This window comes from Equus przewalskii, chromosome 8 (assembly GCF_037783145.1).
Source record: "Equus przewalskii isolate Varuska chromosome 8, EquPr2, whole genome shotgun sequence".
In the NCBI taxonomy this organism is placed as follows: domain Eukaryota; kingdom Metazoa; phylum Chordata; class Mammalia; order Perissodactyla; family Equidae; genus Equus; species Equus przewalskii.
Genome location: NC_091838.1, coordinates 6,172,667 through 6,306,897, shown reverse-complemented (window position 1 = coordinate 6,306,897; position 134,231 = coordinate 6,172,667). Strand labels below are relative to the sequence as shown.

Sequence of the window (134,231 nt, the reverse complement as noted above, 5' to 3'; positions counted from 1 at the left end):
ATGAGAATGATGGAAAGAATATAGTGGCATAGGATAGTTCCCCATCTTTTAATGGTTTTTTTTAAGTCTTTAAAATGTTTAGGGGATTTATCACAATTTTATTTTTCATTTCTGTAAATATTCTTTATCACTAAGTATCAATTCAGTAAAAGCAACATCCTATACCATAGTTAAAATATAGCTATTCTGTTAAATTCCAGCTGGGGATAAATTTTAAAGTGTACTCTTAATAGAAATTTTAAATAAGAGGACATGGAACGAAATAAAAGGTATTCAGGAAAATAATTTCGCCCCTAGAAGCACTACAGGAGAAGTCAGCTTAGGAGGCCAAAGATTCCAGATGTTTTAATTTAAAAGAAAAGTAAGTCAATTTGGATTGTGGGAAATTGCTAGAATCAATTCTTGAATATAGTTTGTGAGCATATAGGAAATGAAATGGTTTCTAGGAGATGGCTGTATCTTAATAGCAAACCATACTTTCCAGTGAGCAGAACAAACTGTGCTAAAACACAGCGCTCTGATATCTTTAAGGCATTTCTCAAAATCTTTCACAATATCTGTGTTCATAAGATTTTTAAAGTTCCGTGTGTGATACTACAGTTAGCAAGTTTCATTCCCCGTTGCACAATAACGTTGATTCGTGGTTGGGTGGAAAGCTGGCAGAAGCACCTTGTATCCACTCCTGTCTCTTTAACATCTCTGGTAGCAGAGATTTGAATGAAGATATGGAAGGCATGTTGTCAAATGTACCGATGCGCAAAGTGTAGGGTGAAAGCTGATGTGTTTGAGAAGAAAGCTTTGATTAAAAGCAGCTCTATGGACTGGACCAATTGGAAAGGCCAGGCCTGTCAGGCTGCTGTGACAGAACACTTGTTACCATTGCCCCCTTTCTCTTGGGTTTGCTTGGGCCTGAATCCAGAAGTAATTGAGCGCCTACTTTTGTACAATACACAGCAATTCATTAGCACTGGGGACAATAATAAGACGCTAATCATTGTCCAGAAAGGACTCATTTTAAGGGTAAATGATAAATAAGCTTCTTGTTGTTTTTGTTAGTTTCTTCAAATGAATAACAGTATAAAATTTTAGAGCAGGGAAAAAATCCCATAGAAATAACATAATTTAGTTTTCCCATTCAGATCCAAAATTTCCTATAAAATCCCAGCTTGTGGCGATGAGGCCTTTTCTTGAGTTGACTCATGGCTATATCTCAGTACTTAAAACAACGCCTGGAACTTAGTCCCTCAAAAAATATTTGTGGATTGACTGAATGACTTTAGAGAAGGAAAGCTTGCTCCTTTCTTCAGCACTGCATCTCATTTCTAGAAGATAACAGTTACTGGAATTGTGTTCTTTATTCTGAGTCAAATTTGTTTTTCCATAGCTCTCTGTTTATCTGATACAAATGTGCTTTCCTGATATGGGCAAAATAAATCTAGTTGTCTTCCAAATATTTTAAGACTACTAACATTTCCCCTTTAAGGATTTGTTTTCTAGGAAAAAGGTAACTAATTCCTAAACCTTCTTTAATATGGTTTCCTACTCCTTAATCATTCTTTTTTTTTTTTTTTGAGGAAGATTAGCCCTGAGCTAACTGCTGCCAATCCTCCTCTTTCTGCTGAGGAAGACTGGCCCTGAGCTAACATCCGTGCCCATCTTCCTCTACTTTATATATGGGACGCCTGCCACAGCATGACTTGATGACCAGTGCCATGTCCGCACCCGGGATCCGAACCAGGGAACCCCAGGCCACCAAAGCGGAATGCTGCGCCACCGAGCTGGCCCCTTCTTAATCATTCTTAACATCCTCTTCTAAGTATGCCTCAGGGGCCAGCCCCGTGGCCGTGTGGTTAAGTTTGCATGCTCCACTTCAGCAGCCTGGGGTTTCGCTGGTTCAGATCCTGGGTGCAGGCTTGGCACCACTCATCAGGCCATGCTGAGGTGGCGTCCCACATAGCACAACCAGAGGGACCTACAACTAGAATATACAACTATGTACTGAGGGGTTTGGGGGAGAAGAAGAAGAAAAAAAAAAAAGAAGAAGAAGATTGGCAACAGATGTTAACTCAGGTACCAATCTTTAATAAATAAATAAATAAATATATCTCAAATTTTCAAACATTTTTTTAAAATATGGTGCCCTGAATTAAACATATACCAAGACAGAAGTTGATCTGAACACCACACCACATTATTATAAGATTAGATTAGCTATCTGAAAGAAACCTATGTAAGCAGCAATTATTTCAGTTCGATCTAAAATCAGTTAAAATCTTAAAGTGTTTTCTCAAACTACAAGGAGGTTCTAGCCGACATCTGGGTTAAACATGTTAATTTTTTTTCAAAAGTCAGGTTATGTTTTCCATTTTGTTTTCTACAACATCTTTAATTAGCCAAAGGATAAAATAAGACATTTATTATAAGAAAAGTGGTGTCTTCTAAAATCCTTTGAATTGGATTGTAAAATCTCATAGGCCCAGTCAGATAAACACTCCTCGTTCTCTGTGCTCAGCCCTGAGGCCTGAAGCCACGCCCTGGTACTCAGGGCTTAGGGTCTCCATGGACAGGACACCTGTGGAGGCCTCGGTCAGCACAGAGCACTCAGGGAGGGGAGTCTGAGAGCCAGGTGGGTCAGGAGCCATGAACCACAGCAGAACACGATTGCCCAAGTCTCCTTCTAGGCCAAAGGGACATGAGGATTACATGAACAGTGCCATTGGCAAATAGAGAGCTGGTTTCTCTGACATGCCCCTTGCTACTCTACCCTGTGCTCTGGAAGGAGGGAGAACGCAAGATTTCTTCCCCAGAAGGGAGAAGAAGAAACGGCCGTAAAGGCATATAAGGACACAGCCTGCCCAGCGCGGCTCACACACTGTAAATGGACAGAATCTGTGTCAAAGGAGAGTATCTCCTGCATACGCCTGCGCGAGGGGATGGATAGTGATTAGATTTAGAATTCTGCCGATTTACCCTTCAGTAACTTGGATGCTGAGCTATTGGCGGCTCTAGGAAGGGTAACAGTGGAAGTTGGGGAGATCCAGTCCACATTTCCTGGAGACCCCCTCCTTCACTTTTTCTGCAGCACAGTGAACCAGGGCCAGCCCGCCCACGCCGCCTTCCAGGCCATGAACCTGTTCCAGATGAAAGCAGCCATGGCTGACCAACTCCTCTGCCCGTAGGGCTCACAGGTCGAAAGTACTCTTGGCATGTGGTAGATAGAGGCTGGGCCAAGGGCAGAGCAGGAGGACCACTGGTGGCACGGGGGGGCCTCTCTAATATCCTCACAATTCTTCTCTGGCTCCAACTTGCATACTCCACTCAGCAAAACACAGGCTTAGCTTAAGAAGACCATTTCTCCTTAGCAGGCAGGTCAGCAACTATATCTTGTGCCCTGAGCATACCCCAACCCACCCCACATTCCAAGCAGGTTATCAAAGTGTTCCTCTCAACACTTAACAGTTCTCTCCCTGGAAGGAATTCCAGCAACAAAATTTTCTCCATCCTATAACATTCCCAGTGAGGTTTTACACCCCCTATAGAGCAGTGTCTCGGGAAGTGACCTGCTGGTCCACCCATCCAAATATGGGATCGGTAAAGAGTAGACCTTGGGTTTTCTTCTTTTCATTTATGGGTCTAGGACCCACTCCCTTTCCCTTAGCCGGGATGAGAAGAGGTCTCGTTCAAATGAGGTCAACAGTGACGTAGTGAAAAAGAGCTCTTTCCTCATCCACCTTGCCAGGTAGCTCTGTCTCTTGCCACATGCCTTGCTTTCTACAGCTATAAGAAAGGGATGGAGGATCCTTGACCTACCCTTTCCTGAGGCCCCCAGAAGATAAGTCTTGCCTGGTAATATAGGCTATACTCTTTGTAGAAAATTCAGCGTCTGATGCTCCGTTCCCAGGAGTTCCAGAAAGGCCTGGGTGAGCATTGCGACACAACTGCTACCTATACTGGTGAGAGGTTCGGGCCCTGGGTGCTCTAAAAGGTTATAATTTGTCTGCAGTATGAGATGATCAACCTCTGTAGTCTGGTCCAGGAGGAAGCAGTTTAATTTCTGAACTACTGAACCATAATTCACAAGCGGAAAGGACTCCCAAGGAGTACAAACAACTCTGTAGGAATGTAAGCTTCAGACATCACCATGTGGAAAAACGACAGGCTCTGTTTACATATTTGTTCTTACTCTTCCTCCACTCTCATCCCCAGCCAAGTCACAATCTTTTTCCTTGAATTTATTTTGAGAAAAAAAAATTATGAATAATATTTTCCCAACAAAATCTTATCTTGCCCCACCCTCAGCTGTATTTATATATGGCTGAAGCAATGGTCTCCTGGTACAAGGACACAAGGACAATAAAGAATACCAACTGAGGGGCCAGCCCAGTGGCCCAGCAGTTAAGTGTGCACCATCCGCTTCGGCAGCCCGGGGTTTGCCGGTTCGGATCCCAGGTGCGGACATGGCACGGCCTGGCAAAAGCCATGCTGTGGTAGGCGTCCCACATAGAAAGTAGAGGAAGACGGGCATGGATATTAGCTCAGGGCCAGTCTTCCTCAGCAAAATGAGGAGGATTGGCAGCAGATGTTAGCTCAGGGCTAATCTTCCTCAAAAAACAACAAAAAAAAATGACGATAGTGTATATGAACTACTTCATAAATGGGGAAGTGTTCTATGTGATGTACCGGTCCAGCTTAAGCTCCAAAATTTGGGTCAATGTGTTCATTACCCTACACCCATTGGCAAAAAGATTAAATAAAATTGCATAAACTAATTTTTTCCTCTGCTAATATTGTACCTAACATTGTAAAACTTACGTGTTTAAAATGCTGATTTAACAAAAGAGGCTTTTGGTAGAAACCAAGATGGTTGTCAAACAGGTTTTTACCACTGCGGTTTATTATATGGTTCTGGAGTGTAGCCAGATTAAATAATGATGGGGTCAAATGGAGATGCACAGCGTTAAACCCTGGGGCCCTCAAGAGCTGGCACCTGGGATAAGAGACAGTCTGATTCCGCAGTGATCTGAAGCAAGCAGGTGACTTCGCAATTCTGTCTTCATTTCCTCTGTGGTGTGGACTTAGCATTAAAAGGGAGCAAAGCTGGACTTCTGCCTCCTTTCATCTATGTCTCCATCAGAGTCAGGAGACCAAGCTAGAGACTGCAAACACGGGGAAGCGCCAGCTTCAAGGCTGAGTAAGCAGTTTCGAGCCATCACGGCTCACTCAGAAGGCCCAACTTCTTCCAAGGAGTTTTAGAATGAGATATGTTCCTTTAACTCATGAGAAAAAAGAAAAAAAAAAGGGCTTCCCTTTGCTAGTCACAGAAAAATTCCATCTGGATGATAACCAAAATTTTCTTTACGTTACAAAATTCTTCCAAATATCCTACCTTACGTGAGAAAGGATTATTCTCTTTTTGTGGATGAAGAAACTAAATTTCAGAGAGACTGAGTCACATAGGGACTAACTGGCAGAGGCCGAACTTTCTTTTTCAAAATATCATAAAGGTTTTTCTGCGCTCCAGTCCTTTTCAATATCATCAGTGCGGCGCGGGGTCATTTAAAGCCAGGGCTTTGCATTCAGTGAAACAGGTAACAAAGAAACACGAGGCAGCGTGGGTAAATTTCAGAAAGCATTTATTCCAGATTTTACAGGATAAACCCCATTTGACAGTTTATTTCCTGTTATCCTCCAATAATTATTGAACCTGACATCACACACTTCCCAAAATCTCCTCACTATTACTGCTTTATAAAAAACTCTGGGGGCCAGCCCAGGGGTGCAGCGGTTAAGTGCACATGTTCCGCTTCGGCAGCCCGGGGTTCGCCAGTTAGGTTCCTGGGTATGGACATGGCACCGCTTGGAAAGCCATGCTGTGGTAGGCATCTCACATATAAAGCAGAGGAAGATGGGCATGGACGTTAGCTCAGGTCCAGGCTTCCTCAGCAAAAAGAGGAGGATTGGCAGCAGATGTTAGCTCAGGGCTAATCCTCCTCCTCAAAAAAAAAATTCTGGATGACTTTTAACACTGTCCTTTAAATGCTGAAACTTACTTACATGTGTATGTGCTGGCTCTTGACTCAGAACATAAGGTTTTAAAGGACAGAGCCATTTGTGTTTGGGGCTGAGGATGGGGAGAGGGACGGGTGGAGGAGGAGGATCTTGGGGTGAGGTCTGGTCTGGTTAGCTCAGGTGCCCTCAGAGGGCACCAGAATGCCCATAAGAAACCTTAATCCCAAATGTGTCTAATTCTTTTGCTAATAATTTGAATTGTACCATGTTTTAAACATGAATACGCTTAGGATGATGTTTGTAAAACACTGGGTGATACTAATTACATCTAAGAATGATCTATACTGGGCAAATTGTGTCTGAGGAGACCTAAAAAGTATTCCAAAGTTCCCATGTCAGAGAAACAGGAAAAGGAGGAAGGAATGTTTGATAAGGAATTATAGACAAACCGGCCAATTGTGCCTTGACCCACAAATCGACACACAACCCAAAAGGAGCCGAACCAACTGGCAACTGTGTGATACTACTGAGCAGAGAATCAGGAGCGGGAACTTCCTGCCCAGCCAGGCAGGTGGGGCCATTGCAACGACCGCCTGCTCATCAGCCCGCACGCAGGTTCAGACCTGGCCCTGCTCTCCGGGGACTCCCCAGGCCCAGTAACCGCAGAACCAGTTATCTGATCTGACACAAACTCAGAATCGACGTGAGAAGACCTTTCGACACACCTGCTGTTTTCTTCCCTGAAGAGACCTGAGGAGCCCTAGACATTCTACCTTCAGACCAAGAAGCGGGTAAAGAAACAGGAGGGTCGCCCTCTGTTTTCCAGATGAATACTTCCACCCAATAAATGGGCATCCGCTTCAGTGACTTAGAATTGGGTGCTCAAGTTGATCAGCCCCAAGTGGGTTCAATTTAACTTGATTTATTTATTTATTTTTGAAGATTGGCACCTGAGCTAACAACCGTTGCCGATCTTCTTTTTTTTTTTTTCCTGCTTTTTCTCCCCGAATCCCCCTAGTACATAGTTGTATATTTTAGTTGTGGGTCCTTCTAGTTGTGGCATGTGGGACGCCACCTCAACGTGGCCTGATGAGCAGTGTCATGTCCGCGCCCAGGACCTGAGCCAGTGAAACCGTGGGCCACCAAAGAGGAGCACACAAACTTAACCACTCGGCCACGGGGCTGGCCCCTAACTTTATTTTTAAGTAGTATCTTAATTTCTATTCTACACTCTACTGGAGTGTGCAGAAGGGGAATAGGAGAGGCAAAGGGCAAAAAAAAAAAGAACATAGTTTAATAGGGTAAAGCAAATCATATCTCCAGAATGAGAAAACAAACAATCTAATTCTAAAATGTGCAAAGAAACATGGTTTCACTGAGAAGGATGACTAAGCACATGAAAAGCTGTTCAGCCATCAGAGAAATGCAGATTAAAACCGCAGTGAGATACAACTACACCCCGGTTGGAATGGCTAAAATTAGAATGACTGACCATTCTGACGATAGGCACAGAGGTAGAGCAATTAAATCTCTTCAGCACATGGATGGGAACATAAAATGGTACAGCTGCTTTGGAAAGCAATTTGGCAGTTTCTTAAGAAAAACAGAAAACATACTAAATATAATATATATATATATATATATATATATGTGTGTGTGTGTGTGTGTGTGTGCACCTACCATGTAATCCAGCCATTCCGTTCCTAAGTATTTCCAAGAGAAATGAAAATACATGTCCATACAAAAACTTGTACATGAATATCCAGTATTTGTAAGGATTAAAAACTGAAAACAACCCTAATGGCCATCAGCTGGGTGAAGGAACAAACTGTGGTATATCCATTCAATGGACTACTACTCAGCAATGAAACAGGAATGAACTATTAAGACACACTACAACATGGATGAATCACAATGGAATTCAATTTAGTGAAATAGGCCAGACAAAAAGTGTATATACCATGATTCCATTTATATAACATTCTAAAAGATGAAAACTGGTGTGTCATGACAGAAAGTAGATCAGTGATTGCCTAGCTATGGGGGATGGGGAGGGGTGAGCGAGAGAGTGAGGGATAACAAAGGGACATGAGGAAACTTTTGGGGATGAAGGATATGTTCGTTATCTTGATTGTAGTGATGGTTCCATGAGGGTGTACATGTCAACTTATCAAATGGTATACTTTAAATATTTGCACTTTTTTGAATGTCAATTAAACTCCAGTAAAGCTGTTAAATGAATACCGCAAACACTGAAATGTTTCTTTTTCTTTATTAATTTTGTATAACAAACATACACATGGAAAAAATAATACTGAGGGCCTCATAGTGAAAAATAACACCTTCTGTACAAATGTCTCTTTAACCCCACTTCCTAGAGTAAACTGTTTTCAACTATCTCTTATTTTTAATTTAGCAGTATTTTACTTTTCTAACTTTGAGTAATGCCTAAATTACTATTTTCAATTTTCCAATTGAAGATTCTCTGAGGATATAACTCACTTACACCACCTCTCCCCTTTCTCTACTTCCCTTTATGGTGTTATTTTACTTCCTTTATTTCCTCAATTTCTCAAGATTTTCATAGTCAAGCATATCTTTCAGTGGTTTTTGGTTTTTTTCTTCATCATGTCTCTAATACCATCTTGCAATGTATAGTCACACTACTTACTGCTTGGAAACTGTTCCTTGATTCTTCTTAAGACAATCTTCTAGGGTCTATGTACTTCACTTCCCGGCTTGCCATCCAACTGCCATGCAAGGATTCTCTTTGCCTGACTGACTCATGGGTTAGTTCCCAGTTCCTTTTATCCCATTTCTTTCTTTTTCTTTGTTTATATTACCATCTTGCTAGATTATACCCTCAAATAACTTTCATGAAAATGATGCATGGAAGTGAAGTTTCTGAGACCTTCATTATTCAACAGGGTCTTCGTTCTATCCCTAGATTTGATTAAATTGACTAAAGCATAGAATTCTGGGTTAAAATTCATTTTCTCTAAATGTTTTACTGATGAAAACTCTTACGTACCAGTTTGATTTGTTTTCCTTTTTGGTGGCCTGAGTGTTTTTTTTAACTCTCTGAAGAAGTTTGTGGTTTCAGCCTTATCTTTGGGGTATTGAATCTTCATAAAGTTATATCTTGGTGAGGTGGAGTTTTTTTCAGTCTGCTCAGCACTTGGTGGATTGCTTCCATCAGGAGGCTCTTTGGCTCTGGGAAATTCTCTTAGTGCTTTTCTTATGTCCTCTCCCTCAATTTTCTCCCCTTCCCTTGAATTTCATTTTCATTCTCTCCTTTCTCAAACTCTTACAAGTCAGCTTGTTGATATTTTGTGTTGACCTTCTGTTTCATTTTTCCTCTCTAAATTTCCATCTTTTTTTTTTCATTTTCCTTTATGCTTGAGAAAATTTTCTGATTGTAATTTAAACCCTTCTAAAAAATTTGACAGAGGGGGTGGGGCAATCATAGATTTTATTTCTCAGAGCTCTTTTTTCTATTTTCTGATTGTCCGATTCTTATTTTATGGATACCATATCTTCACAGCTCTCCTTAAGGACAAGAAGTAGAATTTCATGGATTTTGTTTTTAAGTTTTCTTTGGTTCTCTGGTTACCGTTTCCTTTAGAGCCAGTTCTATTTCTTTTTCTTGATCTTTCAAGCTGCTGGTTTTCTTCATATGTGTAGTCATCTTTGGTTGTCTTTTACATTTAATTCATATTTCATGTTTAACGTTTCAAGGTAACTGGTGTGGGTTTCCTTTTCTGCTGTGTATGTCACTTTCCCACAGGGAAGGCTCCAGTTTAGGGTAAGCAAGCAAAAATCTCCCAAATGGAAAGAGAGCTTGGTGATGTCTACCGTACAAGCCTGGATTCACCCCAGGCAGTGCTTTAATTATTTTTTAGAGAAGAATTCTAAGGTTGGAGGTGTATGGGAGATGAGTGTGAAAAGCCAATTGACAAAGTCGTTTTGTAACCAGATTTTTAATTAACACCCTGTTATTTTAACTTTCGATTTGAAACAATATTAGATCCACAAGAAATTTCAAAAATAATACAGGAAGTTCCCCCGTACTCCTTGCCCCACCTCCCCCAATGATAACATCTTACATAACATTATAAAAGCTAAGAAGTTGACATTGGTATAACACCATTAGTAAATAATATAGATTTCGATTTTAACAATTTTACATGCATTCTTTTTTTTGGTGCATAGTTCTATGAAATTTTGTGACATGTGTAGATTAGTGTTACTGCCGACACAATCAGGATATAGAACTGTTCCATCATCACCATCATCATGATGATCACCATCATCATCATGATGAAGCCTTTCATAGTCACCTTCCCATCCCACCCTAATCCCTGGCAACTACTGATTTATTCTCTCCCACTATAATTTTGTCATTTCTAGAATGTTATATAAATGGAATAATAGAGCACATGACTTTCTGAGATTGGATTTTTTCACTCAATTGAATGCCCTTGAGATTCATCCAAATTGTTTCTTTATTAATAATTTGATCCTTTTTATTGCTAAATAGTATTCCATTGTATGGATTACCACAGTCTGTCTATCCAGGCACCCATTGAAGAACATTTAGGTTGTTTCCAGTTTGAGGCTATAAGATGCTATTGATATTTGTGCACAGGTTTTCACGTGAACATAAATTTTCATTTCTCTGGGACAAATACCCACAGATGTAATCACATAGTCGTATGCTAACTCTATGTTTAACTTTTTAAGAAACTGCCAACCTTTTTTCCAGAGTGCCTGTACCATTTTACATTCCCACAAGCAGTGTATGAGAAACCCAGTTTCTCTGCATTCTCATCAACACTTAGTATTGTTAGAATTTTTTATTTTAATCACTGTAATAGGTATGTAATAGCTTTAATTTGCATTTCCCTAATGGCTAATGGTATTGAACATCTTTTCATGTGCTTATTTGCCATTTGTATATCCTCTTTGCTAATATCTTTATCCAAATTGTGATTGAATTGTTTCCTTTCTTACTATTGTTTAAAGAGTTCTTTATATATTCTGGATACATGTCCTTTGACAGATATGTGATTTGAAAATGTTTTCTGCCAGTCCTGTGGCTTATCTTTTCATTCTTTTAACAGGGTCTTTCCAGAAAAAACTTTTAAGAAAATTGTTCTAAGTTCAATTTATTGATTTTTTTATGGATCGTACTTTTTTTTTTTTTAAAGATTTTATTTTTTCCTTTTTCTCCCCAAAGCCCCCGGTACATAGTTGTATATTCTTCTTTGTGGATTCTTCTAGTTGTGGTATGTGGGACGCTGCCTCAGCGTGGTTTGATGAGCAGTGCCATGTCCGCGCCCAGGATTCGAACCAACGAAACACTGGGCCGCCTGCAGCGGAGCACGTGAACTTAACCAGTCGGCCACGGGGCCAGCCCCTATGGATCATACTTTTGACTCCATATTTTTTAAGTACCCTCTCCATCCCATTAATGCCCTTCTTTATATTTGAAAACCCTTAGTCTGGAAACTTCCTGGGTTCTGTAAGTTATATTGTGGTGTGCTGCTTTTCTAAAATTTTTATTCTGTTTTTAAGTTCCCGGCCCCTTTTTACCTTCCAGAAAATGTATTAAATTATTTCATCCTTTCATAGTCCACCTTGCAGTCTACTCACTTGACATCATTTTATTGAGTTATCAGAGGATAAGAGAGATAATGCTTGTGTTTGTCCCCCATTTGAACAGGCACTAAGCACTACTTTTTGCTGCTATGTATTTACGGTACTATTGACAAACTTTTTCTATAAAAGGCTAGATAGTAAATATTTAGGCTTTGCAGGCCATACTACCTCTGTCACAACTACTCAACTCTGTCACTGTAGAGCAAAAGCAGTGTAGACAATGCCTAAATGAATGGGAACGATAGTGTTCTAATAAAACTTTATTTATAAAAAATGGTCAACAGACCAGGTTTTGCCTGTCAGCCATAGCATGTTGACTCCTGATTTAAGGACATGAAGAACTTACTTTACAATGGCCATTAGATCTATAAACAGTTTTTAAAATAATAAGTTGATACCCATGAGTCTACGTGAAAGAGGATAAAGCAAGAGAATGACAGAGCCTGGGACCCTGATATATTGCATGTGAAACCTGACCTACCCATAAGATTTTAAATTTTTCTTCTTATTATCGTTGAACTTAGTTTTCTGTTTAGCCAATCAAAAGTTTTATTTACGAACAAGAATATCCTGACTAATATAGGACACACGCATTTACAATTAAAATAACAAACTTCAATCACTTAATGTTCAGAGACTTTCTTCTCAAATTTTAGATAACCATGAGACTAAAGCCTTTCTTTCCTCCTTACTTAATTTCTAGCCTTTAATTATGACCCAACTTGAATAATATTACAATAGAAATAAAATCTCAGATTAGAGGCACAATGATCTCATTTTAATGTCACATTTGCCAGCCCCGGCGCTTGAAGGATTCATATAAAATCCTTGCATACACTTTTTTAAATTTAATTTTGTAACATATAATATTTTCTCATAATTGAAAATTTAAATGTATAAACAATATAACATCATCTTCCATCCTTGTCCTTCATCAAGTTGTTTTCCTTAGAGGCAATCAAAATTTCCAGTTTCTTGACTATATTCCCGGAGATGTTCCATGTTATATAAAACAAACATGGCAAACGCATACACGCTTTTTAATTGCATGCTATATATATTGTTCTGCACCTTGATTTTTTCAGTCAACAAATATCTTGGACAATATACATTGAACGTCATTATTTATTACTAAATAATTGTTCCCTTCCTTTTTATAGCTGCCTCACATTCAATTAAATGGACAGGCTGTCAGGTTAGCCTAGGATATGCTGCAGTAACAACCTCCAAATCTCAGAGGCTTCAAACTACAAAGGTTTATTTCCAGCTCGTGTCACATGTTTATCATGAGCTGTCTGGGAATTCTATTTCTGTCTGGGATCTACATCACCGTGGGGTCAACACAAATGGAGCATCCACTATCTGGCCACTTTGGCATTAGGAAAGAGAAGTCTAGAGAGAATTACGCAGCAACGACAGTCTAAAAGTGGCAGATGTCAGTTCTGTTTACTACATTGGACAGAAGGAGTCGCATGGCCACGTACAACCACATGGGCCCAGAGAGCGCTGAAAATATTTGAACATCCCTGTTAACAATCAGAGGGTGTATCATACTTTCTGAACCAGTTTTCTACTGATGATTATTTGTTTCCAATCCTTTGCTGTTACATACTACAATAAATGTGCATATACATCATTTTGCACATACAAATACAGTAAGGGATAAACCCTTAGAAGCAGAATTTTGCACACATCTTTAGAAGTCCATCTGTGGCACACAGCCCTCAGGAATTTAGTTTCTACACACTTGACATATACTGAACATAGATTATGAAAACTATATTTTCATTTCGGAGGTGGGAGGTGGAAGCAAAGAGATATTTCAGTGGAAGTGTTTCCTTCAAATATCTTAAAAATGTTTTGTATAACCTTGATTTGACTAAATGCATTGGATAAAGAATATTATATTCTTGGTCTTTTCTTGCTTTAATATGCTTAGTTATTACATGTATCTTCCTTTGGACGTCTTCCAGGTACACAAGTGACTACAGCTACAATCTCTAAGCTAGAATAGGAAATAGGTATGGATACAATACTTTTCATATTTTAATTCTTTGTCCCAATATTTCCACAAATTATCTTTAAATTTCAGTTGAGTCTGAACCACAGTCCTGGATGTTCCACTTGGGGCTGGAATTAGAAGATGGAATCTCTTAATAATTTACTTTTACTAGATTTTCCAATAGTCCTATGGTATGTTAATTTATATTATATTAAAGTATGACTCTATGATCAAATTAGTTTGGGAAACCACTGGGTTAAACTAAGCTAACATTTTAACCACATGACATTTCACAGCCTAATTTAACGCGAGTGCAGAAATTCCAAATTTCCAACACAGGACTATACTATGTAGTTTTGCAAATTTATCTGACCACAGAGCCCATGTTTCATGAGCATCTATCTAAAGACCCTAATTCTCAACAGAACATATTTAGGAGAATATTGGCTTATAGTATTAAAAATGCAACTCAACAAGTAATTATTGAGCATGAATTATAGGCTAGCCCTATGGTCATCACTCTGTGATTATTAAAGATAGGCTGATGTCTTTGTTTCTAGTAGACTGCACGTTCTTGGGAAATGAACCACACAAAAACTGCAAGAAGTCACTGCAGTTTTCACAGAATGTCAATAAACACTTTCCTGAGATAAAAGATTTTTTTGTTCTCAGAGTAAATTCTGATACTTTTATTCAGTTCAATTTTCCCTTTTGTGTCCAAATCGCCACTTCGTTTGTGAGAAAGAGAAATATTTAGCACAAGAGAAAAACCCTTTTCTTACAGTCTAATTGATTCTTTCACTCAAAAGGAAACAAATGTTAAATCAGCAGATCCATGACTTTCATTTTATTGTTTCCAGATTCCTCTTTCCACAGTGAATAAAATAATTGCCTAAAGAGGAGATGTCCTATAGTTTAAATGAGGGAAGACACATTTCCAAAATAGTAAAAAAAAAAAAAACCCAACAATTTCTAGGAAGAATTTTCAAATTAAAAATATGCTTCTTGTTTCTCAATTTTCTCAGCCAAGACACAAAATATTTAGATTGATAAATATGTCCTGAGAAAGTCATCATATAAAAATCTCCTTGGGGCCGGCCCGGTGGCGCAGCAGTTAAGTGCGCACGTTCCGCTTCGGCGGCCCAGAGTTTGCCGGTTCAGATCCCGGGTGCAGAGGTGGCACCGCTCATCAAGCCATGCTGTGGTAGACGTCCCACGTATAAAGTAGAGGAAGATGGGCACGGATGTTAGCTCAGGGCCAGGCTTCCTCAGCAAAAAGAGGAGGATTGGTAGCAGATGTTAGCTCAGGACTAATCCTCCTCCTCAAAAAAAAAATCTCCTTAAGGCAGATGCAATTAATTCTTGATTCTCATTTGTCTGGCACTTGTTAAGCTTCTGTCAGATGAAAAATTACACTGTTACTGGCATGTTGCTACTGTTCTTTAAATGTGTTAATATTATTAATAACTGTGTGATCAGCCCAGATACTGGTCACAATCTACTCCCCTGGAGGTTTCCACTGTCCCAAAAAAGCAAGATTCTGGCAACCCCTCATGGCTGCACAGTGGACACGAGTCCAGCTGACGCTCCCCCTGCCCATCTGTCTCCTTGCAGCAGGCCTTGCTGCCCGCGTTTCCGAGTTTGGCTTGAAAGAGAAGCCATACTGAGGCCAGAGACTTTAGAAAGATGCACAACAGAATCGTTTGTAGAGGCATCAAATTCCATCTTGTTCTTCCTATTGTGTGAGAGTCCGCACAGAGTGGGGATTTTGTTCTCTCTTCCTTACACGTTTTATCCAAGCAGCTTCCTCCTAGGGGCTTGCGTTGCTCACAAGGGAGACAGAAGAGGACTTTGTGTTTGACAGCCTGGCCTGGAAGACGCCCTGGAGCAAACCTTTAAGACCAGGGCAAGAGGAAGTTAACGGGAGGGGACAGATGAGAAGGAGCTGGTTCTCAAGAGCAGAAGAAGCCCAGAGTCTCCCGCTAAGTAGAAATGCTGAACTCTAGTGGGGGCGCCAACAGGGACTGGATGAAGTCTGGGTAGACGGCGCGAAGGGAGAGCCAGCTCTGGAGGGCTCTTGTGCCTCCGCTCGGCTGGAGGGCCCACAGGTGCCCACCTGCAGGACTTGGACAAGGAGGACTTTGTCACCAAAAATGCCTATTCCCTGATGTCCTTAACTGCAGTAACTCCTCCCTGAATGACCTTCAGGAAGAGGAGTCCCCCCAGACCGGACTCGGGCTGGGGAGAGAAAGCTCACAAGCAGATTGAATTTGGCTTTGAACAAATAGGGGAATGTGACATTGTCACTGCACATGCCCTGCCTCGCCTGCTCCAGCTGCTCAGGGGGTTCAGCCAGATGCCTCCAGAGAACATTAAAAAAAAAAAAAACAAAAAGACCTCTTAGCGAGGGTTACTGCTGAAACTGGGTGCCTGGATGGGCTTTCAAACTTAACAGCATCATACAATTTATTATTTGTTTCTATGATAAGTAGAATGGAACTCATGAGATGTAAACCTTGCAAACTTGACCTCAAATTACACAGAGACTGAGTCCTAAGAGAGTTGGAGGTCCTCATTGTTTAGCTATGAGAATCAGAGTGCAGCTGGTTTGGAAGTTTCCACACATTCTGCAGGAAGACATGATCTGGTGTAAGCCTCAAGGGGAAAGTCAGCTCTGACAGTATCAGGGGCACAGGGCAGGGTTGACCAGCAAGCTCGTGGATAATGTCCGGAGACCCAAATGCAAATAGCCGGCAAGTGAAGTCTGGTTTAAGGTTGAACTCGTAGGCATCAGGAGGAAGGAATGATTCAAGTGTGGTCTTTCAGGTGACATTTTTTCCTTTAAAATGGGCTTTTGCGGGGTCAGCCCAGTGGCACAGTGGTAAATTTCACACATTCCGCTTTGGTGGCCCTGGGTCCACGGGTTTGGATCCAGGGTTCAGACCTACACATCACTTGTCAAGCCATGCTGTGGCAGGCGTCCCACATATAAAGTAGAGGAAGATGGGCACGAATGTTAGCTCAGGGCCAGTCTTCCTCAGCAAAAAGAGCAGGATTGGCAGCAGATGTTAGCTCAGGGCTAATCTTCCTCAGAAAATAAAATAAAATTTAAAAAATAAAATAGGCTTTTGCAACAGACTGGATTTCTGAATATTAATTTGAAACATCATAGGATTATGTGCATAGATTTTTCAAATGCCTGAGATAATTTAGTTCTACAAACACTTATTGGGTTTCTATCATGTCCTAGACGTGATAGACTAGACTGTCACTGTGCTAGACGTATAGGAGAGATGTAAAGGGGGAGAAGACAGTCTCATCTCTTTCTTCGGGAGCTCACAATTTAGTGGGAGAGATGGAGTCAAACATAGATCAGTCAATACAAGAAACAGTATGTCATATATTCAAAGAAAGGAATATGACCAGCTTACATTTATTGAGAGCTTTCTATGAACCAAGCTCTAATCTTCACTGTGATATTTTAAGGGACATACTATTATTATCCCCACTTTACACACGAGAGAACCAAAGTCCAGAGAGGTTAAGACGCTTGCCCAAGATCACATAACTAAGAAGACTAGATCCAGAATTTCAATCCAGAGACATTGACCCCAGAACTCAAGCTCTTAAACTCTATGGTGAAATACAAATATCGTGTGATAGTAGAAAGGGGGAGAAAGAGGGTAAATTATTCATCAAGGGGAGGAGAGATTAGGAACCAATAAAGACTTCTAGATTTTTTTATTTACAAGGAGAAGAGTAAAAATGGACAAGCTATGTATTATTTCACTTTCAAAAGCAAATAAATTCCTTTTACTTAATTTTACTCTAAATATAGGCCCAAAGGTCAGATTTAAGAGTCCTTCAAAGAGAAAAAATTTATGCCACTGATATTTCAAATACCAGCAGGGTCACCCATGGTGGACAGGTTTCAGAGGAGCTTCCAGACTAGACAGACTAGGAAAAAGGACCTGGCCACCCACTTCTGAAAAAATTGGCCATGAAAACCCCATGAATAGCAACAGAGCATTGTCCGATAGAGCGCCAGAAGATGAGGGGATGACACAAAAGGACGGGGTAGGGTTCTGTTCTGCTGTCCACAGGGTCACAAAGAGTCAGAATCTATCCAATTAACTAACAGAGATTAGTGTCTAAAGGAGATTGGACTAGAACAGGTAACTTCACTTCCAACCTAGGACTCAAAGCTACCGTCCCACACCAAGTAGCAAAGTAACTGAGGTTTGGTGGGGCTAATGAAATAAGCTATGTACTATATAAACTATGTTAAACTAGTTACATAGTTACATAGTTAAACTATGTTAAACTAGTTACATAGGAACTATGTAAACAAGTCAACCAAAAAATCAGTGTACTGTTCCTAAAATCCTCCCTAAGAAATCCGTCTTGTGAAGATTATTCATATCCAAAGTAGCCATTCTGTAGGTTTTTTTCACTATAAAATGTATATTTCTTCATCTTTGTCACAATTGTACGTCACATCATAATGTCACGTCATCTACACAATGGTAGAGACACTTTGCTGGAATGTGAGCAAACAAGGAGAGGGAATGACAGAATGAAGACCTTCAGCGACAGAAGTCTGAGAATTCCGTCTCTAAGCATCTGTTTTAGTCGGATCAACTCTCCTTTTGGAGCTTCAGAAGTTGGGCATGTCCAGGCTCACAGGAAAAAGCCGTGTTCGTGGGGCCCGCCGTCTTCTTTCTGCAGGCCTACTGTGTTCATATTTGAACTCTCCACACTTGTCTTCAGTGGGGACTGAGTCTTTAATCACAGTTATTCTTTCAAGGCCAAGCTGCAGAGTTCTTGGCTATTGTTTTGCAGTCTTACTACGGTTGAGGAATTTTCCTAGGGCCTACCAGACGAGCAGTTGTTTCCCTGCTTGGGGTCAGTGACTGTGCTGCCTGATAAGCAACCATCCCAGGGTCTAAGATAAGAAGGATTGTTTACCAGAGGAGTGAGATCAGCTTCTAGGATGGAGGCTCCTGAAACGCTGTGACTGCAGACTCTCTGGCACCAGAGAGCCTCAGAGGTCAAGGGTCCAGCACCCAGAGAAAGCCACTCACGCTCTTAAGGGACCCCTGGGGCTGGGTACTGTGCTTCTGTGTACTTGGGGTTCTCACAACTGAGAATTAGAGAAGTTTGGTCGCCGATTCAAGAGTCAACAGTGAACTGTGACTTCAAGGTCACCACACGAGAGATGACACCACAGGGCAGGAGACGTGAGGGACAGGACTGAGGTGGTAGACTGAGGTACACAGTCGCTCAGTGGTCATCAAACAGTAGTGTGACAGCAGAGGGCCATTCTTTTCTACTTCCGAGGCGGGGGTGGGGGGTCTAGACCCTTAACGAGACTCAGTCAGCTGCACACTAACTGAATAGCAAAAGATATTTATCCACACACACATTCACTCACTCACACTCAGGATTCAGGGAAAAGGGTCTTGTTGGTGTGACTCAGGATCTTGAGATGGGTGGGCTATCTGAGTGGGTGCTAAATGCCATCACGAGTATCCTTGTGAGAGAGAGGCAGAGGGAGAGTTTCATGAACACACACACACACACACAGGAGGTGATGAGAAGACAGAGGCAGAGATTAGAATGACATGGCCACAAGCCAAGGAATGCCAGCAGAAGCTTCCAGAATTCCACCAGAAGCTGGAAGAGGCAAGGAACAGGTTCTCCCCTAGAGCCCCAGAGGGAGCATATGCCTGCTAGCATTTTGATTTTGGTCCAGAGACATTGATTTCAGACTTTGGGCCACGAGAACTGCGAGAAAACAAATTGCGAATGTTTTCAGTCCCCCAGTTTGTCATAATTTGCTGCAGCAGCCACAGGAAACTAATACAGGTTATTATCTAGTACAAATGTATTTATCTACACACACAAAGCCCTCCCACGCACACTCAGGGTTCAGAAAGAAAGTAGACCAATAATCCGTAGCTGGGAATAGGATAACACTGACGAAGCGGGTTGAGAGCACTCGCTAAGAGTTCCCCCCCGACAAACACACTCCTCGTTGTCCAAAGGACAGATGGACGTTGTCAGGAGTGAGGGTGAGAGAGTTGTGCCATGTAATTCCGCTACTACAGCCCTCTAAACACGCACAAAGGCATTCCTGCCTGCTGTTAGTTTGAGATTCCTGTTTTCCCTCCAGGAAAATACTTTTGGCTGTTTCCTATTAATGGTTTTTAAATACTTCATGCTCCCCCCTTGTGTGTCACTGCAGTTGGTGTGTGAGCTGTACATTTTTAATGACTTCTTCTCATCACGTGTTCTGTATTTAAGATTACCGGGAGTTTTAGGAGATGGAAGGAAATTGGAGTTTCCCCAAGCTCGGAATACGTGTTTTTACATCCTCTTCGTTGGACACAGGGACCGAGTTTCTGGGACCGGCCCCTGCCCCTGGCCTCTGACCCCCTCTGGTCTCCCTGCTGCCTCCCAGGGCAGCGTGAGGACCACATGAGAATGCTTTGTGATGCCCACAGTGCTGTGGTGCTCGTTGCTTGTCTTGTCCTCTGTCTGTTTCAGGAGACTCCTCCACTTGCACAGCCGGCTTGAATGCTAAATTTTATCACACTACGTGAATGCCCTTCTTGTGCTGCCCCTAAACTATCATCCCCATTTTGCTATTTAGTTCCCAAACTTGTAAACTGTTTCTCTCTCTCCTGAGCCTCCCTGCATGCTTTCTTTTCTCAGATCCCCAAGGAATCGTTTCACATATAGTTATAAAGTCTCGCATTATGAAGCCCTTAGCCACCCAGGAGCTAATTGCCTTCCTTCGCTTAACTTTACTGCAACGTCTCACCAAACCAGCTGTCCTGAAACTCGCTCACTTCTCACACCAGGTTTTTCATATGCTTCTCATCGCCTTCTATCTGTGTTACTCTTTACATTCCCACGAGTCCACTGAAACATATTTTGAATTTTTTTTCTGTCTTGTTCCACATCTCACGATAGTGAGCCCTGTAAGTCTCTTACTTACTATGAGAGGAGTCAAAAGGCTCATAGAGTCACCCCTGAGTTTTGTCAATGAGAAAACAAGGGGGTTACATCATTGGCCCAAAGGGTTACAGCAAGTGGCTAAACATGGGAGGCCAAAGATCTGGGTTCCTGTCAGGTCATGTGGTTCGGGTTAGAAGAGAGAGATTTGAGAGGGCATGCTTGTCATATCGGTGGATGGACTAGCCCTGTGAAAGAAGACTCACTCAGAGCTCCAAGCTGTCTGCCTGGAACCTAGCAGAATGCAGTTGGCAGGATAACAACACGAGCCACTGAGCCTGGGTGCACGAGCAGCCAGTACGTGCCTTACCGGGACGCCATACTTGATTCCTTACTGAACTGAAGTGAACGCCATCTCTTCTTATTTATTTTTTTCTAAAATTTGTTTAAAATATACTTGGCTGATGTTTTTTAAGGAAAAATTGTAAGGATTTGAACATGAAGCGATTCTGATTTGTTCTGGAAATGGCCTCCAGACACACCGTGTTGAATCTTCCCTTTCTTACTGGGAGTTGAGTCCCTTCATGACTACTGGTCATATTTTGTAACTTCCAACAAATTTTGGTTATCACAGAGTCATGTTTCATTTTTAAAGACTCATTTCTGTTCATTTTTAAAAATTAAACCACAAATTTAATCCGGAGCTTTCCCCCACGACCCCAGCATTGGCAAGGTCCTGCTATACAGCTCCCATGTGTGCCTTTTGGGGAACCAGCATGGTTTGCTCTTTGCGAAACTTTCCCCTTTCCCTCTTCTAGTTGCTAGCTCCTCCAGTGCCTTGAGAAGAATAAATATCTCCTTACTTAACCGGGAGAGGTTGCAGTTGTCTCCCTGGTTGGCCATAGCTGCTTATCTGGATGGCTGTCATTAGGGGTGGACAATGGCTCCAACCTGCCCTGCTCAAGCCGTGCTCAAGCCTTCCAAGCTTTCCTGGGCATGGATGGTTCACTCTTAAGCTTGGCCACCTCTGCTGCTGAGGCTCAGCTCGCACACTCACACGGCCTTCCTCTGCTCGCCTCTTCGCTTCCCTTGCTTGGTTTGCCAACAACTCTATAACTCTGAATCTCATCTCCCCTCTGCAGCATCCCCAGGCAAGGACACATGGAACCCATCGTCCCTCCCTCCTGGAAACACCAAATAGCCCTGAGTCCCCGCCTTACCTGGCAGTCCCTGAGATGCCAGGTCATTCCTATTAACTTTCCCCCTGCTTAAGGAGAATGTCAGATCCACAAGTCCCTGAAGAAGCAGACATCTAATCAAGGGGAGGAGTGCCCTCCTCTTTCTTTCAGGAAGCGCCAAGCCTCGTGAGGATTGTCTGGGCACCTCTGCCTCTTTGGGTTTTGAGAGCAAAGCACCCTACTCTCTCTGTGCATTGCACTTTCTCAGACAGGTACCTGCTCCCCTCTCAGCAGTCACCATTTTCCTTGACGGCCTCCGACTGGGTCTCTAATTAGCCTTTCAAGAGGGAGCCAGCTTTAACACAGGGGCCCCCTTGGATTTGAATTTGAACCATAGAAAGACTTTTGTTCATAGCTTCGAGCCACTGAAATGTTAAACAACATGAAAAATTCCATACAACATTCTACTGTTTATACATATACAATAAAATACTAAAGACATTTCTAAAATTGTTCTTAATGATAAAATAATCTTGATTTAAGCAGCAATGGGTCATACCTGAGTGTTCCAGGAAGTCACAAGAGTCCCCAGGAAGGAACCTGCCCTTTGACATGCAGTGATGCATAGGCAGCACTCGCTGCGGACCCCCTAGGTGAGCGGATTACTGGCTCTGTTAGAGGATTGCTGTGCTATTTATGCTTCTCGCTATTTATGCTTCTCGTCTCATCGCTTCGACAGAGGCTCAACGCTGGTTTTATAGTGACCGCCTATACCTTACAGACTCCAGTCGTGAATATGAGCTAGAAAGACGTTTTCATGAAAAGCAAAATATTATGATTCACCAATGATCTGGGTCAAGCATGCAAGAGAGTGTGCAAACAAATGAATATTGGCAAACTTTGATTTGTAAACAATCAAGCAATGACACGTCCATATGATTTTTAAAGAATCGTAATCCAAGCGCCCAAAGATTAAAAAATGAGTGGATATACACCCTGTTCGTGATAGATCTTATTCTTTTTGCAGTTAATGAATAAAAATTGATTTCCTTTCATTTTTATTCTTCTGTTACAGAGTTTGACAGACTATGTGAACCACATTTTGATCATTCCTTTTGGCTACCACTTGATTTGATCTGGGGCCTTTTTTAACTCTCTATTTAAATCAAAACATACAGGCTGTGGCCTTGGCTCAGGTGGTTGCTCCATTAACTCATCATTTTAAAGGGCTTCAGGCTCAGATGCTGTTGGGAAAGGCTTCCATGTGGTAGGTAACGTGCTCCCTCTAGCGGATAAAGAGAGAGAAGAAAGTACTGGATTCCTTCCTTGGAGGATTAGTTACGATTTCAATTTCTGAGCACAAATTCTGTTTTTGGTTTAGTTTCTCCCTAAAAAGCTACACTTTGTTACATCCAATTTCCCAAGGCTCCATTCACACATCAAGTCTATGAATCTTTTTTGTATTTCACTTTTATCTCCACTGGTGACTTTTTTTTCCTTTATGATTCTCTTCATCATTAAAATCACTCTGCCAACAACTACTTATTAAGTGCCTTCCATGTGTCAGGAATAGCTCTAGGCACTGGGGGTATAGCAGTGAGTGAACAAAATGCTTCAAAATCCTGTCATCGGGGAGCTTAAAACAATATCAATAAAGTTCATTGTGAGATTCCTATGTACCATTCTGTGTCCTTAGTGATTTGCAGATATTATTTAACTCATCCTCCCAACAACACTCGGAGGAAACTGAGAAACTGAGACATTTGCCAGGGGTCACACGGATAGCGAGAGGTACCACACCTCAGAGAACTTTGCCCACCAGACCACCTGGGAACTCTGAACCTCAGGCCCTGTTTGGATTTTCTTTCTTGTTCCCGAACCGACGTGCGTTCCCTCCTGGAGAGTTAAATCAGACTCCCCACCAGAAGTAGTTGTCTGACAAGTAAAGTATATTTGCAGCAAATAGGAGACCATGAGGAATCATTTCCAGAGTCATAGCGTCCTCCAACAAAGGGAAGCAGGGACATTTATTTGGGATGGGGAATGAATATTCAAAAGGAGAGGTGGGCATTCGCTTGCGCAGGCTCAGTTGGAAAACATCCTTCCACATGCACTGCAGGTTAAGGTCTTAAGGCGTAAGGTCCTCCTGGAGCGATGTTAGCATTAAAAATAAGGCAAAGGTCATAGCTGTAGCTCTCATGGTGATGCCTGGTCTGGTTGGGGGAGTGGTGATTACATCTCCTTAACATAACAAAAGGAAAAAGAACAATTTGGAAAAAGAGTTAAAATATCCAAACCCACCCTTGAGTTCATCAGGGCAACCAGTCAGTGACGTTATGGTTTGTTTTAATTCCCTGTCTCCTCCAACTAATGGGGATACTCCATGTGAACAAGGACCGTGTCTGCCTGCTCGTCACCGTAACCCAGCCCCTAAAGCCTGCCCCGGCTGGTTCTCCAGAATAACTTGCTTCGATGGCTTAACCACAATGAAATCAATGAGCAGAAAATGGAACTGAGGACTAATTGACTCCAAACCCTTCTCCCCAAGGTCCTTTACTACTTCCCCGCGTATCCAAAATAGGAAGCAACCCCTTACTGGTTGGCTCAATTGAATTATCCTAGAGTTGTATGTTCTCTCCGTTTTCTTAAACAGTAGGTGAAGGAAAGAGTCTAAAATGAACAAGATCTGGTTCTTCAGAAGACATCAAGTCTTTAAACAGTTTCTCACTTGTCAGCTCTCCTGAATTTTGCAACTGGAGGAGAAAGGGAGAAGACAAAGCAATGTCCACGTTGGGCTGAATGGATTCCCTTGAAGAGCCATTCACGCTTGGGGTGGAGAGCAGAGGATGAGTCGAGCTGAGCTGCCCTTTCAGGATCTACTGAGCCTGCTGTGACTATAACCTAGTGCCCATATAAAGGGGTCAGTGTCCATGGTGTTATTTTGTTATTTATTTTATAGTAGTTATTTTCTCAATCTTTATATGCCCTATACAATCACTTGCCACTCGCCAAATGACTTAAGGGCACGATAGCTGTCATTCAAACCTGTTAACCCTTCTTTGTGTGTTTGAAAGTCATCAGCACCACTCTGGCCTAAGTTGCCCACACAGAATGGTAAATATCGAAAGAAAGATCTACCATGTGAAATGCTTCTGGCCTGAATAAATGCCTGCTCAGTTTGTAGCGATGCCTAGGTAATTACTCGGTCATGAAGCAGGCTCACCTTTCAGAGCTGAAGGAGTCAGAAAGAATTACCGGGTGCAGGAGCAGCTCGTGGATCTCTCTCAGCCTACCCCTTAGGTTTATGTTTTTAAAAGGGTTTGCCAGTGTCCTGCTTCTATTACACAGACATAAGAAAACAAACCAAAAGGAGAAAACTGAAAAGAGGTTATTTCAGGCTGACAGTTATTTAAAAACAGCAGCAACAACAAAAACAACCCAGGGGAATCCTGAATATCAAAAATCAAGAGGCCTAGAGTGTCATCTGACAAGAGATTTTCAAATATTGAGGTATATTGGGTAACCGAGTTCAAAACTGATTCGTCTTGAACTAGAAAGCCTGACTTATGGCCTATCAAAGATACATTGTACATGTGCTTATCCATTAAAATAAGGAATCGCTCTTGAGATAAAGAACGCCAACTTCCCCTCCTACTTCCCTATTGGTAATGCCATATTGGTAACACCCAGATTAGTCCCTTTCCTGGCATCATGGTCATGTTGATCTCCTAATTTGCAACTGAATACTGAATTTATAGTGTTGACACAAAAAATCCATAACCAACCTATAAATCAAAACTGGGGTGAGTTTATTGATGAGGATCAAGGCTGCCCCAGGGAGAAGCCCAAGGCGTCCTGCCCTACACACTGATCTATATCATCCTCTGGGAAGCATAGGACATCCTGACATGATCATCTGACTCTTATCTAAAGTTATAGGACCACCTGATAACCAGACCCCACCTGCACTGATACCATTTTAACAACTTTTTTTACATACTCTTTCCTTTGTCTTGTAAAGAGATAACTCGCATACCTATGCCCTAAATTTAGCCCTACCCTCAACCCATGTTTGTAGCTCTTCCTGCCCATGTGTCCTGTCCCCATGCCTGCAGCTCTTACTGCCCATGTGTCCTGTCCCCATGCCTGCAGCTCTTCACTGCCCATGGCCCCTGTCCCCATGCTATTCTCTGAATAAAGGAGCACTGCTAACAGACCTTGAGAGTCCAAGAAATCTTTCTTTCAACTTCTCGGCTCGCTGAGCCCACATCATTTATTATGAGCCAGAGTGAGGATTATAACCCAGGAAGGTCTTAGAAGGCTTTCCAGAGAAGCATGGGTTTAAGTACAGTCTTATATCCTTTTAGAACAAAGAACATACATTAAACACACCCAGGAAACATTTTCAAAGAGGTATTCAGTTGCAAATTAGCAGGTCAAAATGACCATGCTGCCAGGAAAGGGACTAATCCGGGTATTACCAATAGGGCGTTCCCAGTAGGGTATAGGCGGGGAAGGAGGCATTCTTTATCTGAGAGAGAGTCCTTACTTTAATGGATAAGCAGATGCACAAGGCATGTTTGATAGGCCATAAGTCAGGCTTTCTAGTTCAAGCCAAATCAGTTTTGAACTCGAATAGTCACCCCATATGCCTCAACATGTGAAAATCTCTTGTCATTAGGTTGGTTATGAATTATTTGCATCGACACATTCACCCTTTATTAAAACCAGAGGGGTGGTTCTTCCCTCCTTGTTAGGTCTTTTGTGAATGAGGAGCTCTGTAAAGTTAAGCTCGCCAATTGATTCTATACAGCTCTTCCTTCATTGCACCCAGGTTTTTTTCTCCACAGTCAGATTGTATTTATAGTTGATAACCACCATCTTATTTTGAGAGGTCAAGATACCAGTTTCTGATGGGGTTAAATTGCTTTTAGTCACTATTTTTATTTTATACCTGCCAACTTCCCTGATAAACCAACCTATCTCCAAGTGGATGGATCCACACTCTACGGAGATCCTCCAAGGAGAGGCTTTTATCTCCAATCTCTTTCTTCTGCCTTTCTGCAATTGCTTCTTCTCCTATCGTGTCAACTGTCACCTGTGTGCAGAAATCTCTCATGTCTTATCCTCCCTTTGCAAACTCTAGGCAGCTATTCCAACTGCCCTCTGGGCATCTCTACCTTGACTTCTACTCTTGCTTGAATGTCAATATGTCCTAAACTGAATTCACCCCCAAACTTGCTCCTAATCTCCTTAGTCATTGCCAAAGTCCTAAGGATGAAATCACTACAATGAGTTTTGGATCTGTTCCCCTCCTCTGAGTGCCTGCTGCCCACAGCCAAGTTGCCCTCACTCTTTCTTTCTTGGACTTCTTTAAAACTCTTTTTAACTGGTCTCTGTGCTTTCCAAAGACCACTCTTGTATGCAATCTGCTCTTCATCTTCTTAAGTGCAGCTGCCGTCAATCTCTCTGCTGCCCAACAACCTTGAGAGGTCTACCAACAATTTAGAGAGAAACTCCTGAGCCCAGCTGGGTGTCCAGGGCTCTCCACAATGAGGTCCTCTTGGCGGGCCCTTATGATGCGGGGTCGGTGAGCCGAGGAGTCGAAAGAAAGATTTCTTAGACTCTCAAGATCTGGCAGTAGTGCTCTTTTATTTAGAGAATAGTGTGGAATAGCATGGGGACAGGACCCATGGGCAGTCAGAGCTTCTGCTGCCCCCGCTGGTATGGGGACAGAGCCCATGGGCAGGCAGAGCTGCTGCTGCTGCCCCCGCTGGCATGGGGACAGGACCCATGGGCAGGCAGAGCTGGTGCGTGGGGACAGGACCCACGGGCAGTCAGAGCTCCTGCTGCTGCCCCGAGTTGAGGGTTAGGGCTAATTTTATAAGGCATAGGTATATGATTCATCTCTTTACAAGACAAAGGAAAGAACATGAAAAAAAGTTAAAATGGTATCAGTGCGGGTGGGGTCTGGTCATTGGGTGATCCCATGACTTTTAGACAAGAATCAAATCAGATTAAGTAAAGGTTAGAAAGGTTAGACGCCACCACCCTAAACCAGTTACATGAGATTGCCAAACAGCAACCAACTTAAGTTCTTGCCTCTGGCATTGACCAAGAGCCTCTAGAGATAAGACCATCCCCCCCTCTTCCTGGCACAGAGAGGGAGGCATCTTCACAGATAGAGGTTTCCCTTAGAAATGTAAATGTTTCCCAACAAAGGGGCAAACAAATTCCACTCCTTGGAGCCTGAATCTCATCTGTAGTTTTAAAACTAACCAGCCTAAAAATCCTCATCATAAGCCATTTTAAAATTAAACAGCCTAAAAATCCTCATCACTTAGACCGACCCTCAATGCTCACTAAACTGGAGTTCTCACCTTTCCTACACTAACAAGTCCTTTCCTGTCTCTGGGTGTTCTCTCACACTTTTTCTTCCTCGTGGTGTACCAGTCTCAACTCCACCTTCCCTGTTGCATCCATTCCTTGAGACCTTTAGCTCAATTCAAGAGCCAGTTTTCCAATTCCTCCTGAGGGTTTTTTCCTCCAGATCTTTATAGCACACTGTTGGTTTTTCTCCCACCGTAATTTCCTTATTTTCTTCTTCTTGGTATTATAGTTACAGGCATACCTTGTTTTATTACATTTCACTTTATCACACTATGCAGATACTGCAGTTTTTACAAATTGAAGATTTGTGGTAGATATTTAAAAAACACATTTCACAAGCCTACAGCTGCCGCAGAGAGTGATTCCTCTGACGGATCTGGGCAAAGTAAATTGAAAACCTTCAGGGAAGGATTCACCATTCTAGATGCCGTCAAGAACATTTGTGATTCATGGGAAGAGGTCAAAATATCAACATTAACAGGCATTTGGAAGAAGTTGATTCCAATCCTCATGGATGACTTCGAGGGGTCCAAGACTTCAGTGGAGGAAGTCACTGCAGATGTGGTGGAAACAGCAGGAGAACTGGAATTAGAAGTGGAGCCTGAAGATGTGGCTGAATGGCTGCAATCTCATGGTCAAACTTTGATGGATGAGGAGTTGCTTCTCATGGATGAACAAAGAAAATGGTTTCTTGAGATGCAATCTACTCCTGGTGAAGATGCTGGGAAGATTGTTGAAATGACAACAAAGGATTTAGAATAGTACATAAACTTACTTGATAAGGCAATGGCAGGCTTTGAGACTGCAATTTTGAAAGCAGTTCTGCTGTGGGTAAAATGCTATCAAACAGCATTGCACACTACAGAGAAATTGTTCACAAAAGGAAAAGTTAATCGATGCAGCAAACTTCATTGTGGTCTTATTTTAAGAAAGTGCCACAGCCACCCCAGCCTTCAGCAACCACCGCCCTGATCAGTCAGCAGCCATCAACATCAAGGCAAGACTCTCCACCATCAAAAAGATTATGATTCTCCCAAGGCTCAGATGATGGTTAGCATTTTTCAGCAATAAAGCAGTTTTTAATTATGTACTTTGTTTTTTTAGATGTAATGCTGTCGCACATTTAATAGACTATAGTATAGTGTAACTTTTTTGTCTTAGATCATACTTTTGTTTCAATTATTTTATTGAGACCATAATAGTTTATAACATTGTATAATTTCAGGTGCACATTATTATTTATCAATTTCTGTATAGACTGCGTTGTGCTCACCAACAGTAGTCTAGTTTTTATCCTTCACCATACATATGTGCCCCTTTACCCCTTTCACCCACCCCTTCCCCTTTCCCCTCTGGTAACCACTAATCTGTTCTCTTTATCCATGTGTATGTTTATCTTCCACATATGAGTGAAATGATGCAGTATGTGTCTTTCTCTGTCTGGCTGATTTCACTTAAGATCATACCCTCGAGCTCTATCCATGTTGTTGCAAATGGGATGATTTTGTCTTTTTTTATGGCTGAGTAATATTCCACTTGTGTGTGTGTGTGTGTGTGTGTGTGTGTGTGTATACCACATCTTCTTCATCCATTCATCAGTTGATGGGCACTTGGGTTGCTTCCATGTCTTGGCTATTGTGAATAATGCTGCGATGAACATAGGTGTGCATAAGTCTCTTTGAATTGTTGATTTCGTGTTCTTTGGATAAACACCCAGTAGTGGGATAGCTGGATCACATGGTATTTCTATTTTTAATTTTTTGAGAAATCTCCAACTGTTTTCCAGAAGGGCCACACCAGTTTGCGTTCCCAACAGCACTGTATAAGGGTTCTCTTTTCTCCACATCCTCTCCAACATTTGCTACTTTTTATCTTGGTAATTATAGCCATTCTCACAGGTATAAGGTGATATCTCTTTGTAGTTTTGATTTGCATTTCCCTAATAATTAGTGATGTTGAACATCTTTTCATGTGCCTGTTGGCCATCTGTATATCTTCTTTGGAGAAATGTCTGTTCATATCCTCTGCCCGTTTTTTGATCAAGTTGTTTATTTGTTGTTATTGAGTTGTATCAGTTCTTTATATATTTTGGAAACTAACCCCTTATCACATATGACTTGCAAATATTTTCTCCCAGTTGATGTGATGTCTTTTCATTTTCTTCATGCTTTCCTTTGCCTTGCAGAAGCTTTTTAGTCTGATATAGTCCCATTTGTTAATTTTTTATTTTGTTTCCCTTGCCTGAGTAGACATGGTATTCAAAAAGATGCTGCTAAGACTGATGTCAAAGAGCGTACTGCCTATATTTTCTTCTAGGATTTTTACGGCTTCAGGTCTCACATTCAAGTCTTTAAACAATTTTGAGTTAGTTTTGTGTATGGTGCAAGATAATGGTCTACTTTCATTCTTTTGCATAAGGCTGTCCAGTTTTCCCAACACCTTTTATTGAAGAGACTTTCCCTTCTGCATTGTATGGTTTTGGCTCCTTTGTCGAGGATTAACTGTCCATAGATGTGTGAGTTTATTTCTGGGCTTTCAATTCTGATCCATTGATCTGTGTGTCTGTTTTTGTGCCAGTACCATGCAGTGTTGATTACTATAGCTTTGTAGTACATTTTGAAGTCAGGGATTGTGATGCCTCCAGTTTTTTTCTCCAGATTGCTTTGGCTATTCAAGGTCTTTGTTGTTCCATATAAATTTAAGGATTCTTTGTTCTATTTGTGTGAAGAATGACATTGGGATTCTGATTGGGATTTCATTGGATCTATAGATTGCATTAGGTAATATGGACTTTTTAACTATCTTTATTCTTCCAATCCATGTGCATGGAATATCTCTCCATTTCATTATATCTTCCTCAATTTCTTTCAGTAATGTCTCATAGTTTTCAGTGTATGAGTCTTTCACTTCTTCAGTTAAATTTATTCCTAGATATTTTATTCTTTTTGTTGCAGTTGTAAATGGGATTGTATTCTTTCTTTTTTTTTTTTTTTAGGAAGATTAGCCCTGAGCTAACTACTGCCAGTCCTCCTCTTTTTGCTGAGGAAGCCTGGCCCTGAGCTAACATCTGTGCTCATCTTCCTCTACTTTGTATGTGGGATGCCTACTACAGCATGGCATGCCAAGTGGTGCCATGTCTGCACCCGGGATCTGAACTGGCAAACCCCGGGCTGCCGAGAAGTGGAACGTGTGCACTTAACTGCTGTGCCACCAGGCCAGCCCCTGTATTCTTTCTGCTGGTTCATTATTATTGTATAGAAATACAACTGATTTTTGTAAGTTGATTTCTAGTGAGTTCTTTAAGGTTTTCTATATATAAAATCATGTCATCTGCAAACAGTGAGAGTTTCACTTCTTCATTGCCTATTTGGATTCCTTTTATTTCTTTTTCTTGCCTAATTGCTCTGGCTAAAATCTCCAGTACTATGTTGAATAGGAGTGGCAAGAGTGGGCAACCTTGTCTTTTTCCTGTTCTCAGAGGGATGGCATTCAGTTTTTGTCCACTGAGTATGCTGTTGGATGTGGATTTGTCATATATGATCTTTATTATGTTGAGGTACTTTCCTTCTATATCCATTTTATTGAGAGTTTTTATCATAAATGGATGTTGGATCTTGTCAAATGCTTTCTCTGCTTCTATTGAGATGATCATGTGATTTTTATTCCTCATTTTGTTATTGTGGTGTATCACATTGATTGATTTGTGGATGTTGAACCATCCCTGCATCCCTGGTATAAATCCCACTAATCATGGTGTATGACCCTTTTAACATATTGCTGTATTTAGTTTGCCAATGTTTTGTTCAGAATTTTTGCATCTACGTTCATCAGTGATATTGGCCTATAATTTTCCCTCTTTTAGCTGTCCTTGTCTAGTTTTGGTAGCAGGGTAATGTTGGCCTCATAGAATGAGTTAGGAATTGTTCTACCTTCCTCAATTTTTTGGACTAGTTTGAGAAGGATAGGTCTTGAATCTTTTTTGAATGTTTGGTAGAATTCTCCAGAGAAGCCATCTTGTCCCAGACTTTTGTCTTTGGGGAGGTCTTTGGTTACTGTTTTGATCTCTTTACTTGTGATTGGTCTATTCAGATTCTATATTTCTTCTTGATTCAGTTTGGGGAGGTTGTATGAATCTAAGAACTTATCTATTTCTTCTAGGTTATCCAACTTGTGGGCATACAGTTTTTTGTAGTATTCTCTTATAATCCTTTATATTTCTGCAGTATCCATTGTAATTTCTTCTCTTTCATTTCTAATTTTATTTTCCTGAGCCTTCTCTCTTTTGTTTGTAGTGAGTCTGGCTAAGGGTTTTTCAATTTTGTTTCTCCTCTCAAAGAACCAGCTCTGGGACTGGCCCCATGGCCGAGTGGTTGAGTTTATGCACTCCACTGTGGCAGCCCAGAGTTTCGCTGCTTTGGATCCTGGGCGCAGACATGGCACCACTCATTAGGCCATGCTGAGGTGGCATCCCACAGAGTACAAGCAGAGGCATGCACAACTGGAACATACAACTGTATACCAAGGGACTTTGGGGAGAAGAAGAAGAAGAAAAAGAAGATTGGCAACCAATGTCAGCTCAGGTGCCAATCTTTAAAAAAAAAAAAACGAACCAGCTCTTAGTTTCCTTGATCCTTTCTACTGTTTTTTTTTTTTGTCTCTATTTCATTTTTTTCTGCTCTAATTTTTATTATTTCCCTCCTTCTGTCGACTTTGGGCTTTGTTTGTTCTTCTTCTAGTTATGTTACGCGCAGTTTAGGATTACTTATTTGAGATTTTTCTTGTTTGTTGAGGTGGGCCTGTATTTCTATGAGTTTCCCTCTTATAACTGCTTTTGCTGCATCCCATAAGAGTTGGTATGTTGTATTGTCATTTTTATTTGTCTCCAGGTATTTTTTAATTTCTCCTTTGATTTTTTCATTGGTCCAATGGTTGTTCAGTAGTACGTTGTTTAGTCTCCACATAACTGTGACATTCTCAGCTTTTTTCTGGTAGTTGATTTCTAGTTTCATAGCATTGTGGTCAGAAAAGATGTTTGATATGATTTCAATCTTCTTAAACTTATTGAGGCTTTCCTTGTTTGCCAATATATGGTATTTCTTTGAGAATGTTCCATGTGCACTTGAGAAGAATGTGTATTCTGCTCTCTATATATCTCTTAAGTCTATCTGATCAACTGCTTCATTTAAATCCACTATTTCCTTGTTGACTTTCTGTCTGGGTGATCTATCCATTGATGTAAGTGGGGTGTTGAGGTCCCCTACTATTATTGAGTTGCTGTTAGTTTCTCCCTTTAGGAATGTTAATAGTTGCTTTATACACTTTGGTGCTCATGTGTTGGGTACGTATATATTCATAAGTGTTATGTCCTCTCAATGGAAAATCCTTTTTATCATTTATACTGACCCTCTTTGTCTTTCTTTGTCTTTTTTTTTTTTTTTTATCTTGCAGTCTGCTTTGTCTGATATAAGTATGGCAACACCTGCTTTCTTTTGTTTGCCATTAGCTTGGAGTATCATCTTTCATCCCTTCACTCTGAGCCTATGTTTGTCTTTAGAGCTGAGATGTGTTTCCTGGAGCCAGCATATTGTTGGGTCTTGTTTTTTAATCCATCCAGCTACACTGCGTCTTTCACTTTGAGAATTCAACTCATCTACATTTAGAGTAATTATCGATATATGAGGGCTTAATACTGCCATTTTATCTCATATTTTCTGGCTGTTCTATATTTCCATTGTTTCTCATCCCTTGTACTTCTGACTGCCATTTCATTTTGGTGGTTTTCTGTGGTGGTTTTCTCAGTTTTCTCTTTTTTTTATGAATTGTGTCTCTGCTCTGATTTTTTATTTAGTGGTTACTGTGAGGTTTATGTAAAAGATCTTGTAAATGAGGTAGTCCATTTTCTGATAGCCTTTTATCTCCATTAGCCTAAGTAGGTTCCACCCTTTCCCTCTTCCCCTCTGAGTTATTGTTGTCACAAATTATTCTGTTTTATCTTGTGAGTTTGCAACTAAATTGAAGTGTTTATAGTTACTTTTGATGCTTTCCTTCCCTTTATCTTCTAAGTTATAATTAATTATTTGCTACCCTGTTCAGAAAGAAAGCTGCAGTTTTCTGATTTTGTCTATTTATCTTCTTGCTCAAAGTGTTGTAGACCTTTGCCTTTTGTTTCAGGTATGATATCATCCTTGATACTTTCTGGTAGGGGAGGTCTAGTGGCAATGAACTCCTTCAACTTTTGTTTATCTGGAAAAGCTTTTATTTCTCCATCATACCTGAAGGATAGTTTTGCTAGATAGAGTATTCTTGGCTGAAAGTTTTTGTCTTTCAGTATTTTGAATACATCATTCTATTCTCTCCTAGCCTGTAAGGCTTCTCCTGAGAAATCCGCTGAAAGCCGGATAGGAGTTCCTTTGTAGGTTATTTTCTTCTGCCTTGCTGCCCTTAATATTTTTTCTTTGCCATTGACTTTTGCCAGTTTTGCTATTATATGCCTTGGGGAAGGTCTTTTAGCATTGATGTCATTAGGAGTTCTATTGGTTTCATATATTTGTAAGTCCAGTTCTTTCCTCAGGTTTGGGTAGCTCTCAGTTAACATTTCTTTGAACAAGCTCTCTGCTCCTTTTTCCTCCTGGAATACCTATAATCTTTAAGTTGCTTTTTCTAATTAAGTTGGATATTTCTTGAAGAATTTTTTTTCATTTTTTTAGAATCTTACTTCTTTCTCCTCCTCCACCTGAAACATTTCTATATTTCTATCATGTAAATCACTAATTCTCACCTCCATATCAGCTCTATTTTTAAAGGATTCTAGACTTTTATCTCATTAATTGTGTTCTTCATATCCAGAATTTCTGCTTGTTTTTTTTCATATAGTTTCAATCTCTTTGGTGAAGTGTTCTTTCTACCCAGTATTTTATTCTTGAGCTCATTGAATTGTCTTTCTCAGCTTTCTTGTAACTCATTGAGTTTCTTTATGACAGCTATTTGGAATTCTCTGCCATTTAGACTGTAAATTTCTGTGACTTCAGGGTTGGATTCTGGAGACTTGTCATTTTCCTTCTGTTCTGAATTGTTGCTGTAGTTTTTCACCAGTGTTTGATGAACTAACCCTTTGCCAGCACTTTTGTGGTAGTATCAGGCCATGGATTCCACCTTCCACCACTGGGGGGAAGCAGGAGCTGTGTTTCTGATCCCACCCCATCTGCTGGATGTTATGGTGGTCTGGTGGGGGCTCCCACCAGCTGGAAAAGTGTTCTCAGGTGGGCTCAGGGCAGCCATTGCCTCTTCATACAGTTGCGTCAAGGCACGTTCCCACCTGTGGGGCCACAGCAGTACTGTACTCAGTCCTGCCAGCTGAGAAAGCATTAACACATGTACGTAGACCTGGGCCACTGGTACCACAGTGGCATGGTGGGCTCTCCAGCTGGCCAGGAAAGCATTTGTACACGGGCTCAGGGCTGCCTCTGCCTCTTCTTACAGTCATGCTGAGACACGTTCCCACTTGCAGGACCACAGCAGCACTGTGGGTGTTTGGCCAGGAAAGTGTTGGCACACACGCACTGAGCTGCCAGGAAAGGGTTGGGGAGTGTTCACCAATCTCCACTACTTCCTGGAGGCCCAGTCCTTCCACCTTCAGATGTATAGCTGTGTGGGTCTCTCAGGTGTGCCATTGTGCTGTGTGGGCTTCCTATTGGTCAGTGAATGTCCATTTAGTTGTAGTTCAAAGAGGGAGAGATAAAGGGCGCAGCTCACTCCACCATGTTGCTGACGTTACCCTAAACATAACTTTCATATGCATTGGGAAACCAAAAAGTTCATGTGGCTTGCTTTATTGGGATATTCCTTTATTGTAGTGGTCTGGAACCAAACCTGCAATCTCTCCAAGGTGTGTCTGTTATTGATTTATGAGTCTTACTCCCCGCGAGCACACACACACACACACACACACACACACACCCACATCCCATGCTGGAAGTGGCATGGTAGCTAGGAAAAAGCAGCAGCTTTGGATCCTAACTCTAAATCTATCTACACGGGCTTGGGCAAGCTCCTTATCCATTCTGGACATAGTTCTCTTATCTGTAAGAAGTGAGCTATGCTCAACTTTTTCAAATTAAATTAAATTAAGTTACGTATATTGACTACCAGGTGCTCACTAGATCCTGGCTCTCATTATTAACTATAATTATCAGTCTTCCCATCTCCAGGTCCCTGCAATGCCTGGCCCATATCTTACACAAAATAGGTGCTCAGAGTGTTGGATGAACTGAAGACCCTTGTCTTTAGGTGGATTCCTTTGCTTAATACTTATCTCAAAATTTAGTAGCAGTTTGACAAGCACTGTGTTAACCTACAGAGCACTGAATAACATTTTCCAATTAGATTTGTTGGTGCCCAGGGCAGGCTACCCCAAAATATCCTGCATTGGCATATTGATTATTTTGAATTAATGTTACTTGTTTTGACTTAGTAACATTTTGACCATCTTCTGTCTCTTCCCCCTGAAAGCAGGAAATAAATCTTTCATGTGAAAGGTACCCTCCCCACACCAGGAGATAGAGACATCCTTATCACCAGAGCCAGGAAATTCAGGGCCAAGAAGCCTATATAAATAAACCTTGTTGCTTTTACTAACTTACTACGTTAAGCCTAAACTCTGCTCAAATTCCTCACTAATTACATACCCCAAATCCAAGTTTCTTATTTTTTTTTTTTTTTGAGGAAGATTAGCCCTTAGCTAACTAACTGCTACCAATCCTTTTTTTGCTGAGGAAGACTGGCCCTGAGCTAATATCCATGCCCATCTTCCTCTACTTTATATGTGGGACGCCTACCACAGCATGGCTTGCCAACCAGTCCCATGTCTGCACCTGGGATCCAAACTGGCAAGCCCTGGGCCTCTGAGAAGTGGAACATGCGAACTTCACCACTGCGCCACCAGGCCAGCACCAAACCCAAGTTTCTTTGTCCTGTCAATTCCTCACAAGTTTATTGTTTCTTTGTGTAAAACATTTAAATAAAAGCAGCCTGCTTTGCCCATCTTGGAGAGTATCTTTTTTTACGATCTCCAATATATATGTATTAAATTGGTTTTTCTCATATTAATGTGGTCTTGTGCCAATTTTATTATTAGTCCAGCCATTAGAACTCAAGAGGAGTAGAAGGAGAAATTCCCCCCTCCCCAAGAGATTTATCAGATGCTAGGGTTTTCAGCTGAACCAAAATGACCCAATTCTTACCCAATTATTATAAAGTTGATCTTGCTATGTTGAAGCTGAGCTGTCACTTATATTTTAGAACAGACGGAGCCAGGTGACAAGTAGATATCCAAAAAGCGAAAATCCAGCAACTGCAGTGAAGCCCAAGAGCCTCAAGCCTGGTTTCTAGGACAGAGAGCTGGTGTCAGGCTGCATGCCCGTAATGACTCCCTGAGGTCATTTAGCTGACATGTCTCAAACCGTGGTCTCACTGGAGCTTCCTCCTGGGAATGACTGAAGAGAGTAAAACAAGAGAAGAAAATCTGGTTCTCCCAGCCACAGACACCTGACCCGTCATTCAGATACATAAAGCATACAGTTACCCATGTGGTATAATTCCCAGGCTTAACGCCATTTATAGTGATTTTGAAAAGCATGGTGGTTGTACTACTGATAGAAGAGCAGAGATTACATTTCCTCTTACTGAAACGTATCAAGACAATCTAGGGGCCTTCTTCACTCCCAGTAATTCTGAGAATCACTCTGTAAAGCTCCTATAAATTAATGCCTTCATGGGGATTAGCTTGCAAGGAACCAAAGACAAGACAAGGATTAAGGTGGAAAGGTTTGGGGCCAAGCAATAAAGGGCACAACGGAGGGGAAAGGGCAGTGCCATCAAAACATCCATGTCACTGTTTCAGACGTGAGTTTTCTGGCCAGTACATAAACCGTGAATTTAATGAAGAGCAACAACGAAATACAATTGTTTTTTGACAGAAAAATTAAAAAATCTTTCACTGATAAACAGAAGTACAATAGTTTCCTAATCCGCATGCATGACCTCCTCTCCCCTTTCCTCCAGCATGCACGCCCACACACACTCACACACCCACACACACAGGGCGTTCTTTAGGTCAGCCAAAAGTGCTTACTCTGCACCAATTGCCAAGAATACTTTTTCTCTACAGAAGCTGAGTGCAATAATTATTTATGTATTTGTCTGGCTATCTAGCTGTTTGTTTCTTGTGATGTTCCAAAAAGATTTAAGATGGCTTATGTGGATATGTCATATGACAAGAATTTAAATTAGAAGTGGGGTGAAAAAAGAAATAAAAATAAACCAAAGATGAAAACGTGGGGAGACAGGAAAAGAATTAAAAGTCATAACATGATGATCTTATACAACGTGCTACCGGTGAACCATAAATCTGCCTCTAATCTATCCAGTGGCTGAATTTGAAGAGAAATCTAGTCACTTATATAATTCTCGTCTATCAGAGGGATTCCCAATCTTTTATTTGCATCTGAGTCATCTGAAGAGCTTATAAAAAGTAGAATCACTCAGGCCTCACTGAGAGAATTTCAAATTCTGTAGATCTGGGCTGAGATCCTAGGATTTGTAATTTTAACACATTCCCATTGATCTCTCAGATAAAAACCAACCAAATTCTCAAGACAAGAACAATTACTTTTGATATTAAGATCATAGAGGAATTTATTCTAGAGAATGACAAAGAGAATCTTGTGAAATACAAAACATTCTTACAGACATTCAAGATGAGTCTCAGAGGTTCATGGGCCGTTGCTTATAACTTTAAAGTAGGCTTTCACATAGTTATGTGAAAGTAATTATGTTGGGATTTGGTAAAGAGAGGACAAAAAACATAATAATGTTATCCAGGAATTTGATTTTTGCTAGTTCAGCTTGACCCAAGATAGGAACTAAAAAGGATTTTCTATCTACTCAAGCCCGTTATCTTTACACGGAGCCAAAAATTAAGAAAAATTAAGAGCTCATCCTTATGGAACTGCTCTTTGGGAAGACCTAAACCTGTTCTCGTGGACCCAAATCGTCCAAAGTTCTCAATGTCGTAAAGGTCACAATACACACAAACTCTGCCTGATCGTGTAAAGTTTCGTTCATTTCAATTTTGCAGTAAAAGAGACAAACTTCATTAGATTTTTCACATCTCACATCTTGTCACCTTGAATCTACAGTGAATCCACAAGACTTTGGAGCTTCATGGATATTTTGTTTTCTAAATCAATCGAGAACTAGATAAGATGGTCTTTCGGTTTTCTAGGAAAGGGACAATTTGTGCTGGTTTTAGACAATTTATTATCTGCAGGTGTGCATAAGTTACTGCTCTCAAACCTTGGTACAAAATGGCATAAAAGGGATGCTATGAGATATTGAGGCCTCACTCACTTATTCAATAAACGTCTGTAGAGGACTTGATATTTGCCAAGCCCTGAGCCAGAGAGTGAGAATACAAGAATAAGCAAGCCTGCCTCCACGGTGTTTGCAGTCTCATCTTTACAGGCAAGAAAAGAGGTGATTATAACATGGTGTGGTAAGTAGTCTGAACGAGGAAATGTAGAACACTCCAGAGAGGAAACAAAACCATACTTGGGTGGTCAGGGAAGGCTTCTTGGAGGAAGTCACATGGAAGCTAAAACCTAAAATGTACGTAGAAGTTAAACAAGTGAAGGTGGGTTAAGCATGGATTGAGATGGGGTTCCAAATGGGAGGTGAGAGAGAATGTTAACAAAAAACTTCCCAGCTTGTGAACATTCATGAGACAGAAGAAGGTATGTTGCTGAAGCTGAGAGAAATTCAATCTGACCTCTACATGGTGTACGTGAAACTGAGGGTGATACGGTTGAGAAAGACAGAGAGGGGGCAAGCTCTTCAATGGTCTTCTAATCCACAGTAAGGAATTTAGACTGTATCCCAAGACAACTGGGGAGCCATTAGGCTGGTGATCATGTATTGGCATTTAGAAAGATTCCATGAGCCTCTAAATCTCTCCAGTCATCTTTCATCATGTGCAAGGTCAAATAATTGTTTAACACTTGAAACCCTAAAGTAGTGAAGGAAATTTAGAATGGAGAACCCCAGTGCTTCCTGGAAAAGCCCAAGCAGCTCGAGAGTACCCCGTCCTGGCTGCCCTGGGTATGTCATCTTAGAGGGGGCTGGACCCATTGCTGCCACTTGGAGGTCAGGAATGTGAAGATCCATTGCCGCTTGTTAGGTCCTGAATCAACGACCTCATTAACATACTTCTCTTATGTTGCTCCTCACATATCCGACCCACCTCTGTATCTCCATCATCCAGGCCAATGCTGTTTCTAAGGAACAGGAAAAGTGGGCAGATAATACTGTCCAAGTGCTGGAGATGGATGGACGAGCTCCCTAAGGAGGGCAAGCAGGACATTTGTAATCATTTTCCATTAGTGGGTCAACTGACAGGGACGTTGAAATTTACTGGTAGAGGGGTTCTCAAGTATGATAACAAAAGAAAAACATTTCATTTTATTTATGTTTATAATTAAAGAACCTCTTTTTAAACCTAAAACTGGCGGATGACTAAAATCCAGGCCATAATATATACTAGGTATCTACGGCTCTGCTGAAGGGAGTAAGAGTTGACCCACAATATAGACTAATTCAATTTATGAAAAAGTACCCATGTCTTAATACTTATTAAATATTAATACTTAATATTAATAATACTCAATAATTATTAAACAAATATTGGCTAATGAGGTTATTTGGAGGGAAAAGAAAATGTTTCAGAAGTCAAAATGCTTAACATAAGATAATTCCCTATGCGTAGTTTGCCACCTAGTGTTAATCTGTGGAAATAAAAAGGCTGGGACGATAATTTTCAAATCAGGCTCACCAGGTGACAAACGGATGACTCAAAGCAACGTTTCAATTTTAACACATCGAATTCTACTACAACCCCTCTGAGGTTTGTGGGGGTCGGGGAGTGAGTGGCTGGGTGAGTTGGCTACTTGAGAGAAATCGGTTACTTCTGGGAAGCCCTCTGTTTTTATCAGCTCGACATGTCTCTAACCAAACGAATTTTTTGCCCAGAAATTTTTTTGCCACTCTCCTGTATGCATCCCTCTCCACCCCCTCTCAAATCAGGACCTGTTACATTTGAAGTTCCCTTCCCCCCAGACCCCATCTCCAATTTGTCTTGACCAAGTTTTCCACACGATGGTCCCACCTAACATACCCATTGTAGACTTCAGCCAAACACTTGCTCTTCCCTGCACTCCTCGGAGCCTTGTCAGATCATACTCCTTCCGCCCGCATGGTTTACGGTCGTAGCAGAACTCAGACAGGAAATATGGGCCTACGTGAAGATTTGGGAGTCAGGAGAATGGATGTGATAGATGAAGCCACGGGAAGGCAGGAGTTTCCTGAGCGACTGGACAGAAGAGAGGACTAAGGATGGCACCTGTAGGACAGGGCATTACCAGAGAAAGAAAAGTTGGCAAAGGAGCCTAAGAAGTGGACCAAGAGGAGAAATTTAAAAGTGTGATTTTACAAACAGAGAACAGGTGAGGGAAAGAACTGCAGAGATCAAGTTAAAGGCAGACGACATTTGGCCCGTGTAAATTAGGACATCACTGGCAATTTCCAAAAGAGCAGAAGCATTAAGTGATAAATGCGGCCAGGTGCTTCACAGACTTACAGCACTTGGCATCATCCGGAGTTCATTTGGTTTCTTTTGTTGTTGCTGGATTTTTGTTTTGTTTTAGCCATTTTTTGTGTATCTAGGGTTAATAAATTAATAAGTTACTAATAAATTAAACATGTCTAATAAGCTAAACATTGTTTAATTTGCATTCCTTGGATAACACGATATTGAGCACTTTTAGTTTGGATATATTCTTTTGTGGAGCTTGTGTTCAAGTTGTCCTTTTGTAACTGGATTATCTTTTTTTACTGATATGTAGAAGTTATTTATGTACTCAGGATATACTTTGTCAGATGCATGTATTACAAACTCTGTGGATTGTCCTCTGACTCTCCTACTGGTGTATTTTGATGATAGAAGTTCCTAATATTAATGCAGCCCAATTAATCAATCTTCCTTTACAGATAGTGCTTTTTTGCATGTCTTATTTACTAAGTCTTTGTCTAGCAAGATCAGGAAGATTCTCCCATGCTGTCTTCTAGAAGCTTTGTTTTACCTTTCATATTTAGAAACCTAAACATCCATCTGGAATTAATGTTTGTGCATGGTGTGATGGATCAAGATTCCTTCTTTCTCCCCTATAATGTGGATATCCAATTGATTCCACATTTATTGAAAAGACCACCCTTTCTTTATTGCATTGCAGTGACACCTTTGTCATGAACAACACATTTCTATGTGCTCGAGTCTATTTCTGGACAGTATTCCATGGATCTCTTTGTCCGTCCTTGTGCTAGCATCACTCTTTCAATTGCAGGAGCTCTGTAACAAGGCTTGCTATCTGGTGGTGCAGTCTTCTAACTTTGCTCTTTTGCTTTAAGATGTTCTTTGCTATTTTTGGCTCTCTACGTTCCCATAAAAGTTGCTAATCCCCCACCTTACCTCCTCACCCAAAACATTGGCACCTTGATCGGGACTGCTTGGATCTGTATCAATTTGACAAGAATTGACAGTTGAACAACATTGTTTTAAATCATAAACATGGTATATTACTCTTATAGAGATCTTTAAAAATTTTCAGGAATGTTTTGCAGTCTTTCTGGGTAGAGCTCTTGCACATCTTTCATTAAACTAATTCCTAGGCATCTAATGGCTTTTTTTATACTGTAAATGGTATCTTCATTAAACACTATCTCATGTGTTGCTAGCTCACACAAATACAGTTGAGTTTTGTACATCGACCTCACCTCCAGTGACATCACTAAAGCCACTAAAAGGACTGGTTTGTCTGTGGATCCTTTTGCATTTTCTAAGTGGACAATCACATAGACTGTGAATTCATTTTATTTCTCCCAGTCAATCCTTACACTCTTTCCCTGCCTTGCACTTAAGTCTATAGATTTGCCTATAAGTAATGCTTGACCTGCATCCCACAAATTTTAATGTTATATTTTCCTAACAAAGGATTAGCAGATAATTGAGAATCCCTGAAAATGAAAGAGAGACCAAATCAAAAAAAGTGAAAACTGAAGAACTTGAAAGAAAGGGACAATGCAGAGGGTTGAATAAAGGGATAAAATAACATTAAAAAATATTAAAAAGAATACCCCGAGAAAGATAACATACTGAATCAATGAACCAAGAACAGGGTCCTTAAAAACAAAAGGACCAGAGAATACATAAAATCTTTTGGAAATTAAAAATGACAGCAAAAAAAAAGGTTAACAGAAGGGTTGGAAGATAGTTAAGGAAATCCCTCAGAATCCCCAAAGCAAAAAGACGTAAAACAGAGAAAATAGGAGGATAAATGTCTGAGGTCCAACATTTGAATAATAGATATGCCAGAAAGAGAGAAAGGAGGAGGAGGAAGCGAGGAAATGGGAGGAAATTATGAAGGAAACAAAACACTGAAGGACTGGAGAACATTCCAAGATGAAGGACATGAATAATTACCACAATGAATGAAAAAAAAGACACATCAAAGATTATCAGAGGGAAATTAGAAAACTCCAGAAATAACGAGAAAACCCCAACCTCTTGCAGAGAAAAGAATTGTCAATGGACTGACAATTGGAGTGACTTCTCCTCAGCAACACTGAAAACTAAGAGACGCTGTAAGAATTCTGAGGGGAAAGTTGCTTTGAATCTAGAATGGGAAACTCAGCCAAACCATCAGTGAAACAGGAGGCAACAGATGCTTTCTGACACGGGAGATCGCAAAATGTCACCTCCCAAGGACCTTTTCACGGAACGCCCCTGGAAGAGGGGCTCACCAAAATGAGAGAATAAGCCACAAAAGCTCCAGGACACAAACGATGGGACCAAGAGAAGCAGATGGAAGCCCCGGAAGGACAGAGATACTGCACACCCAGACTATTAACCAGCCAGCCTGGAAGAAAAGGATAGGGCCCCAAAGATGTATCTTCAGGAGGCAACAAAAATAGAACATAAAACCCGACTGTAGTTGAACAAATGGAAAATAAAGAGGTTTTACAATCCTGTGGAAAATGTGTTAATTTTAGGAAAAACAAAAAGTTGCACAGGAAAAAAAAATGTAATCGTAACACACTACTAGTTAGCTAACCAGTGAATAAAAGTGGTACATTAAACAGACACCGGGCTGGCATAGTGGTTAAGTTCGCGTGCTCCACTTTGGCGGCCCGGGGTTCATGGTTTCAGACCCCAGTTGCGGACCCACACACTGCTCGTCAAGCCATGCTGTGATGGTGTCCCACACACAAAACACAGGAAGACTGGCACAGACAGCTCAGCGACGATCCTCCTCAGCAAAAAGAGGAAGACTGGCAATGGATGTGACCTCAGGGTCAATCTTCCTCACCAAAAAATCCAAGACAAAAAAACGACTGAGTATAAATTTAACAGCAAAGAAACATTACTATACTAGGAGGACAGAAAGGAGGAGGTAAAGGTAACTCACAGGGTGAGGTGAGAGTACAAAACTCTCATCTTCCGTAATAAACAAGTTAATAGATAATGAATAAAGCCAATAAATGAAGCTGTAGCAGAATATATCTATTTTTTAAAATATGGAGAGAAATACCAGCAGAAACTCCTAGAACAGTTTGCGGAGATGGACTCGTGTGGGGTGGAATGGCATAGGAAAATGCTGCTTTCCATTCTGAGCATTCTGAGCTTTGTATATTACTTGAAATTTTTAACTACGTACATGTATTAATTACATAACAATAAAAAGTATTTATATTTATAAAACAGGGTAGGGTAAAAAACAGGGGTCCACGAACTTGAAGCAAATAGAAACGGTCTGAAATGATTATTCTTTTCTTTAAATATAGTATCTTAGGCTCTAGACGAGATCTTGAGACAAAGGACAACTGAGTCAAAACGATACATATGACAGGCAAACTACTGACCCTGACACTTGAACCACAGCCAGGGACACCGGTGATTCAAATGGAAGCCAAAGAATGCTTCACAGATAAGTACATGATAGAATGAGCTCATTTTTGTTTAAAAAAGGGGGAAGGGTGTTCAAGTGTGTATATTTTATGCACGTATGAGTGTGTGTGCGTATACACACACAGAAAGATTATATATACCCTGCCAATAACACATATTATACACATTAAGTCTGAGACATCCTGTCACTCGAAAAAAGATTAATTTCAAATTGTTGCTGGATACTTCACTTGTCAATCATCCTTTTTCAATGGCTAAAGAGGTTTTCGCTACAATATATCTAATTGCATTTAGAATAAAAAAAATGAAAAAAGCTATCTACTGAAAAATTATTCTAAGTTTTTAGAAAAGTTGGGAAAACTCTAGGCAAAAAACAAGAACATATATTCAATTACAAGTGCAAGTGTCAAATATTTATACCTCAACACAAAATCCCTAAAAGCAGTTTAAACTATAAACCTTAATTACAGAAATATCAATTATACTTTATTTAAAATTTTATTCATGATAATCTTAATTAAAATAAATTTAATTGCAAAAACAACCTGTCTTAAAACAGTATGAGATGCTTTTACAGCACATGACCAACAGTGCCAATACAGTAATTATACTCCTCAAATCTTAGCATCACATATATTCAATGTATTGGATGTGCACAACAATAAAATAACGCCAGACCCTGAGGTCTTGATAGATGCACTTCATTTTATCAGATACAAGGCTCACATGAGCCTAGGACAACACCTAACAGTCTGTTCACTGGCAGGCAACAAGGCTAAGCAATAAATTAATCTTTTAAAAATATCTATGAACCAGGACAATTTTCTTTTTGAGTTCGATAAGCCAAAGACTATTAAGGAATATTTAAAGGCTGAATAGAATCCAGTGGCAACACAGTTAAATGAGGAGTCTGGGAAGAACAAACAGTTCAATATTAACAGTACAGTATACGTGCAGGTTGTGGGTTTCCTGTGACAACCACATCAGCCTGCACATCTGTGAAATAATAAATATTGAATTCAGTAAAATGTTATACTGCTTCTAATTATGTCAGACACCTGATAAGGATGCTTTTTGGAACCAGTTTCCTCGCTTTTACAGAGGGACTTTAAAGGAATCCAAAGACTGTAATGCAGTGTTTTGAAAAGTATATCAACTGCAGAAATGTCCACCATTAGGAATGATATCTGGCATTACAGTAACTGAAATGGCACAGCAATATGAAATGTTAAAAGGAATGGTAATGTGAAATATGAAAAGGATGAGATGATTTTTACTTCAAAACCTGAAGTAAAAACAGAGAACAGTGCGCTCACGACTTATTTATCTGTTCTAACTAGGAACTGCGACCTGTGAACCAGTCACTCTTTCAGTGCTTGTTTCTGGACTGCCTTCGTGGGACAAGGACTGTGCTAAGTGCCACACGCGCACTGACGAGTACAGCAAGGTTCTCTGCAGAGAAAGAAACCTCGGTCTGGGAAACACTCGTTCTACTCTTACAAGCTTAATTCAACATGGCTCTTGGAACTCAAGAGAAAATTTGTTCCAAAAAGTTAACTTTCTAAATTAAGAATGTTATGTGTATAAATAGCAAGTCAAAATTTCAGAAGCTCAGATATACCTAAAAATCTACGTTGCTAGCTATCTCAGTTGATATGGTAACTATCTCATCAACTGCCTGTGTATTTTTCCTGAAGGATTTTCTTACATGCAAAATCTTTTAAAACAATAAAACAAACATTTCATCTACTCTTTCATACTGTCTTAGCAAAATATGAAACAAGTTGCAATTTTTTAGTCTGGACATTGACAACAATTTAAGCCCATTATATTATATATCTGAAACAGGTGTCCTAAATTTTCTAACACCATCAGTGCGTCAGCAAATCTGGGGAGACGCAACCGTGCTTGATCATATGAGGCTGTCATAATTAATCTTCATCGTCTCTTTGAAAAGGCAATATCTGAATTTCTTTGGCTATCCTTTCTGCTAAAGTTTTACTACTTGCAGCAATTATTCTTCGTGACATCAAATCAAATGGTCCACCTAAAATCAAATCAAATATGGGAAAGGGTTATATCCTGTACAAAAATAATTTCTAGACAACTAGTATACTAATAGGTACTATGGTCAATCACAACATTTTAATACTTTCAGTTATCCTTAAAGAAATCTATTCCGTCACATAACCATAATGTTTAATCTTTGGCAATACATACATGAGTTCCTAAGCATTTTTTTTTTTAGTAAATACCAGTTTTGGAGGGAAGGGGGACTTCAATCTTACCAATCTGAAAAACGTCATCTTTTCTCTTCTATTTCTTCTTTTTATTTCTTTTTATTATTCTTATTGCTTTTTTAATGTTTGGGAATCAATGGAGAAGAAAAACGACTCCAATGCATTTTCATACCACTCTCCTTCCCATTTCTTTCTTTCTTTGCTGTTTTTTCCCAGATCACTGGTGAATTCTTTTAACCCAGGCTCACCTTCACTTTTAAAAATTTCCCCATGAGTTCAAAGCAAGTATTTAAGCTCTGTAGGCCCAGGGCAGAAAGTGATGGTGCAGGAAGTCCACTGTCAGCCACCACCAGGGTCACCATCCAAGGGCTCTCAGTACAATCCTCGAATCCAGGGACCTTCTAGACTTTTTCTGTGGCCTCTCAAGAGCTCCTGCTACTCACACTTGCAAAGGCTGAGCCATGTATCATTATTAATCCCACACTATGATTAGCATCTTATCCTTCCCTCTATCGCCCAATGTTTGTTATTTTGATTCTGCAGAAAATTACATGGCTTATTTTGCCTCTAAGGGTTGAAGCATAACATACATCAAACGCTAAAAAAAAAGCCATATATGGAGGAAAGTCCAATCAAGAGAAAAATGCTTTACTGTCCCCTAATTTCACCTGTTACATCCATGAGTACTCCACCAGCTTCAGTAACAATGATGCCAGCTCCTGCCATATCCCAGCAGTGAATCCCCATTTCATAATATGCATCCGCAACCCCAGCTGCCACAAGGCACATGTTAACAGCTGCTGTTCCAACGCCTCGGATCCTAACAAATGACATTGAAAAATAAGACTGGAAAAAATAATTCTTTCAAAGAAGGTATTCCTCCTTAACTTCAGTTTAAGTGTTGATTGAGATAACTTGAACCAATCTGGAGGATAAATGTAAAAAAAAAGTCATATCTAATTTTAAAAATACATAAAATCTAATTATCATAGTGCACTATACAAGTGACAAAATTAATCCTCACAAAGCAATCATTTAACAAGATAAATATTAAAACAATGATATTTTCAGGGGGAAAAAACTGAAGGAAATGCTATAATTCTACCATAATGGCACACGTATATTCATATTTGTCTAGGGACCACAGCCCTACAATACAAGTAGTCTCTAGGAGGGGAAATATGGTAATGGTCATTCCCATCGAGTGAGCATTGGTACACTTGACTACAGGGACAGCAGCAGGCCCGGCTCTGCTCAGACCTAGCCCTGCCTGGGAAGAGATTTCATGTTTGCCTTCTCATAGCATCTCTTCCTTGGGATGTACCAGGGTAAGGTAATGTGGTATTTGTTTTCTACCTAAAAAATAAAAACGAAAAAATATTGCACCTGGGTACATCCTATATGTCAAAGCAATTTTTTTTAAAAAAAGGATTAGAATTACATGTTGCCTCTGATTTCAAACACATTTTACTGCCTATCTTCTTAGTGCATATCGAGTTTAAGAAAGAACTAGCAACTACGACAAATCTCTACAACGTCTGACCACTTTCCAAATACACAAAACCAAATTAACTTTAGTAGCTTTTTTAGTTTACAAATTGTATTATTTTCTCCCTTTTCACATGGGATATGTGGCAATTCATATCTCACATCACAGAAAGCAAATACCAAGATCTTTCACAAATAATCCCTTGGTATTCTATTCAGAGATAGAAGCCTGGGCTGGAAGCACAATAGTGAAAGGTAGTGGCAAGACTTCTGTCTACTTCTAATAACATCACGGGCTCTCGGGCAAGAGTTCCTGTAGTCACGAAGAGCATATTCTTTTACGGGCAAATGCTACCAAAGAGAGCACTCAATTACCAAATAATTGAGGCTGTGGTTTACATTTTCATATGTGTTCTGAACCCTATCTTAGTCTAATTCTCCAACAGAGCTAGTCTGGGATAGAGTAAAAGGGACAATCTTTGGTATCACCAAGACTGGAGTTTGCTCCCCTGCTCAGCCGCTTAAAAACAGTAATTCTGAAAAGTTTCTTTGTCAGGTTTTAGCTCTCTTGTCATCAGAATGGGGATACCAATTTACCTTGGACCACTGCTATAATGATTATAAACAACAGATGTAAAGCATCCAGCAGAGGGCCTAGCATAGAAAAGGGCCTCAATAAAGAGTTTATGTTTATGATGAAATTATTCCCCAAATCACGATGCCAGGAAACATGTAAGTAAACAGACGCAGTGCATTTCATCTAAATGAATCCCCCCAAATTAAATGCCCCCATAATGATTTACTGTGCCTCACAGGTGTCGCTTCCTAATTAGGAAGCTGTAAGCCTGTTTCCACTTGTTTGAGGCACTCATTTAAATTACACTCTTTAGTTCCATTTTGTTTTGTATACGTAACCCTCCTGAATTCACACTGAAATACTGCAGACTCAGCTGAATGCAAAAGATCATAGGACAAAATCAATAAACCAGTACTTCTCCTTGGTTAGACTTATGAAAAACTCCTGAAATAAAAGATTGCTGTTTACTTTTTATTTCAGTCAATGGAAATATAAAAGGTTAAAGCTGTAAAGCACTGGCAGCTCTTTTATGGCCAACATAATCATTTTATTGCCCAAGTTAAAGCCCATGCTTTCAAACAGGACACGGTAGCTGCCGGCCTTTTTAATCGTCCTGTTCTTCCCTTTAGGACATCATTCTGGGAGGCTCCATAGCTACTGGACAGCAGCTCTTCTCTTTTACTTACTCTGTACTATGCAGATCAGAGATTTACAGCCTAGGGTTATAGTTTGTACAATGGCCAAACTATACCTTGAGCGTATGACTCCTACAACAAAAGTCTAATAAAGGAGAAAGAGAAACGGTCTGGAAGTCATGGTGTTAGTCTCTCCACCATCTAGCTGTGTGATCTCAGACAGCCACCTCACCTCTCTGAATCTCAAGTCAACTCACCTACAAATCAGGCTGGACTATTAGATGGGAAAACTTTAGAAAATGACTGTGAACATTTTGTAAAGTCAAACGAAAAACTAAGACCAAAGGGTGGGATCATGGGTTGAAGACTATGTAATAATGATATGTTCTGATGAAGTAGAAAGAATGCAACTTGGCAAATAGAATGAAAAGGGAGAGAAAAAGGGAAAAGGAGAGTAAAATCATTGACTGTTATATAGGTGACAGGTGGAGGCCCAAAAATTCAGAACCTATAAAGATAGTAAATAGTTAAGTAAGAAAAGAAAGTATTAAGGGCATTACAAAAAGTTTTAATACCAAAGAAACTCACTAGAAAAAATTTAACCTTTCATAAATACAAAAAGAAAAAGAGGGGACACACCAAAAAAACACAGTAACTAAACATGATACACACAGTAATTACAACGTAAAGTAACATGACAGAATTGAGAGCAAACAGAGGACTAGGCCTTTTTTTTTTGAGAAAGATTGGCCCTGAGCTAACAGCTGTGCCCATCTTCCTCGACTTTCTATGTGGGACACCTGCCACAGCATGGCTTGACAAGCGGTACACAGGTCCATTCCAGGATCTGACCCAGCGAACCCCAGGCCACTGAAGGGGAGCGCGCAAACTTAACCACTGCACCACCAGGCAGGCCCCAGGCCTAACTTTCGTATTAAAAGAAAGACATTTTCACATTGATTATAAAGTACAACTCCACATTACGCTGCGTTCAAGAGATGCACTTAAAATGCAGTGATTCACGAGGGCTAGAAACAAGAGTGGACAGAGATTCACCAGGCAACTGGAAACAACGGGAAAGCAGGGATTGCAATTCTGATGTGAAAGTAGACTTCAAGGCCAAAAGCAAGAACAAGACAAAGGCTGTAATGTTAAAGTCACACGATAAGGGCCAACAGCTATGAAGAGGCATCAAATAACACAGCTTCCACCTACATAAAAGCTGCAAGAGTTAGAGGAGAAACACAGAGAAACACACCAATAACAGAAGACTTTGACATACGACTCCCCGTGTGAGACGGGTCAGGCAGACAAAAAGATAACGTCATCAGCGAGAGCTCCGGCTCCATATCAAACATCACACCCTGATAACACAGAATATACTTTTTTTTCAGTGCATGTGGAACTTTCACGAAAATTGATCACGGACTAGGGCACAAAGAAAACATTAGTAGGTCCCACAAAGTACATTTATCATGATGTAATGGAACTACAAATTAAAAACAAAATAAAATTTTCCTTGTGGAAACTTAAGAATATAACTCTTGGGTGGAAGGGGAAATACAAACAGAAATGACAGATTTTGTGAAAAATAATTACAATGCAAACACTACATATCAGAATCTATGGGATACATTTAAAGCAGCGGTCAGAAAAATATTCATAGCCTAAAAAGATCAAAGAATAAAAATAAATTCTCTACTTAAAACAAAAACAACAAAATGATCCAAAAGAAAGCACAAGGATGAAAATAATAAGAGAGAGAGAGGAGAAAAATAGTAGATCAGATTCATAAATCAAAGGCCTGGGTCTCTGAAAAAAACCAAATAGACAAATCACTATGTAATTTAATCAAGATTCCAAAAAAGAAAAATGGGGCCGGCCCGGTGGCACAGCAGTTAAGTGCGCACATTCTGCTTCAGCGGCCCGGGGTTCACCGTTTCGGATCCCAGGTGCAGACGTGGCACTGCTTGGCATGCCATGCTGTGGAAGGGGTCCCACACATAAAGAAGAGGAAGATGGGCATGGATGTTAGCTCAGAGCCAGTCTTCCTCAGCAAAAAGAGGATTGGCAGCAGATGTTAGCTCAGGGCTAATCTTCCTCAAAAAAAAAGAAAAAGAAAAAAGCACAAATATACAAATAAGAAGTGACAAGGAGGAAATAACTACTGATACAGAGAAACCAGAAATAAACTATAAGAGTCCACCTTGCGTACCTCTATACAAATAATTTGAAAATTTAGAGGAAGTGTGTAATTTCTTAGGCTGTGGAAATATTCCAAGCAAAGGTGGCTAAAGACACTTGGCATCTGCATGTAATGCCTGACCCTAGACTGAATCTTGCACTGGAAGGAAAATGCTACAAAGGACATTGTCAGATCAAGTGACAAAACTGAATGTGGATGCTGGATTAGATGCAAAGTCAATTTATGAACTCAGTAATATACTATGGTCAGGGAAGAGAATATCCCTATTGTTAGGAAATAACAAAGTGAAATATTTAGGAGCAAAGAGCCACAATGTCAGTAATTTACCCTAAAATAGTTCAGGGAAAAAAAGGTGTGTGTGCACCTACATGTACACACACAGACACGAAAGGAATGCTTAAAATGATAAAGCAAATGGGGTAAAATGTTAACAACAGGTGAATCTGGGTAAAGAGTAGACTGTTTTTTTGTATTATTTTATTTCTGCAAATTTTAAGTTTGAAATTATTTTCAAAGAAAAGTTTTTAAAATTACATTATAAAATCAGAATTATGGTACTGATCCCATGTCTATTCATAAAAAATTTCAGTTCTAAAGGAAAATTCATTCCTTAAAATATTAAATTATCTGGAACTTCAGGGGGAAATGAGAAGAGCTTACCCGTGAATGGGGATGCAAAGAAGCTTTTCCATGTTAGAAAGAACAATTCTCACGGTCTCAGGTGTTCTGGAAGAGCCCAACTCTGTCACCAAGAGTGACTTGGTAATATCTAAAAGCAAATGTTTTAAATAATTACTACAGTTTAATAATAAGAATTCCGGAAAAAAATCTGACACTTGTAATTCAGAACAAAATAGGACACTTTCATCCCTCTTCCTAGTTGTTTCTTTCTAAGCCTTTAAATATTAAAGTACTGTTAATTTATTACCTCTAAGTGGTCGTTTTATAATCATCAAAAACAGTCTAGCTTCTTAGGCCATCCCCCAAAAGGTGCAGAATATAACCAGTCTGCCTGCATGCATGGGAAATAAGCAAATACCTTAAATACTTAAAAAGTGGAATTTAGAACTTAGGTTCAATAAATAATTTATATATAGCTTTGAAATAAAACAAAGGTTAAAATTAAGTGGCAGCTCTCTTATCTGACCTCCATTTACTTGTCTAACAGATTACCCAGTGCTTTCCATTCCCCCTGTGAAGCATCCAACTGAATTCATGACACACTCAACACTCAGCTAACGGCTACTCTCACACTCCCTGCACCTCATCTCCTCCCACCAGCGGGAAGTATGCTTACCAGCTCGTTCGGAACACGTTTACAACCACTGTACTTCTTCAAATAATCGCACAATTTAATTAAATATTACAAAAAGTGAAAAAAAATTATAAAAATGGAAAGAGTTGTTTCTATGAAAGCTACCACATTCCTTCAATTCTAAAATGTACATTTTTTCACATGTTAACGCCTTGAAAATTAGGATGCACCTTCCCATCTTTCGGGTCTTAGAGTTCAATAAAAAGGGAACGAAATAAAAATCTGCTCTTAAATTAAGTTTTTGAGGAGAGAAATTCTAAAAGCGTAGGAGGATTCTGAATTTAGATTGTTTTGCAAGTATCTTTAAGTTCTTGCTGCACTTAGAATCTGAAGTGTAAACTGTGGGAAGGTTGCACAGGGTTTACGGAACAACAGTGACTCCAGATCTCACTCAGCTGTCACACAGAGACTTAAAATGCCAATCACCATATGCATCCATCATTTTTCATGATTTCTAACAAACTCTTTACTGCCTAATAAGTAATATTAGGTTTACTGCCTAATAACTGGTCCCAATGGCACCAGATCAGAGGTATCCTACAAAGGCTTTGAGATGCACTGGCTGACACGGTGAACCCTGAGCCCCACGCAGGCAGGGAGCCGCTCTTGGCCATCTTCCCTCCCCAGCAGCCAGCGAGGCCCGCCAGCGCCTATGTACTCAAGCATGCCGTGTTCCCTGCTTCCACCACCACAGTCAAACTGCGGTCCAAATAAAAAAGCAGAGAAAACAAATACAGTGTATGAGTCAGCTGACACGTGGAGAACTCCACAAGTCAACATTCGAAAACAATAAAACAGGAGTACGTGGTACCACCCACAGCAAAACGAGAGGATAAACCCACCTTCTTGTCGTGAAACCTGCAGTTTTTGCCCGTTACAGAAGGCACCTTTTCCCTTCCTGCCGGTGTACATCTTATCCTCCATGCAGCTGTACACAACCCCAAACTCCATCTGCAGGAGGAAAACAAGTCCCCTTGACCACAACTGAGTATTCTTCTGCATGAAATCAATACTTTTTCTAAGAAAGCAACAGGAAAATCTGGAGAGTTGACTAACAATGTTTTCAAATGGCTAAACTGTGGGATACTTAAAATGCTAATTTCCAGCTTAATCAGAGGAAAGAGGTCATCAGACTCGAAGCCCCCCATCTCTAAACTTAAGAGCGCCCACCTCGACCTCTCTCCCTCCGCCTCAGGTGAGGACAGACCTTTCCTACTCTCCGGGAGAACCTTCCTCCTGCGTTGACTCCTACGCTCTCTCGCGTCTCTGAAAAGCGGCTCCAGCAAGCGGCCCTGCTCTCCAGCACGGACTCGTCCCCGCTAACTCCCGCCCTTACCAAACCTTCAAAATGCGACCTTCTCTTCCTCCCTTCACTGCCAAAGCATAGTCTACACTTTGCCTCTCTCATTTTCCTCTTAATACATGATAATGTGGCTTCTGCCTTGACATGCATTCTTCTAAAACTCCCCGCAAAGAGATCACTCAGGAACTCTTACCGGCCAAGTGCCCCCGCTGAAGACGCGGAGAGTGCTGACGCTCATCGCTGCTGCTTCAGCACTTCATCCAGTCCCTCCACGTTTCCGCAGGACCCTCCCACACCTCCCGCCTCACTCACTACTCTATCTTTGCGGCAGGACCCTCCCACACCTCCCGCCTCACTCACTACTCTATCTTGGCGGCAGGACCCTCCCACACCTCCCGCCTCACTCACTACTCTATCTTGGCGGCAGGACCCTCCCACACCTCCCGCCTCACTCACTACTCTATCTTGGCGGCAGGACCCTCCCACACCTCCCGCCTCACTCACTACTCTATCTTGGCGGCAGGACCCTCCCACACCTCCCGCCTCACTCACTACTCTATCTTGGCGGCAGGACCCTCCCACACCTCCCGCCTCACTCACTACTCTATCTTGGCGTCCGAACCCTTAAAAGACGTACACCTCAGGGTTTTCATTCCTCCATTCCCCTTCTAGCTCTCAGCATTCTTACAGGCTTGTTCTCTCCAGTCCACAAATTCAGCTCCCCGTCACCGTGGCTCCCATCAAGCCCGTCATCAGGTAAGAACGTCTGCTTTAGAATCTAGTCTTGCAGAAACTTCAACCAAAAAGGCCAAAGTCACTCACTACCTGATCTCACCTCACTTCTTCCCCGTCAGTCTCCTCCTTCAAATTCCACCTTGAACACGCTCCTGATCTTGGCATTTCCTTGGCTATTCTCACTGCCCCGTCTTACTTCAGAATCACTCGCCCCTCAGGTACCATCTCTTGACTGCTGGAATTATCTGTCGCTCTGCACTTAAAAAGCTCTACTGGCTTCCTACCACCTAAGAACAGAATGGAAATGTCCTGGCACGGAGAGGCCACAATCTCACAATAAGACCACAACTGACTGACCTCGTCAGGTCTGCCCCCACCGTGCCCAGAGTTCCACTCACGATCCCCATCTCACTGTTCCCCACACACATTACACTCCTCTCTAAGCTGTTCTTTCTACTTAAAATGCTTTCCTGTTCTTCTGTATTTGGCAAACCCTTAGTTTTCTGAGACCCAACACACATGACCAAATTCTAAGACCCCTTCTGTTATGAAGACTTCCCCAAAGCACTGTTGGCAGAATTGGTTACACCCTCTTCATGTCCTCACAGTATTTCTTCACAGTTCCAGCACAATCATCTGCTCATGCACCAAACACCTGCACTGAACTGGGAACCCAATGGCAGCGACAGCCCATAGCGCAGGCTGACTACAGGCCAAATGCTCACCCAGCTCCCTTTGGATGTTCTCACGGGCTAACACAACCCTGTGCCTAAGATTTCATTGGCACTAATTTGTGTTTTTATTTTCAGAGATTTCTTAAGTCTCTGTGTACATGCTGATCAAATATGTGACAAGCTTCTTGACTGAAACAGGTACGTAAGATGTTAACAAATATCATTCATTGTTTGACGAAACAGCCAAACAGCAAGGAAAGGCAACAGCCGCAGATTATACTCTACTGGGTTTCAGATACCGCAAGCACTGGGCTCCTGAACACACTCTGCGTCTGCCCACCAAGCCTCGGCCCCACCGCCACTTCCTGGTCTTTGATGGCTCCCTTCACTGACACCTATTAACACGCTCTTAGGTCAAATCCCACCGCTTCCACTGAGGATGCTAGATCATACATCACTCCTTGTCACATTTGATTCTACCACGCATATAATAGTAATTAAGGATTGAATCTATATTTCAGTTACTTGTGTGCATTTTTTTCCTTATAACTCTTGCTTCTCAGAAAACATTAAATTTTCTTCACTGGAAAATGTACCATGATAATCTTAACAGTGATAACCTTTTTCAAAATAACGCAGCTATATAAATTGAATATAGAGACAAACCTAAATTCATTAAGGAGACACATTTACTCTTTCTCAGAAAATGAGAGTAAGGCATTTTACCAACCATAAATTTAAACAACATACCTTTTTATTTACAACAAAGCCAATCGAAACAGCTACAAAAGGAAATCTTCAAAAAAAAAAAATACAAATTTACCAAGATAGAATTTATTTTTAATAAACATGTTTTTTCATAATACAATTGCTTATAACATTTTTCATAGAAACAGTCTCATCCCTCATCCTCCAGAATAGCATGTACAGTATGCAACCCTTTGTGTAAATGATGGTGGAAAGGGGCTGGGTAGGATATATAGATATACACAGGACGCCTCTACAGGCATGAAACATTCTGAGAGGATTCACAAGAAACTGACAACCATGATCACCTCTGAAGATGGGTCTCGAGAAACTGGGGTCAGAAACGGGAAGGATACTTTGTGCTGCATGCCATTTTATATCTTTTGAATGTCAAATACCACTAATATAGTAACTATGCAAAATATTTTTTCCAAAAAATCAAAATTTAAACAATTTTAATTGATCATGGTTAAAAAGAAAAGTCTCTTTTCTTTGGTCATTTCTCCCACAGTCTGGACCTATGCTCACCTATAAACACAGGTACTAAATTGTACAAAATACACTGTTACTGTTCTCAACTCTAACACCAAACTTGGAGCTTCACATCTGAAAAGTCAGGTGTCAGCCACGTTACTGCTACAGATGCCTGACAGTGTGAACACAGAGGTTGTAACTTCTTACTCAGAAGAGAATCAAGATGAACAAAACAGACAGACAAAATAGGCTCAATATAACTACTGAAAATAAAAACTTTTAAAAATATTTAATACAGTTTTTATTTTAACAAAAACGGGATCATACTATACACACTGTATTACAATCTTCTCTGTGTTACAATATATTATGAGCATCTCTCCACACCAACATTCTATCAGATATAGATTCTAAATCTCAGCTGTATAGACTTGAACAATTCTCTAGTAGTAGAGATATGTACAGCTATGTGGCAACTTCAAACATAACATCCACGTAATCCCACCAAATGAACTCTCCCTGGCATCTCCACCAGGCTTCCTTCTAGCGCTAACACACTGAGTCACATCCTTCCTTTGTGCCGGGCACTATACTACGTCCTTACCTAAAGGTACTACTCACTGGGTCCCAACAACAAACAATTCTTTGAGGCAGGTACCCTCAACACGCCCAATTTACAGATAAGAACACAACGACTAAGGCTTAGAACGATGAGGTAACTTGCTCAAGGTCACAAAGCCTATAAAAAAGCCCCAAGATTCAAGCCCAAGTCTGCTGATCCTATAATCCATGCTCTTTTTTTTTTTTTTTTAAAGATTTTATTTTTTCCTTTTTCTCCCCAAAGCCCCCCGGTACATAGTTGTATATTCTTCATTGTGGGTCCTTCTAGTTGTGGCACGTGGGACGCTGCCTCAGCGTGGTTTGATGAGCAGTGCCATGTCCGCACCCAGGATTCGAACCAACGAAACACTGGGCAGCCTGCAGCGGAGCGCGCGAACTTAACCACTCGGCCACGGGGCCAGCCCCCAATCCATGCTCTTTTTAAGTTTCTCTCCTGGACTGAACCCATTCTATACAGACACACTCCAAAACGGACCCCACTACTTCCTTAACTGATCTCAGAGCAGCCAGGTTGCCTGCTTACATTTTTACATGGCTCCAACAGTGAGAAAAATGGTGAACAGGGCACTTCACTGCACAAGGCAAGCCCACAACATGAATATTTCATCACGTCTTCCGTATCTGATGAAAACTCTGCAGAGTACGTTTTATTCTACAAATTACATAATTCTCTGACGTATATATGTTCATGAACAGAGTTCTCTAAAGGTTCATTTGGGTAATATACAAATATTATAATTACAATATTAAAATTTAAAACACATACCTATGTACAAAGTTAGTTGTGCCATCGATAGGGTCAATGATCCATGTAGGGTTGTCGGTTAAGACACTTTTTTCCCCAGCTGCCACGGATTCCTCACCAATGAAACTAAACGCAAGAAGGGCAAACTTTGAATCTTTACATAGCTTTCAACAATTTTCACATTTATCATTTCCTTCTTAGCTACAGAGTCTACTATTAAACGTAACAAGAGGCTATACACCACACCTTTCTATTGTTTTTCCTTTTTCCTCAGACTGACAAAGTGAGAAAGCTTTATTTCCCCCAGAGCAAAGTCATGTGCAAAATAACAGAATTCACAATGCAATCCCAGGGTAAGTAAAGGCACGTGCATGTGTGCACGCACACACACATATGAAAAGGGCCTTGGCTGCAGATGAGAACTTATTAAGGAAATGTGGTTTTAAAAATAAGTCCACAGTTTCTCTCATACTCCTCTCTTCAAGAGGTAGGGCCTAACACGCCTCGCCTTGAGCGTGAATTTGGACTTAGTGACCCGTTTCTAACCAAGAGAACAAAGCAGAAGTGACAATGGGCAACTTTGGAGACACGCTCACAAAATGGCACTGTGGTTTCCATCTTATTCGCTCTATTTCTCCCTCCCTCCCCTTCCCTCTCTTGCTCTGGCGGAAGCCAGCCTCCAGGTAATGAGCTGCTCTGTGGAGAGGCCCACATGGTGAGGAACTGAGCTGCCACAGATAACCCATGAGGAACTGAAGTCACCACCAATGACATCCGTGAACGGATCCGTGAGCCCCAGTTGAGCCTTGAGACGACTGCAGCCCTGACTGGCAGTTTGACTACAACCTGGTGAGACCCTGGCCGGAACCCTGCAGCCAAGCCTCTCCCACACGCCTGACCCCAGAACTCTGAGATCATAAACGTCCGCTGTCCAGAGCTGCCAAGTTCTTAGAGTAACTTGCTAGGCAGGAATAGACAATACAGAGAACACTGAATAAGTCAACGAGAAAGCACATCACCCACCACAACTTCTGTGTCTACATGCCTTCCTAAGACACTCTGGGCAATAAATCTCAGGGGAATTCAGTCAATGGTGTTTGAGTTCACTGGTCTTCTTTCCTTTCCTAATTTCTTTTTTTATTTATTTCCTTTATTCAATACTGAACTGTCCTAACATCATTATCATGACTTTCTCTGATCTCTTTTTGTCTTAGCTGCAAATCTTTTTCCTGAGAGGAAGTAAGCTTAGCCATGGCCTTCAACATTGTTTCTTCTCAACTGGCTAAAACAGCAGGAATGGCCAATGGCATGACCAAGAAGTAGGGAATGACAATGTTAAAACTTTAAAATGATGACAATGTTTTTGCTATACTTCTGCGCCTGTAAGAGAGCACTGATTTCAGTATTTTCTTTCAAACTCCCTAAAGCTACCACCACTCTTCCATATAAAAGAGTTGACATACCCCCTATCCACTGCTCCCTGGCAGCCTGGGCCTTGAAAACTACCTTGGTTCAGCAAGCAGTTGTCCCTGCCCAGGATCTGTAAGCCTGAGCTAAGGAGGCAAAGATATCCAAAGCCAGCAGAGGCAAGAGTGAGGTCACCAGCAGCATCCGACGGGATGGCTCCCGTGGCACATCTAGCTCTGCGGTCCTCCCTGAGTCCTGCCCCAGCCCTGCCCTCGGGGCTCCTGACACACCTGACACCCTCCGAACAAATTCCTGGTCAGCTTAAGGTAACTGAAGTCAATTTCTGTATCTAGAATCAAAATTCTTATCTAGTATATTGACTCCAAACTAGGTTTTATTTTATCATGAGAAACTGAAATAAGAAATACCTGTGAGATGGATACTTTTCCTTTATAGAAGAGATAAGCATTTTTTCAACTTTTTGGTCAGTAGCAGTTACCAAATCAGCTGGAGAACTTTTAATCATAACATTCATTTCATTTTTCAGGGCATCACGAACCACCTAAAGATTTTTTTGGTGAGCAAAGAGAAGAAGCACAAGTCATTTTAAATCAAACTAAAAGATAAAACACAGAAAAGGTTTAAAACATTCCATCTGTCTTAAATAATATTCTTAAAATATTCTTACGACAAAGTACATAAAAGAAGCCCTTAGTGGTTATGACTTTCTAAGTACAAAACCATATAATCTTACATCCTATTTCAGATTCAAAACTGTTATCACAAAAAGTTTAATGACATAAAATCCGAGTATTCACTCCATTTAAAGTGTTTGGTAAAATGGAAACAAATGCAGATTAATCAAAATAGATGTTTCATTTAACAAGGCAACCACACACTGTCCAGATCCATCACTCTATGGCCGGCGAGCTTTCAGTTCATACCTCTCCAGCTCGTCTTGCTAGTGTTACTGCATAATCCATGCACTCTTGCCAAGGATCAGCCATCTTCTGAACAGACTTAACACGTATCAGGACAAAGCAGTCACAAATCTCTGAAAGTCTTAATTACAGAATAGTTGGTCCACAAAAACATGTCAATGAGCAAAACACTTTCATTCAGGATTCAGCCTCTTCCTGATTCTAGAGTTCAATTTTTTTTAAAAAAATTACTTATTACTTCACTTCTATTGTAGAAACATTTCCAGAAAGAAAAGTAGTCTGTAAAAGTGTCTCCCAAAGTGCTCACAGCCTATCACACTTAAAAAGCATCACTGGTTTGGGGAATGGAGAAGAAAGGACACAAGAACTATTTTCAAAGATAGGTGCATGTCTGGGTGGAGGATAAAGCGAAAATAAGAGAAGGAACACGGGGACACTGAAATTAAAGAAGCTGAAGGGACGGGGCAGAAGTCACATGTACGGACTGTCAGCAGTTTGGCGCTCTGCATGTGTGAATTTCTTTTTAATGAGGTTGTAAAGACAAAGAACTTAAAGCTCAGAGATGATAAATAATTTGCCAAGGTTATACGATGACACAGATGACTCATAATTTGAACTCAATTCTGATTTAAAGTCCACTGCTCTTTCTACTATAACACTCCGAGGAAGGAAAATTCCAAGACTAAAACAATAATAGTATAGAAAAAATAAATTTATTTCCCTGAGTTTCAGAGAGGGAAAAACATATTTTTGTCTTCTGAACTTTCCTGCTTTCCACTGACTTCTGAAGAGAAGACTAAAATAACTCACCACTGGCGTGACCACACTTTAAAGTCTGTACCTAGGACACTGAAGCTTTTTAAGCTGCTAGACTCAGAAAAACGTAGCCTCATCTATAAAGCAACCTCAATTTCACCATCTTAATAACAGAATAACCAACACAGAATTCCAACTTGAAGACTACTCCGAAATCCCTCCCATGGCGCTCAGGGTATAGGAAAGGGGAGGGGAAGGAAGGGGAGGGCAAAGGACATATACGGTGAGCTGCTTGTGATATAAGCATTTAGAAATATCTAAAAAGAAGCCACTTTCTGAGTTATAGAAGTAACTCAGTTCTCAGGGTGCTTCAAGAACTGTTTCCAAACTCTTTTTTTCATTCTTACTCCCAGTCCTCTCTTCTAAGTTTAAGAGAACTAGATATTCTCACGCTGCATCTGCTTTCTTGCCAGAAACTTTGGTCAAGTCACTCCTACCTCTCTCCGTCTTCTAACACACTTGATATAACACCTACCAATTCGTCGACGCCCATTTCTAAAGCTACCCTTTCTTCTAGGGATTCTCCATGCAAAAGCCATTATTTGTTTAATCACTCAATAGCTATTTGTGGAACACCTATTATATGCTGTGTATGCCTTACGGTGAGGAAAAGGAGACCCAGTCCTCACTCTCTAGTGGGGAGTCGGGTATTAATCAAAAAACTCACAGACTACAAGCCAAACCACAAGTGTGATAAGGGCTAAGGAGGGGAAGTGCAATGGGAAGCAGATCACCGGGGAGCTCTGACGTGGTCTCAGGGAGCAGATGAGGATTCCCAGAGGACACGGTTAAACTGAGATCTGAAGGACCAGTGAACAGGCACTAACCCACTGCACTGCAGGACGCCTGGGACAGAAGCGTACCTGAAAGGCCCACGTGCGCCAGCTCAGAGATCCAGGGAGAACAGGGAGGTGAGGCTGGGGAGAGAGCGATCATCTGGTGCAGGGCTCAAAGACAAGATCTGAGAGTGAGAAACAGGCGTTGGAGGGTGGAGTGGAGAGCCGGGGTGGGTAAATAAGACAGAGGCGTAGTTCGGTTAGGAGATTTCGATTTAGGACGCAGCAGTTCAGGAAAGACATCTGGGTTGGCTTGTTGGCTTAAACCTTGGGAGCTGGGGAGCCTGGCAGGTAGAGACGTTCAGAGAATCAAGATAAGAGGCACTTGGTTTGGGAGGTAAAGCTGGGGAGACTTAATAACAGATTGGATATGGCGTATGAGGGAGAGAGAGAGTTTAGTGACGTCCAGATTTCCCACTTGGGCAAGTGAATGAATGATGGCGAAATCTACTGAAATGGAACAATAGAAAAGAATCAAGTTTGGGATTTGCGTGGGAGGTAGGGAGAAAGTCTAATTAGCAGAGGATGAGGGGCCCTCATGAAACCGAAAGGAGATGTCGATGAAGCAGCTGAACACAGACATCTGGAGCTCAGAGGAGAGGGACGGCCTGCAGATATAAATACGTAAGTCGGGGGAACAAGCAGCAACTGAGTCCTGAGGCCGAGTGACACTCCTGAGGAGGGAACACGCACTGAGAAGATCGGGGGACGCCTTGGCCTGGAAGAGCCACCCTCCTCTCTGTACCCGCGCTCAGCAGCCCGACTGCGGACAGCACGGATGCGGGGCTGGCGCGTGGACCACGAGACGTGGGAACAGGCCAGTCTCTCTGAGCTTCCTCGGCGTCGGTACAAGACAAAGGGGGACTTATTCTACCTAAGCCGCTGCACGGGTTCCGTGAGATCGCCTGGGCGAAACCGCTACAGCACGCGGGGCCGTCCCTGGTGCCACCACACGGCGGCGGCTCGGGATAACCCCGCAGGGATGAAGGCGCCCCACCCGCGGCCTCCGCCCTGAGTGCCCACGCCGCACCGACGACCGCACCCACCCCCGCGGCCGCCCGGGCCCGCGCCGCCCGCCGAGCCCGCCCGAGGGCCAGCGCGGGGTCGCAGACACGCAGGTCTCACCTCGGGCTGGAGGGTGGCGGGCTCGGCAGGGGACCGCTGGCATCCGCCGCTCCGCTCTTCCGGAGGGAGCCGGCAGCGTACCGGACAGGAAGTCCCGCCCCTGCGGCCCGCCCAAGGGGCGTGGGCACGCGGAGCCACGCCCCGCCGCCGAGACACGCCCCCGAGAGGTCTGGCCCGCCCCGCCCCTCCGCATCCTGGCCTGTCCCAGCGTGCGATCTGGCCCCTTCTGTCCCGTCTCTGGTTCTTCTAACTGCATTTCTCCTGCCTGCACTTTCTCCTGTAAATTTTCTTAAAATTCCTTTCGTCTTTACTCCGCCCATTCTTTCCTCCATCTTCCATTCCTCCCGTTTTCCCATTTCAGTTTCTTTCTCCCTTTTTTTATTCCATACTCCTCTTGACAAAACACCAATTTGAGGTATGACTCCGGTTTTGCAGCTTTTATTGGCTAAACCTATACTAGGTAAACCTAGACTATATATAAACACATATACATATGCATATCCATATACACTGTAGTAAACCTGTGATAGATAAATTGATGGCCAGAGCCAACTGCTCCTATTCTCAATACTTCATTTGCTTATCACTTTTCGAGGACTTACCATGCTTCAGGCCATTGTGTTTTATACGCTGTTTTACTTAAACGTTGCAACGGTTCCATAAGGGAGATATGATTAGTTTCATCATATGAAGAACCCGAGGCTCAGAGAAGTGATTTGTCCTGGGATCACACAAGAGCAAAGAGTGAAACACAGTGACTCCACAGTCCACACTCAGAGAATACATGGCACGATGAGGTTGCATTATATGATACAAGGACTATTCTATTGTCCTTAAAATGTGCCCTTTTCTTGAAATAACAGGTCTGGCATCATGTCATAGATAGTCTTACCTTTATAACACAAAGAGCACTGCACAGATATAAGATGTCCTAGCCACAGCAGGACCAGGAAAGTGGGTTAAAAGCTCCTTGCTTGTGAAGTGATTGCTTCCCATAATCTGATCAAAAGCCAGGGTGTTGTCACCAACGTGTTGCAAATGAAACAGTTCTTGAAGATGAATGACTTGAACGGTGGGACCAATTCTCAAAGCTCAGGAAGAGCCAGAACTTTGTTTTCACTCTTCTGAAGAATCATGCCTTAAGTATCTGATGTGGATACCTTGATTTGTCTAGCAGATGATGCTTTTGTTTTCTTGACTTAGAAAAGAATAACACAAACTTCAGAAATTAGCCTTTTGGTTTTTCATTGTCAGTCATGTTAGAAATAAAAATCTTGCCAACTACATGGTGACAAGTGTTGATTTGTAATCAAATAAAATTTTCTAGGCTTTTGCAGAAATGTCACCAGAGTCCTCTTTAAACCTCTTTTAAATGAACATGGTCCCACTGATTTGGTAAAGCTGCCAAAATCAGTGGAGGCAATATGAGGTAAGATAGATCAAATAGCTTATTCCTTCAAATTCAAATCATTTCAAGCTTCCTATCTCAGATGAGCAGGAAGTCCAATCTTTTTGTAAGTGCCTCAGCCGCCACAGCACAATTGTTCTCAAGTAATCAGTGTTTTCAGTCCAAATCGGCCATTGTGCTTCCAGAAGCCTGCCTGGAAGTGAAATGAAGAATCCCCAGTGCTCGGACCCAGTCTGGCAGTGCTGCAGCCTGGTGCCACACAATCTCAACGTTTTTTGGCTGGTGCTGCAAGTGGTTCAGATGGCTGCAGTCCTCAGGACCCGATTCATTGCTCTTGGGTTCCCAAAGGGGCAATTTTTAAAGCTACAGTCATATCTGCAGTGGCTGTCCCCAATCCCAAAGATCACCTGCCGTGCCAAGGTGGTGGGGGCTAGGAAGGGGACAGGTTCCAGCCTCAGGCATACGCTGTGCCAGGACGAAACCTGATCCCTGGCGTGGTGTCCAGGTCACTGTTCGGGACTTCCCCAATGGTGAGATCCCTCTTTGGGGCCTTTGACATCCTTTCCTACCAGCTGACTTCCATCCCTGAGAGAGTTCTATTTACGCTAAACCTCAAAATGGAAGCGGTGAGATCCAATGCCCCACACCTCCCGAGACACCTGACTGCACATGGAGAAGGTCCGGGGAAGGATGGCCTTTGTCAAGCCACAGAGTGGTCTGGGTATCCTTCTACATGGACAACAGGTGCTCCATTGCCCTGTATCTGCACAATAAAGAGGGACCACCAAGGTGATTCCTTCTCCAGCAATCTCGGGTGTCTTGCTACCGCTACTTAGTCTCTGGAGCTGACTTCTTTCAAAGGGCAACTCCTTTCACTAAAAAAAAAATTCAGCTTCCACATAACAAGACTTTCTTAGTTAATAGTTAGTTGCATAGTGGATTATTTATTTATTTATTTATTGCTAAGGAAGATTCGCCCTGAGCTAGCATCTGTGCCAATCTTCCTCTGTTTTGTATGTGGTATGCTGCCAGAGCACGGCTGCCCCCGAGTGGTGTAGGTCTGTGCCCGGGAACTGAACCTGGGCTGCCGAAGTAGAGTATTCTGAACTTAACCACTAGGCCATGAGGCCAGCCTCAAGAGGATTTTGATTAAAAATGATAAAATCTACATACAAGATGTGCAGGTCCTCAGGGGTGGAATTTCCAGGCTATCTAACAAGATTCCATATTTTGACATAACATAGGTTGGAGTTGCAGATATTGGTTAAGATCCTGACATGCTCCATGGCTGAGTGGTTAAGTTCACTCGCTCCACTTCTGCAGCCTGGGTTTTTTTTCTTTTTTTTTAAGATTTTATTTTTTTTCCTTTTTCTCCCCAAAGCTCCCCAGGACATAGTTGTATATTTTTCATTGTGGGTCCTTCTAGTTGTGGCATGTGGGACGCTGCCTCAGCATGGTTTGATGAACAGTGCCATGTCCGAGCCCAGGATTCGAACCAACAAAACACTGGGCCACCTGCAGCAGAGCGTGCCAAATTAACCACTAGGCCATGGGGTCAGCCCCTGCAGCCCGGGGGTTTTGCCGGTTCAGATTCTGGGCGTGGACCTAGCACCACTCATCAAGCCATGCTGAGGCAGTGTCCCACATGCCACAATTAGAAGGATCCACAACTAAAATAGAAAACTATGTACTGGGGGGCTTTGGGGAGAAGAAGGAAAAAAATAATAATAATAAAGATCTTTAACAAAAAAAGAATATATACATGCAATTTTTATTCTAGGAGCAATATATTATAGAGTTGGAAAGGAACCTTTAAAAAAACTAGCCTAACCCCTCTACCTCTGGGTCTTTTTCCTAACCAATCATGGCTGTGTAAAATACCCGGTATGAACACAACCAATTAGACAGCATGCTTTATGCATCTCATTCTTAAAAGAATAACTTGAGGGCCAGCCCCAGTGACCTAGCAAAGCATGCTCTGCTTCAGCAGCCCAGATTCGGTTCCCAGGCATAGACCCACACCACTCCTCTGTCAGTAGCCATGCTATGGCTGTAGTTCACATAAAAAAACAAACAAGGAAGATTGGCAACAGATGTTAACTCAGGGCAAATCTTCCTCAGCAAAAGAAAAAAAAAAAGAATAACTTGAATAACTTCACCCCAATCCAAATTAAACAAATTTTATTATGTAAAAATCTTGGTTTTCTGTGATACATTGATAAGAGAAATAAAATATATTCCAAGTTCCATCCATGCATATTCAACTGCTTTTAAGGTGGAAGATCATTCAAATATGCAAAGTGACAATAATAATGAGTTTACTATGTGTTAAGCATTGTTTTGAGGACCTTACTCATGTTAACTCATTTAATCCTCACAACAATACCATGAAGTAGGTACTATCGCTATTCCCACTTTCCACATGAATTTGGGCATAGAGAAATTAAGTAACTGGATCAATGTCATGCAGCTGGTAAATGACAGAGATGGAACTGCAGATCGAGGCATAGTCTGGCTCCCGAGTATACGATCTTGACCTTATTAATTATCAATTATCATTTAATGCAATTGTCATTTAATGAGCACCTACTCTGTTCAAGGCATTGTGCTAAACTCTGCAGGGAATTCAAAGAACAATACATGGTCGCTGCTCTCAGGCAGCTCATATTTTGGCTGTGGCTTAACTACAAAGCAGCAGCCATGCATGTTTATTCTCAACAGCCTGGATCTTCCTCACTTTACCCCATCGCCCTGCCCATGGGGTTACGTCCCAGTTTTATGCCAGAACCACAGACTTAAGGAGTTGAGCAAGATCCTAAGCCTCAGTTGAACCTCTTCATTTTACAGATTTGAAAACTGAAGTGCAGAGAAATGTCTTGTTTGAGGTCACAAGGTTAAGGATAAAGTGCAACTGGAAAGGCAGCTCACGAAAATGTAAGTTAAATTTGTGCAAACTTAATTATATTTAAACTCCCTGGGGCTGGCCCCACGGCCGAGTGGTTAAGTTCGCGCGCTCCGCTTCCCGCGGCCCAGGGTTTCGCTGGTTCAGATCCTGGGCGCGGACAGGGCACTACTCTTCAGGCCACACTGAGGCAGCGTCCCATGTGCCACAAGTAGAAGGACCTACAACTAAAAATACACAACTATGTGCTGGGGAGATTTGGGGAGAAAAAAGCAGGGAAAAAAAAGAAAAGAAGACTGGCAACAGTTGTTAGCTCAGGTGCCAATCTTTAAAAAGAAAAAAAACCCTAAGTGGATATTTCTGTTTAAAGGACTCAGGAGTAAATTATTCCACATAGGAAATTATCATTTTATAAAGTGAATAATAACCAACCACCACCATACCAAACCGTGTCTTTTATAAATCTTGGTATTCATGTACTGGATTTGGTGAAACCAGAGAATAAAACTTCGGTTCTCTTACCGGCTAGCAAAGTAAACAAAAATTCTCTAATACTATGAATAAGATGGTGAATAACACTAATAGGAAAATGTTCAAAGATTTAGGTTCCATATGTAGTTATCAGATTGGTATTTCAAACCGATGGCAGATACATCAGGGCCAGAAGTTTAAGCTCTGATAAAATAATGGCAGTGGTTAACACTTTCGGAGTGCGTACTGTGTGCAGACACTGTTCTAGGTACGTTTTAAGTAGGATCTCATTTAATTCCTAGAACAATCTGAGGGAGTCCACACCATTATCTCCATTTTTCAGATGAGGAAAGTGGACTACAGAGAGACTAAGTAATTTGCCTACAACTACAGGGCTAGGACATGTGGGAAGCAGCATCATTGAGAGCGGTATTTCTCATTCTTGACGCCCACACTCTGTTTGGAGAAGAGTGAAAACTCCAACTAGATTCTAAAAATTGCCATTGAAAATTCAAAAGTGGTATTAAACAAGCACACTATTCATGCGGGCTCTAGTCTGTGCATCAACACGTTATTTGAATAAGCATGTAGGAAATGTGTTAGACATTATGGGGAGTAGCTAAATGAACACTGTTCAGATTATATTATTTTGTTTATTTTTTTATGTTTATAATTCTCATGTCAAGGATTTACAGCAAAATAGAAAGGATAAAACAGGAACACGAATAGCTGTAAAACATGTCAGACTGGTTAAATACCATGAATACAAAAAATAATGAGGAGAATTTAGAGAACATTCAGTTTACTGGTAGCTGAGGGGGATTAACAAAAGCTTCACGGCAAGGGTGGTATTGAGCCAGGTCTGTAGGAGCAGCTAACATTTAGAGAGAGCTGAGGCAGGCCCCTCAGGTTGCAGGAACAGTGTGAACAAAGGCATATGCATGAGATCCACGTCATCCTGCTGGGAGCAAAGGCTGTGTGTAAAGAAGTGGGAGGGGCGAGGAAACTGGAGGCCAGATTGAGGTCAGATAGCAGAGCATGATAAATGCCTCACTGAGGAGAATGGACTCAATCCAAAAGGCAAAAAAAGGCTTTGTAGCAGGGAAAGTACATGACCAAAGTTAGATTTCAGGAAGACTAATCTGACAGTGATTGCAGGGTGGACAGAGAGGACAAATGCCAGTCTAGAAAGGTTCACGGACGAAGTGATAGAGGCCTGAACAAAAGCAGCAGTGCTGGGAATGGAGAGGAGACTGATGGAGAGACATTCTAGGGATTTTCTGTAGGAAATAGGTTGACTATACAGAAAGAAGAGGGAGGAAAGGAGAAGAGGGGAACAGATGAGCCTGTCTTTCAGGGTCAACGGCTGTAGTGGGAGATGTGGGAGACAAGAGGAAGCACGCTGTCAGTGCAGAGATGCTACAGTTAGTTTTAGACACCATGAATCAGAGAGATCCAAATAGGAATTTATATATTCACTCACCACATGAGCATTTACTGAATGCTTATTACGTGGACACCTCTTCTGTAGATACTTGGGATATTACCACAATCACTACAGGAGGTTCTTTTTTTTTTTTTTGGTGAGGAAGATTGTCCCTGAGCTGACATTTGTGCCCATCTTCTTCTACTTTATATATGGGATGCCGCCACAGCATGGCTTCATGAGTGGTGAGTAGGCCCATGTCCAGGATCCAAACCTGCGAACCCTGGGCTGCTGAAGTGGAGCACATGAACTTAACTTCTACACCAGTGGGCCAGCCCCAGGAATTCTTGTTAAATTGTTTTATTGAGGTCATATTGGTTTATAAAATTATAACTGTGTAATTTCAGGTATATGTTATTATATATCAGTTTCTGTATAGACTGCATCTTGCTCACCCCCAAGAGTCTAGTTTCTATCCGTCACCATACATATGTGCCCCTTTACTCCTTTTACCCTCCCCCTATCTCCTTCCCCTCTGGTAACCACTAATCTGTCATAGGAGTTTTTTTAATTGCCCTTTGCCACTTATGAGACCATAATGAAGTATCATATTGAAATCCAACTCTATAAAACATTTCCAAACCAACACACTTGAAAGTGGTCTCCTTCTTCAGAATTCCTGTACAATTAGCTGTCTGTACTACTCACAGGGTGTTTAGCACATATGATTACACATACATTTCCCCCCTAATGTCAAGTTTTCAATCAGATAAGTGGATTGAGAGCAGGTATCATTTTAGATATTCTTTGAGTCTCCCACAGTACCTCATTCAGAGTAGGAATTCAATAATGCTTTAATTGTTAGGCCAAGGGAATGTTTTTTCTTTTATCTTCTATAAGGATCCATGTTTTCCTAGCCTTGTAGACCAGAAGGATCACTAACATTTCACATCCAGAACACATGGCTACTGTAAAAGGAGCCACAGAAGCTAAGTTTGCCTTGGACTGTGAAAAGGAGAGCTGAATAATGGCAAGGGCCAAGAAACTATTTAGTATGCCACTTTCAATAGCAACAGTTTTACAAACAGGAAGAGGCAGCATAGAAATTGTAGCAAAGGAGTACCCAAACGACAAACCCAAAGTAGGAACTAAGGCACCCAACAGAAGCACCTCTAGGCTAACTGTTTTTAGAAACATTAATCCTATTCTGAAAGTCATATAAATCCCTACAGACATTAAAATAAAACTCAAAGGTCTAATTATTCTCTCCAGAAGCTTTGCTTTTTCAGGTTTCCTACGCTTGATGACTATTCCAGCTGATATAGGTATAAGGATGAAAAGGAGTGTTGACGTGATTTTAGAAACGGGAATATGAAAGGTACCTGATAACCCTAACATTCTACTGTATATATAAGAATTGGCAGGCATCATTATCAGGGCCAATAACGTTGACGTGCAAGTCATCAAAATGGCCAAAGTGATGTCTCCTTCTACAAGCAGAGCAAAGAGATAGCCCCCACCCCCTCCTGGGCAGGTGCAGGTCATTATAAATCCAAACGCCTGTGCCTCAGGCAATGCCAAAATCTGAGTCAAAAGAAATCCACAAAAGGGCATAAGAAAAAACTGCGTAACTGCCCCAAGAATTATTGGCAAAGGTTTCTTCCATACTGTTTGAAACACCTCTAATTCAATCTTGCAACCAAATGCACATTTATTTAACAGTATCAATGGCAGAAAAATCATTAGGATATTTCTATCAATACGCATTGATGCCTGGAAAAGATCATCTTTTCTCTGTCTGAGCACTTTGACTTTGACATTCTTTATTTCTTCAATGAGTCTTTCTTGCCTACCTTCAGAATCCCACAGCTGAATGGTCAAATTCGTCTCTCCAACTTCATCTGTTACTAGGTTTATGGTGAAGTTTGTAACATCCGATAAGGTCTTGGTCACATTCACCACTCGCAGCATTTTCGGATCTTCTAGTTGCACAAAGAGGTAACTAGAGTTTGGCCATTTATCCTTGTAACTTGATCTTACAATGATAGTTTCTTCAGTCTTTGTGAAAAATAGTATTTCAGTCTTTTCTATAGTCAGAAAACTGAGAAATGATTTCCTTGCTTCTCCCAGAGTCACAAACAACAAAAGCAGTACAATAAAAAGTTTTCTACTCATTTTGAAAGCCTGAATAAATCATATATGCAAAAATGTTTTTAAAAAAGCCCAGAACAATCTTCGTACCAGTGTTCCAGTGACGGTCTGAGGTTGTTAGGTAACAGTGATTTTCGCTGGATCAAAGTCCAGCAGGAGGGACCATGCCCTTCTCAAATACAAAGCTACGTAGTGAGTGACACAACCTGTTTAACCTGTAGTTATGAAAATGCAGAAGCCCTAACATTTAATAGGTTCAATTTATCAAAGCAGAAACCCAATCTCTTAACTGTTGACTTCCTCATTTCCTCTAATGAAAAAACAGCTGTCTATTTACCTGAACTTAAAACCTTAGTGTCATCATTTTGAGTTCTGTTCCTTCCTAAGGAAAATCTACATTAAAAGCAGGCAGGATCCAAAAATCTACACTAGATACTGAGGAGGCCTTCTGGTGGGTGTTATTATTTTCTTCATTGAAGTCAAATCAAACCAATAATTACTGAATATGTTTGCTGGGGCAGTGAGGTAAGGGCCAAGTATACCAGTGTCAGCAAGCAGGATGCCATCTCTGCCCTCCTGGACCTTTGTCCCATCATTATCACTGCTTAACATTACTTAGAAAACTGCAGAGCCCATAAATTGGCCTTGCCATATCCTTAGGCTGCTAATAGTTTTCATACAACTCTAAAGAATGATTCTATCAGTGAGGCAAAAACTGAAACTGTTTCTGGTGTCCCCATGTGGAAAAGTTTCCTGGAGGGTTACCAGATAGCTTAGGAACCCAAGGAAAGCAGGTGGCTGGATGCACGCCAAAGGCACAGCCTGGGTAAGGGGCCACCGCTGCTGGACGCTTGGACTCTGACACAGGGGGCCAAAGGAAGGCCAGCGGCACTAATTCTAATCTCTTACACCTTCCTTCTAACCCTATTCCCTATTCCCAGCTGGGACAAGGACACTCAACTGACCCAACGTAGGTCAGATGCCTCTGCCTTGGCTGCCAAGAATAAAGGAAAATATCAGGCTTTTCAGACTTTAGCCTACAGACTCACAAAATTGCGTACTTCCCAAACAAGAGGGGGTTTCCAAGCAGAGAACACAAACAAGAAACCCACCAAAAAGAGCCACTACAGCTGTCTACAATGAGCCTACAGATCTAGTAGTCTCTGAATAGAACCACTTCCGCAGAGCCTTCACGCAATCGCGACACATCTGTGTTAAACACAACATTACTTTAGATCGTAAAATATCTGTGCCTCAAAAATTGTCAAAGCAATTTTTTATTGACATTTCTACAAGTTTTTAAAAATTCTATTTACGTAGATTAATCTTTCAAATGCAATAGACTCTGTATTTCATAAATTGTACTTCCACGTACCACATCAAGAAAAAAAGATACGTTATACCAATGAATCCAGGGGATGGAACTAATGTTTGTGTGATATCTCAGTTAAATTCCCAGGGAAATTGCCCAGTTTAAAAAGACAAACAAAACTGACAAAAACTTTATGAAACCAAACCCATCTTTACAGTTATGTGACCAATACCTTAATTCACAATTTTTGCAGCCCAGATCAAAGATGTGAGGAATGTAAGTTTTGTTTTCCTCAGATTCCTCTATCTGCAACCTTTCCCCTTCAGGTTCTGCAAGCCTTCTCCTCATTTGAAAACTGCAGGGAATAAAATCTGACAAATCTGGGAAAAACAATAATCTGTCATTCACATGTACTTACTGATTACATCTAACTGAAGCTCATTTGTATCACAGTGTTGTTACAACTATTTATCTGAATTTAACTTTTTTTTCCTACTTGTGGGTTTTCTACTTATAATTCTAGTTACCTGCAAGCAGGTGGAAAGAGTGGGGTGGGGGCAGACAAACTCAAAAATTTCATTAAGTATACTTACCTGAAAGTCCTAAATGAAAGGCTGAGAAAGTTGTCTGATTCCAGAGTAATTTGGAAATGAGAAAGTAGAGGGACTTTCTCTCTCACCCACAGCCTTGTTCTCTTCAGGAGACTGCTCACGCTGCAGCCCCCAGTCCCAGAGACTCTGAATACGCTGGTACCTGAGTCTCTTCCAGACTAGCGTGCTCCACTATCTGGGATGGGGCCTCACTCACTATTGACGTGCGTCCTTCTTCCTTCCGCGCTATTTCATGTCTTTTCTGTCTCATCATTAACAGGACTCTTCTTCATCCTCCCTAGGTTTAACTGAATCTCTGCCAGGCTTACCTCCCTCGTTCTCAAGCCCCATAGGTATTTTCTCTGGTATATTTAGCTTTAGTTCAATTCTTGAGTCACGTGTTGATCACCTACTATGTGCAATTAATTATGTCAGATGCTAAGGTATTAGTTTGTATTAAAACTTTCTGGTATCTGAGAATACATTTAAGGATTATTTCTACTTCTGATCTTACAGTTTCTGATAAAAGAGCTATTGGAACATAGTTATACTTACTATCTATTCATTTGGCACTTGCCACACTGATTTGTATTACTGTTGTAAGTATGTACTATACATCTCTTTATTGTATCCACCATGGCAATTAGAATCAAATCCTTACATTTAGTAGGTACTCAAATGACTATATCAATAAATGAATGTATAAGCACCTGATAAAAGTGAGAAGTTATCTCCGTTCCTTGCACTAAACTAATACGAAGAGTCTTCTTTATCAGAGATACGCCCCAAAGTAGTTAGGTGACACCAAGAAAATCACCTCCCCTTTCTAGGCCTGAGATTCCTCATCCAAAAACTTAGAAGAGTGAATGAGATGACCTCTATGTTTCTATGATTCCTATACACACATCAATTTATACATCATGATGTAGGCAGACAGTAAGGCTATCTTCCTGGCCCCATGATGCTATGCTTGGTCATGGGACTTGCTTAAAGCAAAAGGGATACATCTGTCTTCTAAGAGTCAACCCACATGTCCGTGAGTCAGCTCTTTCTTCCTCTGCCATAAGAACGGCAATGTCCCAAAAAGGAGCTGTTCCTTCAGCTTAGATGCTGGAGTAAAGACGACACAGGGTAGAGTCACAGCCAATCAACAGCTGACGTTACTCCAACGAGACATACACCTTTGCTGTTGTCACTACAGCCAATAAAAGCTAACTAAACACAAGAGTTTGCTAATAATTTAGGGTCAGTTCATAGTTAAACTTTAAAACACAAAAACTCCAATTTAATAGAAAACTGATAATATAAATTATTACACAGTGAAAATAAGTTAAAAAGCGACTTTTAAAAACAAAAAAATATATAGTATTTTTAATAAAGGAAATTGACTTAACATAGAGTTTTCCTCATGATTTCCGGCTTGAATCCTTTACTGACTATTCCAAGTAAGAATCAACATTTTCTAAAAACTGTTCTTCATCATTAAGATATTCCAAGATAATACTTCCACCATTATATAAAGGACAGTCCTCCTTAGCAATCCAAGTTTCCAAAGTATGATCCAAGGGTAAGGCTTCTCCGGAAGTAAGGTGACACAACCTTAATTTCTGTTAAGAGAGCAATATATCATACTGTGATAAATAAACAAGCTTGTATAGAGAATCCTAAAAATTTTAGGGAAAAATTATTATAACCAGTTGTTACCTTAGCTGTCAATTTGTTATTGTCATTTTTAAGACTGGCTAAAGAAGCTGCGAAGTCTATGACCTTTCCAATGCTCCATCGGTGGCAAAAGAACATTGGTTTGCTCTTCTCTTTGCTCCCCTTAGGTAAGAAAACCTGAAAATAAATTCTTTCTGTCTGTAAAGATAAAAAGTTAAAATACAGATTATGTACATGAAATAGATGTCTGTTTTTGTCTGGTGACATCTCTTTGTCTCTTCTTCAGGGAAGAGAGAGATTACCCTCCAATGACGCAACTCTTAGTGGGAATACCAATCAGTGCTCCAGCATCTATCCAAACGCATAGGCATGGGACCCAAGACCCTGGGCAGAGTGATCTGTGCAAAGACAGGCATGGGACCCAAGACCCTGGGCAGAGTGATCTGTGCAAAGACAGGCATGGGACCCAAGACCCTGGGCAGAGTGACCTGTGCAAAGACAGGCATGGGACCCGAGACCCTGGGCAGAGCGATCTGTGCAAAGACAGGCATGTGACCTAAGTTAGGCCAATTATGGTCATTTCCTGGGATTTTATGTTCAAAAGCTGGCGGGGAGGGGTCCTCATTTTTGGAGTTAAGTTTTGCTGAATTAAACCTGGGGTTGCCTGCAGCCATCCCTCATGCCTCTCAGCCATTCCTGAGGCAATGTGGAAAAGCTTCCTCAAATGGGAACGGATGATTGGGGCTGGCCCAGTGGTGCAATGGTTTAGTTCACACATTAAGGCCGCCCAGGGTTTGCTGGTTCAGATCCCAGGTGTGGACCTATGCACCGCTCGGCACGCCATGCTATAGTAGGTGTCCCACATATAAAGTAGAGGAAGAGGGGCATGGATGTTAGCTCAGGGCCAGTCTTCCTCAGAAAAAAGAGGAGGATTGGCAGCAGATGTTAGCTCAGGGTTAATCTTCCTCAAAAATAATAACAAATGGGAAAGGATGAGTCCAACACAGAGAGAGAGATAAGTCAAGGAAACAGATTCTTTCAACAGCATTTGAGTCCTGGAATTCGGTCATCCCTTGAAACCACATTAATGCTACTTCTCATTACGTTAAAAAACAATTGTTTCATTAAGCTAGTTGGTATCAAGCTCTGTAACTTGCAATTGAAAGATTCATGACACATATAAAGTTTCTTTTCATGTGAAAGACCTCACTATGTATTTAGAGACAGCAGGTTTTTTGAGAACAAAGAAATAAGAAATCAAACAGGATAAACTTCTATAATCTTCAATAAAAAGGCTTAACTGGTTGGAAGATGGATTTGAGAATCCAGCCCGCAGAATGCAACACAGACATAAAAATAGAAATTATAAACCCCAAATATATGTTTCCATATTTCCAAACTATAAATCTAAAAAAGAGTTTCAGAAGAGAAGAAAAGGAATGGTGGAGAGGCAAAATTCAGAGATAAAATGACTATAATTTTCCCAAAGTGAAGAGACAAAATTAAAAATACATCTCAAGGGCCAAATTGGATAATTAAAATACATCCACATGTACAAACATGGCACAATCTTAAAAGCTACCAAAAAAAGATAAGATCACCCATAAATCAACAAGAATAAGAGTGACAGCAGATGTTTCCTCAACGATAGACAACAGAGGCCAATGAACAGGATATGGAAAGAGCTGATAGTCTAAGAGACAGTCCCGCCCAACTGAGGGTAAAGTAAGGGCACTTTCAGACAAAGACTTAACGAGTTTACCAACAAAGACTCTCAACGAATGAGCTACTAAAGAACGCACTTCAGCAAAGATAAAAGTGAGTCCTGAGGAAAGGAGAAACTCAAAAAAACATGTAGGTAAATTTAAATAGCTACTGACTCAAAAATAACCTTTATGTGTGAACAAAGATGATGGGATGGGAGATATTTAACTAGATAGGCCTATCAAGTTCCCTGTCTTACTATATTAAAAATTAAAAATGTAAGCACATGCCTGTTATCACTATTATTATAAAACATTCTATTGGAGATTCTAGATAATATAATAAAGTCTAATAACTAGTACATTAAAAAATAAAATTAAAGCTATCCTTATTTGTTAATGGGTGTGAATGCATACCTAGGAAGTCAAAGGCACTAGTAGGGAAAAAAAACCTTCTAAAATTGTTTTAAAAATTTAGTGATGTGGCTGAATAAGACAAACATACAGTAATGAAAACCTTTTTCTCTATATTAGCAGTAAGTACCTGGAAATAGAGGTGGGGGAAATGAAATATTCAGTTCACAATAGAAAAAAAATCCATAAGATAAAAAATAAATAAGGAATGGGGCTGGCCCTATGGCATAGTGTTTAAGTTTGGCACATTCTGCTTCGGCGGCCCAGGTTCGTGGTTTCAGATCCCAGGCGCAAGCCTATACCACTCGTCAGCTGTGCTGTGGTGGCAACTCACATAGAAAGTAGAGGAAGACTGGCACAAATGTTAGCTCAGGGAGAATCTTCCTCAGCAAAAAAAAAAGAGAAGAAGATTGGCAACAGATGTTAGCTCATGGTGAATCTTCCTCAGCAAAAATAAAGGAAGAAAGAAAGAAAGAATAAGGCTATAATGAAAAAAAAGATAAAATGTTACAGAAGGCAATAAAACATGATCTGAATAAATGAAAAGACAAAGTTCTCAGATAGGAAGACAATGTCATAAAAGTGCCAATTCTCTCAAAATTAGTATATATCATATAATGCAAATCTACTAAGAATCCTTCAGGAATGGTCCTCAGTCAGGACTTGCTAATAGATGCTGCTAGGAAACTGAATTTTACTTCACCTAGTTCATAGAAGTCACTCAATAATGTATTGAGAAGGTTTTCCATCATTTACTTGCACATGGTGAACAGGGAGGAGCCAGAATTCCCAGTACAAAGAGGAAGAGACCAAGAAGGTCTAAAATTCTCTTGAGAACGGCAGAAGAGGCTTCTCAGAACGGGCAGAATCCTCACCTCCTATAGGCACTATTATTCACAGCTTACATCCTCGTGGGAAACTCTGGGGGACATGGCAAGCCACAACTCTAAGACCATGCAGTGTTATCTCCTGCTTTTGATAATGATTTGTCTCAGTTTCTACACTTTTACCTTTAAAGAGTCTATATTCGTTAAAAGTATCTGCTGGAGTCTGTCACTCACAACCTTGTTCCATTACTAAAAGAATAAAAATCCCAAGAGATACATATTTTTAAATTTGGATATAATAATCATAAGGTTCACATGGACGAATAAAGCAAAAACTGCTAAGAAAAAGTATGGAAAAACTACAGATGGGATTGGCATTATCATATGTTAGAACATTCTATAAAGCTACTGCATCAAATCAATTGGTATTAACATATGAGTAAAAAAATAGATGTGCAGAATAGAATAGGAAACCAAAAAACAAATCTGGTATAAATAAATTTTAAATTTTTCATGAAGGGGATACTTTGGTATTTCAATTCAACGCTGACTTGTTTAATAATTGATGATAGCAAAACCAGCTAAAGAATTGGAAGAAAATAACAGTGGGTCCTTAGTTCATATCATATGCTAAAACCAAATTTCAGATAGATTAAAGACAGATGCAAAAAAACAAAAGTCCTAGGGTGTGGCCCCGTGATGTGGTGGTTAAGTTCAGTGTGTTCTGCTTTGGTGGCACAGGTTCATGGGTTCGGATCCTGGGCATAGACCTACACCACTTGTCAGCCATGCTGTGGTGGTGTTCCACAAATAAAGCGAAGGAAGACTAGCACAAGTGTTAGCTCAGGGCTAATCTTCCTTAAGGAAAAAAAGAGGAAGATTGGCAACAGATGTCAGTTCAGGGCTAATCTTCCTCAGAAAAAAAATTAATAAACAAAAAAACAAAAAAAATAAAAGTCCTAAAAAAAACCAAAACAGGAATGAAAGACACACCTTAGAAAAATTTAAAATACTGACATGTCAATGAGATACATAAGTGAAATCAACATATTTTTGATAGATTAAAAAAAATTTTCCAAAGCAGATTGATTATAGATAAAGGATTAACGTCTACTACAGTCCAAAAGTTTCCATAAGTTGACTAAACAAAATAAAAAGACAAATAACCCAAAAGAAAAATGATCAAAGGTACTCATGGGCAATTCAGAGAGGAGTAATTCCAAATGGCCAACCAACACATTAAAAGATGTTCATACTGTACCGCAGTCAAGGAAACACAAGTTAAAGCATTTAGGGGATAAGTTTTTACAGCCCTGAGACTGGGAAACATTAAAAAAGTATGGCAACTGCTCCTGGAAACCGTGGGAGGAGAGGGGCACTCTCACGACGGCCACAAGAGGCGGGGCACTAAGGGGCAGGACGGCAGGGTCTCACCACCCAGTGATCTTACACAACACACCTGCAGATTACTCATCTGTGACATGAGGACAATCATACATCACAGGAGAGCTGTGAGCATTAAAAGAGATAAAAAGTCTAAAGTCACAAAACAATGCTTGGCATATTGTAATCAGTCAACAAAGGTTGATTATTACAATTAATGTTGGTAGAAACACGAACAGTTGCAACTTCTTTGTAAAACAGTTTGGCAACATCTATTAAAATGTAAAATACACAGACTCTTTGACCCAGAAGTACACTCCTGAGACATTATCTCACAGAAATAAAGGTACCGGACTGAGGCTACTTAGCGTAGTAGTCAAAACTGGAAACGAAGTGAATGTTCACCAATAGGAAAATAGCAAAGTAAGTCACAGTACATCCAACCACAAAATACCGCCAAGCTCTAGAAGAAAATGACTTAGAGCCATACCAGCTCACTTGAGGGAACTTCTGCCAGGCACTAACGAAAAAGATATACAGAGATAAAGATATGTAACCTACCTGAAACCTACTTAATTTTTATTCCAACATCATAGTACATATTTAATATCTGTCTCACCTCATTGGAATATAACTCCATATGGAGAGAGACTTTGTTTTATTTACTGTTCTATCCCCAGAGCCTGATACATGACAGGTATTCAAAGTGTGTTGACTAAATGACTATGACGCCATTTTTATAAAACAATGAGAAAAAAACACTCCTTATGTCTTTGTATACATATACAAATAGAATACATTTCCACGTATGTAAAATTATACACACGCACACACATACCTGGGTGTGTGTGTATACATATATATATAAGTACACATATGTATACACACACACACACACACAGACACGAACGATGCAGGGGAAAAAGTTCTACCTATAGGATTGTGGACTGCTCCATGACAAGCTGTTAAGTGTGTTGAGAACAGGGTCTCTGAAGCCAGCTTGCCTGGTTTCACTTTGTAGTTCTGCACTTACTAGCTACACTACTAGCAAGTTACTTAACCTTTTTGTGCCTCAGTTTTCTCATATGTAAAACAGAGACATATCTCACAAGCTTGTTGTGAGGATTAAATGTCCTAGAAGAGGGAATGGAACAAAGTAAATGCTATAAAAGTTTTCACTGTTAGGTTTTGAGTAATAAAAGAATTGCAAAGTATAGTCGTGCATCACTTAACGATGGGGATACATTCCGGGAAATGTGTCACTAGGCAATTTCTATTATGGTGAACATCATAGGGTATACTTACACAAACCTAGATGGTAGAGCCTACTACACACCTAGGCTATATGGTACTAATCTTATCAGACCACCATTGTGTATGTGATCCACTGTTGACTGAAACGTTGTTATGCAGTGCATGATTGTAATGTGAATAATATTGGATACTTTAGGGCAGGCCCTCTCAACTTTGTCACTATTGACATTTTGGACTAGAAAATTCTTTATTGTGGGCACTGTCCTAGGCACTGTAGGATGTTTAGCAGCATCCCTGGTCTTTACCCCCTAGATACCAATAGCACCCCTATACCCAGTTTAACAACCAAAAATGTCTCAAAACGTTGCCAAATGGCTTCAAGGGGGCAAAATCACCCTCATTTGAGAACCACTGCTTTAATGCAATGGAAATAGGCACAGGAGGGTGTGTTTGGTTTTTCCTGTTTACATCTTTTAATAGTTACAATTGTTAAAAGTATGTACTACCCTTGCAAATTTAGAAACTTCAAATGAAGATTTCAAAAGAAGAAAATATTAAGGATAATTATATAATCAGTGATTTCTAAACCAGCAGAATCAAAGGGAATATAGAAAATTCAATCAATAGAAAAGATGACAGGACAGAGAAATAATCAAACGAAAGGGATGATGAGCAAAAATCATAAGATGGAAGAAATACATTCAAATGTACTGGTGATTACAATAAATATAAATGGATTCAACTCACCTATAAAAGAGAGACACTATCAAACTGGATTAAAATAACAAAGTCCAGCTATATGCTGCTTACAAGAGACATCCTAAAACAAAACAACACAGAATAGTTGAACATAAAGGGATGAAAAAAAGACATAAAAGTTAAATATTCACCGAAAGAAAGTTAGTGAAATATTATTATAATTGAAAATAGGATTTAAGGCAAAGTTCATAAAGAAGATATAACAATGAAGAAATTCCATGGAGTTAATAATACACAAATCAGGAAAACCATTAGAATTACAAGGAAAAAACCTGATAAAACTACAGCTACACTAGTAGATTTGAACACATCTGTCTCAGAAACTGATAGATCAGCAGACCAAAAATTAGTATGACACACATACACAAACACAGACACACATATATATACATACATACAGAGAGAGACTGCAAATGATAAAGCAATAGGGCAAAACCTAAGTAACTGGTACATTTGGATAAAGGATGTGGAAAAATTCTTTGTACTATTCTTGCAACTTCTCTGTTTGAAACTGTATCAAAATAAAGTTACCAAAAAACACACCAAAACAAGTAGGTTGAAAATAGGTAAGTTCACCACTCAATGTGAGAAGGTGGAAAAATATCAGAAAAAATCTAAACAGAGAAGAGGAAATAATATAAAAGCAGAATTTAGTGAAATAGAAAGCAAACAAACTATAGAGAGCTCAATAAAACCAAAATATGGTTCCTGGAAAAGACCAAAATATGAATAAGTAAAATAAACACAAACCTCTAGCAAGACTGTTCAAGGGGAAAACAAAGAAAAGTACAAATGAAAAATATTAAGAATGAAATGGAATGACTAACTAAAGACATAATAGAGACTTTGAAACATGAGAGAATAACTTGAACAACTTTATAACAATAAACTGTAAAATCTACACCAGATAGGAATTTTTAAGAAAAATACTATTTACCAAAATTTATTTCATAAGAAACAGATTATCCAAATAAAACAAAAACTATTTAACACTTTGAAATAGTAGTTAAAATTCTCCCCTCAAAAAAGTCAACAGAGGGGCCTGCCCGGTGGCACAGCAATTAAGTTCACACGTTCTGCTTTAGCAGCCTGGGGTTCACTGGTTCAGATCCCAGATGCGGACCTACGCACCGCTGGTCAAGCCATGCTGTGGTAGGCGTCCCACATATAAAGTAGAGGAAGATGGGCATGGATGTTAGCTCAGGGCCAGTCTTCCTCAGCAAAAAGTTAGCTCAGGGCTAATCTTCCTCAAAACAAAACAAAAAAAAAGGCAACAGATCCAAAGGTTATACCAACCATCACCAAACCTTCAAAAACAAATAATCCCTACCCTCTACAAATGTTTCAAAGAACAGAAGAGGGAAAGCTACTCAACAAATTTTACAAGTATAATCTTGCTACGAATGTCACTAAACAACACTAAATAATATATTACCAAATTAATTTAGCAGTACATTTTAAAAGAATTATATAACAGAGTCAAAGGGTTCATTCTGGAATATGTGAGTGATTCAACAACAGAAAAATCAATCAATGTGATTTATCACAGTGATAAGGGGAAAAACCCAACATGATCATCTTACTAGATATAGGAAAAAAACTTAACAGCAAAATTTAATAACCATTCATGATATATATTCCCAGCAAACTAGGAATAGAAAGAAATGTTACCTGATAAAGGCTACTATCGAAAATCTACAGCAAACTTAATATTTAATGATGAAATTTTAGAATAATTTGCATTAAAGTCAGAAACATAATGAAGATGCCTGCTATCATCCATATTATTCAGCACAGTTCTGGAGATCTCAACCAATGCACTAACACATAGAAGAAGAAGAGGTAAGAAAATTTGAAAAAGCAAAAAACAACCATCATTTGCAGAAGATATGACTGTACGGAAAACATCCCAGAAAACCTACAACCTGTGGGAACTATTAGGAGTTTATTTGCTGGATAGAAGGACAACATACAACAACCAGCCATAACCAATCAGGAAAACATACTTTTTTGTAAAAAGTTATCATTTACAATAGCAGCAAAAAATTTTGAAGAGCCTAAGAATAAACTTAAGATATATAAATATGTGTGCTGAGCACTATGTAATGTTATTTAAAGACACAAAAAAAGACCTAAATTAAGTTGGAAAGATAAAAACCATAGACATGGATGGGAAGAGTCAAACTTATCAACTGTCTCTAATCTAAAATTCGGCACAATTCCTATCAAAATCACAATTTCACAGAACAGGACAAAGTGATCCTAACATTTTTAAAAAAGAATAAATGGTCAAGAATAGACATGATTGAAAGCAAAGAATAAGGTGGAGAGACTTGTCCTACTTATTATAAAGCTATAATAATTAAGATAAATTAATGCAAAGGTAAACAGACCAAAGAAACTTAAATGAGATTCCCAAACTAGTCCCACAAATCTAGAACAATCCGGAGTAAGTCAGAGGCGTCATTACAAGTATGAACTCTTCTATATCTTTTGTCATGACAACAGGTAACCCATTTGAGGGGGGAAGAAATCTCTATCAATATTTACTTGTAATTAAATTCCAGATGGAATAAAGAGCTAAACAAAAAAAATAAAACTTCTAAATTTTTAAAGGAAAATAGAAGAAAATAACTTACTTCAGAAAGCACAAATCTTAAGAAAATCATTAATAAATTTGAGTATATTAAAATTTCATAAGTCTGGACCACTAAAGAGATCAAAAACGAAGTGAAGACAAGCCACAGACCAAGAGAAGATGTATGCAACACATTTAATCAAAAAAGGATTAGAATTCAGAATATATAAAGAATATTATAAGCCTATAAAAAGGTGCCAACAACCCAAGAGAAAAAAACGGGCAAAGGATATGAGCAAATAATTCACAGAAGAAAGTCAAACAGCCAATAAACAAATGCAAAGTAGCTGATCTTCACTAGTTACAAGAGAAATTCAACTTGAAACCTCAGAGAGGTATCATTTCACATCCATCAGATTGGTAACAATGAGTACCAGCCAATGTTGACAAGAAACACTGAAACTCTCAGACACCACAGGAAGGAGATAAATCAGTACAACCACTGACAAGAGAAAGTTGACAATATCTAGTAGAGCTGAAGATGAGCACAGCCTATGATTCAGCTTTTCTATTTCCAGGTGTATTCCCTCAAGGTCTCAATCCTTCATGGTTATAAAGTCAACAATCTTTAAAATAAAATAAAACAGAGTAAAAAATATCAGAGTAAATAGCATATAGCTGTAAGGCTAGGTATTACTTACTAAAGTGTGTTAAGGTATGTATGCATCTATGTTTATATGTACCAGGTTGTCATATAAAATGTAAGTGATATTATGGAGTTTTAAAGAGACTGCCCTAGAAAAATACTCCCACATGTACACAAGGACATTCACTGTCAAATAGTTTATAATAGCAAAAAACGGAAAAAATCTGAATTATGTTCATTAAGAGAACAAACTGTGGTATATTCATACTATGGAATAATGTGCAGCTATCAAGATGAATGGACTAAACTGAACGAATCAGCATGGATAAATGTTAAAAATATGATGCCAAGTGAAAAACCAAATAAGTTAAAGAAGGCTACATATGGTTCACTGCCATTTTTAAAAAGTGAAAAAATTCACAAAACTATGTATTATTTAGGCAGACACATACCATGTAATATTAGGAATGATACACATCAGATTCAGGTTAGCTGTTACTTGATGGGTGGGAAGAATAAAAAGGGGGCTCAAATATATTTGGAACATTTTTGTTTTTCAAAATCTCTAAGACCAACCTGTGGCAATGATTTATCTCCGTCAGCATGCATCTTTAATTTCATCAATGCTACTTTTGCAGCTGTTTCACTGTTTTTTGCACCTTTCCGTCGTTTACTTGCTGTTTCTCCTGTCTTGGAATCTAAGAAATAAGTATAAGCATATAAGCACATGAGAACTTTTACATTACATTTTCCAGAGTTTTATTATTATTATTTATTAATTATGGCCCTGAAACATATATGAATTACACATATTAGAGATATACAGAGACCATATTCATTTTTTAGGTATTATATTTACATGACCAATGGAAAAATACCATTGAGTTGATCTTAGTGATCTAGACATCAAAAAACTCAAATGTTATGTGCTTCTTTCCAACTTAAGCCTATTTAATCCAAAGCAATCACTAACACATCTACAGAGAATTTTTGGATTTGGTTATAGAAGATTTTAATAAAAGTACTATCCTTAACCTAGAACGAAAATCCTAGTGCCCTAACATGTTGGCAGGGAGACTGGTCTAAGTCACAGATGCATTCTTTCCTCAGATCTCAGATTATCAGCAGCATTCACAGAACAGCTGGCTAGGCTTCAAGTTTAGTCTTTAAAGAAGGCAAACCACTACTTCAGCTGCATGAATACCATTTCTAGCCATGATGGTTAATGGGCTAATAAAAGAGAACAGCAAAAGAGAACACCTGCTAGGGCACTTCCACAGCATTTCCAAATTTTCATTGATTAGGTAGGCCTTGTGAGAAATAATGTCACAAGAATGTCAAAAATCTATAGCAAGTTATAACCATCAGGGTTGTTAATAAGACCTTCCATAACTGGCAAACTGGCAAAGACACAAGAAACAGGGTCCCTGGAACTAAGAGTATACAGCAGTAAGGAATAACAAAACAAGGTTTCCAGATACTTGCCAATAATGTCTTTAACAAGTTTCTGAGTGGCAGCCATTCGAGGCTTAGGGATTTCCAGTTTTTCACATTCATGATCTGACTGATGACGGTGTCTACAAGCAACACAAGAGTGACACTAGTTCATGTATTTGCATATGCCTTAAACAGATAGGCAGAGTTCTGAATGGTCTGAGCAATCACCTCAGGCAAAAATTCTTCTCACAATAAGGACATATGACTGGCACAAGCTCTCTTTCAGCACAGTCCTTGAACGAGCATGGGTAGGAGGTATGCTTATCTGACTTCAGTCTCTCATTGCTTACAGTCACCTGAAAATGTAACAAGGGGAAATGGCATTATATTTCACATTTAAAGCAAATCAACAAATCTAGTTTAGATGTTCCTATCATTTTTCCATTTTGCGGAACTTATAAGAGCAACTCACTCTTGCGTAACAGATGATAACAAACGCCTGTGTGAGAAATGACTGCTGTGCTGACTGCTCCACATTTTCAGTTTTCCTGCTGTGGTATACTTATCTTCTAAGTCAAGCCAAAATGACTATTCAGTTATTCTTTATAATTTTAGTCTTCTATTTTCTAATAGTCCCAAAGATGCTCCATAATAATATGCTGAGGTAATCATCTTATCAACCCTCAAATGGCAAGTCATCCCTACTTTCTACACCAATTTTAGGTGGTTAAATATATGTAAGAGGACCTTTAAAAATTATGTTTATCCCTGATACAGAGGGCTAAAGCAGTTTTCATAATGATATACTATCCTCTATGCTGTATTTAATATATTACCAGCAAATATTACATCAGAGAAAGACAAGATTTTATAAGATTAAAGAAAACAAACCAACCAAGATATTTTGAGTATTAAGTAATTAGATTTTTAGAGTTGAATAAATTTAGGGAAATAATTGCTTCAAATCTATAATCAAAGGGCAGTCCCCTATATAAATGATAGTTACATCTTATTAATTTCTTAACTATTTTTCCAAATTTGTTCCAATGTTCTAAAAGTAAAATTTTTATTTCACTATTTAAATAATGAGATCTAATTGAGAGAAACTCTATGAGAGACATTCTTAGAAATCAAATTACATCCTAAGAAAAAGGAAAGTACAGGGCAGATTTACAAGCTGTGTAAGAAACATCAGAATGTTTACTATGACTCTAAATGAGCATTTCCTTCTAATTAATCTGCATAATACCAACATGTTAGCTAATTTTTATTTTCCTCAAATAAACTACCTAAACTTCAAAGGGCCAGATTTTGACTGAAACTCTTTTAACCTAACTTTCTATAATCGAGAGGACAGATGTAAAACTCCCTAGTAAAGTGCTTGGTAAATGGTGGGCAGGAACAAATATCAACTGAAAAGTGTGAGGCAAATGCTTCTTTCCAGATGGAGTCAATTCAGCTTAACTTCCAGCCTCTCGCCCACCCAAGGCAGGTGGAGCAACGTATCTAATTGTCAAATTTGAGAAAATTACATTAGGCATGGCGGGCTCAGCTTTCTCTTCTTTCCTCTTAGAACCGAACTGCCCTCAAGGAGAAGGCCTAACCTGGTCCAGCAGTGCCGTGACTGCTGGGCAGTCTGCCTAATTTTGGATTTCCTTTGCAGACCCATTTGGCTCTACATTAAGCTCCATCATTCAATTTATCCTTTTTCAGGAATAAATACGATATTGTGGTTTCTATCTGCTAGTCTTTTTTAATCTTTCAATTTGGTCAGATTTAGGGTGGAGATTTTGTTGGACTACAGGTTTGTTCCTGGTAGTCCAAGGCTGACTGAGTCAGAACAATTTAATACAACAAAATCCTAACATCAGGCAGCAGTGAAAATGAACACAAGAGTGAAAGAACACTGGAAGGAGTAAATGATGAGGGTGTCAAAGCCATCGTAGATTTATAAATACAGATCCTAAAGCTGTAAAGCGGGTACCTAAACAGAAATGAAATGTAAAAAAATAAGAATTATAAGAATGAAAATTTATAAATACCAAGTAGACCAATTTTCCTTTAAAACAAACTAAGAAAAATAATAGAAATGAAGTAAGAGCCTCTTTATATAATCAGTTTAGGACGCCAAATTTTAATTTGCGGCATACTGATTGGTCTGAAACCTAATCAAATGCTGACTGAAAGTGCATAAAAACAAACATGTTTTATTAGAGAGGAGAATTATTAACATACCTCAGGACAGCTATGTGACTCCTTGCTTCTGTGTTCAAGGCTTAAATGATTTAAAAAAAAAGTGCTTATTTAAATCCAATCAAATAATTTACTTTCAGATAAATGCAGTACTTTGAGATATTTTAATAGTATCCTTAAGATTAATCACAATCACACTCATTAAGAACTCTGCATGTAAGAAAAAACTGAAATGCCAGATAAAGATGGAGCATCTATAGTCTCAAAAGTTTTAAAACACAACTGTTCAACTTCCATATAAGTAAAAACAATTCACTACTCTAAATCACCTTTGAGTGCTTTAACGTGAGAAAAATACACAGAATCCTCTGATTTCTTGTATTTCTCAAAGAACATCAGTAAAAACATTTCAAAGGAATGCTCCAGTTCTGAATTTTTACTTCTAATAAATTTTATTTACTTCTAATAAATCTTTCTGAATTATCCTCCGACAAGAATTTGTTCTTTCAGGGCTCTACTTAATAAATTAAATAGCTGATATATGAAAGTTTAATTGCAAAGAAAATACATTTTCCAAATTCCTTGGTTAGTTCTCCAGTTTTACTTTGCATGTGATGTGTGTGCAAAGGACACGTGGTACCCAGTTTCAGAAATGTACAGGTTGGGCTCTTTTCATTTTATTAATTCAAATAAGACTAATAATCATAACTGGTTCTTTGTATTGTGGATATCTTCTCTCCTTGTAATTAAAAGACACAAATATAACCTTTACATGACAGTCACACACAGAACTCCATTTCTGGAAGTTTAAAGATTAGCACATATACGTACAAGTAATCAGAGCCTAAGACTAGTCTATTTGATTTTTTTCCCCAAGTAATTATCATAATAAATATCAAAGGCTAAAGAACTATTTTAAATCATTTTGCTTTTCAGAAATAAACCTCATGCTACAAACACTAAAATTACTTCCAAATCTTGCATAAAAACTTACCAAAATATTCCTGAACAACCATCACATACAAATGGAAGAAAATCTAAAATTGAGGGAAAATGTTATATGTACTGGTCAGTATCTGATTTTGATTCAATTTTCTTAAGCAAGAAGAATCTTAAGGTACTGAAGCAGCTCTAAAGGAGAATTTTCCTTTTGGACCAATATCCTAGCGCAGCAAGCAGAGCTTAAACAAAAGCCCTCACAACCTCAAGCCCTCCAAAAGAAAGGAATTAGATTATCAGGAGGAAAATCTACATGCTAAGTCAGAAAAAAAATTGTTTATTGGGTTTGTTTTCCAGATTTACTAGGTGTTATTTTTGAGGATCGTATATTGCAAAAATCCTGCATTTGAAGTGAAAAATTGGGTTTCAATTCTGATTTCACTGCTTACTACCCTAGTAATGCTAGGCAAGTTACTTAATAGCAGAACTTTGGAGACTATATATACACACACATATATATATAAGTATATACCTATTTATGTATTTACTTCATATAGTATTTAGTATAGTATGTAGTGTATATTTCCACATATGCACACAAAAGCAAAGTTCTATTACTAGGTAATATAGAAATAAATAGATATAGAGGTCTGTATGTATGTGTTTGTGCATATACATGTGTGGGCCTATCTATATATATGCTATATCTACTTCACAGGGTAACTGTAAAAACCAAATGAGACACACGTCAAAGACAAGAATAGTAAGACAGTAACTATAATAAAAAATAATTACAAAAATTAACTTGTGTTGAATATACTGAACTCAGAAAGATCCTGTGGTGGCTAGGTGGAGATATTTTCAAAGAAATTCCAGAAATTCAATAGATCCATTGACTGATATTGCAAAATTTAGTCCTGAATTTCTTCTTTCCTTGCTGTTGAGAACGACTAGGTTGGGACTAAGTAATTAACAACTTAGTTAAGAACTGAATTTTTGGAAAGTACATGAGAGTATCCACTCTCAGATGTGGCGACTGACCATTAATGGCCAGATACAGTGAGTCACTCTCTAAATGGCTTTCAGCGTACCTCATATGAAATTACAGTATACAGACAAGGGAGGCTGGATATAGCCGATCACATCATTTTTTCTAAGTGAAAACAAAAGCCATTGCACTTTCGAGAGAGCTACAATTGTTCCCCAAATTTCTCATCCTGCAGGGTATCTTAACCTGAAACAGAAAGAAGAGGTCTTATGATTACCCAAAGGGACCCCTGGATAATTCTGCTTGTGGGACAAGAGTGCTTCCTGCACCTGCGAAGTGGGCTTAATGAACTGTCTCCTGTTCCGACGGCATGATGCTCTAAGCACGTGTCATACCACGAAGGGATGTACATATGGTCAACGAGAAGGAAACTGAAGCACACAATACTCTGCAAACCTTTTATGCCTCTTCCAAATTGGAAAAATTGTACATGCTTGCTATTTCGAGACTTTTGGTGACCAACTAAATATCAGATGCAAACAAGGAGGACCCAGGGGGACGATTTAAAATTAGGATAATTTCCTGACACCTGACACCATCCTTTTATTCATCCAGAAGCCAAAGGAATTTAGGATTCTCCCCTAACATAATACTCTAAATCTTAACCCCGCTCCACTAGTCCAAAACATCTAGACTCCGGCCTGTGTTCAGATATTTACACTTTAAGAAAAAAGACACCTGAAGTTGGAAAGGAAGATGAACTAATCAACTGTGACACCCCCACACACCACCCCAAGGCGGCGGCAGGACCAGAGGGGAACCGGGCCCCAAGCGTCCGCCCCCCGGCGCCACGGGGCCTCTCCACGCCCGACCTCAGCGAGCGCGGCCACAGGTTCCCGGGGCCGCACGGTTCCTTCCAAAGAGACCGCAAGCCCCTTCCAACTGGAGCCCCGACGCCTCTCACTGCAGGCCCGCCCCGCCTCTCGGACTCCCGCGGCCTCCCCTCACTCTCCCCCACCCTCTGTGGAGGCGGAGCGGGGCCCGGGCCTCCTCCCTCACCTCGCTGCCGGCAATGCTGCACCTGGCAGTGCCGCCCGACGTCCAGCTCCGCCATCACTCGGCGCCGCGAGGGGCGGGGCGGAGCCGACGGGCGGGGCGACGGCGCACGCGCGCGCGGCGCCTGCTGGGAGCGCGGCGCCCCGGGGTCGGGGCCTGCAGTGGGGGCGGGGCGCGGGCCGGAAGCGGCCAGGCTGCGGTGAGGGCGCGGCATCCCGAGCGTTTGCGCGCAGGCGCCGGGTGAGGCGTCCAGGGGAGTGTCGTCCCCGGGCGGGAGGCCGCTGCCCGGCTCCTTCGGGAAGCCGTCGGCTGGCCTTCTGGAAGCGTGCGCTCTGCCGTTTCCCCCGCGCCGCCCGTGGGGCGAGGCGGCCGCGTCAGAACTGCCTTTTGATGTTTTCTGAATTATCGCGCGCGGCGTCGGGGGCAGGAGCGGGGGATCGTCGATGCCCGCTTCCTGCGCCCCGCGCGGCCCGATTATGGTCTTTAGAGTCGGCACCCCTCGCAGCGGGGTCAGCAGGCTTTTTAAAGTGGAGTGTTTCTTTTCCTTTTTCTTGTATTGCTTTTTTTTAAAAAAAAAAAAAGATTGGCACCTGAGCCAACAACTGTTGCCAATCTTTTTTTTTCCTGCTTTTTCTCCCCAAAGCCCCCCAGTACATAGCTGTATATTTTTAGTGGTGGGTCCTTCTAGTTGTGGCATGTGGGACGCCGCCTGAGCCTGGTCTCATGAGTGGTGCCATGTCCGCGCCCAGGATCCGAACTGGCCAAACCCTGGGGGCAACGCAAACAACTGGGCGGGTCCTGTATTGTTTTTTCTTAAATGGCAGTAGAAAAAAAGTCTCCACCTCTTGAAACTGGGTCCCGGGTGTATTTTTCTCTTAGGTGACAGACCTGAGGAAAGCGTGTAGGGTCCCCGGGAGGTGGGGGTCCACGTGCTGGGGGCGGGAGGAAGCCTGCGGGGGTCCCGGGGCGGTGGGGGGTCCGTGTGCGGCGGCGGGTGAGAGGGGGAAAAAGCCTGAGGGGTCCCCGGGCAGTCGGGGGGGGGTGGGGTCGGAGCCTGCTGGGTGCCTGGGCTGTGGCGGGGGTCCGCGTGCGGGAGGCGTCCCCCGGGTGCTGAGCACCGAGGGCCTTCCGGGTGGGGACTGATGGAGGCCACGCCGTTGACGCGACACACACGACTCGGTGGGTGGACGACAAATCTGTCCTGGTGACGGGCGGGAAAGCAACGCCTCGTGTCCAACTCTGGGTGCCCGAGTCAGTCTTCATGGCGCAGGGGGGGAGGGTGTCATTCACGCAGGATTGCTCTCCCCCCCACCCCACCAGCGCTCCCTCCGAGACCCCCTGGGGTCCCTGGAGAAACCAGACTTCAGAGCTGGGAGCAACCTGAGACGCCATCCAGCGACCCCAGCTCCTTAGCTTTTTTTTGTTTAAGATGAGGAAATAGGTTCCCAGAAGTTTAATGATTTGCCCAAATAAGTGGAAGAACCAAGACTAAAATCCACGTGTGGACGCCTTCTAGTGTTCTTGAATCTAAGAATCAGTGGCTTGCTGATTTTGTATGTTTATTTTAGCCGATTGGGTCAGGCAAGAGCACGTATTCTAGAATTTTACTCGGTGTTTGACTGTTTTAGGTAGATGGCGGATATATGTTTCATCAGTCCAATCATGGAAATAGTTTCATTTTTTCAGTTCACTTAGCCTGGGGGTATAGGTCTTAGACATCACAGTTGTCAAAATTGTAGTCACCAGCTCCTCTGTCTCTGTTTAGTCTCCTTTGCTGATTTCTCCTCTAGGTGCCACTTAATTATGCCTGTTTCCCCATAATTTTGTCCTTGGTCCTGACATCCTCGTACAAGTGAAATTCCCATGTTTCCACTGACTCCCGTATTCATCTCAGCCCTGAGAACTATTTCCATCTGTCTTTAGACACATTCACGTGGTGTCATGTGTAAAACTTGAATCCAACATGAAAGGGTTTCTCACCACATCCTCCCTCCCTGGGAAAGGCAGTCGACCGCGTTGGGAACCTCGCATTCCTTCTCCACCTCTCCTTTCCTACGTCTGTCCTGGAAGAAGCTGTCAAATGCTAGCTACTCTGCCTCACAGATGTCTCTCAAACCTGTACTCTTCAGTTTCCCTGATTTGTTCTTCCCAAAAAGCTCACTTCCTTGCCTGTGATCTTGCATTGGTTCTCCATTGTTCACAAGCGTCTTGAGCGTTGTCAGGAAAAGCCTTATGGGTAAAGCTTTCACCATCCCCAGCCTGGACCATAACCACTCCCCCTAGGCCCCTTGCTTTCCAGCCATTTCCTGAATAGGCCTTCTGGCTCTTTCATATGTTCAGAATTTGGCACATGGCTTTCCTTTTCCGTTGAATGGTCTCTGTCCCAGGGTTGCCCAGACTTTCTTGGGAATAAGAATCAGGTGGAGGGCTTGTTAATAGATAGGGCTGCCACTACCCCTCTTTGGGTCTGATTTAGAGGGTCTGGGGTGGGTCCTGGGAAGCGCTATTTTTAACAAGTGCCCTCACATCCATTCCTAGGGTCAGATCAGTTGAGGAAACACGTTTCTCTTACTCCAGCTTCAGAATGCCATTCTGTTACTCTTTCATCTGGGAAGGGCTTCTGAACGCACAGACAAAATTCAGTCCTACGGGACATCAGGTGTCTGCTCTAGTAGCACTTGCCGCATGCTTTTCTTACTAGCACTAACCAGGCAGCATTCTAATCTACCTGACTAAAAAGTCTGCGGTGGCTTCTGTTAGCTACAAGATAAAGTCTGCACTCAAGTCAATTCAACAAGTGTTTTGAGCATCTATTACATGTCAGATACTATTCTAGGTTTAATACAGAATTGAATGAGACGTGGTCCCAGATCTCAAGGAGCTCACATAGTCTGTGGAGGATTGTCTCTGCTTCGCATTTAAAGTCTTTCAAATCTTGGCCCAACTTAGGTTTTTCTCACTCATTATCTCTCAAAGGCCTCTTCGAGCTCACCATAGCCTTAGGCCCTTTCCAGGTGCTGTTCCTTCTACCTAGAATGCTCTTCCCTCACCCATTTGATCTAGTTCGTTTCTGCTTTTCCTTTAGCTGTCACCTCAAGTGTCTCTTCCTTAGGAAACTTTTTGTTGTTCTCACTTACTCGCACGTTCATCATTACATTCACTTTGTATCTCCTTCAAAGCATTTGTCTCAGACTCAGTTTTGTATTTGTATGATTATTTGATTAATGTTTGTCTCCCCCTCTAAGCTGTAAGCTCCATGAGGACAGGGGTGTGGGTTGTGGTTATCTAGATGTTCACTGTAGAACTCTTTGTTAATCTGTCTTTATTCATTTATGCACTTTTCTGTAAATTTGTTATATCTATCTCTGACCATCAGTTTATCTTGCATACCATGTTCTAAGTCAAATCCTGAACATTGTAACAAACTTTAACAATAATATCAGCTAACATTCTTTGATTATTATGTACCAGGCACTTACATGGATCATTTCATTTAAACTTCACAAAATACTTTAAGATAGAGACTTACCTCCATTTCAAAAAATGGCTTACAAAAATGACTCAACTTCTGCTTCCCTGTCCACAGCATCTAAAACCACTCTCCCCTTTCATCACCCCACTGAGCTCTGAATTGACTGTACTTACCAGCTATCCTCCTGCCCAACCTCATTGACTAGTCCCTTAGTCTGGAATACTATCTCCTTTCGCCAGACTCATCTTTCATCTCTCAGAAGAGCCTTCTAGGACCTGCCTCAGATTGGATCAGGTCCTTTGTTATATGTACTGGTTTCCCATTGCTGTAACAGATTACCACAAATTTAGTGGCTTAAAACAACACAAATTTAGTATCTTACAGTACTGGAGGTCAGAAGTCCCAAAACCAATGTGTTTGCATGGCTGTACTGCTTCTGAAGGCTCTATGGGAGAATACAGTTCTTGTCTTTTCCAGCTTCTAAAGGCTGCCTGCATTCCGTGGTTCATGACCTCTTCCTCCATCTTGAAGGCCAGCAAAGCGACATCCTCTAATATCTGTTTTTTCTTGTCCTTCACCTTTCCACCAATCTCCTTCTCTAGCTCTGACCCTTCTGCCTTCCTCTTTTAAGGACCCTTGTGATTACATTGAGCCCACCTGGATATTTCAGGATACTCTCCCCATCTCAAGATCCTTAACTTAATCATACCGGCGAAGTCCCTTTTGCCACGTAAGGTTGCAGAGTCCTACGCTTTGGGGATTAGGATATGGACAATTTGGGGGGGCATTATTTTACCTACCCCGATATACATTCTCATGTTTCCCAGAACTGTTCTTTGTAACATTTATAAAATTTCTAAGTTTATATTTGCATATATTAATTAGTATATGTTTCTTCTTTATCACTCAAGGAAAAAGACTGTATCTTATTCGTTACATCACCAGCTCACTGTTCAGTGCTTGGCACATGGTAAAGCCTCAAAAAATATCTGTCCACTGAATAAATGAACTACTCAACACTGGCATACAGCTGCCCCTACAGCTTTATAATCTTAATCAGCATTAATAAAAATGGAATCTTCAGAGCAAGGAACATGACCATGGTAGCTTCTTTCACCCTGCTTGACTGGTCAAAAACACCTGGAATTATGTGCGTAGTTCCAAGAACTACACTTCAACATGAAGGAGGTAAATTGGGACATATTTAAAGGAATGCAACAGGATGGAGAAGAACAAAAAACAATATTATGAAAACCCAGAGCATTTATAATGTTTAGGGCTTAAATGAGTAGAGTTGAGAAAGGGTGTGAAGCAAAGAAAAACCCATCATCAAGACTACCATCACCACTGTCCTAGCAGCCAGTGTGTGTGTGCACATGCAGGCGCTGCATGTGTGTGTTTTGGGAAGCAGCATCTTTGTTAGCAACCGTTTGCCCCAGAAGGAAAGTTTGTAACATTTTCACAGGTAATTATTCTTTAGAGGTAATGTTTGCTGTCCTGATAAGCATCCACAAAATTATTTTGAAATGATGGCTTAAATTGTTTTGGCACAAATTGGATATTCACATATAATGAACGATAGGGTTTTTTGTGATGGTGCAGTAACAGCTATTAACTTTACTCCTTCAAATTCCCACCAATGAAAAAGAATCAAATATTTAAAAATATGAATTAGTTTCTAGAGAGTATGTTTTTAATTTGAGAAAGTGATTGCCTCCTTCTCAAGTGCTGGGTGCAACATTTGTCCAGAGTTTTTTCCTTTGCCCAAATTAAGATGGCCAGAAATTTTGCGAGAAGCTTTGCATACTGATCTCAGGAATTTACTAGGAAATGTGTTTCCCAGTATTTTCATATTTTATACCATCATTTGAATATTTTATCACTTATGTGTATTTCTTCATTCATTCGTTTATTCAACAAATATCGATAGAGTGCCTATGATGTACCAGGGTCTGTTCTAGGACTTGGGAGTACACTGGTGAACAAAAAATTAAAAATCCCTGCTCTCATGGGGAGCATTCTAGTGGGGAGGGGCATGGAAAATCAACAGTAACAAATCCCAAACAGCATAAGCCAGATGGTGGTAAGTGCTATCCTTTTCCCTCTGGGAAAGGGAACAGGAGTTCTGTTGGGGTGAGGGGATGAGGAGAGAGGGCTGTAATTTTAAATAGGGTGAGAAGGTGATACTTAATAAAGACCTAAGAAGGTGGCGTGAACAAAATGGATGTCTGGGGACAGGTTTATAGACAGAAGAGCAGCCAGGGCAAATGCTGTGCAGCGAGAGTGCCTGGGGCATCCTAGCCAGAGTGGGAAGGCCAGCATAGCAGAGCACACTGGACCAGGGTGGAAGGGGAGGCTATGTGGACAGGGAGGTACTGGTGAAGGGAGGGTCTGGGTCAGTAGCAATTCATGTAGGGCTTGAAGACATTTGTGAAGACCTTGGCTTCTTACTGGAGTGAGGTGGGGAGTCACTGGGGGGGTTAGGGCCCATGAGAGATGAGAGGGCCTTGGAAGAGGGTATTAGCAGTGTTGGTGGTGGTGAGTGTTCAGGTTTTTGTAGTAGTTAGAGCACATGGGGCTTGCTGATGGGTTGGGTGTGGGGTGAGAATGAGAGGTGTTGAGGATGACTCCAACGTTTTCAGCCTGGGCAAAAGGAAGTTTATAATTATCATTAACTGAGAGGGAAGGCGCTGGGTTGGAGACTATAGTGTGTTCCTCCATTAGGTACAACATGTCATGTGATTGTACTCAGCTATAACAAAATTTTGGAGGTAAAGGAAGGTGTAAGAATCAACTCTGGGTAGGTCATGCAGTAAGGGCGATATTGAGGCAGAGGGCTACCTCTCACTCTATATCCAGTAAGTGGCTGGTGTAGAAAACTTTTTACAGCCAAATCTTATAACCCTTAGATTCTTTAACTTCTTTCTGATTAGGAAGGGACAGAGATTTGAGAAAACATGGATAAAGAGCTATGCAGGCCAAACTCTGTCACAGGCACTGTATATCTTCATTATGAATTAGGGCAATAAAACTTTTATTTTTGCAAAATTATTATTTTTCATAATGGCTACTTTCGTGCTCCTTATTGTGATCGAGTGTTATATACAATGAATATTTGGTTCTATGAAAAAAAAAGAACTGCTGATGAAAAGAATGTGTACATGCTTGTTGAGCTGCTTAATAAATAACTATTTGATGATGATTCTGCAGTATGTTTAAAGGGTAATTCTTCTATTGCTTTAGAGAATTCATTTGACATTCTAAAAATGGATGTAACTTCAAGGGGTGGCCAAAATGTATCAATTAGGTTGACGTCTGGGTCTTTTTAACAGATCTATAAATTTCCAATTTCCTTTGCCATCTTAACCATGGTAAATCATCCTGAACAAGATCATTCTTTTGAACAACAGCCTCCTTATTAGCTGAGATCAATTGAGATTAGAAAATGAAAAATACACTAGATGCTGAGAACGCTTTATGAAACCACATTTGTAGGATGAGTATTGAATGAAGATTAATGTGTTATTTTCAGCTTCTACATCATTGATTTAAAAACTTCTTCTGTATATCCCATTGCTGGATGAAATACGAATTTACATTTGGATGGTTTGCTTGCTTGCAAGTGTTATCTTTTCCCTGTTGAAGTTATGAATTAATGGAAGAGAATGATTTTTAATTCAAATGTATCTTATTTTGCATACCACATGTTTCTAAAAGTGCTACACATTAAATTCGGTAAAATTGATTTTTTTCCATTGAATTATAAATTAATGACTAAATCTTTTGTTTTACATTCTGATTGATTTTCCTTTGTTGTTCGGATAAATACAAGATCCGTAGCACGTTGTGTGGACCATGTGTGATCCGGATTCTGCTTGCCTTTAAAGGTAATCTCTCAGCATTCTCCTCTTCTGTCTCCAACCCCAGCCACCCTTGTTTTCTTTCAAACTCTAATACTTCAGACTCAAGAGTTTTGCACACATTGTCTAAAATTTTAACTCTCTAACACTATCTGCTTTATTTTCTCCACATAACACATATAGTACCTTATTTTCTTAATTAATTAATTCTGTCTTCCCCTAACTAGAAAGTAGACTCCAAAAATGCATGGGTTTTAGTCTTCTTTCTTCACTGCTGAATCTCCAGCATCTAGAACCACGTTGGGTATGTAGTTTGTACTCAGAAAACATGATGGATGAATGAATGAATACCAGTTATCTTGGAATACCAATTTCCCTTCTCTAAACCTCGCTAACATCTATTCATCATTCAAATTCCAGCTTACATGTCATTTTCTCAGGTCACCTTTTTTTTTTTTTTTTTAAAGATTTTATTTTTTCCTTTTTCTCCCCAAAGCCCCCCGGTACATAGTTGTATATTCTTCGTTGTAGGTCCTTCTAGTTGTGGCATGTGGGACGCTGCCTCAGCGTGGTTTGATGAGCAGTGCCATGTCCGCACCCAGGATTCGAACCAAAACACTGGCCCGCCTGCAGCGGAGCGCGCGAACTTAACCACTCAGGCACGGGGCCAGCCCCTCAGGTCACCTTTTTTTGACTCCTAAAATCAGCTTTCTCTATTATTTGTTGTTATCGTTCTCTGTACTTCCAATTTCTCCATAGAACTTATTAGAACTTTAACTTATAAAGTCCATTATTTGTGAGATCATTTACTTAACTCTTCTTCTCTAAACTGTAAAATGTCTCTATCTTGTTCTTAATCATCTCCTCAACATTTCGCATAATGCCTGAAACACAGAGATGATCAAAAATTATCTATTGAATAAAAACATGCATGGCTGAATGGTTAAGTAACTCCTCATTATAACTTTCAGTGCATCTGTTTCACTTGTTCAACGTTCTCCAAACAAAAAATAGTGGTTAGTGAACCACAAATGAATATTTTCCCATATGAAGAAGTTCTTACTTAAATGTACCCCTCCATGAATTCAACAATGCTCGTAGGATCCCTTAAAGTTAATGCCTCATACCAGCCTCTTCATCCCTATGTTATTTAATTAAATACATACTTAATGGATTTTTCCTTTGGACCAAGCCACACAGAGGGAAAGAAGGTCATGTAAATAGTGAAAAGACCATAAGCTTTAAAACAGAAAGAAAGTTTTTAGGGGCTGACCGGTGACGCAGCGGTTAAGTGCGCACGCCCTACTTTGGCAGCCTGGGTTCACCGGTTCGGATCCCCGGTGCGGACATGGCACTGCTTGGCAAGCCATGCTGTGGTAGGCGTCCCACATATAAAGTAGAGGAAGATGGGCACGGATGTTAGCTCAGGGCCAGTCCGCCTCAGCAAAAAGAAGAGGGTTAACAGCAGATGTTAGCTCAGTGCTAATCTTCCTTAAAAAAAAAAAAAAAGAAACAAAGTTTTTGGAACAAAGCTCTTCCATTTTGCCTGTGTGAGCTTAGCCAAATTACTGGTTGAGCCTTGGGATCTTCATCTGTCGACTAGAAATAGCAATACCTATTTTGCACAGTTTATGTAGGGATTATTAATAATGCATGTAGTGTGCCTGCCATATAGAAGGTGCTCAAAAGATGACAGGTCTTGCTACTACCAGTAGCAGATAAGTTCCTGGAGGGCAGACTATACTTGCATTCCCAATACCTTATGTATACAGTATTCTTAATAAAGGTTGGTTAAACTGAGCAGCAATAGGAACCGTGCAGAATGTGTGCCACTTCTCAACTCTCAAGGGGCTTAAAACCTAAGGTAGAAAATAAGTTCCGAAACAGATGCATGAAATACCTAAACAATAATCAACTACAATCCTTACTATAGTTTATAATATATGCAAGATTAGAGTAAAATATGTGCTACAGACCATTAAGTGCATTGGATAGCCAGGCAGGAAATGATAAGAGGCGGCTGGCAGTAATTATTGGGAAATGATAGATAAGTCCACATGTTTGTGTGTGTAAGATATATACCAGTAAGTCTCCTATGAAAATGTTCAATTTCTTTGTCAAAATTTGATGCCGACTATACCAATGTTGGATAAAATGGATCAAGCTGCTGCTTCTGTGTTGGTACAACAGCAGACAAATTTGGGTTATTGATCTTGGGTATCAAGGTTTATTTGTCATAGTAATGGTGTTTTTTTCCCCTTTAACAATCAGTGGTTAGCTAATGATCACAAATAGGTTCTGATGATGTTGGGTAATGTTGCTCAAATAGGGCTGTACTACGTGGGGTACATACTGGCCCTTGAAAACTGGAACATAAACTCAGTTCCACATTCTACTTCTTTGTAGTGTGCTCAGCACAGGTTTTCAGTTGTATTGTGTCATCCGTAATCATTATGTATTGCTGTCCTTTCACCTTACCAAACTTTTTGCTTGGGGCTTTAAAAGATGGGGCTGAGATAGGTAACATGAACAAAAGAATGTTTCTTTTCTCTAGGACATTCTCTTCTTTCCGTTACCTGGATGTCTTTGTAAAGGCATTAGACATAGATCTAAACACAACGGCACCCCATAAAAAGTTTTTGCTACACTAGCAATGACACTGACTGCTTCAGATTCCTACTTAGAGAATTGAATGCAACAACCAAACACACTCAGAAATCCTGGCATTAGGAAAAGGGATGACCACCATCTTTTACCCACTTAAAGCCGTGTAAGGAGGATCTAGAATCGACCCATGCCAGCTGGCAGCCAGGCACTCATCAGCCTGCCCAGACTCTACCTCTGCAGAGACAAGCCGGGTCAGACCAGCTGCTCCTAGAGTAAGCCACTTGCCCACGTACCTGCATCGTATGGAGACAAACGTCCTGGAAGCCGGCGCCTCCACACGCTCATACCCACACGACCTACACCTAGACGAGCGCATCTGAATATGCTTATTCACCCGGACACAGGAACACTGTGCTCACTCGGTCTCACAAACAAAAGCACACGTGGAATAAGGCATTTTGTTTGAAAGCGCACTTGTTATCCACACGCTTCCAGGCCCCGCAGAGCCCCCTGGAACCCTGGTTTCCCTTCCTCCGAGCCACTCACAGGCCAGTCCCTCATCGCTGGTGCGGCCCCAGCGCGGGCAGAGCAGCCACTTTGCAGCTGTCTTGCCGGTCCTGTCAACTCTGTCCCCTGCGCATCAACTCCCGGAGGCCGGGTGGCGCCGGGCGGCCGACTCCAGGGTCCTCCCCGCCCAGGCCGCGCCGAGGGGCGGGGCCGCCGCCAGGAAATGCCCAGGAGTGTGTGTCACCTGCCCCGACGACGCGCTGCCTCCCAGGAGCGCCGCCTTAGGGGGACCCCCGAGAGCCGCGGCCGCTGCCGGGACCCCGCTCCGCAGCCATGAGCAAGCTGGGCAAGTTCTTCAAGGGGGCGGGCTCGTCCAAGAGCCGGGCGGCTCCCAGCCCCCAGGAGGCCCTGGCCCGCCTGCGGGAGACCGAGGAGATGCTGGGCAAGAAGCAAGAGTACCTGGAAAGCCGAATCCAGAGGGAGCTCAGCCTGGCCAGGAAGCATGGCACGCAGAACAAGCGAGGTAGGCTGGGGCTGCGCCGGGCGCCAGCCCTCCGCTCCGACCTCCAGCCCTTTGCTGGGCAGCCGGCCAGTGCGGCCAGCACCTGTCCCCCGGCCCCCAGGGGTGTTCCCATACCTTTCTGGGAACTGGCACTGACCCCCAGGGCCGGGCCTGCAGCGAGCTGAGCAAAGCGTGCTCCTGGGTGGCAGAGAGTCGGGGGGCGCCCAGAATCTCGGTAATCAAGATGAGCAGTATTTCATGCACTGTTTAAAAAACTCAAAGTTAATGCAAAAAACCCATGACGAACGAAAGATCACAATTTTAAATAAAGACAGGATCGGTGTTATTCTTTTTTCTTTTGCCTCTGGCTCTTGTGTGTTCTGCATGGCATTTCTTTATCTAAAATTCTTTTTTTAAATGTAATGTTTTGTTCATCATGGATTTTTCTTACATTAAGTTTGAGTCTTTAAAATATTAATTAAAATATTATTTAGCTCGATTACTGAGTTTTTTGGCTCCCCCTTAAATGTCACTCCTGGCAGGCCTCACCCCAGTCCAGCATGCTGACCCAACGCTAAATACCAAGTTTTCTGCTGTGTGTTTGTGAATTGAATCACACATCTGAACTCGCACGCAGATCTCCAGTAAAGTATATTCTAGTATGTTCTGGTTTACCTCGTGCCTCAGCTTTTGAAGATTTTTATTGGCTGTTGTACAGTTGAGGTATTATATCAAAAAAAAGTCAGCAAATTAAATATTAAATTTCCTATCACTGGCTTTTGCCGCACACAAGGGACTTTGAGTCAGTAATGATTCTTGGTGCTCCTGTCGCACTTTGAACCCTGTATTATTCTTAGCCCGAGTTAATTGCTTTCTTCGGTGTACGCCTCTCCCTATCAAGTAGATCCACGCAGCACCGTGGCACATAGAAAACCCAGCGAGGAGTCGCAATGATTTGCTCTTGTAACATGAGGTCTGTGGCAGAGCGAGCCGTAGAAGTACGGGACTCTGCTCACCACCAAACCCTGAACTTGCCTCCCTAAGTCCCACTTCTTTGGTCCTAAGAAGCCTGGGGGACTCAGCTGGCCCTAAATGATGCTGCCATGTTTACCGCAGCAAAGGGATAATGTCTCCCGAAGGTCAAGTTTCATTTTTCTCTGCTACTGCATATAACTTCTGTCCACATGATAGCCTGTTTTAGAGTTAAGTGCTGCTTTCTATTTTTACTTTATGTCTGAAATTGTTTTGGGAAGTTATTAAAAGGCAATTTCTAAAGAGAGACTGTGTCATTATGGCTTGCTAAAAAGCCCCTAGTCCTTCGGCTCCTCGGCCCTTCTTCTCCAGCCTCACATGGACTCTGATCTTCCCTTAGTGTCTGTCAAGGGCTTTTTTTTCTTTTTTGTTTTGTCATCCACTTGAATCTGTGTATGGCTTTATCTACAGTGTTTCATCAGTAAATGTTAGTTTAAAAAATCTGAAAAATTGAACATCTGCTTCTTAGAAGTGGTAAAAATATAGATTTTCTATCAGAAGGCAAAAATGTAAAATAATATAGAAATGTTCTCCAACTGGCAATGCACTAAAGTGTATACAAGCAGACTTTACAGAAACACCAAAAATAATGAAAGACAACACTAATTAAGAACATCAATCTAACTTGCTTAAATCAGAGAAGTTACAGATGCAAGTATCGAGTGCAAATAATAAATTGGTGTCAAAAAAGCCATGTATTCTTTGTCATTTGTCCTTGGGAACTTCATTGGTTCTCCAGAGGCCCTGGGAGTAGGAAGAGGCTGCTTGGTATGAGGTCATCTGTAATCTAAACTATGGAAAGAATCCAATCACTGACTGTGTTTTGGAAACGCTGTCAATATCAGCATCTTCCAAATAAGCCAGGTAACTTCATATACAGGGAGCTACTGTTTTCCATGAGCCACCCAGAAATATTTTCACACATATAAGGCCCAATATTCTTAGTACTAAATGGCCTTGTGCTCCGCGATGTCTGTGCTAGAATGGCTGTAATTTACATGATAATCAAAGTGACGTAATATACGTGCAGTTCAAATTTCACTCCTAGGAGTGGGTGGTCAGCTCATATACTGTCAAGAATACTAGTTGAGTGGCCAGCTAGTATTATATCAGAAAGGGCCGTTCTCCTGGCCAGTACATATTCTTCAGATATATTTCTCCACAAGAGAAGTTTTGACAGCATTCTGAATGTCAAAAATGGGTTTTATTGGTAAAATGGGTAACTCTAAATTAGCATAATATGTGTTAGAAATGGAATGTCAGTGAAAGTGTGGGTATTCTAAACATATCGATTGGCTAAAACTGTTTAGAGACACTTTCTGGCTCCCCATGTAAGAACAGGTGATGCGAGCGTACTAGGTGTATGAGTAACTTAACATTCGGGTGGCACCTGAGGCTGGACATCAGGTCAGAGCAGTGTCCGGTCCTCGGTTCAGGTGGATTCCTGGCTGCGGCCCCTCCTTCACGGCCTGGCATCCTGCCAGGGAATGTCGCTGTCTGCCCCCAGTGAGCCTTTCATACAAGGTGTAGGGGACCTAAAAGGACACAGAGTTGGGACTTCACTGAGCTCTTGGAACAGGTTGACAAACTGTTTTTTGCCTGCTTGACTAATGTATGTTTATTTGATAAGTGTAGATGCAGAACTTAGTCTGAAACTTGCTTTCTTTGTAACTCATAGCAAGGTTGTGCAGTGGGAGCTGGTTCTTCTCACTTCAAACTTCTTTGGCAGTTACCGTAACCTACCAAAAAGAACCTGAGCGTGCACCACCAAACTGGTTTTTCAACAGCTGTGACATTCAAAGCCCTGTTGATCTGAAAAAGTAACAGTTGGAACAAGATTTATAATTTGCTTAAAGTCTTGGGGAGGTCAGTTTATTCAGATTACTGTGATAGAACTCTGCTTTATAGCCAGTAATCTGCTTTGCAGAAAAGCAAACTTTTTATACGTCACTTAATTTTTTTCTGCTTCTGATGAACACTGCCATCTAGAGCAGTTTTCAATCCTGGGTGTCTATTAAAGTCACCTCGACTTTAACATGGGATGGGGGTCCCATCCCCCCGCCCCCATAGAGTCTGATATAATGGGCTGGGGTGGGGCTTGGGCATCAGTATTTTTCAAAAGCGCCCCCAGGTGATTCTGCCCTGTGGCCAGCGTTAAGGATTAGGAGCCTAAATCCATAGTGACGTTAATGAGTAGAAGTACAAGTCCTCTTGGCCTTGCAGGCTTCCTAACCTTTTTCGTATGCGGCCCCCATGGGCACTGATAATATTTGTGTGCTTCAGTGGGATAACCAGAGACCAGCAGCCTGGGAACTCTTGATGCCCGAGGCTGGTGGCCTCAGGAGTGAAGATAGCGGTATCTTAGCACGCTGCAAACCCCTCCTGCCACACTGGTTTAGGGGAGCTGTTCTAACCTCCCTTATGAGGTCTTTTTTTCCTCATAATATCGCTAAGAGTTGCTCAGAGACATTTTGCTTAAATATATCTCGATCCAATTTTTACACGTTTGATAGAAAGTGACTTAGTGTTGTAGTGAAGAGCCTGGGCTTGGAAGCGGACAGCCCCGGTGTGACCCCCAGCCCTGCCCTGCCGTTTAGAAACTGACTTTAGACCGTTTCCTGGCCTCTCTAGTTCTCACTTTCCTCCTCTGCATGATGTGATGATAAGGTTGATTCTGAGCTGGGAGGATTGTTGACATTGTTGTGTGAAGGCCTGACTGCAGTGCTCAGGAAATACCAGCCAACGTTACAGCAGTAGCATGTTGTTTTAAAGCTAAAATTGGCTTCATGGTAAGTTCCACTTACTGGCCCAAATTTTGTCTTCTGGAATAATATGGAACAAATCTACTCCATCTGTCACATGAAGACTTTTCACCTATTTGGGGACACAGTCAATTCTCTGGGTCTCCGGTTCCGAAAGCCCACCTTTGTCATTTCCTCAGCCCCCCTTTCCTGTGCTGAAGTTTGGGGTGAGGCGAGTGAGACGCCCACGTCACTCGTGGGACCCTGAGAGTGAGTGCCCCCTTAAATTCGCACCCAGGTGCCGCTGTCTCCCCTCTCCCTAGTCCTGGACCTGTTGCTTACCTCGTCCCAGGCTGAGCAGGAACTCCAAATGTGTAATTATGTGAAAAGGGGTGGATCCAGTTGGGTTATCTGTAGGCCTCAGGCTGTTGGGTGATAGAGATGAATGGTTGAGACAGAGAGCACTCCAATTTGGCCCCAAACCCCTACTCAGGATCACCACACAGGATTCCAGTGAAAACCTGTGCTGAGGCCGTTCTACCTCTTCGTCGGTGTCTGTCTGGTGAGTGAGACCCCAAGACGTACAGACTTCCATTTGAATAAGCCGCTCACTTTGGAGCCTGGGCTGCTTTCGGCCAGGGTGAGTTTGCTTCAGAGTGGCCATGCAGACTCCGTCTTCCTAGGAGTCGGGCTGTGTGCACAGTCCCACTGGGTTAGCTCCGTGTTGGAACCTCCCAGGGCTCTTGAGTTTGTTTTTTATTCTAGTCGACTTAGAGCTGAATTCTGCAATCCCAGACAGTGAGGACCAGGATTTCTGTGTAAAGAGAACCCTGTCCGTGTCAGCTAGATGAGTGCCGAAGTAGTGAGGGCAGAACAGGGTCAGGTAATCCGAGACAGCAGGACCCCGAGGGATGGAGGTTCCCCTGGGAGCTATCACATACCTGATGACCTCCTTTCTTGAGAGAGTTTCTCAGAACGTGGTCCTCAGATCGCCTGCATTAGAATTCCTTGAGGATGTTTGTGAAAATGTACACTCGGGAGTACTCTCCAAAAAATTCTAATTTAGAAGGTTGAGTGTAGGGTCCAGAAATCTGAACCTTGAACAAAGAACTCAGTGGTTCTGATGCCCACTGCAGTGTGAGACCCTATGATGCATTATTCAGTGAGCTGTTAAACTGGGCGCCACTACTCATACTGTTTTCTTCCCGCACCCGTTCCTATTGTTCCCCCCCTCCCCCAGCATCACTCAGATCCCTGGATGAGAAACATCCACCCACCTTCCTCTCTGTTTACTGAGGAAGAAGCTTCCCGGGCTTCCGACAGGTCCTCGTTGGCCACCTGAGTTCATTTTCTTTAGGGAAATTCATATGGTCCTGCGACTCCACAGTCCCCAGGAAGGGTCTCAGAGGTCTCTCGTGTTCACATTACAACCAAGCATTGTAATAAAGTGTTTGCTTGCCTCTGATTATCTGATTATTTTCTACCACACTCTGTGTATTCTGGGGCCAGAGAAAAGAAAGTTCTACTTCTGGGGCATTAACAACCGATATCTGGGCCAGGTCTTATTCTCTAGTCGACCGCCCCTCTCTCTCCTGGAAAAGAGAGATCAGTGGAAATGGGAGCCTCTCTCAATTTCCACCCCAATTTTTACTCCCTGACCTCAGGAGCTTCCCCTGGGCTTTCACCCCCTCGTGGGAGAACCCAAAACATCTGAACCAGCCCTGGCAGTCCTGTTCACTTAAGCTGCCGTTTTAAAGCTTCTTGCTTCCCCACCACCTTGCTCTCCCCTCTGAGCCCTGGCAAGGATCCTGCCGAGACTTACACCGCCACTCGCACACTTGGGTGCTGACCAGCACAAAGTGCCCTGGGTTTGTTATCGCTTTTGCTCTGTTAATACAGCTTCCGTTTGCATATGCTTTTCCAGATGCCATATCAGTTGCTTTTCCCCATTGGATTTGGAAAGAGTTAAAAATCCCAGCCAGATTTACCCTCCCCACCTTATTTAAATCAATATGTTAAGCTTGCATTCAGTATTTTACATTTATTCCTATTAAATGTCATCTTATTTTCTGTTAAATCTTAAAATTAAGATTTTTAAAATTCTAATTTAGTTGTCTTATATATGACTACTTTTTTTAGTTGAATCAGTCACAAATTTGATCAGCAGAATGTTTGTTGTCATCAAAGTCTTTGTTAAAATATATTGAATAAGGCAGAAGCAAGGACAGAGCCTCATGACATATGCCACTAGAGACTTCATTCAGGGTAACTTCTGCATGGTAGCAACAGCTAAGATCTGGCTAAGGCGTGATTACGAGTTTGACAGATCAACACTCAATGAGTTCAGTTATTCATCTAGCTATGAATACACCTGACCTACATTTTTAGCCTATAGCATCTTATTTCTCCAACTTTTTTTCTCTTCCCCAAAAATGCCACAATATACTTTATGAATTATGTTGCTAAAAGCAAACTATATTTACATCCCTCTGGTTCACAAGTTCTGGTTTTGTGAACTAACAGTGTGCTGGCCTCATCAGACTCACCTGGAAAGCTTTCCAAAGTGCCACACCAGGAGATTCTGCTTCAGGAGATCTGGATAAGGTTCAGGATGTGACACTCAAGGCTTTCTGGAGGATTTTGATGAGCATAAGTATAGAAGGACAGTGGTGGTCTCTGGTCTTTCCTCGAGTCAACATTCAGTAACCCGAATTAAAGAAGTCTATGAAATTAGTTTGGTATTTTGCATCTTTGTGAACTCATACTGGCTTCTGGTTACCATTGTCTTCTAATTCCTCAGAAACCATAGTGTAGAGTATTTCTATTTTAGAATCATTCTTTCAAGTATCTGTGGCACAGATTTTGACAGTTTGCTGACGTGTTGTAGCTACTTCTAGAAGGGTAATTGGTACTGTTTCTTGTGTTATGTAACATTACATTGTTTGCTTTATTTGCTTCATGAATTTGGAGCAGTATTATAGATTTTGGAACACTGGTTATTATTATTCTTCATTTAAATTCCGCAAGGCTGGATAATAGAGTACAACATTTTGGGAAATACTTACACTAAGCAAAGAATATAATTTTCCTTAATTTATACCACTTTGCAGTTTATTGAATTAGCCACAATAAAGTAGAAAATTTATTACCAACACCGTGATTATGCCAAAGTCATATGACTTGTACAGTTTCAGGACAGTATGTCAGGAAATGACCATGAGCTTGCCCTCAGGTGCACTTAGTATTACTTGTGTGTTTCTCAGTAATTAGGACTACTTACTTCAGAGAAGATTTCATGGTCAAGATAACAGAAAAGAAAAACACGGGATACTCTAACCTGTGAGCTATGAGGCACAGGATCTAATACTGAGGTGCTTTTTTTTCAGAAAGATCAGCCCTGAGCTAACATCTGCTGCCAATCCTCCTCTTTGCTGAGGAAAACTGGCCCTGAGCTAAGACCCATGTCCATCTTCCTCTACTTTATACGTGGGATGGCTGCCACAGCATGGCTTGCCAAGTGGTGCCGTGTCCACACCCGGGATCCGAACTGGCGAACCCTGGGCCCCCGAGAAGCAGAACGTGCGAGCCTAACCACTGCGCCACCAGGCCGGCCCCTAATACTGAATCTTTAAAGTTGATGATGCTTTGCTGTGGGGGTCAGGTTTGGAAAGGGCTTGAATGATCTATTTTGGTATTCATTTTTTGTAAAATGCTTAACTACGTGTGACTCTGTGCTTTTAAGGAACAAAATTATCACTGATATTTATAGATTATACTGAGAATTTATGTTTTAATAGTCTCATGCTCTACTGACTGAGCTAGCTGGGCAAGGATTTATTTTTTTAAAGATTGGCACCTGAGCTAACATCTGTTGCCAATCTTCTTTTTTCTCCTTCTCCCCAAATCCCCCCGGTACACAGTTGTATATTCTAGCTGTGAGTGCCTCTGGTTGTGGCATGTGGGACGCCACCCCAGCATGGCCTGATGAGCGGTGCCATGTCCGTGCCCCAGATCCGAACCGGAGAAACCCTGGAGCTACTGAAGTGGAGTGAGTGAACTTAACCACTTGGCCACGGGCCCGCCTGAGGATTTATTTGTTAAAGTCATGTTCTCAATCTTCTCTCTTGGTGAACTGTAACCAGAACTGTTAGTACATACGGGTAGTTTTAGTTTCTCCTACTTTTTCTGACTGTTGTTTGATGGACGTTCTAGTTGGCTTAAAAGTTTGCAAAAGGAGAAGGAACAACAAAAAAAGCGAGTCTGGATTGAATATAAAGCATCTACTAAGCCATTTTCTGAAAAACTGTTGTTTGTACAGGAGATTTTGATTCCTTCCCTCAAAGAAATGGTGCTAATAGGGAATTGCCTGCGGGAAAGATTTAGGACGGAGTCCGAGTTTATATGCTCCCCTGTGAAGCAGTCAGGGCTCCTGGACCTGCGCCCGGCCTTTCACCCGGCTCAGCCTGTCCCGGGTGCGTCTAACTTGTGCGCCTGTCCAGGGCGAGGATGGGGGCCAGCTCAGAGCCCCCACTGTTGTCAGCTCTGTGCAGCCTCAGTCTACTCTCCTCACTCCAGCAATCCAGAGACTTAAATACCAACGCTGTAATTACAACCCTGGAAACCAAACAAGCCCAGAAAAGCGAGCAAATGAGAATGGTGATTTTAAAATGACGGGAAAGGAAAATTGATTATTCTCTGTTAAAAGTTGGGAATCTTTGCATTAGACGTTAAATTCTTTATTTAAAAATTAAAATTTAATGTCAACCATTTGGCTTAAATGAAATAAAGTTTACACTTTTTATATTTGGCTTCAATATAAATTTAGAGGAATAAAATCCTGCAAACAAATATTTGATAAGCTTTGAACAATTTCTTCTCTCTGTGAACATGAATTTCCAGTGAATCTCTTTGGTTCTTCCACGTGGAGTCCTGTGCCACGCGGTCATCGTGGGTGATCATGGTTGTGTCGTGTTTGCTAGGCAGTGCTCTGCTCCAGCAGGCCTCTCTCAGCGAGCAGTCTATTTACAGTACCAATTCTTGCCGTATATTCAAGACGCGTGAAGTGCAAGTAAACATAACCTGGAGTTTGAACAAAGATATTATCCTAACTCAAAACTTCTCCTGGGTTAACTAGAGCAGGAAAAAACACTTATGATTATGTCAAACCAATTTACATATATTTTCAAGATCACTTATACAAGAGCCTGTCTGATCCCTTTGTGAGGAGTTTGAAACCTTTATTTTTGTAAACCATCTTGTTTTATTGGATACTGTTCTTCCACTTATATTTGAAAAATGAAAGAATAGTATAGTTCGTCACCAATTTCAAGGTGAACTTATTCAGAATTTCAAATAGTAATAGTCACCTTGAGGATAGGAGCTATATGTTTCCTGAGGTTTGTTGATCATAGGATCTCAAACGACTAGTCATAGAATTTTAGATAGTGAGAACCGAAAGGCGCTCTCGGGATGTAGTTTATAGGTTCTCAGGAGCACCTGCAAGCCACGGGCACAGTCACAGGAAATATTGGTGCATCAGATGAGCAAGAAATACTTGTTTACAAGCAGAAAATAGAACCATGTTATACATATCGCACACACACATATATACATATACACACACATACATATACACATACACACATATACACTCACACTTATATATACCTATATACACATGTATACATATGTACGCATGACAATATATACACACACATATATGTACACACTTAGATACATACATGTATACACACAATATAAAGTTACATCCATAAGTACACATGTATACCCTGTAGAATTAAGCATAATCAGCTATTTCTGAGTTATTCTGTTTAATATTTACTGGTTTCATATTCATAGAATTTTTCCTGTATTCTAGGCAATAGCAGGCCCCAAAAGGTTACCAGTTTGTGAGGTTACTAATAATATTAGTAGCAAGTAAAAAACTCATTCATTCAGTTATTTATAAATTCTATCTGGTGTCAAACATTTAATTGGATTTTTACAAAGAGTACCAAGTAGATTTTAATTAATATATTGGTATGTTGTTCCAATAACAGGTTAATTCTCACCTGGCAATTGACCTCGGAAGCAATTACTCTAAGAAATAAGAATTTCAGTGGATGTCTAAAATGTCTTTTATGCAAGCATTTCTTCCTTTTCTGACAACTCCAGGCCACTAGCACTGTTAGGTCATCACCTTCCCCTCTCCGATTTACCTCTCTGTTAATCTCTTGTGCAGCATCCTGGCGGTCAGACCTGCCTCATCCCCCCAAGGGACCGTGAGCTCTTTAGAATGAGGAGAGGAGCATCATTTCTGGGGGAAAATAACTGTAACTTCCTTTGTCCATTTGCTGTCTTTCTGGAAGTGGGAAAGGGCACTGATGATCTTTTTAATGGTTTACACTTTATATTATTGATCAATCACCATCTCTTTTTTTACACAAAATTCGACCCGGTGTACTGGCTTGCTTTCAGCAATATTCCACTTCCAAATGCCCTTTCCTCAGAATCTCTCTCTCTTACTTTCTCCAATCTCACTCCTTTTTACTGTTTTCTCGGGCATCTGCTTTGCCACTGTATAATCCCCTACATCATTGCTGTGTTCTAGTCTTCTTTTGGCTGCTATTTCCTCTTTATGACGTTGATATTGGTGAGACCTCAGAAAATGTGGAGGTTCCTTAGAAGACCCAGCTAGTGTGGCCAGCTGGTGTGATTTGCTCATTTTGAGGTTTTTAGTTCCCACTTTCTGACATATCTCGGCCAGAAACTCCGCCTTGTTTGGTAGGAGCCTTGCCGTAGGAGAGAGGGTTGGGGCTGGAAGGAACCCTCTGTGTGAGGCCTTTCATCCTCCGTGCCCCTCCCTGAGCAGTGTGTTGGAGCAGATGTGTAGACAGTCACCTCGGCCTACATCACCTCCTCTGTGAAGCCTTCCCTTACCCTCCAGGAGAGCTTGTGCACTCCTCTGTGTCGCCCCTCTGCCTCGTACGTGTCCCTATTCTCCTCTGTTCTCCGCTGCTACTTGAGGTGAAGGACACAACTTAGTGCATGTTAGGATCCCCTCCATGGTGCCTATAACATAGTAGGTGCTTAGTAAATGCTTGTTGAGTGACGAATAAGTGATTGGAGGCCCATTTTGTATTTGCCTCCTCTGAGACTGTAGCCTTCTTTCTTTGTCCCTGCAGTGCTAACACAGTGCCATCTTCAGTATGGACTTGTGGGGTAATGGAAATGAACGGATAAAGAATATTTCTTAAAAGTGAAGAAGGCCGAGGAAATTCATAATGAGGTGACCCTGGCCAAATGAGTGTTAGGATTTTCTAATATTCCCCCAGCTGTTTCCAGCCTAACCTGTGACTTTGAACAGAAAAATTTTGTTTTTATTCTGTCTGTGAAATGCTTGTGATGATGCTTATTCAGATCGTGTGTTTTGAGAACTAAAAGAAGGTGCCATAAATAGAAGGTGCAGTTTAATTAAGGAAGGGATTTGTATGTGAGTAAGAACAGGGCTTAAGTTAAAGTTTCTCAGATTAAACACGATGATGAGACTTCCCAGTTAAGAGCAGACAAGGACATAACCAATTGCGTGGCCGTGTCACCTTGAGCACTCTCTGGGATGACTCTTCCGAGCCTCACCTTTCAGGCCTTCTCTAGAGATCAGCCGTTTCTGGGAGAGAGAAGAGCTGTCATAATGCAGTTTCTTTTTTTTCAGTTATTTTATTGAGGTCATATTGGTTTATAACATTGTGTATATTTCAGCTGTCCGTTGCTGTATTTCCGTTTCTGTATAGACTACATTGTGTCCTCCCTCAATAGTCTAGTTTTTATCCGTCACCATGCATATGTGCCCCTGTACCCCTTTCACCTCCCCCAACTCCCTTCCCCTCTGGTAACCACGAATCTGTTCTCCTTATCCATGTGTTTGTTTATCTTCCGCGTGAGTGAAATCATACGGTATTTGACTTTTTCCATCTGACTTAATTTGCTTAGCATAATACCTCAAGGTCCATCCATGTTGTCGCAAATGGCATGATTTTGTCTTTTTTATGGCTGAGTCGTATTCTGTTGTATACATATACTACATCTTCTTCATCCATTCATCCAGTGATGGGCCAGGCTTCACAAACATTTGTCTGTTGTCACCGGATATGGTGGTTCTTCCTTTTTGCCAACTAATGGATTAACAATGCACACATTTATACACCCCGAGTGAGAGAAGAATAGCAGACTGACTTTTAAAACCAAGATACCCTATATATTATATGATCAATGAAACAGCAACTCTGTTCTGCTATTTTGAGTTATTTTTATGGGGGACTGAAAGCCTTCCTCCGCTGGCAGCTCAGTGGAGTAAAGTTGCACAGGGCTGCTTGCGTGTTGGTTCAGGTGGGTAGTTCTTACGTTTCGGTCCAGTCCTCTGGCTGGAGTAGGGGCTCTCCGTGCTTCCCTGTGCAGCAGCGCCCACGGGGCCGTGTTCTGCAGCTCCGTTGCTGAGGGAACCTAACTCGTAGGTGAAGGGATAGAAGCCCTGGCACTTTCTCCCCCACAGTGGGATACAGTAGATCCCTTTCTGCTAGAAGGATTGTTATCCACATTACACCAGCTACTTCAAAGCTCCTATAGGAGTGTGGGAGATTGAATTGCACCTTCTTCATGGGTTGAATTACATGGCTCTAAAAATGTCCTTTTCTGCCAAATCAGGAGCAATGCTTGATTTGCAGTGTTTGTTGCATGTCTTTGAAAAAATACAGCTGCTTCTTTCCCAAATTGCTTATTAGAAAACGAAGTCAGAGCCTGTCCGCCTCATGGGGGCCCATGGCATCATCGTTTCCTGTGAGAAGCAGCTCACGGGGTGACTGCACATACGCTTCTTGGCTCTTGGGGGCAGAGCCTCTTGTCTTGGTGTTTGGGAGAAGCTTACTGTGCCAGGCTGAAGCCGCAAGAAGTGTTAGGTGTTCCGGGGCCAGATCTAGCTATGCGAAAATGTGAGTGGTTTTGCTCACATCGGGTTTTCAGAAAACTGTAAATCGGCTTTTAAATTTGGGGATTTTGCATGCAAATCCAGATGTTTTGCTACTTTTGAACGTGTGGAAGGCTGGGCCTGCAGTCTGCCTGGCACCTGTGAACTGGAGCCCCGCAGTGTTACTTCCATTGGATCAGGCTTACGCTGTTAGACCCGATTCCCACTTCTTCCTGTTGTTGACTCCCTGATCCTAGGGTCGTGTCCACTGCCATTTATCGTCACTCTTAAACTGTTTTGTATTGTTATAAAAGAGGAACATTCCTCTCTCTCCCTCTCCCTCACAGGTGAGAAAACAGAGTGGGCCTTTCCCCGTAACCTCTCTCTGCTTCACCTTCTTTCATCTCCTGCCTGACTCCCCTGAGTGTAGGACTCTGGCATACGCCAATCTGTAGTTTGTGGTATGGGAATTATAGTGTAAGTTGAGATCTCAACTCTTGGTGAATTTTCAAATTTGTCTCAAATATGTTGAAGGGCAGAAACCATATGTTAACAGAAATTTAAAATTGCATGTAGACCAGAACGTATGATTATTAATAACAAATATCTTCGAGGTTAGGCATTGTACCATGTGGTTCCCATCATGTGGGTCTGACAACCCTGTGAAGGAAATTGTCATGATGATGAAGATCCATAATATTTAGTAATCACTCATGATGTGCCAGGCACTCCACTCAACACTTTACATATGTTATTTCATTTAATCCTCCGCAACTGAATGAGTTATATCCCTGTTTTCCAATAAGCAACATAGGTAAGACCTCATGACTGTGGACAGATGGAGCTCAGATTTGAAAGTACGCAACCTACCTCCAGAGCACAATGTTCCATTGTCGTCTTCTAGGTATTACTGTTCTTGTTGTTAGTATCATTATTCAGGTGAGGGAACATCACTTAAGAAGAGTTAAGGTCACATGCCAAGGTTATTATGCACAGTTATTAATGGGTAGAGGTAGGATTAAAATGTAAGTCTAGTGACTCTAAACCCTCATCCTTTATACCACGTTGCATTTCTTGATTTTCAGAAAGTAGTCTACAATTAATTCTTACTAGGAAAGATGGCATATTTTTTAATGGGGAACTTTAAAAAATTACAAAAGGAGAATGCTTTTGGGTCATAGGTACCAGCTGGGTTTCAAATGAGTGTAGACACTGAACCAGCCTGACAAGACAGGGAGGAGACACACTTGGAACATTCCAGTTCTGGGTGTGTTGAGTGGGGATGCTTATTTGGAGTTTAGCTTCTTAGGATACTCTGCTGAATAGCATGATGTTCCTGCACCTATTGAAGTGTGGAGCTGTTTTGTAATATTATCTTCCTGTTATGAGTTATGGTGAAAAATCGGGTAACTTGCTGCTCAGTCGTCTCAGAAATAAGATATACAATCTCATTAATTAGTGAATGTTATATAAATCACTATTATTAATAATAATATCTAGTTGCTAAGTCCCTACCAAACACAAGGATTGTATAAAGTGTTTTCCATAAATTATCACTAATTCTTACAATTTACCCAGCCTCATGGGGATTATAATCCCCATTTCCAGAACAACAAACTGAAGCTCAAAGCAGGGAAGAGTCTTACTCAAGAATATACATCTATTAAGTCAAGGCAGAAGGATTCACTTTCTGGCCTTGAAGGCCAACTCCTTCTGTTATACCATGTCACGGTGCACAAAATTATCACATTCATCCATTTAATATTCATTCACTTCATCTTCTGTAAAATAGGCCAATGGTAGTACCTACTCTTGGAGTTTTGTCAGAGTTAATGATATGAATGACATAATGCACATAGAGCACTTAGCCCCAGTTTGGCATAGGAAATGCTCGGTAAATATTAGGTCTTGTGATGTATTTTGTTGGTCATGTGCCAGGAACTGGGCCAGGTGCTGGGGAAACATATGAGGAGCAAGCCATGTCTTTCCCTCAAGGGCTTATAATTAGTGTAGTGGAGGTGGGGTGGGTGGAATAGATTTTACAAATAATTGTAATCTAGTGTGATAAATGCAGCAGTAGATATGGATTCACAGGCAGAGTGGGAGCACAGAGGTCAACTAGCTGTTCTCCCTGTGTGGGAGAAAACCCTCAGACAGCTCTGGCCATTAATGTGACGAGCCTGTCTACAGTGTGATATTGTAGAAAGACCTTTGTGCCAGATGACCTTTTTTTAGTTCTTTCCTGCAGGACAGATTAAACAAATAAAAACTGTTCTATAAAGAAAGTGTAAGTGCCATTCAGCAAGGACTTAAGCTGTGGTGTTACACCTGGAGAAGGAAGCAGAGCAGAGGCTGAGATGACCCTCGACCTCCACAGTGGGCAGGGAGGGTGGGGAAGGAAAGTTACAGCTCATGAGGGAAATAGAGGAAAACGATCCACACACAGAATAAAGCTTTTCTTTGGCAACTGTAGGAATCCTCGGCCTGTCTACTTGCTGCCTACCCATGGAAGGTGTGCCGTCGGCGCACCCCACCCACTGCTTCTCCAGAGCCTGGGGCAGCCTTGTCTTTCAGGAGAGAGGCCTCATGGAAAGACACACTTACATCTCAACAAGAGGCACAGCTCCATGCACTAACTATTCTAGTCTTTCGTTTATAAATATGAAGCTGTGATAGAAGATCAGAAGAGTTTTGAGGAAAAGCCATTGTATGAAAGAGAAGGGCCGAGATCAGCAAACAGCTGAACCCAAGAGAAGAGAGAGAAAGTAGGAAATAAAAAAGGTTACAAACAAAACTTGCATTATTATCTTGTACTGGCCATCTTGTAATCATTTCAGACCAAGACATGCAGCTCGACATCCTAGGTTCAGGTTCCAGCTGCCACTCACTGTCTACTTTCAAGCAAGTCACATAACTTTTTCTGGGTCTCAGTTAGCTTGTCTTTGAAATAAGGAGATGGAGCTAGAATAGTCAGTCACTAAGGTCCTTTCTCCTTCTAAAGTTTTGATTTTCTATTGCGGGATTTTCACTCGTATTTTTCATCTGTCCTTTTTATAAAATCTTATGCAGACAGAAACACTTCTTTGGTATGTTTTCTGGAATATGAAAATTGAGTTCTCATTCTCTTACACTTGCCAGATCTTTGGGAGAATAACTAAATGTTTGAGGGAGTGGTGGTTGGTGCAGATGATTGAAAGGACAGATGTTACCCCTAAGTGTCTCAGATTTATTTGGTATCCTCTTTGTCTGTAGGTATCAACAATGCTGAGGCTGTGGTTGGTGCTGAGCAAATGTCTCTTGAGTAAGTGACTTGGGCTCTCTCCTTATAAATGTGGCTTCTCCCTTATTTAGCTGCATTGCAGGCACTAAAGAGAAAGAAGAGGTTTGAGAAGCAGCTCGCACAGATTGATGGCACACTTTCCACCATTGAGTTCCAGAGAGAAGCCCTGGAAAACTCACACACCAACACCGAGGTGTTAAGGAACATGGGCCTTGCGGCAAAAGCGATGAAAGCCGTTCATGAAAACATGTGAGTGACGTTGGTCTCCCTCTGAGTCATAAATTCCTCACTGTTGGGAAGAACCTTGGAACTATATGATGATTTTGGCAGGAATGGGCTTACTCATTTGGAGCTCTTTGACCTGTTTGAATGGAATGCTCCTTCAGAGAAAGATTAGAGGTTATAATGGCAAAAAAAAAAAAAAGACCATGAAAATCTGAAAGACGTTCATTATGTCCTTAATGTTTCCCAACCACCTCACTATTGTCTGACTCCACCTGTGAATGCCTTCAGTCTGTGATTTTAAAAAGGCTTAAATGTCAACATCTGTGACGGTGTTAGAACAATGCAACAGCGGTTGTCAAACTTCACTGGGAATCAAAATAACCACTAAGGAGAGCACAGATGCCCAGGCTCCTTGGAGAAGGGGAGGGCTTGGGCTTTTCTGTTTGTAACCAAGTTCCCCCAGTGATTGTGACACGAACCAGTGTTTGAGAGCCACTGGCATCGAATAAGAATGATAAGCATGGATTCAAGGGTCGGATTTTCTGGATTATACTCCCAGTTCCACTGCCAGCTGTCCTTGAGCAAATTCCTTTGCTTCTCCCTGATTCAGCTTCCCTATTTGTAAATTCGAGATGATAATAGTACTTCCCTCACGTGGTTATTGTGAGATTCAATGAGATACTAGATGTAATGCACTCAGCATAGTACAAAGTAAGCAATCTGCAATCAATATTCATAGTGGTAATGGGACTAGTGACAATTTGGTTTATACTCACCCTGGGAAATCAACACCTGGGGCCTGATCCTTTCCTGAGATTAAATATGATAGTAAGTCTGGCCACAGATGCACAAGAGCAATGGATGCCTGAGGGGTGTAGAGAAGTTTCCATGGATGGGAAATGGTGGGAGAGGGGGAGGCTGGGGTTAGTGAAGACATCTTTGCTAACATTTTCTTGCCCTGATAATTCATTGACAAGCTGCTATCATTTTGATAGCATCAGAAAGGTCATTAGATTGATTATCAGAGTCAAAATCCTGTGTCATTGCTGTAAGCTGGGTGCCAAAATGTGTTAGAGAATCATAGCCTTTCTCCAGGGAGTTTAGCAGCAGCATCCCCTTGTGTTCCTTTTCACCCCCGGGCCCAAACTTTAGCTACGCCTTTCTTTTTATAGATATATTCCTTGTATATTCATTATGAATATAAGAACTGGAAATAAGGTAAAAGTATTCTCTTTGGTTACTCTATGAAGTTATGTCAAAAATACTCACTTGCAAGATTTCTTCTATTGGGAATAAAAATGTCAGTGTTTAGATTATTTAATAAGGAGGAAAATTGCCACTTCTCTGTTATCCAATCAGTGTGGCCTAGTTTTGGGGCTGGAGGAATGATTCAGAGCCGGGATCCTAGAGGAGCAGTCCAGATCCTGGCATTCAGACGCTGACAGTGCAGGCTGGTGGATAGGGGCCAGTGGGGCTCAGGCGTTAGAAACTGTCTTTGAAATAGCTGTCTGTCCTGGGCCTATGGCTATGCGATTCCTTTGCTGAAACTGCTGATTCTTCTGAGGGCTTTGTGGGCCTAATCCTGCTCTCATCAGTAATCTCCCAGGGCTGCAGCAGCTGTGAGAAAGTCCTCAGGCCATCAGGATCTCTGAATTACTAGGCTTCTAGAAAAGAGATCTCTCGTTCCAGAGTTGAGTTTCTACAAAAGGCTGCTGTCGGATAGCAGCTGCTGGGAGCTGCCACAGCTTGTACTAGTCCTGGTGGTCTCTGGCGGTCCATGGCACCATTTCCTGCAGAGTTGATACAGAGCAGCGTATATTTAAATTTTACATATGCCCTACATGTGCCCCATATGTGCATCTACAGGATTATTAATTTTTAAAGATAATGCATATTACCACTAAGAATTTTTGTTATTCTACTGAAATAACTAAGAGTTTATGTTAAATTGACTCGTTTTTTGTATGGGGTTATATCTAAATTCATAACTTTAAAATAAAACTTGAAAATATTTCAACAAAATATTATTTTGCAGGGATCTGAACAAAATAGATGATTTGATGCAGGAGATCACAGAGCAGCAGGACATTGCCCAAGAAATCTCCGAAGCCTTTTCTCAGCGGGTTGGATTTGCCGATGGCTTCGATGAGGTGGGTAACACAATATGAGCAATGGAGGATTGTGGTTGCCAGAAAGGGTAGCTGCCCACCGTATACAGCAGGTTTCCCTAAATCCTGCCTTAAGTATCATTAAGGAATAAATGATATTTGTTAGACATGTCCTTCACTTAAGAGGGAAACAAAGTGTTGGTAGCTCTGATTTAAAGGAAAGATTAATACAGTTTGGTAAACAGCTCCTAATTAAGTTTTCAGCTATTAAGGAAAAGCAGCATGTGGTTATGTAAAGTTAGTGACTTTTAATGGTTGAAGCCTGAATAGCCCCATTACGAGGAATCGCGTGCTCACGCATCTGGGCAAAACAAAGCAGACTGTGTCAGTCTGTAAGGAACAGACGTGTCATGCTCTGTAGCTGTCAAATTAGAGGTTAGGCTGCCTCTGGTTATTACTCAGGCTATAAAACAAAATAAATGTGGAGTGGCATTATTAACACACACATTCCATTTAGATTAATCAGTCCAATAATACAGACTATAATTATAATGGTGGTGTCTGCACTGTGAATTTCAATTGTTCTACTCAAAGCACACACAAGTAGGACTAGTACATATTTTGAAATGTTTCCAGCTCTCAGATTGGCATGGCAAAGAATCTGACTTCCTACATCTGTGTGGTATTAAAAATGATACATCTCATCAGTAAGATTTAGTTCCACAGAATCCCAGAAAATGAGTAGTAGTGTCAACACTTTTTTAAAATGATTGGGCCTGGCCCAGTGGCGTAGTGGTTAAGTTCATGTACTCTGCTTTGGTGGCCCGGGCTTCATGGGTTCAGATCCCCGGTGTGGACCTATGTACTGCTCATCAAGCCATGCTGTGGCAGTGTCCCACGTTAAAAAAATAGAGGAAGATTGACACAGATGTGGGCTCAGTGACAATCTTCCTCAAGCGAAAAAGAGGAAGATTAGCAATAGATGTTAGCTCAGGGTCAGTCTTCCTCACCAAAAAAAAAAAAAATGTATAGACTAGGCATTGGAAAAATTTGGTTTTCAGGCCAAATCATTCTCATGGCTTTTTATGTATGGCCTGTGAACTAAGGATGGTTTTCACATATTTAAAGGATTGTAGAAGGCAATAACATCAATAACAATAGCAACAAAGAAGACTATACAACAGAGACCATATGTGGCCTGCAAAGCCTTAAATATTGCTATCTTGCCCTTTACAGAAAAAGGTTGCCAGCCCCTGGTTAGACTTGCAAGCATCTAATGAGTGCATTATTTTTTTTTTTTTAAAGATTTTATTTTTTTCCTTTTTCTCCCCAAGGCCCCCGGTACATAGTTGTATATTCTTCATTGTGGGTCCTTCTAGTTGTTAATGAGTGCATTATGATATGGAGAAAAGGGCTCTGGGCTCATGAGGACATCTGGGTTCTACCTGTTAGTACTAAGCTTTGTGTAAGTCCCTTCATTTTTCTGACTTTTAGTTTTCTCATCTATAAATTGAAAATTACTGGATCACTGGATTATCTCTAAAGTTTCTTAAATTCTAAAATTATTTTATCCATGATTGAATAAATGTTTGGTGCCTGAAGGCTGAAAATGATGGAGGAGATAATTATTCTGTCATCATCATATTTACTAAAGAAAATAATGTCTTTTTGGTGATGTTGATAACTGTTAGGCAACATCAGCAGTTCTGGGCACGCATGCAGTGTAGGACAGCGAGTTCTGCCATTCTGGCATTTACGGTGTCTGTTCCTAAGTGTTTTGTGGGCAGAAATAGGACATCAGAGTGTTCATTCTGAAGGCCTGTTATCCATGGAGCCTGTGGAGAACCAGAAGGCACACGGCTACACTGAGTGTACTATTTCACACAGCCTGATACTACCCACTTTCCTGTTTTATTTCCTTTTCATGAGGTAGATTGCACAGAGGTCAGACAGTCATTCAGCTAGCTGCATGTCTGATACCCCCTGACTGGATCAAATGTTTTGGTTGACATAAGCATCTCTTCTCTTGGCCCATAGTAGTGTCTCCCTCATTTTAATTTAGCACAATTATTTATTTATGTGCCTTTCTCCCACATTGGATCATAAGCTTCTTAAGTGTAGGGACTGTTGATTCAACTTTGCATCCCCAGTATTGAGTTCAACACCTGGCCAGGAGTGAGCTCTCAATAAATTTGTTCAATGATGAATGAATGAATAAAGATCTACTTGGTTGAATGTAAGAGTGTCCTAAGTTATTTCTGATAGTGACAACTTCAGAATTCCAATGATAACAAGTTTAGTTTTGACTCCCAACCTCTCTCCTGGAGGGATGGACTCCACCTGAGGACTCCTGGAGCCAGTTAGGCCTAAACCACCGCGAGTCGTCTCAGATCTGTCGTAAGGTGACTTGTACCCTTAAAGTCTCAAACGGTCTTGCCTCTGTAAGGTTCTTGGGACAGAGAATACTTCGGGATTAAACCAGTCTTTGGGACTGTTGCTAAAAGAAAGAAATACCATGCACCTACCTGGAGTTGAAGCTTTCTGAACCCAAGCACACAGCATGATTTGTATTGGTTTTGGTAGTTTAACAAAGGAACCATGATATCTTTGGTTCTTTTTACTTTCTGTAGTTATGGTTTTGCTATACCTATTGTTTTATTTTCAATAGCATCAGCCCAAATGAAAGTATTTATTTCTCAAATTAAAGTTTCACAGATTCTTAATTTTTAACAGGAGAAAAGAAAAAATACACTGAAAAAATGACAGGCAAGGTGTAAATTTCTTAGAAACTGTTGAGGTTATATGTTAAGCTAGCACAAACTACTTGAATAACTGTTTACTGAAGTATTATAAGATTAACTACAACAAATTTGCACAACCCCAAATATTCATTTTCTAATCATTGCTCAGTGTTGCAAAAAAGATTTAGTCTTAAAATAAATATTCCATTTCACTGGGTTCTCACATATCAATTGGGTAGCAGATGTTCTTGTTATTGTGTTAGAGGAAACCCACTTCTTGAAACATTAACTCCATAATTCTTTCTTTCTCCTTTGTTCAGGATGAGTTGATGGCAGAACTTGAGGAACTGGAGCAGGAGGAATTAAATAAGAAGATGACAAATATCCGACTTCCAAGCGTGCCTTCCTCCTCCCTCCCAGCACAGCCAGAGAGAATGCCAGAGAGAATGCCAAGCAGAATGCCAGGCAGAATGCCAGGAATGTCCTCCACTGCACATCGATCCCGAGCAGGTCTGTCCCCACCTCAGTGACCTGCGACAGTTGCCTAAGTAGTTGCCGGGTCCATCCCTTTTAGCACTTATTTTTTATTTCATAAATGTATACCTTTTCATACATAATTCATACCATACCTGTTTTCTGTGGTGAAAGTGTGAATGTCACTAATTACTCATTTCTTTTTTTCCATTTTATGTTCCAGCATCTTCCAGGAGGGCAGAAGAAGACGATGATGACATCAAAAAATTATCAGCTTGGGCTACTTAAACTGAAATGAAATTTTTTGACACCTGCATTAACAGTTCTACAAAAGACATAAAAAATATTTTTGCCAAGTTCAGACGTTAACAGAGACTCTGTTTTATAATTACACTGGATGAATAATTGTCTTTTAAGCCTCCTAAGTAAAAGTGTAAAAAGGAGTGGTGTGCAGACATAGAGTCAGGGATGCAGAGGGGCTTCCTGGCGGTGTCTCGGCAGATCCCTCCGTATTGATGGAGGGGGCATTCCACCATGTTCACTGCCATATTTCCCGTCCTGGCACATAGTTGGTGTTCTATATATATTTGTTGAAAGAAAACGGAGTTCTATGAACACATAAAACATATGACGATTTATAAGCCATTTCAGAGTGATACATTTAGAATGGCTAGGGAAAATCACTTTCCTTTCTATGCAAATGCACGTTTGCTGTGTGCCTCCGTGTTGGAAGAGATGGAGCCCATGGGAAATGTAAATGCACTGTGGAGAGTGTCTCTTTCAGGAAAGACTTCTTGGAGAGACGTCTTGTTTGCTCTGTACATAAATAGTTTCACTTGAGTTTTGCAGTTTAAAATCTTAAAGGAGCTTTAATTGGCATTTATTATGCCAATTAAGCTTGGAATGGGGCAATGGATGCATTTCCCAAAGTGTCTGAAAGCACTAACAGCTTAGACTGCCGAGCCAGAATCTCCTGGGTGTGATTCAGGCATGTGGGGACCCGCATTAGCACTCCCAAGCCGTTATGATGCCGTTATGGCTTCGGCGTGCTAAATGTGTGAATGTGCCTTCTCTTCTGTTTTGTGCTCTCTTGTACATTTATTTACACTTTAAAGCATATTCTTTGTAAATACATAAAAATATAGGCAATTAAAAGTATATCTTGAAGAAAATTTTGGCCATAGTTATTTTTAAATGAAAGCAAATTACAAAATTATATATTGCCCGTAATATGTCATGGGCCATAAAATGACAAATATTGTGTAAAATGTTCTAGGATTCCCTACATTTGCTTAGCAACATATTGGGATAGAAAGAGCACTGGACCTGGAGTTGGAGTCCTGGGTTCTAGTCTCTGTACTGCCTCTAACACAGTATGACTCGACATGTCATAAACTCTGCGTCTTTGTTACTTTATCGGGAAATCTAAGGGTCGGACTCAAGGATCTCTGGTGGTTCCATCTTGCCACAGGCCTTTTGCATATGCTATTCTTCCTAGCAGTCCTCCCACCCTCCACAACACAGATACCAAATCTTACATAGTCCTTAAGTCTTAGTTAAAATGTTCTTTGTTTTGGGCAACTTCTGCTGATTGCACAGGCTAAATCGAGTCTCCCCATTCTGTGCTTTCATAGCACTCTACTTCCTCTCCTGTCACCTATCATGGTCTATGTTGCATATTCACTTGAATGATTGCTCAGTTATTGTTCTTGCCTGCTAGGCTGTGGTAACCCCCAGTGAGGGCACGGACCGTATCTCTTTCCGTTCAATAGTGTATCCCCAGTACTCTGCACAGTTCCTCATACACAGCAGGCATGCAGTAAACATTTACTAAATGAATGACTATTAAGTTTTTACATCTTTTGGGCCACGATAGAATAACAGGAACTGGATTTACCTTTTACCCTCAGACAACTCGAAAACTGGACAGAATATGTGAAACGACAGTTTCCAGATAGTGGACGGCAGGCAGCACTTGACTGTGACTCCTGAGAGAGGGAAACAAATGAAGCGAGTGTTTCCAGTACCCAGCACACTGCCTTCACAGGCAAGAGGAACCCCGCAGAGCCTGGTGCTCTCACTGCATGGAGGAGACCTGTGGGGAGGGTTCTTGGAGAAGAGATTGCTGCACAGAGAGAGCGAGCGAGCGAGAGAGCACTCTGGGGATCTGCAGAGGGGCCCCTGCAAGTCTTTGACTGAGAACGGATCTGCGTACATGTATGAGGAAACCACTGAGGCCAAGAAGAAACACTGGGAAAAAGTAGGCAGCTCAATCCCCAGAGCTCACACAGGGCCAGGAGCAGTTTGTGTTCTCGCTAGTCATAGTGGAAAGACCACCTAATACAGGGAGCATCAGACTGAGTCCTCAGAAGGTTCTTGCCTCAGGAGTGAGGTCAAATTATGCCTAGACTAAAGGTGGCTCTGGACCTACCCTAAAAAGCTTAAAAGCAAGCTTCAAAAGGATGAAATGATTCCAAGCAACTTAACTACATCCCAGAACAAGACTCCAAAATACTTAAAGGAATGTAAAAGCTAACAAGTAACAACAATAAAACAACTAAAATAAAACCCTGGCCCCAATATCGTAAAATTCACAAAGTCTGTCATCTAATCAAAAATTTTCAGGCATGCAAAGATGCAGGATAAACAACCCATGACTAGGGGAGGAATGAAGATTGGGAACAGACTCAGAAATGACATAGATGATAGAATTGTAAGACAAGTGATATTAAAACAACTATTATAAATATTCTCCTTATGTTCATTGAAACTGCTATAATAAATATACTCCATATGTTTGAGAAAGGAGAGGAAAGCATGATCATCAATGAACAGAGAAACAGCAGATATAAAAAAAAGACTCAAAATTCTAGAGATGAAAAATATATTATCTGAAATGAAAAATACAGAATATAGTGGATGAGATTAATATCTGATTAGACATTGCAGAAGAAAAGGTTACTGAACTTGAAGACATAGTAACAGAAATTATTCTAAATAAAATACGAAGAGAAAAAAATAGACCAAGATTAAGCTGTGAGATCATATTAAGCTGCCTGACATCCAGGTAATTGGAGTCTTGGAATGGTGGTGGTGGGCTGGGTGGATGGTTTGTGGGGGGGGGGGGGGTGTCTCTGGGGCGGGGGGATAGGATAGAAAAAATCCTGTGAAGAAATAATGGCTGAAAAATTTCCAAATTTGGTGAAAACTAAAAACTCACAGTTCAATGAAGCTCAACATATCTCAAGAATAAATCTTTATATCTTTCAATAATAAAAGTTATTGTGAAATTTTAAAACACCAAAACCTCATGAATCAGATCTGAGAGATGTTTGAACATCTCTCCCCACCTAGGTCAACACACGTGCCTAGACACTTCTGCTAAACCTGTGAGGTCCAAACAGTATCCTTTAGCCACATGAAATGAGCACCTCAAATGTGGCTAGCGTAGTTGAGAAACTGAATTTTTAATTTCATTTAATTGTAATTAACTTAATTTACAAACTAGTGCTCAATTCGGTTATAAGAAAGCTTTAAGTATGTTTGGAACAACTTGGGTATGTGAATCTACTTTTTCAACTTTAAAATTTATAAAATTTATATACAGACCTAGTATTTCTGATTGAAATTTGCATCTGAATTGAGATGTGCTCTAAGTATAAAATATATATTGGATTTCAAAGACTTAGTATATAAAGAATGTAGAATGTCTCATTAATATTTTTATATTGATTTCATGTTGAAATATTATTTTAGATGTATTTGGTTAAGTAAAATATATTGTTAAAATTTATTTCATCTTCTTTTTGCCTTTTTTGAATGTGGCTACTGAGAAATTTAAAATCACATATGTGTCTCACATTATATTTCTACTGGGCAAGAAGATCAGTTACTCATTATTAATGAGTGTGCAGATAATGTATGATTTGAAGTACTAAAATACTGAAGTGTTAAAAATAAAAGAAATTTTGTGAAAGGCAACATGTTACTCTGAAAAGAAATAAAAATACTTTGAAATAAAATTATAATGCTGCCCCTCTAGTGACCGTAAGGAAGGAGTAAAGAAATGAGAGAAAAGTTGTAAAAGTAAATCATCCTTAGATTGAAGAAGTGTTAAAAAAGAGAATAAAGGTATTAATCAGACATCTAAAGGTATTTCCAGCAAGGCATCCTTAGAGTGGGAAAACTTCGGTTTGGAAGTTGCAAATTCCGGGATGTTTGCTAAAACTTGGTCTCACCACATCACAGTGGCACCTTGGTGATGGACCTCAGTTTGGGTAGTGCTTGATAGCTGGTCTATTATGTGTTGTGTTTTTAAATAAAATGTTTTCCAATATATCAGTTAGGTTATTTTTTCCTTTCTTTTTGGTTGTAAGGAACATACTGAAGATAACTTAAGAGACAAACTTTGAACTTGGATTTATTGGAAGAGATTTGGATGGTTCCCAGAATCAAACAAAATACTTTCAATTAGAGGAAGACCAGAAACCAGGGGGGCTCTGGCATGCACGGTGGCCAGATCCAAGGGAAAAGTGAGCTACTACCATTTTGAGCAAACTGTTATTCTGTTCAAGAGTCCGATTCTAGAGCCAGAATATTTGATTGGCCAAGTTTGGCTCATGTAACTACCTCTGGAGTCAGACAGCTAGACCCTCGTGAACTGGAAAGCAGAAAGGCTGGTTTGCTAAAGCAAGTCAGGTGTTCCTACCTGAAGAAGGGGGATTGGGTGTTGGCCACCTAAAACCTAAAAATACCACCTCAAGCAATAGATGTCCACCCAACAACTGAGAATAATTAAATCTGAGCTGCAGCATTTTCTCATTCTTGGCAAACAGAGAGTCTGAGCACTGATTTATTTAGTAGAAATTAGAGTAGCAAATAGTTCATACACCACAATTATATGTGTCTTCCTGAAACAAACTGGATAATGTGTCAACGTTAGCAATCCAAGCAAGAAGAAAGAAAAAAAAAGGAAAAACCCAGAGAAGCTACGGCTAATAAGAGTGTCTTGGTATCATTACATTACAGTCCTAGGGAACAAATTGATGAAATGCTAGTCAGTTTCTACTTCATCTCTCCATTTCCTTTCCCCTTTCTCCTTGATTTAAGACAAAGACTAGTGTTCCTGCTGAAGAAAGCATTTCTTGAAATAGCTAAAATCCTCCAACTTCAAATTCATGTAGCATCATTTGTTTCTTGGCTTGCCAGAAGTTTTATTGCAATATACACAAGACATTTGAGCTATTTTTCAGAAGAAAAAGACTTGTATACATTAAGGGAGTACAGATAGGGCAAAGCAGGAGAGCCGTTATTTAGAAGAGAGATGTCCAAACACTGAGCAAGGAGGCAATGCCTCTTAATATCCATGATTCTCCTGAACACTTCTAGTATTCACAGGCTAGTGAAGGGTATATATACACTATGATTTAGGATGTCAGGAGAATTAAGTATTCCCGTTCAGCAGTCGGAAAAAACTCCAATTCAGACTTGACTGTGGAGCACTTAAAGGGTGACGTGTGTGGTTGATTATTTTGATTGTATACAGCATAATGTGTGTATGAAGATTCTATATCCTTGTATTATATACACACCATATTAATACAATATGTGTGTGTCCTGTACTCTTTTGAAAATCTCCCAATCCTCGCCCTCCATACCTTCCTGCATTTCCTTTAATCCCAACTCTTGCTTTTCTTTCTCTTTGAATGACTCAGTTCTCTTTCTGCCTCACAAATATTAACCTTTCCCATGTTTTCCATGATTTTGTTATTTGCTCTCTCTTCATTCTATATTCTCCATAGATCTCATCTTAAATTATAGCTTCACTGTCACTTCTATGGGAATGACTAAGAGTTCATACATAAACTTATTCAGTCAACCAAAATTTACTAAATACCTATTATACTTGAAGCTCTGAATTAGTATGGGGATTAAAATTTAATAAAACATAGTCCCTGTCATCACTTATATTTTCAGCCATGACCTCTACCCCAAGTTCCAGTCAACTAGAAGTTAGAAGTTTCCTCTAGTTTTCCTGCCATCTCTTCACTAGCAACATCTTTGTATTAAAGTCTATTTTATATGGTACTAGTATAGCCATTCCAGCTCTCTTTTGGTTTCAGTTTGTATGGAATATCTTTTTCTATTGTTTTACTCTCAATCTATATCTATGTCTGAATCAATCTATATCTATGTCTGAATCTAAATTGTCTTTTGTAGACAGTACATAATTAGATATTGCTTTTTTATCCATTTGCTAATCTCTGCCTTTTTAATTGGAGAGTTTGTTTACATTTAGTGTAGTTATGGTATCTGCCATGTTGCTGTTTGTTTTTTGTGTCTTATGTCTGTTTTTTCCTCAATTCCTCCATTACTTTCTTCTTTAAGGAAGTTAATAAATAAAAGTTAAATAAATGTGTTTTAGTGTACCATTTTAATTCCCTTGCTGTTTCTTTTACTATGTAATCTGAAGTTATTTTCTTAGTGATTTCCTTGGGGATTACAAATAACAGCTTAATTTATAATAAACTAGTTCAGATTTAGTACAAACAATTTCAATAGTATACAAAAACTTTGCTCCTATATGTCTCCATCTCCCCGTTATGCTGTGCAAATTACATCTTTATACATATATGCCCATCAATATGGATTTATAATTATTGCATTATGTACTTGCCTTTTCAGTAAAATTAGAAAAAAAGAGGAGTTATAAACAAAAAATACATTAATGCTGTCTCTTCTATTTACCTGTGTAGTTGCCTTCACTGGTGTTTTTCATTAACTTATGTTGATTCAAACTACCATCTAGTGTGCTTTTATTTCACCTTGAAGTACCCCTTTTAGTGTGTCTTATAGGGCAGGTCTACTAGCAATAAATTCCCTCAGTTTTTGTTAATCTGGGAATGTCTTGATTTTCTCTTCATTTTTTTGAAAAATAGTTTTGCCAGATATATAGTTCTTGGCTGACAGTTTTTCCCCTTCAACACTTTGAATATGTTATTCCACTGCCTTCTGGGCTCCATGGGTTTTGGGGAGCAATCAGCTGTTAATCTTATTGAGGATCCTTTATACGCGATGAATCTCTTCTCTCTTGCTGCTTTCAAGGTTCTTTGTCTTTGTCTTTCGACAGTTTGATTATAATGTGTCTAAGTGTGGATAGCTTTGCGTTCTTCCAAGTTAGGGTGCATTTTGCTTCTTGGATGTGTTGTTTCACATCTTTCATCAAATTTAGGAAGTATTTGGTCATTATTTCTTCAAATATTCTTTCTTCTCCTTTCTCTCCTCTCCCTTTGGGGGTCCCATCACATACACGTTCATATGTTTGATGGTGTCACACAGCTCTTTTAGGTTCTGTTCATTTTTCTTTATGCTCCTTAGACTAGATAATCTTAATTGACCTATCTTCAAGTCCACTGATTCTTTCCCTGCCTGCTCAAGATCACCATTGAATTCCTCCAGTAAATTTTTAATTTCAGTTATTGTATTTTTCAACTTCAGAATTTCTATTTAGGTTCTTTATAGAACTGCTTTTTCTTTATTGACATTTCCTATTTGGTGAGAAATTGTTCTCATGCTTTCCTTTAGTAATTTAGAAACTGTTTGTTTTAGCTCTTCAGACAAATTTAAAATAGCTGATTTAAAGTCTTTGACTAGTAAGTCCAACATCTGGGCTTTTCTAGGAACAGTTTTTATTGATTGCTTTTTTCCTGTGTACACACCATACTTTTTTGTTTCTTTGTGTGTCTCATAATTTTTTGTTGAAAACAGGGCATTTTGAATATTAGGTATTTGAATATTATAACCCGTCCCTTAGAGGTGGTTGTTGTTGCTTCCTGTTTGTTTGGTTACTTTTCTGAACTAATTTTGTGAAGTCTGTAGTCTTTGTTGTCTGTGCCCCTTGAAGTCTCTGTTCCATTAGGGGTTAGCTAAGAATTGGACACAGATTTCCTCAAGTGCCCGGAGCCAAAATATATTGTATAAACTGATATATTCTGCATAAAGTGGTGTGTGATGCTCTCTGCACCTTTTATGAATCTATAATAACAATCCACATGATTTCTTAACATTTCAGTAAGACTCTTTCTTCCTTGAACGTGACATATGCAGAGTTCACACTACATGGGAAATCAGGCTTATATTTAGTTTGTACGTTCCCCAGTTCATCCATTTGTTCACGTGTTCATTCAACAAAGACTGATGATAGATGTTAATTTAAACAAGACACAGATCTTGCTCTTAGGTGGGTCACAGTCTAGCTGTGTGACCTTGGGAAAGTTTCTTAGTCTCTCTGAGGCTGAAATTCTTTAATGATGTAATAGGAATACTATCAATGATCTCCCTGGGTTGTCATGAGAATTAAATGGGAGTATGTAGGTAAAGCTAGTACAGCACCTGGTACAAAGTTAGTGCTTAATAATGCTTTCTTCCTGCTCTTGTCAATGCTCAAAGCCACAGAGGACTGTGAGGAACAATGATCACATCTGTCATATGCTGTCTTTGTGCCAACTGAGTGTGAAGGGTCTTATTCAATGTTTCATTTAGTTGTAAAACATGGCGATGAAGTAGGTATTAATATAGTAGATATTAATTAATATAAGTAGCCATTAATAGTAAAACTGAAGGTGGTGCAAAGAGATTAAGCAACCTCCCGAGCCCACACAATTGCTAAATGAAGATTAAGAATGTGAATTCGGGTCTCCTTTAGTCCGATATCTGTATCCTCAACTTCTTCCCTCTATGTCTGCTGGTACCTGTGCTTCTCTCACTAGATGACACAGGCGTAAAACCCTCAAGGAGATAGTTCTAGGGCAGCAGAACCCAAGAAAGGACCATTCCTTGCTGTTTCTTGGCTCAGAGGGCAGCAGAGAGCCAGGTTGTGACAAGGGTGAGCCCTCCAGAGTGCAAGTCAGACTCGACCTTCTCTGCTGGCATTGCTCCTGGAAGGTTATTTTAATTTGGACAATGCAAAATCATAGGCCTAAAGCTGTGTAATGAGCTCTTGGAAACCAGGCCAGATGGATAGGATTTTAAAATATTTATTTACTTATGTATTTATTTTTCTGACAGTTTTTCTTAAAGAATATTCCTCCTCTTGGCAGAGAAAGAAAGCAAACCTCAGCCAAAAAATATTAAGCCAATAACAGTTCAAAAACTAATAAAGAATGCTCCCCTCAGTTCCTATTTGAAAGGTAGCCCTTCTGTAGCTTCGTTCTTAGTCAAGATCGAAGAGTTCAAGGTCATATTTTAAAACTAAGGTCTAAAGGAATTTGAGCTGTTTTCACTCTGATTTCTTTCCTGAAGATGTCTGTTGTCGGGATCTAGAGCCCTCCGCCACAGGCAAAGGTTCTGATGGCGGCTGCGCTTGAAGTCACGGAGTGCGGATTTTAAAGGGCAGCCAAGGCAAACTCAGGACGCGGACACTTCGCGTGGACTCAGCATCATTATGTGCTTCTGAGCTCCTTCTCCTGT

At 40.8% G+C, this 134,231-nt stretch overlaps 4 protein-coding genes across 15 annotated transcripts; 1 reads left to right on the top strand and 3 right to left on the bottom strand.

Moving 5' to 3' along the window:
* Window positions 1–23,741: 23,741 nt before the first annotated feature.
* IMPA1 (inositol monophosphatase 1) lies at window positions 23,742–74,197 on the bottom strand. Of its 11 annotated transcripts, XM_008535206.2 has the most exons (11): window positions 72,217–72,351; window positions 65,049–65,354; window positions 64,759–64,877; window positions 61,383–61,500; window positions 60,867–61,000; window positions 59,053–59,157; window positions 57,195–57,240; window positions 54,575–54,683; window positions 53,078–53,186; window positions 48,180–48,331; window positions 45,736–47,318 (listed from the first exon to the last, which is right to left on the bottom strand). In XM_008535206.2, the coding sequence occupies exons 4-11, from the start codon at window positions 61,443–61,445 to the stop codon at window positions 47,203–47,205; spliced, it is 834 nt and encodes a 277-aa protein (XP_008533428.1). In that variant the 5' UTR covers window positions 61,446–61,500; window positions 64,759–64,877; window positions 65,049–65,354; window positions 72,217–72,351; the 3' UTR covers window positions 45,736–47,202. The 11 variants fall into 11 exon arrangements, 8 of the variants coding, with proteins under 8 accessions (XP_070486470.1, XP_070486466.1, XP_008533428.1 ...); XR_011542944.1 differs by lacking the exons at window positions 45,736–47,318; window positions 48,180–48,331; window positions 64,759–64,877; window positions 65,049–65,354; window positions 72,217–72,351 and adding exons at window positions 23,742–24,051; window positions 37,440–37,691; window positions 63,059–63,156; window positions 64,157–64,235; XM_070630366.1 differs by lacking the exons at window positions 65,049–65,354; window positions 72,217–72,351 and adding an exon at window positions 74,059–74,197.
* Window positions 69,585–72,538, bottom strand: SLC10A5 (solute carrier family 10 member 5). Its single transcript, XM_008535204.2, has one exon. The coding sequence runs from the start codon at window positions 72,536–72,538 to the stop codon at window positions 71,225–71,227; it is 1,314 nt and encodes a 437-aa protein (XP_008533426.2). The 3' UTR covers window positions 69,585–71,224.
* ZFAND1 (zinc finger AN1-type containing 1) lies at window positions 72,057–92,407 on the bottom strand. Its single transcript, XM_070630371.1, has 8 exons — window positions 92,259–92,407; window positions 90,267–90,309; window positions 89,315–89,354; window positions 87,308–87,435; window positions 87,128–87,219; window positions 86,219–86,340; window positions 76,121–76,276; window positions 72,057–76,023 (listed from the first exon to the last, which is right to left on the bottom strand). The coding sequence occupies exons 1-8, from the start codon at window positions 92,311–92,313 to the stop codon at window positions 75,853–75,855; spliced, it is 807 nt and encodes a 268-aa protein (XP_070486472.1). The 5' UTR covers window positions 92,314–92,407; the 3' UTR covers window positions 72,057–75,852.
* A 10,354-nt stretch (window positions 92,408–102,761) lies between these two features.
* CHMP4C (charged multivesicular body protein 4C) lies at window positions 102,762–126,035 on the top strand. Of its 2 annotated transcripts, none has more exons than XM_008535202.2 (5): window positions 102,762–103,224; window positions 119,287–119,464; window positions 121,476–121,590; window positions 124,610–124,799; window positions 124,987–125,935. In XM_008535202.2, exons 1-5 carry the CDS (start codon window positions 103,035–103,037, stop codon window positions 125,049–125,051), a joined length of 738 nt encoding a protein of 245 aa, XP_008533424.1. In that variant the 5' UTR covers window positions 102,762–103,034; the 3' UTR covers window positions 125,052–125,935. The 2 variants fall into 2 exon arrangements, with proteins under 2 accessions (XP_008533424.1, XP_008533425.1); XM_008535203.2 differs by lacking the exon at window positions 119,287–119,464 and adding an exon at window positions 119,188–119,236 and having other exon boundaries at window positions 102,903–103,224; window positions 124,987–126,035.
* The last annotated feature ends 8,196 nt before the right edge of the window (window positions 126,036–134,231 follow it).

Coding starts and splice junctions, on each gene's coding strand:
- ZFAND1 (XM_070630371.1), bottom strand. CDS start 92,313: ATGGCGGAGCTGGACGTCGGGCGGCACTGCCAGGTGCAGCATTGCCGG. Junction 89,355..90,266: donor GGTTGTTCAGGAATATTTTG/GTAAGTTTTTAT, acceptor AAATCATTTAAG/CCTTGAACACAGAAGCAAGG. Junction 87,436..89,314: donor AGTCACATAGCTGTCCTGAG/GTATGTTAATAA, acceptor TTACATTTTCAG/GTGACTGTAAGCAATGAGAG.
- CHMP4C (XM_008535202.2), top strand. CDS start 103,035: ATGAGCAAGCTGGGCAAGTTCTTCAAGGGGGCGGGCTCGTCCAAGAGC. Junction 121,591..124,609: donor TTGCCGATGGCTTCGATGAG/GTGGGTAACACA, acceptor TCCTTTGTTCAG/GATGAGTTGATGGCAGAACT. Junction 124,800..124,986: donor TGCACATCGATCCCGAGCAG/GTCTGTCCCCAC, acceptor TTTATGTTCCAG/CATCTTCCAGGAGGGCAGAA.
- IMPA1 (XM_070630366.1), bottom strand. CDS start 61,445: ATGGCTGATCCTTGGCAAGAGTGCATGGATTATGCAGTAACACTAGCA. Junction 59,158..60,866: donor GAAAAGTATCCATCTCACAG/GTATTTCTTATT, acceptor TCTTGCGTTTAG/TTTCATTGGTGAGGAATCCG. Junction 53,187..54,574: donor GCAGGTTTCACGACAAGAAG/GTGGGTTTATCC, acceptor ATTTGCTTTTAG/ATATTACCAAGTCACTCTTG.
- SLC10A5 (XM_008535204.2), bottom strand. CDS start 72,538: ATGAGTAGAAAACTTTTTATTGTACTGCTTTTGTTGTTTGTGACTCTG.